The 144,179-nt window shown below is 34.8% G+C and overlaps 1 protein-coding gene and 3 pseudogenes across 1 annotated transcript; 1 reads left to right on the top strand and 3 right to left on the bottom strand.

Annotated features, from left to right (window-relative positions):
* Nucleotides 1–10,660: 10,660 nt before the first annotated feature.
* Nucleotides 10,661–18,110, bottom strand: LOC149552600 (2-methylene-furan-3-one reductase-like; annotated as a pseudogene).
* Nucleotides 18,111–41,506: 23,396 nt separating this feature from the next.
* LOC149552599 (protein DETOXIFICATION 41 pseudogene) lies at nucleotides 41,507–42,411 on the top strand (annotated as a pseudogene).
* A 16,543-nt stretch (nucleotides 42,412–58,954) lies between these two features.
* Nucleotides 58,955–128,827, bottom strand: LOC149552597 (COP9 signalosome complex subunit 1-like). Its single transcript, XM_089788196.1, has 6 exons — nucleotides 128,133–128,827; nucleotides 127,449–127,781; nucleotides 127,202–127,318; nucleotides 127,005–127,090; nucleotides 59,875–60,109; nucleotides 58,955–59,697 (listed from the first exon to the last, which is right to left on the bottom strand). Exons 1-6 carry the CDS (start codon nucleotides 128,505–128,507, stop codon nucleotides 59,521–59,523), a joined length of 1,323 nt encoding a protein of 440 aa, XP_089644322.1. The 5' UTR covers nucleotides 128,508–128,827; the 3' UTR covers nucleotides 58,955–59,520.
* On the bottom strand, nucleotides 97,380–99,575 carry LOC149552598 (sucrose synthase 4-like; annotated as a pseudogene).
* Nucleotides 128,828–144,179: the final 15,352 nt, after the last annotated feature.

Here is a 144,179-nt window from a genome sequence, read left to right as displayed (position 1 = left end):
GGGTGCATAGCTCAATTTTAGTTTAGCTTATCACCCAGAGATCGATGGTCAGACTAAGAGAGTGAATAAGTTCTGGAGGATATGCTTTGCATGTATGTTATGGATAGGTAGGTGAAGTGGGAGGACTATTTGTACCATGTTGAGTTTGCATACAACAACAGGTATCATAATTCTCTTGGCATGTCAACTTTTCAGGCCTTGTATGGTAGACCATGTTGTACCCATTTGAGTTGGGATCATTTAGAGGACTGAGTTCTTTTGGGTCTAGAGATGCTTCAAGATATGGAGCAATAGGTTGTTTTCATTAGGGAGCATTTGGTTATTGCTTAGGATAGGCAGAAGAAGTATGTAGATGCCCATAGGTTGGATCGTCACTTTTCTATTGGTGACAGGGTGTTTTGAGAGTGCGATCAAGGAAGAGCCCTATCCATTATGGGAAAGGCTCTAAGTTGGTTCCATATTTTGTTGGACCTATTGAGATCCTTGAGAGGATTGGTCCTATTGCTTATCGACTAGTGTTGCCACCTAGCATATCATACATCCATGATGTTTTTCATATTTCTGTGTTGAGATAGTATATTCCAGATGTGACCCATGTTCTTGATTGGGATGCTTTGCAAGTAGCAAACAGACATCTTACTTTGGAGCCCACTTGTATCCTACAGCACTAGAGGCTAACCTTGCAAGGTCAGGACATAGAGCAAGTAATGGTCCAATGGGACCTGAGTGATGAGACCTCTGCAACTTGGGAGGATGCTACACGATTGAGGGGATTGTACCCCTATCTTTTTGCTAGCTTCCAGGAGTAAGCCTATGCTAGTGGGGGAGGATGTAGTGCCTCTCATGTTTGTAGTCTACACCTTATCTATTTTGATTTGGGAGATACTTGATACTCTTATTTTGTACCTTGTGATGACCCAAGGGTTAGATGTTATACTTTGATTCAATACCATAGATTCTTTACTACTATACTGTTCAGTTTATCATATTTGCATGCTGATTCTATTTTGAGATGACAATAGATCTATGATGATATCTAGTTATATGGTTTTTTAGACATATTTGTTGGTTATGTTATGAGATGAATTTTAAGCCATGGTTATTTACTTCATTCTTGTATATTTATGCTTTTTGTGAATGTGAGTGATGTAAATGGATTAAATAGGTATTTTTAATACATGTTGCTTTGGCTATGATAATATATGTAATTGCACTTGATCATGTATTTTAGTGTGTAGGAATTATATCCTTGATAGTGGCACATGGAGTTAGTGATTCAATTGTTCATATTTTGCCAATGTCATCCAAGTATGGTCGACGTATCCTTATTGTAATTGTTTTAATTAAAACCTTTTAGTGATTAGTAAATTTGAACTCATCTGCATTATGTGATTAGACCAATAAGCATGTCTGTGCATTTAGAAGTTCGCATTGTCATGAAAGTGTTAAAAGTTTTTCTATGTTTTTGGGTTTTCAGGCTTTAAATCTTTTTGGATTTAATTTTTGGCAACTTTGCCTTAGGTGAATTCCCGTTATGAAGAATAACCTATTTTCATTTGGGTTGATTTGGAGTCTAACTACTATAGTTGGCTATTTGCCCTAATTGACTATTCGCTCAAAAATTGAATAAGTGTTGAAAGAGGAATTTAATTCCTCACTTTTTCTATTTTGGATTTGAGAATTTGGAGAGCATTTTCCAAAATCCTCTTCTGAAGAATTGGACTTTTGTTTTTTCTGGGAGCTATGAGCATGGGATCTTCACGAGGTTGGTCTCGTTTGATTCAGCTCGAGTAGATCGTGCTTTGCCATAATTTTTGGCAGATTCGGCGAGTAATTTATTTTATTGCACAGGTTTCAATTTTTGTCCCTTTTTCTATCAGGTGGGGCCTTCCCATTTTATTGTTTTTACTCTGTTTCAGCTTCCATTTCTTGTAGTAGTATGTTAGGAGGTTGAGAATTAGTGTTCCCTTCTATTTTTGTTTGCTGGTTCTACCTAGTTGGTTGGGTATGAATGTTTTCCTTATTTTTGGGATGAGGGTTTGGGGTTTTGAGCCATTATGCTGGTTGTTTTTGCATACGGTGTTTGATTTCATTTATTTTTGAATTTTTAGGGTTTTTGCACCCAAAGGCCAAATTGGTTTTAATTTCATAATTTTTTCAGATTTTGGGGTTTTACCTCGTTTTGTCTGCTACCTTATTTTCTTAGGTTTTCTGAGCATAATGTGGTTTGTGGACCTAGATGATCTGTTTGGATATCAGTCATACCACTATTGCATCTTTTTGTTGCATTGGGATGTGTGTTGTGTCCTTCCTCTCGAGTATGTTTCAATTGAGTGACTTTATGCTTATGTTTTCATCTAGTCCTTGTGTTTATCTTTGTGATGGTGGTGTGCCACATACAAGTACGTATGTGTACATTTTTCAAGTGACCTATGGGGCCTAATCTTCCATGTTTCTTCTAGAAATTATGATCATTGGGGTTGGATTGGGAGTTTTCTTGCCTACAGGCACTCATTGTTGGATGAGCATGGGTAGGGTAGGGTAGCATATGGAGGGGGCTCCTATCTAACAACCTGGAAATCATGATGCCATAGGCATGGCAAAGGGAGTTTTTAATTAAGTGATAACTCAAGAAAATATTAGGTGGTAATGAAATTAAAGATAATAAAATGTATGTGTGAGAGCCTTTCCATTGAGGGATGTTGTATCTGCACGATCTAAGATTGGGCTTGTCGATGCCAAGTGACTCTCCATGATTTCAGTCCCTACATAGTAGCCCATTAAGATGTCTGACCAAGACCTATAGTTTATACATTGTCTATGTCTTGGATTCAGTTATCATACTGCTTGGTGTGTGTGTTAGCCATGGATGTTGTTTATGTGTGTCTATGGTTGGACCTTTATCTCCATCAACACAATCGGTGTGGACCTACGAGTGCCACCTGGTTGGGAGGTGTAGCTACCTACACCACTGCTAGAGACCAATGTATAGAGATAGTCTATTGTTCTAGCACAATCATGGTCGGATGTTTCACTTGATACTTTGATTTTTCAGAGTATGTATTTTAGTGACTTATACTTTCATTGGGATGCTTGCATATCATGTTTTGATGATGTTAGTTACTGACACATTTCCTTATTATGATGATTAGCATGTGATAGGTGATGTTATTTACTTGTAGGATTATCTTATGCTTTGTTGCTAGCATGTTAGATTTCCTTATGCTTATGTTGTAGCATGTTTAGTAGTGACGTTCTTATTACTACCAAAGATCTAGTTGGTGGCTTAGGATGTTATGCACGGGGGATGGCTAGGGACCATGATGGTCTTATAATACCATTGACGGTTGGGAGGAACCATGTACTTAGTTGTTTTGTTCATTACAATGTTAATTGTGTTATTGCGATGTTTCTTTTAGTACACTACAATGTTTCCCTTCTATACTTTTACTTCTTACTATTTGTTAGATAGTTACTTTGTATTCTTTACATCTTTCATATTTGGTTCGAGTGTTCTTGCCTCAAAATGTGGATCTAGTACTCCCTGGTGTGGAGGTTTTATTCTCTATTTTTTCCTTTTTGTTATTCTTAAGAGTTTCTTGTGTTTCTTGGGTGACCATTTGTCAGTATGGTGTGATACAATAATGTATTGTATGCCCATTAGAATTGTATCATGTGTTTCTTGATTGTGTTGCATGCCTCTTGGAGTTTTTTCGTGCGATACTTTACATTATCGCACCCCTTTTGAAGAAATATTGTATGATACTTAAGAAGTATTGCATGCCCTTTAGAGAAGTATTGTATGCCCTTGAGAAATATCATACGCCCTTAAGATATATTATAATATATGCAAAAATTTATTTGAGATAGGTTCTAGACCTCTACGGGTTAAGATAAAGATTCTAGGAAATTTTAAGGCTTCAGAAATTCAAGCTTAGCCAAATTTTAGGTCTCTAGGATTTCAAACTTAGCCTATTTTCAAGAGTCAGCTTTTTTCCTTTAGCTTGGTTGATCTCTTATGTTTTCTAGTTTGTGGTTTTGGTTAGTAGTGTCATTTGGAGATTCGTTGGTGTTTGGATGATTGTCAATATTTCGTTGCAATCTTTATGATCTGTGTATGTTGTTATTATGTGCATTTGCACTTGTAAAAAAAAAATATCTTGCTTTTATTTCATCCTTGTTTCCAAGGTTCTCTGGGTAGGACATTACAAAGAAGATCCTAAAGAATCAAAAGAAAAAGTAAATGATGATCATGAACGACTGTTACACAATGATGAAGAAGAAGAAGAAAAAGATGATGATGATTCTAGTGATGTTGACGATGATGTTGATGATGATGATGGTCATGATCATGATCATGGTGATGAAGATGGTGATGATCAAATTGATGATAGTCATGATGATGATGTTCATGATAATGGTGATGAAGATGATGATGATGGGGATGAAGATGGTGGTCGTTTTTTTCATGATGATGATGATGACGAAAATGATGATGAAGGGGACAAGTATGATGATGGTGATGATGATCACAATGATCATGATAGTCATAATGATGACATGGATGAAGGAGATGATCAATGACATGATTAATGAAATGTATTGCAAGCTATGATCAATGTCACGTATGAGGTATTGATTTATTCATAGAAATTTATTTGAATTGTATGTTTTTATAATAAATTTATCATGTGTTGAACTCTAATGTCATGGAGTATATACAATGATTTTGCATAGGTACCACACATAAAGTGGAGATAAGGAATTTTAAAATATACAATGATTTTGATCAATACATCATGTAATTTATGTCTTCTATGTAATTTTTTACATACACATCATGTAACTTTTGGCTAATTTAAGATAAATGATTTACATATATAGGAAATTTAACACCTTTGACCAGGATCATGCACAGTGACATGGATCGACAGGTATAAGTCAAAAGACCCTATAGATATAATTTATTATTTGTGTGTCAACTCTTTACCATCCACATCAACTTTAGTCCTACTATGTCTCTCATTTGACGGATTGTAGGTATCACCAAATAGGTATTTATTTAATCTATCTTCCTCAAGTGAAGAAAATGGAAGAATAGAAGACAAAAGTGAGACATCTAGTAGGTCTAAAATAAGGAGATCAACTAGAAGTCAAAATATTAGAAGAAAATTAAATTAAAAAATGCAATTTTTCTTGTTGAGGGGAGGTCATGTTCTTATGATAATGAGACCAAAGGTGATAGGAAGGTTCCCTTAAGATACACACATCTTCAGAAAGAATGTGTACCCAAGGAACTACCTCCAGTTAACACTAATGTTTCTATTAATGAAAGGATATATCTCATAGCTCCATTTTCATTACATGGTTTGCTCTTATTTTCCATGTATGGCATAAAGGTAAGTTATAATAAATTTTTTGACTTGATGTAGTATTTAGGACCTTGTTACAATTACAATAATTGGATGTGGATTGTGCAATATAAAAGAAGTATGTGTAGGCATGCATTATTAGAAAATTATATACAATGGAAAGAAAATGATCAAAGTAAAAGGCTTTCTATGTATATTGATGGAAGGCCAAAAGTGATAGTGAATACTATAGGCTTTATAAATAGTTCTTGGCATGTGTAATAAGCAGTCAAATTGTATATTCGAGGCATGTGACGGAAATTGTGTTTTTGTATATGTGATAAAATCAATAAGTGCAAGGGAAGAGCTTCTGATAGATTACAACTTGAATCATGTAGATACAAATAAAATTACTATCATGGGACTAGTAAGGATAAAATTTAAACCAATTGCCTCCAATTAATATTGAATCCACTATACAATCTACTATTTTATTAAAAAAAAAATTGGTAAGTTTACTACTTTCATTTTGTCACTGATTTCTAAGAATTAATAATCTTTGTCACAAGGTGACATGGATCCACCACAAGACACGGATGGGGATGTTCCTCACACATCTTCTTTAGCAATAGTAAACCTTAATTAGTGTAATTGTACAAATTATATAGAAAAAATGGTATATTATTATATTCTTTTCTTCATGGATTTGGAGTTATTTTGATATAATTTTACTGATATTGATGTCACAACTTGATGCTTATAGATAGGGAAAAGCAAAAATGACAGCAGATCAAATGTGATCTAAAATTGAGATAATATTTTTAGATGACATCGCATGTAGCATTGGCCCTAGCTTCATGGCTACTCAGGTGATTAATAAATATAGTAAAGAAATTCTTACCCTTATCCTAAAACAAAACAAAATAATAATAATAATAAGGAGATAGAGGCACTCAAAGATGAATTGATATGTAGAGTCAATTGTATGAAGGTTAGTAATAATTAATCTTAAGCAATAATAAAAGTTCAATAGATTTTTATATTTTATACTATCTTATGGATCATGATCTAAAATATGATGTGTTCTTTTACAGGAATTTTTGACACTTGTGAAACATGCTCAACATGGTGAGGGTTGTAGCACACATTCTTCATGTAAATAATCCTTAAACCTTTAACCATTCATTTAACCTTTGCATGCATTATTGACTCAAGTTATGTTTGGGATGCTTCTAGTACCCCATTTGATCTTTATCCATTGCAAATGTCTTTGCTAACAATGTATTCTTTAGCTCATGATGAAGTGTAGATGCCTCCTTCAATCACCACTCTGATACTGCAGACTATATTGTCGGCAACAAGGAGCTTGTAGACACCTTTGTTTCTACCAACTACAACTAGTAAAACCTTATTTTTCTATATTTTGTTATGTGCTAATCATGCATTGATTTTTTTCCTTGGGTGCATTTATACTCATGGACCTATTTTTTGCTCTAATATATACACGTATAATTGATACAAGAATAGAGACCAATACAACTAAAGCTCAACCATTTCGTGGATTAGCCCGTGTTACTAGTATTGATTCATTTGTGGGGTCATTATTGTTAAACAAGAAAATATGTTTCCGTTCAAAGTACCAAAGCTTCTAGGTCCTTTAAAATTATTATTATTTATAGTATAATTATAGTTTACTTATACATAACTCATTTTGGATTGATAATCCCATGATGTTTTTATAGGAAATTATGTTTTTTATTATACTCTTTTTGAAATGATATTGAAGCTATTTGGACCCACCATATGTAAAAGGTATGTAACTTCTTATCATTAGTACAATATTTTTCTTTTCTTCCATTTATTGTACTATATTAAAGTTATGTATCTAACAAAAAAAATTTCAAAAAAGGTGGAATGAATAGGGTCCTAAATTAAAAAATCAGCTCATTAATCATTTAGAGGACTTCTTTGGGAAAAATATTTTTGATAGTGTCCTAATTCTTAAAAGAGCATCCAAACATATAAAGACTATAAAGGACCAATATAGAAGGGCTCTAAAGGATAACCCAAAGTATGAAAGTCCTCCTATGATCCTCGATGGAGTGGAATGAAATAATGGAAGATGCAAAAGAGAAAAGGCTACAGGGTAAAGGAATTTAACCGAAAGATAGAAAAAGAAGGTATGTCGTGATAGTATTAAGTAGAATGTAATCATGCACGAATTAGTGATATTTGTAAATATATAATCTAACATGTTTAAAATATTTCTTGCAAGACATCAAAATCTACAAACACTAGTAAATTTAGACCTAATTTTCAACGAGGATTCATTGCAATTTTGACACCACTATGTCAACAAAATGACAAACACTATCGTCGATCTTTTTTCATCAAGTTTATGACACCCAAAATGTTTGTCAGAATTTTGATGTTACTATGGTAGATATATCAATGGAACTATTGTCAAGATATCTACCTCAACCTACAAGCATTGTATAGCATCCTCATCGAAATGTTATGCTCCTTGTTGTTGAAATTGTGATGAATACTTGTCAAAACTCACATCACACATATAGCATACTTGTCAAAATGCTATGCTCCCAATCATCAAAATTGCAATGAATACTTGTCAAAAATCACGTCGAATGTATAGAATCCTTGTCAAAATGCTATGCTCTGTCTCATCAAAATTGTGACGAATAGTCATTGAAACTTACATCGCACGTATAGCATCCTCGTAGAAATTCTATGGGCCCTTTCATCATAATTGAGATGTCTGATTCTTTATATATATATATATATATATATATATATATATATATAATTGATTAAAATATGTAATCCCTTTCAAATTCATGATGTGTGGATTTGATATGCAAAAGGACTGTATATTTGATGTTTGTTTATCTTTAGAATAATGTAGATTCAAGTTATATCAAAATCAATATTTTGCATAATTTTAATTCAAAGGAAAGGTGAAGTATTAAACTATTTTAGGTCTTTTGAGACACCATATGCAAGAACAAGAAAAATAATGTGTTTTCTCTAAATGTTTACGACTACATAAAAGTGTTATATTACATTGTGTTTTAGTAAATGTTATTTGTATGGATAAACCTGAACCTGCCCTAAAGAAAATGTTCAAACTATAGTTGTCTATTTCTTGGTTTTCCTAGAACTTGCCATATATCAATATTGTCTATCTTATCTCGCGATGATGTCTATGGTCATCAATTATATTTGTGTGAATCTTGCAAGAAAAATAAAGTATTTCAATACTTGAATTATGTACCAAAACAGTACTTAAAATACAAGTATTGACAAACAAATATGGTAGACTCTTGTTTACAAAACAAAAACAAGAACACACTAAACTATGCAAACCAAAATGTAAAATGTACTCCATAAGCCTAAATATATTTTACTCAAACTCTAAAGCCAAGACTACTAGTAAGCAACATGCATGACCTTCCATGTGTCTCAGTGCTCACCTACGGCAAGGCAAATATGCTAATACAATGACTAAAGGAGTTTCTAAGAGATACTATCAACCAAGTAACAACTCTCATCTACAAAAAAAGAAAAGTTAGTAGTTTCAAGAGGCAATACATTAAAATTTATAATTTAAAACCATGTAAGATTAGGAGAAGCAAGGCAATATCACTTTATGTTTATGTGACATATTAGCCTAGCTAAACATATTTATAATAATAAATTACTTATATATTTACAAACATCTACATAATACACTCCTTTGATCCTAGAGAAGATTTATCAATTATTCGCTAACTTTATGAGACTATGCATGAAAATGCCTATTAGTGACACTGTTGGTAGTGAAACTTCTAGAGTCAATCATATTGACAATAAATTACTACCTACTAGTAAACATTTGCATAAGACACTAATTTGATCCCAAGGTATATTAAATTGTTGTCTTCATTAGATTTGGTATGAAAACTCACATCAATCAAACTAGTAATGGTGAAATCTTTGGAGACTATTATGTTCAATAAGAATAACAGTGTTCTCAATCTCTCAAGTTACCCTTAGGAAAATATAAGGAAACAATAAAATTAAAAAAATATTAAAGAACAAAATAGAAATAATTAACGGTTTTTACATTTAAAACCATCTGAACTGCATACAGAGTATAAACATCCTAGTGAACGTGAGTGAACAATATTGAAATATGGATTTTTCCTCATTTAATTTGGGATTACTGATTAAAATGTAGACTAAATATGGCATACAAACAAAGTTCGACTTCAAAATACAATCCTCAAAAACAATGATAAACTAGAATGTCAAACTTCCAATCAACAAAAAGTGAACAGTGTGAAATTAACAAATATCACAAAACAATATCATAAAAAAATACAATGTAGTTCCTAATACTAAAGTTGCATCATTTTTTTTACAAGTAATCTAATTCAGTTGCTCCTGATCAAATACCTTAGATATCCTAAAGATATCAAAAATAATTGATATACGTCAAAAAACACACACCCCAATATCCAATTTGCTATGTTGGATAATGATCAAATCTATTTGTGGTCTAAATAAGGAAAAATATCACTTGCTTCCTTATAATGTGTAAAGAAACTTTGAGCATCTCACAAAAATTAGAAAATGATGAGATAATGTCAGCCAAAATATTGGGACAAAAAATGAGGAAAAACTCAGTCACACATTGGTCACCAAGGTTTTGGGAGAATGTTCTTCTATACTCCAATGATTTGAGGATTTGCATAAGATGGATTTGTTTGGATGGAATTAGAGATTTTCAAGGAAATCCACTTGGTAGGGTAAAGCAAAATCACTGCATCCATGATTGCAGCCTGTTTCTATGAGTGATTATGTATTTCAAATCTAAACACTTTTATTGTATTGTATCATGTCTAACAATCTTTAGGAAAATAGGGCTTTTGGAGAATATTTTCAATATATATATATATATGTATATATATATATATACATATATATATATATATATATATATATATATATATATATATATATATATATATATATATATATATATGTATGTATATATATATGTATATATATATGTATATATATATATATGTATATATATATATATATATGTATATATATATATATATGTATATATATATATATGTATATATATATATATATATATGTATATATATATATATATATATATGTATATGTATATATATATATATATGTATATATATATATATGTGTATATATATATATATATATGTATATATATATATATAAAAGATATGCTTAATGAAGCCAATCTTCCAAAAGCGATCTCTTTAATCTATGCAAGGAAAAATATAATCTCAGTGACTGTGAAAATTTACAAATCTAAACCTGTGGACCTATTTCTTTTGAGTGGTGTAGACCTTTTTAGCACCATCATCACTATGTAAAGGAAAGAAAACCCATAATAGATGTGGAATAATGGATGGAATGATATATAAAAGAAAAAGAGAGAAATCAAAAACCTACCAATGGTGTCAAAAATGAAGTCAAACTTCTCTTCTATTTTATCGTACCTCTCCTTTGTATAATCAATCACCATATGAGCTCCTAACCTTTTTACAAAGTTAATATTAGGAGTGCTTGTAATAGTTGCTATATTGGATGCTATGAGGCCTCGCCCTGACCCATCGTAGCATAGTTGATACATTACTATTTTGATACTCATGACTCGATATGTCGGGACATTATTTGATGCACTGAACATTATTATGCTATTTCATGATGTGTGATGCTTTACTTTCAGATATTTGATTTTTTCATTTAATGCTTTATGAACATGTATAATGATGAAGTAAATGAATGGAGAACTAACACTCTAATTATACAATTTTTTTTAAATGGTCAAATATGAGTAGAATGAGATGAACAATTGATTATTAAAAAAATGGATGTTTTTAATTTATAGGATTTTAATAATACGTAATTTACATATATGCATTCATTTCTTGAGCTACTGATGTGTGCAATGAGTGTGTAGGATAGTTAGCCGAGAAATCTAATTGAAAGATGGAACTGTACCCCTTGCTAAATTGTGTTATTTTTGCATTGTCTGTCCTTGAAGGTTGTTATTGGGTTCTACTATTCTCCTAGCTTTTTTTTGGGTTCTATTAAGTCTTTAAAGCCTAAAAAAATTAAATTTAAGTACCCTAGGGGTAAAGGTATGAGTTGGGAGTACTTTCCATCCCCTTAAGCTCTTTGGTTGACTTTTAGGGTCACTCAAAAACCCTACTTTTGGTTGATTACGAAAATTGATTTGTCCCCTTCATGAGTTGGTGACTCAACTCCACCATGGGGTTACCTAAAGCCTAGTTGAATTAGGGTCATATTTAGAGGCATTTTGGAGAAGTTTTGGGTTGTTACCCAATCTCTAGTTTTTAGAGAGAAGTTTGAAGATTGAAGGAAAGAAAGGAAAAAGCTCTTCTCAACTTGTCATTTTACCATCACTTTTTGTGAAGGTAGGATTCTTCACTCTTTTGATTGTGTTTCTTCTTATTATTCATGCTTGATTCATGCATAAGACATTGTGATGATCTTTGTATTGCTTGTATGTGTGTTGAGGGTGTTATTGGAGGAATTTTAACTTGTTCTTGGATGTCATTCTTATGCTTTTCTTTGAAATTTTGAGGGGATTTCATGGGGATTGTTTTGGGATTACTCACCCTTGGATAGGGAAGAAGTGGCCATGTATGGGGTAAGGGCCTTAGTTGGACCTCAATAGTGTAGAGTATCCTCTCATGGTGAGAAGAGGGAAAGAGGGTAGGGTGTATGGGCCCCTACTTGTCATCACATACCTTGTATGAAAATTTGAATTCTTGAAGAAGGGAAGGAATGAAAACCCTTGTAGAAGAATGGAAGTTCTTGAATTTTAGCCCTGAAAGGGCTATGTTATGGTATGGTGATTGACGTCTCCTATTGAGAAAATTCACCTCTCCCTTATTTTGGTTCAATGTTGAACCTATTGTGCAAAATCGGGTTGGGGATGCATGCTTGAATTGTTCATCATGTTTTGTTGTTTTACCTCTAGGTCATCTCTCATCTTTCCCATGATTCCCTTGATGTATTGAAGATATTTGAAAGGATCTCTTGTGAAAGACCTAGAAGAGAATTCATTTGAATTGTAACATTGTGCAAAATGTATTTAAATTTTGATGTATTGGCAAGGATGTCGGGTTTTCTTACTAGTTCTTTCTTGATGGAGCCTTGAACCAGGTTAATTAATAGAGAGAAAAGATTGAGAAAACCTCCTTGTATTGTATCTTATGTTGTTCAATTTATGCATATGAGTGTGGAATAATGGATTTAACGATGTTGTTCTTGAATTATACAATCTTCATTTTGCAAATATGTTAAGGAAAGTAATTGGATATGTTGAAGTTTTTTTTCAATTCAATGTCATATGTTTTAGGAGAAAGTTAATAATCCTACATTGAGGATAACAAAGTTAACACCTTCCTTGTCAAACTATGTTGAGGCTAATCAAATTAGACACAAAAGAAAAATACATCCTCTTGTCCCAAATTTAGTGATGGTAAAATCCAATTTGGGAGAAGCATTCATCCTGGTCATAAGATTAATTGAACAACATAGGTTGAAAAGAATAAAATAAAATATACATGTATACCCTTGTATTAAAATGTATGACCAAAGAAAACATGTCAAGAAAAAAGGAGCTTATGCAAGTTTAAAGGAAAAGTCAATCAAACACAAGATCAGCACTTATAAAAAAATTAGACCTTAAGAAAAATATGTCCACCCCTAGGAGCAATTTTCTCTCTAGAGTTTTTATGGGGGATGCAAATAAAGCCTCATTGGCAATAGAGCATATTTCCCTCCTGATTCCCCTTTAAAATAATCTTTATTCAAATCCCTTATATATAAAAATAAATAAAATTGTTTGGAAGGTAATATTTATATTCTTGAAATACCCCCCCTTTCCTAAAAACCCACCTAATAAACTTTTTTCTATTACTACCCTCCCCCCCTCCTAAATCTCCACCTAACTCCACCCTAGCACCCTTTCCATGACTCTAGCATAGGGAATTGTACCTAGTCACTATCACATTTATCCCCCGTCGGTGCCAAGCTGGAGTCACAGTTGGAGTGAAGGGACAATTGTGCACTCAATGAAACCTTTTTTAAAAAACAAGTAAATCAACTTTTGCTCCCTTGTTAAACCCCGCCCTCCTAAGCGCTTGATCATGAAGTACTTGGCTTACGTGCGTAGGGGGACAATGTTTGCGCTTGGTAGACTTGGAGCAGTGCCAGACCATCTTAGGGTCTACCCAAGGTCTCCTTGGGATGTGGGACAGTGAGGAGGCCAAGTGGCCAAGTGTTTAGGGTGGGTGGGTATGAAGGTAGTTGTAAGATAGTTTTATTAACACTATTATAAATTAGAGTTTCTTTTTACTTAGTATAGATTAGCTTAATGTCTTAGTAGTTCAAATACGCTTTTAGTTATATATATAACTTAATTCATATGTATTATGGTTAGTGATTAAGATTGTTTTAAGTTTTTTTAATGTATATTAATTTGTATGGTTAGGTTTAAACATTAGTTAGTAAGTATCAATAATGTTAAGTTGTTTAATTTTTTTATTATTATTATTTCCATTATTGGAGTTGAGTTAGATAGTTTAAGTTAAGTTAGTGTTAATGTGAGTAAGTTTTAAATTATTTAGTTGTTAATTTAATTATTTTATTATCGAAGTTTCCTTTAAATTAAGATAGTTTTGTAGTTATGTTACTTAGAAATAAAGTTATACGTGTTAAATTTTAGTAATGTATTATAGTTGTGTTCCTTTTATAATGGCATTTAATGATTAATTGTAATTAGGATTAAAGTTCAATCACCATGTAATGCTATATTAATTCTAGTTCTTTCCATTTCAAATGGTTGCAATAATTAGATCCATGTTAATTAAATAAATACTCAAATAAATCAGTTATATCATCATTTAATATTTTGCTTAATGGACATTTTATTGATTAATGTGATTTAAATTAATGGCAAATTATGTTAACTCCTAAGCTTGTATTATTGGTTTAATAATGTAATAATTTAAGCATAATTAAAAATAATTAAGTGCTATTAATTAATTGAATTTAGTTTAATTATTTTAATCACTTGATTCAACAATGAATGTCTAAGTTTAAAACATTTGAATCCTACAAGATGTTTCAAAACTGAGTTGTAGTCTTAAAATTTTTGACAAGAGATTTTGGCATTTGCCTTGCAATGTAACTTCATCTTTAATTGATTATGAGCCTATCAACTTAGTGAATTTAAGTTAATTATTTAAATATATAAAAATTGTGTGTTTTGCCCCTATATTTTGGGCATGACAGATGCTCCATATACAAACTTGGCAAGTTGCACCTCCAACAATATTATGAATTAATATCCTTTCTTTATTTGTAAAAAGACAATGTTTCCTCAAGTCCAAAACCCATTATTCATTTTACCTAGATGGCCAGACTACCCACTTCACCATCTCCACCCACAATTACCACAGTCTTTCCTTTTTGAAAATTTATTCTATCAAAAGCAACTTGGGCAATTTGGAGAGCTAAAGGGAAGCTAGTTGCTTCTTCAAAGGACATGTCCCCAGGCTTCAAAGCAATAAGACTATCTTCCACTATTGTGTATTGTGCCAAAGTCCCACACTATTTTGGTCTCCCACAAGTATAGTTGTGGATACTGCCATAAACTTCATCTCCATTGTTGAACTTTGTGACATCATCTCCTTGATCAACTATAACTCCTACCATATCACAACCTGAGACAACCTATGAGACATTACAAATAGGGTCATGAAGCTTATAGTTCCTTCAATTGTGATTAGTTAGGGTACAAGGACCTTGAAAAAAGTGACAAAAGAGGGCCATATGAGGTACAAAATATCAATGGAATGAAATTCAAATGGAAATCATGCCTTCTAGGCCACATAAACAAAACAAAACAAAACAACCCAACTTATGGTTAGAAGACAAGGAAAAAATGGATTCTTCCAAGTCTAAGGCCTGCCAACTCAAATCCAAGGCTATCCATTTTTCTTAAAAACCTGTAGTTGGAAAACATAATTAAACTATTGCATTTCTTCAAATAGAAAAAAAAATCATGGCAAAATTTCCATGAAATACTATAAACTTCCTACCCTTATGTCTTGCTATTTGAAGGTGAATTTGAACTACTTTTCCTACTTCTATGACTACTTTTTCCTCCTCTCACAGGCCTGTAGAACCATTAAGAAAAATTATCAATAAAACGTAAAAAAAGAAATGAGCATACAAACCCAAGCTATAAATAGAGCATCCACCTTCTTAGATTTAAAATCTTTGAAAGTTTCCTATCTCCATGAGAGGAACACTAAAGAATCAAAGATGCCAAATAAAAAACTCAACATCGTGGATGTCATGAATATGATATATCAAAATGTAATTGTGTGCACTGTTACATATGATTAAGTGTTCTGAACACCTCAATAAGCATTTTCAGACATACAAATACATGGCATCAATGGCATATTCTTCAAACTCATGGCCTTCAATTATTATAACACTACATTCAATACTTGGGGGAGGACAGAGCAAGCCTTGAGATATCCCAAACTAGACACCAATCATATTCCAAACAATGTTGTGACTAGCTATTCTTTTTGCTAGAGTAACTATCACCTAGCCCATTTTGGACAAGTAAGTCATTTCTCATATATTATAGATTTTGGTGCTAGATATTTTCAATGGATAGTTGGCCTTAGAAATTTGATTTCTATTTAGTTTATTTTGAGCTTCACTTGGTTTCAAGAATAGTTCAATATTCTATACTTAACAAGGCCAACCACATGAAGGTGGAAGCTCATTTGCACCCCCCCCCCCCCCCCCCCCCCCCCCCCCCCCCTCCCAAAAAAAAACATCACTCTAAATTCCCCATTAACATCTAATAACATTCATTCATTCATTCAACCATTTTTGAAATATAACATCCAATCATTATAATCACACAATAACATTCATTAGCACATAAAATCCATTAACATCTAATAACATTCATTCAACCATTTTTGAAATATAACATTCAATCATTATAATCACATGATAACAACACATAAAATTCATTAACATCTAATAACATTCATTCATTCAACCATTTTTGAAATATAACATTCAATCATTATAATCACATGATAACATTCATTAACATCTAATAACATACATTCATTCATTCAACCATTTTTAAAATATAAAATTCAATCATTATAATCACACGATAACATTCATTAACACATAAAATTCATTAACATCTAATAACATTCATTCATTCATTCAACTATTTTTGAAATATAACATCCAATCATTATAATCACATGATAACATTCATTAACACATAAAATCCATTAACACACAACAGTCATGAATAATTCATTAACATGTAAAATTCATCAACACACAACATTCATGAATATTTTATTACCACATAAAATTCATTAACACACAACATTCGTGAATATTTCATTACCACATAAAATTCATTAATACACAACATTCATGAATATTTTATTAACACATAAAATTCATTAACATCGTTTCCTTTTGGGCTTCTTAATGTTCTTTTTTTGTCAGTATCTTGTAAGAGGAATATCAATTTCCTCGTCATTCCCCTTGGCATTCCTCTCTTCTACTGATTCTAATGCCAACGCATGTCTCCTCCTCATTTGTCCAGGAAGAGGTGGCCATTGTGGCAAAGGGGAGTCTGCTGCAAAAATAACTACATCATGAGTTAAATTCAAACTATTTATAGTAGTGAATTACATGTTTTTAATTAAGTAAAAGAACTATAAATAAAAAAATTTATTGAAATGAACAAAACATAGATTTTCTTTACCTAAATGTACCACATGATCTACATGGTGCTTAGTCTAAACATCCTCTGGCACTCGTTCAGCATGACATTTTGTATCCTCTAAAATATACACAAAAAAGGTTACAGCAAGTTCAATTTAAGATGTTAAATTGTATTAATAATTACATAATTATTTTTAAATAGAAAATGAACACCTCCATCAATACAACGATGCACATCAGGGGCTTCATCATGCGACATATAATAAGGATCTATGTTACTATTAGGAGGTTGCATTGCAATGTCATGCACACATTATTATCAAATAGATTGTTGCTCAAGTATTCAATTTCTAATATATATATATATATATATATATATATATATATATATATATATATATATATATATATATATATATTTTGCATATTTACCTATTCACATGATGTAGGGGACTCTTGGGTTGGGCTAGTGGAAGACTGGCCTAGGCGTTCAGCCATGGCTTGATAGCCTTCCTTGAAGGAAATTTTTTAGTGTTCTCTTGTGGCCTCTAAATTAAATTCAAAGCCCTGCATTTTTTGTTTAAACAAAATTATTTCCATTTTATAAATAATTTTTTTTAGGAATTTATTTGCTCCTACTTACAATTTGTGCTTTAATTTTTGAATATCCACCAGAGCCAAGTTTGCGTTGCCCAATCTTTTCTATCCTAGTCTTTGGTGCCTTTGACGTATCCTACAACCTATGAAAAGTTTGAAATATGTTAGATGATATAGATATAAAGATGCCTAATCAATGCATTATTACATTGTACTAGTAGTCAATCTTATTGCATACCTTCTTCTCTCATTTTTAGGTGTAATTCCTCTTTTAACATCCATTTTTTCCTTTGTATCCAAAATGAAGTCATTTCAATCCCTCACTGAAATAGAGGGAGGACACTCGTACTTTGGATTGTGGATGAGACTCCTTCTATAGGAGTTCCTCATAGTGCTCAGATGTTTTACAGCTTTTTCCAAAAATTGCTTCTCCTTAAAAATATTACCAAACTCATGCTCTAAATCTACAATGTACTGATCTTTTAATTTTTTATATTGCAAGATCCACCTTTTAAGAAAAAACAAAAAATTATTAGATAGAAAAATTAACTAAAGTTGTGTACCTTATACGTATGGTGGGCCTGAATATCTTCAATGCATGGTCATAAAGCATGTTATAAAAGAAATTATTTCCTGCAAAAAATGTCATGGGATCATCAATCCAAAACTTGTTATGAATAGGTAAATGCATATTACAATATAAAAAATAATAATTTAATAGTACCAAGAAGCTTAGGACATTCCAAAGGCATCAATTCATTATCGTCAATCAACAACGATGTTTGTATAGCTCCTATGCTAGAAGCATGGGTAGATCCAAGAAATTATGGTGAATTATCACCAATACATGTACTATGATATGTGTCTGGCATCGCTGACATTGGAAATGAATGTACTACTAGATGCACCCATGATTAAAGTACAAATTATCAAATCATAATTAACAAAAAACCAAATATAGCAAAACAAGGATGTACTAGGCATAGACCGTGAAGGCGTCAATGTTTGCATGGCCCTTGTTGTCGACATTGCAGTCGAAAATCTCTGATGGACCTCTGTTGACCTCCTAGGAGTCTCCTACACTTGATGACCTAGTGAACAATACATTGTTAGCAAAGACATTCTAATATAATAAAAGTAAGAGTTAACTTAAGAAGTTTTTGAATGTTCGATCAAAGAAAAAATTCCTTATAACTTGTCAACTTAAGGATTATTTTACCTAAGGCAGTTGGAGTTCTGCTAGTACCAGCCTCACTGCAATGTCCTAGACTAGGCACTTGAGTTTGCAAAACATCCTATAACAAGAAAACATACATATTTTAGTTCACAACATAAAATTAACCTTTATTGAACTTTTTTTATAATTAAAGATTCATTATTGCCTACTTCAAAATGGCATGTTGTGGCGATCAATTCATGTTGCCTCTTCAACACCTCCTCTGTTGGATTTGGATCTTCAAAAATGCTCATAATTTCTAAATTGATTTTTTTTTCAGTTTTTTCCTCCTCGTATATTTTAAATTAGGCACCTCTGTGATATCGTCATAAAAAATGGTAAGTTCCTTTGTTGTTATAAGTGCTTGTCCCCTATCCTGAACATCAAATTATGATAAAAATATCAGTAAAACTTTCATAAAAACTCCAAAAACTTAAATAAAATAACATAATAATATAATATTTTTCAATTATCTAATTTGTACAATTTCAATAAGCTTTACCGTCACTAAGGAATGGGTGGGAGCTAGAGCATCCTCTTGGCCTCTATCGTGTGGGGGATCCATATTGTCCTATGACAAAGATTAAATATAAAACCTTCAGCAATCATAAAAAATGCTCATTATTTATATAATGATATTTTTTAGTTTTTTTTTCATCTTGTATGTTAAATTAGGGACATCTATGATATCCTCATCAGAAGGGATAGTAGTTGCCTCTATTCTTGTAGGTGCTCTTCCCCGATCCTAAACATCAAATTGTGATAGAAATATCAGCAAAACTTTCATAAAAAATCTAAAATCATAGCTAAGGATGTTGATTAAGATTTCTGATTATTTTTTCAATTTTTTGTTTGTGTATCAACTTGTTTTTTATTAATCTTAATTCAATACTTGATTAGTTTGAAACTTTGATACAATATTGATTAACAATAAACTTTATCACTATTCAAGTTAAAAGTTTATCATTTGCAATATGTCATTGTCATATGATTTATGATCTTCTTGTTCATGTTTAAAGTCTTCCTTCTCTATTATGCATCTAAATAGTTATCATATATTATTATTACAAACATGTAGCAATCTGAAACTAAAAACAATACATTACATTAGCAAACTTTATCATTGTTCTTGTTTTGAAAAAACTTTTCATGACTCATAATTTTAGATTTTCTATATAGCAGTTAACATTTTGAGGCTATCAGTTGTCTTCTATCAATCAAATGGATAATTGACTAAAATGACATGTTCTATTTTCTCACACTGTGAAAGGTTCAAAGAATGAAATGATTTGTTCATATAATAATTTAGTTTTGCAATTCTATGTTATATGGCAAGAAAGTTCTATTTGCATTACTATGGTGTTCATTTGACAAGAGAGTTCTAGGAAAGGGTTGTTATTACAACAAATTATTAACTAAGGGGATGAAATTATTATTTATATAATAAAATTCAAAAAGCATTTATGGGTGATTCAAACACCAGTGATTTCTCATCCTACTAGGCTTCAACATTTCAAGTTTAATTGACTAAAATGATAATTGACTAATGGATAATTGACTAAAATGACATGTTCTATTTTCTCACACTGTGAAAGGTTTAAAGAATGAAATGATTTGTTCACATAATAATTTAGTTTTGCAATTCTATGTTATATGGCAAGAAAGTTCTATTTGCATTACTATGGTGTTCATTTGACAAGAGAGTTCTAGGAAAGGGTTGTTATTACAATGAATTATTAACCAGGGGGATGAAATTATTATTTATATAATAAAATTTAGAAAGCATTTATGGGTGATTCAAACACCAATGATTTCTCATCCTACTAGGCTTCAACATTTCAAGTTTAAACTATTTCTCTACCAATTATGATCTTCTTGTTCATGTTTAAAGTATGCCTTCTCTGTTATGCATCTAAATAGTTATCATATATTATTATTACATACATACAACAATCTAAAACTGAAAATAATATATTACATTAGCAAACTTTATCACTGTTCTTGTTTTAAAAAAACTTTTCATGACTCATAGTTTCATATTTTCTATCAATATAAAAGTATAATTAAAAATTAAGTTTGATAACCAAGTACCCCCATCCCCTATTATGAAAAATAGTCGTATCGGTACCGATATCAGTACCCTAAGTACCCAAAGTACCCCCATCCCCATGCAACCTTGATGTAATTTAACATTCTTCAGCTATCTAATTTGTACAATTTCAATAAGGTTTACTATGGCCAAAGAATGGGTAGGAGGAACATCCTTTTGGCCTCTATCATGTGTTTGATCCATATCATCCTATGACAAAGATTAAATATAAAAACTTTAGCCCACTAATCTTAGCCAAAAAAACTTATTAATAAAATGGTATATAGTACTTACCACCCTCATGATAGTAACTTTTTTTGTATCTATGCAATTTAAATGGTAATCTATTAGTAGTTCTTCCCTTGCACTTATTGATTTTATCGCACATGCAAAAACTTGATTCCCCTCATGCACTTCAAAAATACAATTGGGTTGCTTATTAGTTGAGGAAGGTCATATACTATTTATAAAACCCACAATATACCTGTTGCTTTTGGTTTCCCATCAATGTACATAGAAAATATTTTACTTTGATAATTTTCTTTCCATTGTATATAATTTGTTGATAGTGCATACATATGCATACGTTTTTTATATTGAACAATCTGCATCCAGTCATTGTAATTGTAACAAGGACCTACATACTTCATCAATTCAACAACTTTTTTGTAACATACCTTTATCCCATCCATGGAAAATAGGCCTAAACCATGTAATGAGGATGGAGTTATGTGATATATCCTCTCATTAACATAAAAATTAGTGTTAATTGGAGGTAGCTCATTAGGTACTAATTTTTTCTCAATATGTGTGTACCAAAAGGGCACCTAGATGTCACCTTTTCTCTCATCATCATAAGAACATGACCCCCCTTTGGCAAGGAAAAATTGCATGCGTTTATTGAATTTTTTCTAATCTTTTGACCTCTAGTTGATCTCCCCATTTTAGCCATAGTACATGTAGAACTTTCATCTACCATTCCCTCATTTCCCTCATTCGGTGTAGATAGATCTAACAAGTACCTATTTGGTGGTCCCTATAATCCATCAAATGGTATACTGTCACATCCTTGCTTCAACTACTAGAGAATTTTGATAATAATTAAATAATATACATAGAATAATCAAGTCATGACCCATGCGTATGGTTCTTCTTTGTCTATACATGAGAGATATAAGATATACTAAGTTGAAAGTGATTACAAAATTACATGTCTATATGGTTGTTCTTTGTCTATTTAAAAAAGAAGAATATAAGAAAATTATGTCTATTTATTGACTTATACCTACTAATCCATGTCACTATGCATGATCCTCACCAAAGGGGTTAAATTTCCTGCATATGTTAATCATTTATCTTAAGTTAGTTGCAAATAACTTAGAAGACAACATGAAAATTTCACTCAATTTATTTTAGGACATCTACATGTGAAATGATTAGAGCTTACTAGGAGTCATGTATATCTTTAAAAATTTGGACATGTTATACTTAATTTTTATATCTACACATATGGTTTTCAAAGAAAATTTTGGTGCATGTTCTACTTAACAATCAGAGCTTATTAGGAGTCATGTATATCTTAATAAATTGGACATGTTGTACTTAATGTTTATATCTACACATATGGTTTTGAAAAAAAATTGGTGTATGTTGTACTTAGAAATCAAAGCTTAGTAGGAGTCATTGATCACATACCTTGTACATTTCAATCATGCCATTGATCATCTTCTTCATCTATCTCATCATCATCATCATCACCACCACCACTATCATCATCGTCGTCATCACAATCATCATCGTCATCATCACAATCATCATCGTCATCATCAACACCATCATCATCATCACTATCATCATCATCATCATCATCATCATCATCACTATCATCATCATCATCATCATCATCATCACCATCATCGTCATCATCATCACTAGCATTTTTGTCATCATCACCATCATCTTGGTCTTCATCATCTTCTTCTTCCATAACATTATACTTTATTGGCCTTCCTCTTGGTTCATGTCTAACAAAAAATGGCCAACCCTATTTATGTGGAACCTTTGAGTAAAACACTTGCTCACATTGGCTTGGAAGAGCATAGGGCTCATCTCCAACTGGCTCAAACGACCTTGTATTAATCATTGTAAATCCATTATCATGTTGAATAATAGTTCTATCTAGATCATTTTGGTTCAGTCGTAGCCTATACCAATTGATGATGAATAGAACTACTTTAAAGGAGTTAAATTTTCACTCAATGATATCATCCAAGATGCCATCATATCAATTTTGAGATTTTTGAAGATGTATGTCATTTCTAGATGATATATTAGTGACTTCAAAAATAGCAATTATCCCAGAATCACAAGTTTTCTTAGTGTCATCCAACTTTTTATGTGAAATTTTTGCCCATGATAGGACATAGCTTTGTGGTGCTTGACCTGAAACTTTTGAAGTATGCGACAATTATTTGCATCATGAGTTGATATGAACATATGAGTGATGATCATTAATAAATTTTTATGTACCTATCCACCTCTTAAACCCTTTACTAGATCAACTACCATTGGCATAACATTGGAATCTTCACTACGATGAGCTTCTACAACCAATGAAGCAACACCTTCCCATGTTAATGAGAAACTATTTTTTGACATCATTCAATCCATACCATCATCCAATCAAGATTGTTTGCAATACACAAATGTATTGCATCCCACTCTTGACCAGTTGTATTAAAAAATAACACAAATTATAAATAACTTATATTGAAGATTTATAATAATTAATTAACTACAATAACATCTTGTATTTACCTTTCACTTTCCTCAATCTACCTTTTCCCATCAAGTATTCCCCTTCGAATTTTTTAATGGAGTTCAGATCTCAAATATGATCTACATGGATCTTTGCTGCAAACTTAGAAAGATATTCACTAATGTACATCATGGTCTGGTATACCATATATCCCTCCACCATAGAACCCTCAAGATGTGAACCAAGCCTTTCAAAAATTTCAAGTGCCTCTCAACCATCCACATTGACCTAGTTGGTGCAGGTCCACACAATTCAATCTCCTCAACTTGATGTATGAGGTAGTGTTCTTGTGCATTGAAAAAAGTTGGAGGTAGACACTTTTGTATTTCACACATAAGATGAGGAATTTCTCTCTTCCAATATTTTATATCTTCTTTATTGATTTCTTTTGATGACAACCACCTCATTTATTTTCCAAGATCATATATAACTTGTTTGACATTGTTCTCAAAGTGGTGTGGGAAAGATAGAGGTAGAATGTACTGCAATATTTGTAAAATGAGATTATCAATATTTTATAAAAGAATGCAATGAAAACTATGTGTAGTATACAAATATATAGTGAATAAAAAATAACATGAATTACCTTAATAAATTTATGCCAATCATGTGTTTTCATCCCTGGCCCAAATTCACTTTTCTTTGATATGAGATTGTTTATGTTCACATCAAATCCTATGGGAAATCTTCTTTTTTTTTAATGATTCTTTTATAGCATTTCTCTGTTGCTCTAACAATAACCAACTAAGGGCACTTGTATCAATCTAGTCTCGATTGTTATTTGATCAAATGAAAGTTTTCATTGCAAGGTTGAATTCTTCAATGTCACTACAAATTTTGACAATTTTGTCTTTGTCACACCTTTCATCCAAGATTTTTTAGAATATCTCTATTACATTCTTTCCAATATGCATAGGATCAAACAAATGCACGATTGGGAGTTTCTCGTAGTATGAAAACCCACTAAATTGTGTAGGATAACTTTTTACCTCTTTTGGAAGTTGGTCATTAATGCCTTGACGACCTTTAGGAGTATCAATTACATCATCAATAAACAAAAGAAAAATATGAATTTCAAACAAAAAACCATCAGATGGAATGACATTACCTCTGTGATTTATTTTATTGTATTCCAACTTGCATAGGTGAGGTGTCATTCTCCATGGCTTTGATGTAGTCTCATCTTTCCCATTGAAAAGATGTTTTTTGGTAATTTGGTAGTTATGATTTATATGGAGAAAATGTCTATTCTCATCAAACACCTACTTTGCTAAACTTTTTGAATGATGAGATTTCATCTTTGGACCAAAAACTAGACATGCAAATTTTCTCTTTGTCTAAAGACCTACAAGATCGTGTATAATTGGATTAAATACGTTAACTTTGTGTTAGCACTAAAATACCAAAAAGAGGTGTTAAGAAGAGAACAAACCACAAAAATTGTGTTAACCCATGGGCATCATGTATTGTCCATACAAGCATTGCATGGAATTGAAATTGTCTTTGTCCTATTGGTCTAGAGACATCATACATAGTGATCCCATTCTATAACACCATCAACTTATTGACAAGGGGCTCAATATATACATTGATATCTTTAACTTGGTACTTACCTAGTTGAATGAACAAAAATATTACATAATTATTATGACCATTTTGATGGATTATTTATAATAAAGTAATTTAGATGATTATTAAATGAAAAAATACCTAGAACAATTAGTGCCAACATTATATGCTCCCTCTTTATGGTCATCCAAGGAGGAATTTTATTGTTGATAACAAAAATAGGCCACACTAAGTAAGTAGATCTCATCTCTCCAAATGGATTGACACCGTCCACTGCTAATGAAAGCTTGAGATTACAAGGTTTTTCCTTAAAGTGTGGCCATTTTTCCTCTATTTCCTTAAATGTTGAACCATTTGAAAGAATTCGCATAATGTCATCTTGACTTATATTGCATGCATGGTAATCCATAAAATGTACCAAGCTATTGCACCTAAATAATTGTTGCAAATGTGGAATAATGGGAATAACCCAAAGAACCTTGTGAGGCACCTTTTTTGTTATTCAATCTGATTGATATCTACTAATATGACAAATAGGGCATTGTGTTGCAAATTCATGTTTTTTATGATATAATATGATCATTCGGACATGCATGTATTGTTTGATAGTCCATTCCAATATCTTTCATAATGGTAGTAAATTCTCGGTATGAGCGAGGTAGAATGTTTGATGGTGGTAACAAACACTCACCTATCAACCTATGACAAAAAAATATAATTTTTTAATATAAAGAATATTAATTGCTACACAATTCACCCAATGTTAATTGTAAGGGAATTACAACTGAAAAATGAAAAAAGATGACATACCTTAACATACATGTCATTGCTATGTTGGATAAACCTTTCATAACCTCCAAGTCACCAACAACAATATAGTAGCAAGAAGAGTTTTTTGGGAGCCATCGTATAAGGGCTCGTGTGCCTTCTCAAGTTTAGGTACATCAAGTTCTATGTCAATATCATCATCATCTTGATTATCGTGATCTTCTTCATCATCATGATCTTCTTCAATTGGATCATTAACTTCTACTTCTATATTCACACCTCCATGTTCCCTCATTTCGAAATCCACATTCTCTAAATTGTCATGGTCCATAACATGAAACCCAAGGTGGTTGTCCTATATCAAAATGATGACCTTATATTAACCATGAACATGATGTCACCATCAAATCATTTCTTATGTATTTTATAAATTATTAAAATACATACTAATGGATGAAATTTGTTTCCCCCTTCAATGTGACCATGTTGCCTACAATGTTCCTTGGCTATTTTGATTAGATATCTTCGATTCTTTGAGACCTTACATTTTTTGCAAGGAAAATAACATTTTTTGTCACCTTTTCTTTTTAAGTTAGACCACAGTCTAGCAATTATCTCCCTATTTTGTTGTGCATTGATATCATCAGACATGGTCTCTCTTGAATAGAATGACTCACTAGTGGAAGAAGGATGATTTGTTTGCAACCTGCAGATTCTATATCAAGTGTATTAAAAGAATATCCAACATTAATAATCAAGATGCCTTTTGGTAGGGTGATAGTTGGATTGAAAGCAATATATAAATCTATTAATATTTAACACTCATTAATATTCACATTATAAAGTAATCATATATTATCTAACCTTGCATTATTTCTCCTCAATTATTTTACAAGACCAACTAGGAATATCTTTACATCACCAGTAATAATATAATCATTGATTATGTTAGGGATCGATATCAATCAGCAATACATGAAACAAATAGATCTATAATGAGAACAGAGAAAATATTAATAAATAGCAATATTGATGATAAAAATCAATGTCTCCACCAAAAAATACTCCAATTTATAGGCATCTCAATTCACATAAAAATCATCTCTAGCAAAACAAGTGGAAGATTATATGAAGGCTGCTGAAAAACCAAGACATGCACACATCTATAAAGCAAGAAGATTGGTGATTAGTATATAAATTGACTAGAGGCACCCATGGCATATTGCATTAAGTACCACATTCATAAACATCTCTGTTAGATATTAAGCTAATGAGTGTGTATACCCCTATCAGATATAGAAGCATGCAAAATTTATAAGTATAATAGAACCATAATCGAAACAATTGAGCCTTAGGTATAAATATGTTAGCTTTGAAATAAAAGAATTGACTATGAACAATGGAAGAAACAAATGTGCACTCTTTGGGTTAAAGAGGAACTTAAGAATATTACTTAAGGGAAAAATTGAATGAGAAGATTATATCCAATTGATTAATGTACTTTATAATCTAATCAACTAATATGTTAAAATATGTTCAAAAACATTTTTATATATAAACCATATCAAAGTGACATAATTCTTATCATTGAAAAACATCATGAGACAACAAGGTACTTCCTTTGTAAGCTTTTCATGGATCATCTAGGACTCAGATCTAAGTATAAATTTTTTAGATGATCCTACAAGTTAAATGATGTTTCTTGCATGCAGGAGAAACAAAGAGGGTGCACTAGTATAACTCTCGACACCAAGTGGTTTGAGCCAATGTTGGATTCAGTTGAAGTTCAAGATGCTACTTAGAGAGCACGAAATTTTGAAGTTGGATGGTAAATACATTCAAAGAAAGAGGACTAATGATTTATTTTTAAAGGATTCTTCATAGTAGTTTTTCACAATCTATAAACTAGAATATGATTGTTTTTACTTTTAAACATTTGCATTTTTCAATCAAACACATTTAATGATTCATTATCAAAATGATAAAAATAATAATCCCAATATCAATTGAAAAAATTTGACATAAATTGAAACCCTTAATAAAAATATGGATAATAATTTTACATAAGCAATTGTAAACATTATCTTCTTAAGGTATCATCCATAACTCCTGCAATCAAGACCATAGGATTACCAAACCTTAACATTATATCCACCAACCAACAACTTGCATGAGAAAATTATTCTCACTTGGTTGAAGGATTTTGTGTTCATACATATTCCCTTATCACAAGATTAGTTCTTAATCTTCACTTGTATACACATAAAACATCATTAACGTATCATTTGAAAACTCTTTCATAGTTCATTATCTCTCTCCCTATTTAATTCTTTGCATTCATCATGATTGTATCTGTCTAACCTACCACAACACTATCCTATTTCAGGCCAACCATTCTTCACAAAAAAACATGACAAATCTAATCGGGGTTTGCATGACTTAATGATGATACTAAGCCCTTCCACAAGTTCACTCTAATGAAAAGCTACACCTTTGGAATACTTTACAAGGAATCATGATTTGATCAGCATTTACATTGCCCATAACCCAAACTTGACAAGTTTACACTTTCCTATTAGCATATAGGTTAACACAACCATCTAGTAACCTTAACATGTAGTATCTTCCTTACCCCTACCACTAAAGGCACTTTTATCATGATGTGATCAGCATTTACGTTTCCCATAACCCAAACTTGACAAGTTTGCACTTTCCCATTAGCATATAGGTTAACGCAACTATCTAGTAACCTTAACATATAGTATCTTCCTTACCCCTACCATCAAAGACATTTTTAAACATCTCTATTGATTTTCAAAAACTCCAACCATCTTGACACACTAAATATCTTTAATCAAATGAAATAAAAACAAGTTTTATACCTTGCTATCATGTCATGATAGTCTACTCCAAATTTGTAATTTCTTATATCCAATCCAAAAATCTTGTTTTCAAACTTAATATAGATCTTTCACACACCATTATACTCTTATTATACTATTTTCACAATATTATATCCATATTTTAACCACCCATCTAATGGACAAAGCCCTGCTACAACTTTACACACTCAAAAACCTTAGCCTATGACAATTTACTAGTGACATTCTAGTAATCAAATGCACATTCTTTTCTTGCATGGGTTCCAAAAAATTACCTGGAGATTTTTTATCTAAACCTCTCCATGTTATTTACCAAAGTTCAAGCTTTATTCAATTGAAATCATACAAAATATTACATTGGAATGCTCTCAAGTTATTGTAGATCAAAGGTTTTCTAGTCAATCTTCAAAGGAATGCTCTCAGGTTACCCTGAGTTACCCTTGTCACATTTGAGAAGAAAAAATTTGTGGGGATTTTTCTTTGGTGAGGGTTTACTACTACAATTTTGTGGTGATTATGTTCTTGCATCACTAATCTGGCGATTGGTTTCTTCAAATTTGCATAAACCGCACCCTAGGGGAGGAAAAAGTGGAGAGAAGTAGGTGTGGAGCCCTTCAAAATGTTGAGTATGATTGTATACCTTGACTGCTGACAAAATCTAGTTGAAGAGAGCTAAGAATTGTGATGGACAAGTTCACCCATGAGTTGGGAAAGGTAGTTTTTGTTGGTCTCATATTGGTTTTAACAATTGAGTGTCAACACACTTAAGAAATTTTCTTAGTTGATTCCAAGTACAATATAGATGCTGAGTAATAGTATGCACCAAGCCAGAAATTCAACGAGTGCCAAGTCATTCAGATGTCAAGCAGATAGACAGTGTCGAACAAATTTCAACTATCGAGTGACTAATAGATGTCAAGTCAATATATGTGTCGAGTAAACTATAGGTGTCAAGCAAGACAAAATTTCTATGTGTTGAGCATTAGTAATCAATAAGTTCTAAGTAATATAGAATCAACATAAGAGTTTGTGCCCTCACAAACTAAGATGTACACCATTTTTGAGCTGACATGTGATGAATCTTGAAGAATTAAAGATAAGATCAAATCTATTTAATTCCCTATGAAATCAACATTCAACCAATCATAAAAATGGAAAGAATTGAGCAGGAAGGATGAATCTCAATCGTAGATTCATACCTAACCCTAAGTCATTAAACCTTTTTAAGGAGGTCAAAACCCCATTATTTAGTAGTGTATGGGAATGCATGAGAGAGTATGTGAGAAGAGAATTAAGGAGAGGAATGACAAAGTGAAAGAGAGTGAAGAATAGAAGGGTGAAGAGTATATTCAAGGTGACTTAGAAAAACAAAGGAATTTCTAGATCAGTGAACATCAGAATAGAGTATTAGAATTTCATGCAAAATCATATCAGATCAAAGAGGATCAGATCAGAATGAACTAAACATCAATTTAAAATTAGCAATTAAAGATTGTAATTTATTAGATCAACACATTCTACTATACTTTCTAGCCATTGTATTAAGAGATTGAAAATCTTATGAAGATAGGTTGGTTTAACAGCCATTTTGTAAATCCTTTAATAGGGTGACATTTCAAGTGAATATTTTTTAAATCCTTTAGACAAGTACACTTTTAACAGAGTGTTAGAGCCTTTAAAAAGGCAGGCCTCTCACAAAGTAGACCATTACTAATGGTCAAACTTTGTAACCTTAACAAGTTACATATTGCTACAATGATAAGTTGTGGGTGTCATCCCCACCCCAATTTTACCTTCTCATTTTGGAGGGTTTCTTGATGAACAAATATTGTGTTGTTTATTTTCATGCATTCCTTTACTTTCATGTTAATTAGAAATGTTTCATTCATGTATTGATTTCAGTTAAAAGTTTTATAGCTTAAAATTTGGTACTTCTGATTCACACCCCCCCCCCCCTCAAAAGTATGCTTCCCACTTGTAAATTCCAATAGCGTTTGGGTCTGTCTTCAAGGGATACCCTACCAAACAATATTCTTGTGGAGCTATAAAAAAATTAGATGGTTTTGCACAAGGAGAAAAGATATTCCACGTGAAAATAAGCATAATTCAGAAAATAAATCACCTAAATTAGGCTATGGGGTTTCTATGTAGGGATTTTAAAGAATGTTTGATTCTGAGTATATGCAAAATGGGTCTCTCAACTTTTTCATGCATTGCAATGCATTACCTCAAAAAAAAAACTTACTGCCTTTATATGTGAACCTGCCTCTATATGTGAACCTACCTCCTCCCATAAATAATGAAAAATATGTTTCAATTTTCTTTCTTTTTTCCAATTTTTCATCGCTATTTTGACATCCCATGTTCGTGGCTATTTTGACGAACATGAGAGCATAAACAAAAAAATTTCACAAGTCAATTTGGCCTCTCATCAAAAACTTTCATCGAAAATAGAGGTCAAATGAACTAGTGAGAAGAGAGAATAACACAAACTTGGCTCTAGTGGCTATATGGAACTTCACTCTTGACTTGTAAGTAGAAGCAATAGAATTAATATTAAAAAAATTATATAAGGTTGCAAACAATTTTGTTTAATCAAATCATAATTACAAAATTGATGATATTAGACAAAAAATACAGGGCACAAAATTCAATGTACAGCCCATAGATAAAGGGAAAAAAATTTCCTTGAAGGAAAGCTATAAAGTCATGCTTGCATGTCTATGCCAAGAATCTAAAAGCCATACTGAAGAATCTGGTGCACCAGATGAGACTATTGAAAACACATTGATACAAGTATGATAAATGTATTTCAATCATTCTTTTGTCACTGATGTCAAACATGTTATCTACTAGTAAGATAACTACTTATTTGATTTAATTACTATCACTTGCTTGATTTATGAAGAGGATTTGACCAAAATGATGTAACAATAGCACTTAGAGGAAAGGTTGAGTTATGATATGGAAAAGGAGTACAAGAATCAGCTAAGATAGTGATATTATAGTGTATTGATAATCTACTTTAGGTTGTAAAGGTTTGATACACTGATTAAGTTTAGAAGAACATGTTAAATAGAGTTTGTTTACCAAGCTTGATGGAGTGGATAGTAGGTGTCAAGAAAAGTTAGTGCAAGCCGAGTAGAAAATTAGTTGGAATCAAGAAAAGTCAATTTCAATGTAAGCCAAGTGAAATAATTGATGCTGAGTAAATTTTAGTTGATTTTGAGCACCAATAAACTTTAGTTTGTGCTGAATGATTTTATAGTGGATGTTGAGCAACATAGTATGCATCAAGCATCAGAAGCCAATTAATGCCAAGTGTCAGCATTATGAGAAATATCAAGAATTTGATGAATCTGAGCTGACAAGTTTGATTTCTTGGATTATGTGAATCGTGTAGAAGATAAGATTAATGAGCTAGTGGCACAAAATTCATGGTAAACCATTTTAGGAAAATTCAAAGAGGATTGAAGGAGAAGTATCTAGAAGGGAATGAAATGAAATAAGGGGTAGATTCATTGAATCTTGCCTAATTTTTCCTAACCCTAAATTAGACGATGGAGGATGAACGACAAAATATCTTAATTCTCTATTTATAGAGATGACTAGTCAAAAGCAAAGTATGTCATGTGCGAGAACCTAAGGAAGACAAGGAGTCTAGGGTATTGCTTCATTTAGTGACCTAAGAGAAGAGTTTGCATTGGAAAACAAAGAAAGAAGGCTTAAGGGTATGGATGTTTGAAGGGTAAACAAGCTATCAAAGTTGAAGTGTGTGAAAACCAAGTAGAATGGAGGACTAAAACAGAGATCTGTATTCTGGAAATGGAGTTGTAAGTTGTTATAAAATCAAGCCTTACTGTTACTCTCTAATAATTGTATCAATCTAGGGTAAATCCTTTGGATTAAGGTTGACCTAACAGTCATTTGTAAATCCTTTAACCGGGTGACATTCCAAGTGAATGATCTAAAGTCCTCTAACAAGGATCACTCCTAACAAGGTGATTGAAATCCTTTAACCAGGTCATATTTAACAATGTGCATTATAACCTTTAATAGGGTTGGCATTTCATAAGGCATCACATCAGAAGAGTGAGAATGAGTAGCATGTTATTGGTGATTTTTCCCAAATTGGGTTTCCGCATTAAATCATTGTGTCAAATGTGTTATTAAATCTATTATGTTTCATGTTTACATTTTTACAAATTGATTCTACAGTAACCTACAAGTTTGAGTGATTTCATAATCTAATGGATGCATGCATGATGAAATTATTTTATGGATATGGGTTCACTAAGCTGTGCAAATTTTTATTGTACATCTAAACATTGGATAACTAATTCACCCCCCCCCCCCCCCCCCCCCATCAGTTATTCTAAAGAATTCCAATGGAGACATGGATAAATTGGTCAAATAAAAAGTAAATCAAATTGAATAGTTGAGAAATTTCATGTTGGGTGTTAATTTCCAACATAAATTGACTAATTATGTTTTATATATCAAACAAGGATAACAATGTGCAGGATATTTCACTGCAACCTTCAAATCCCATCACTGAACCTACACATGATGAAGGCCATGATGTGCATCAAAGTGGTAGAGGTATTAATTTTCTATTGGAAATAAATTATGTAATTATTAATAGAATTAAACATCTTCAATTATAGTTGGCCATGTAACCTTTTTTTGAATATTTTAGAGCATGTTGAACATAATGGTGAACAAGTGGAGCATGTTTGAAGTGTTCAACATGTTGAGGTGGTGGTCAATCAAAATGTTACTATACATGATGTGGCATTTTCAAGTAAATAAAGATGCATGTTATGCTCTATTGGTTAATGAAATATTTGTAACAATAAAAGAAGTATGTGAATTTAACCCATTTACTTGTTATTGCAGCAAACCCCTCTTTAGTTCAGTAACCTCGTGCTCCTCATAGCAAGAGGAAGCATCATAATTTGGCATTACAACCAAAAGAGGAGCAAAATGAGGAAGATATGGATGCTCTTATCAGTCTTTTCCTTAAGAAATCTAAGAGAAACAAAAAATAAATGATGTTTTAAATATGCTCTTTGATAAACTTTGTTGGATAATGAAAGAATGTTGTTTGAGTAATTATCTATGAATGTTGTGTATTAATATTAATTTTTATGTCATGTTAATGAATATTTTTAGGTGTTAATGAATTCTTGATTAGTGTTTATTATTAATGAATTTTATGTCATATTAATGAACGTTATGTGATTGTATTGATTGAATGTTATAGTTCATAAATGGATGAATGAATGAATGAAGTATGTAATTAGATGTTAATAGGGAATTTAGAATGATGTTAGGGGGAGGGGATGAAGATAGATGAGCTTCCATCTTCACATGGTTGGCCTTCTTAAGTAGAAAATATTAAAGTATTTTCGAAACCAAGTGAAGCTCAAACTAACATACCTTCATTTTTTAATCAATTTCATTCATTCTAGGTCTTTTCTCATAAGTGCATTTTGAATGTGTCATTTTCTGGAAACTATCAAATTACAAACTAGAAGAGTCGATACTCCACTTGTTTGTCATGATTCAGCTTCAATTTGTTTAAGTATTCTCTTGTTGAATGCATCAAATCTGTACAATTTATTATGTTTTTATTATATTCAATTTAACATTTTTACAATTTTTAGTTTAACTTTTTCGTTTGTCTGCATGTGAGAGAGCTTTTGTAAACTGAATTGAAATGCATTTTTAAAATTATTTTCTAGATAAAATTAATGTAAATACCACATTCGCAAATGATTTTTGTGTGCAAATACTGTTAGACTGGGTCATCAAGCCATTGAGAAATATATACAAAGACAACAAGGTTCAACCACAAATCTAAACGTGGTGTTGATTTTTTAATTTTATTATTTTATATTGAATTTAATGTTGTGTTAAATTAGAGAACTTAACTTTATTTTCTAATTTGAAATTATGTTGTGGCAGAGAAAGAAGTAGGGAGGAAGAAGTAGGGTGGAAACAAGCATTGAAAGAGGCAGAGTAAGATGAAGAGATAGAGGAAGAGACATAAAAGAGGAAGAAAGAGGACCAAACAAATTTAGGTAATTCTTCTTACAGGTTATTTTTATGGTAAGAAATAATGGGAAGCAACATGATGTTAAGACTATCATGTTGTGATGTGTTTGACTGACATTTACAAGAATTTGGTCAAGTTTTAAAAAAAGTTGTGACTGATAATTAAAAGAATTTGTTGTTAGGATTTTCTATGGCCTGAGATCATTAAAGTAGTTGTGTGTGGTGGGTTTGGAAAGAACTTAAAAAGCAATACTAAAAAATAGTAGTAGTCATAGTATAAACAATAGGGACAAAAATAGACATGAACCTAACAATAAATACTTACCTGGAATTATGGAGGCATAAAAGATATGTTTTAAAGGTGCTTTCAACCTTAGTTTCCAAATATTTAGAACCTTTATTCTTTCATTATATGTTCTTTCAGTACAAAACTTCTATAGAACCTTCTAGCATCTTTAGATAAATTACAAAATCTTGGCTCTTGAACTCTTTGTTAAGACAGTTAAATTCAGTCATGACAGTCATTACTCTAAGCATTTTATAGTGGTTGGTTGATTGCATGTTAGGATTTGTTGATTTGAAATGTTAACATGATGTATTAAGGGTCTTTTTAAATCATTTGGAGATTGGGTCATGGAGCATAGAAGAAGATCCACTAGTTTTTTGTTGAAACTATCTTCAAACCTCAATAATGAAGTTGTTTGTGAAGGGTTTGGTATTCCTCTTGATTTACCTGATGGTTTTATTCTATGTTTATTTGAAACTAGACTCACTAATATTTTCAATGCATTAAGTTTTTCATCATTTGGTGTTGTGTGTTGAGAGAACTAGGAAGTCCTAGCATGTTATTGCAGTAAATCTTGAGTGTTGAAGATGGTACATTCACATATTGCAGTTTATTTACATTGGTTTGAGATTGGATTGCTTTCCTAAGATTGAAGAGAGCATATATATATGTTGAATGGATGGGGTCTAAAGGTAATTTACTTTGTGTTAAAGAGTAAATGAAAAGATAAAATGCTTTGGGTATTAACTAAGTCTGTCGCAAAGACAGTAAAAGGTAGTGAAGATAGTAATTTCAATTTTATTGGAATTGACATTACATGTTGACAAGACCAATGAAGATACTTTTTATAAGGTGTTTGTAAGTTGTTATGATTTTATTCCTAATCAAATATGGAGTGTGTGTATTCCATAACAATAAAAAATGCCCTTGATAGGTATGTTGTTGTGTATTGCAATGAATGAGTGCATGTGTAGGACAGTATGATAGACAAAGCAACATAGAAAGTTTGTGGAAGAGATGGACACTTAGCAAAGAACAACCAAAAGAATGGAAGAATGTCAATGCTTAGGACTGAATGCTAAGAGATGGGTCAGAAGACCAAGAAGAATCAGTGAAGGTAAATCAGTGATAGATGAATTAGTTTGAATCAATTTTAAATTTCCATAAGAACTTATATTTTGGAGATAGATAATGTGTTTGTGGAAGTGACTGATTGATTGAAGTTGATAGGAGGCACTAGATGCATCAAACCCATACTAAATTTCATTGAACAATAGTTTGAACAAGACTACTACTCTACACGAAATGTGTTTGTAATAGATCAAGTGAGATTGTTGATGAAGGAAGTTAAGTTTTCAATGATGTTTCTTGCATCACCTACCCAACTCTTCCAATGGGTTCTTCAACATCCCATGAATGCATGAAAGATCTCTAACACACATGCAGACCTTACCCAAGATCTATCACATTATTCTTCAACTTTGATCTACTATTCAAAGATATTTCCAACAGGACACATAAGGAATGTCATTCTTAACACCTTGTTTTAGTCGTGGACATGGTGAAAACTTGAAAGAAATAGAAAAAAATATTTGAGAACATTAATCTACTCCTACTCCTAACTTCAAAACCATGAGCTTGTGTAATCAAGGTGGAAACAAGACTAATGGATGCATTATGTAATGACCCACCCAGAGATCCTTGGAACGAGAATAGATAAAAGTGAACAACTTTCTTTTTTAAACTAACATAGATGTGCACAACAATCAACATGGAAAGGATCACAAAGAACACAATAGAAGTCTTAACCAACCAACCCAAAACATCCAACGATCTCTAAGCATCACTACTAACCAACACACTCAAACTAATTGCGAGAAAAGAGACAACTACAAAACCTAGAATCTCTAATCTCTCGAAGCCTAGAAAGATGAGAAATTTAAAAGGGTACTCGAAACACCTAAATGCATTTCCCAAAAACCAACAAAGATACCCCTTATTTTCTACATGAGGAAATGCAAGCCTCTAGACTCATATGATAGAATACTTCTCCACACAAGGAAGTACCTCTCCACACAAGCAAGTACATCATTGTGTGCTAGGAACTACCATCTAGCATGAGGAACACCATTCCTATGTGACAAAATACTAGGGTTAGCCAGAAAATCTCTCATCCCTACTATTGAGGCTCATGTGAGAGAATGCATGGCTTCAAGCGAGTGAATGCCATGTCTCACATGAGAGAGTACAATATCATGCAAACTTTCACCGTACTTTGCACAAGAGAACGCATTCTCATGTGAGGAAACTCTTCTCTAACATGAGGAACAAAAACAACAAAAAGGAAAAACAATGGACAAAGTGAAACATAAAAAAATTCCTCCACAACAAGGAGTACTAGATCCACAAAATTGAGGCTTGAACAATCAAATGTAAGAAATACATGATACCATGCAATAGGAAGGAAAAAACATCTATCCAATTTGATCCATAGCAACATATGAAAGAACAAGTGGAAAGCAACATCACAGTGTACATATATGGTTCATAAACCAAACACCATATGAAGAAAAACATGAACAAATAAACACCCAAACAACTGAAACTTGTGCTTGGTTCCTTCCAACCACAATGGCATCATTAGACTACATGCATCGTAGCCATCCCTAAGCGTAACATCCCAAACTACCAACTAGATAGTCACAGCTATCTTATGAGGGTGTTACTACTACAATGTAAGTAACATCATAAGAACAAAAGATCTAACATGTTAATCCGGCAAAGCATAGATACTCCAACTAGTAGTGAATCACAACATCTAACAATGTGTTATAAAATCATAATAAAGGAATGTGTCAAATGAAAACTAACATCATCTAAACATGATAACCAAACATTCCAATTAAAGCACAAATCACAAGGAACATACTCCAGAATACCTGAAATACCAAGTGAAACATCAAGCATCAGTAGCAACTGGAAATAGATTATCTCTATACACTGGTCCCCAATAGTGGTATAGGTAGCTACGTCTCCCAACCACGTGGAGCCCATAGGCCGACTCTCATAGTGCTGATGGAGATAATGATCCAACCACAAACACACATAACACAAATGTCCATGTCTAACACTCATGCTAGACAATAAGGGGGATTGAAACCAAGATCATGAGACAATGCAAGTAGAATAGGTTTTGGTTAGAAAATCTATGGGTCAACTATGTAGGGACTCTGGTGGAGAGTAAGTCGCTTGGCATCGTGAAGCCCCAAGTTAAATATCGTGCAAAATCAACTCCCTAGGGAGGCCATCACACTGTGTCCTCAGATCAACTCTGAGCACTCATATTTTTAATTATCTTAGATTTATTACCAAATTATTTATTTATTTATCACTTATTTAGAAACTTATTCATGCCAACTCTTTGGGAAATAGTCACCAAGGTTACAAGAGAAGCCTCTACAGTCTACTCTACATACCCATGCTCATCACACGATGAGTGCTCGTAGGCAATGCATATTCTCAACCCAACCCCAATGAACATAACTCCATGGATGAAAACCAAGAGATCATGCCTTGTAAGCACCCTATAAACACATGTGCACATGCTCATGTGTGGCACACCAACAACACAAAGATCATACAAATAAGGATTGGATGAGAACACAAGTGAAACAACACTCAACCGAATACAAGGTTAGGAGTATGGATGTGGTGTGCATCCCAATGCAACATAAGAATACAAAAATGGTCAGCTTGACATCCTATGAATAATCCAAATCCATGACCAACACCATGCTAAGAAAACCTAAGAAAATTGAGCGTGAAAACCTCAAAAAACCCAACATTGACAAGAATCGATGAGAACAAAACCCAATCTACCCTTGGAAAAATGAGCCACAGAAATCCAATAAAAATTAGTTTGAACATCGTATGCAAAAATGGCTAGCATAACTATGTAAAACCCCAAACCCCCATCCCAAAAAATAGGGAAATGCTCAAACCCGACCAACCAGATAGAGCTAGCACTCAAAAACAAAGGGGAACACTAGTTCTCAACCTCCTAACAAATAGCTACCAAAGACAAAAGCAGAAACAGAGCCGAAATAGAAAAATAGGAGAGCCCTACTTGATAGCCAAAAGGGAAAAAATGAGAATCTGAACAGTAAAATAAAAATATTGTAGAAGCTACCAAAAATCACAACAATCTAAGGTCTCCCCATGCTAAACCCAATGAGACCAATCTCACGATGATCCCACGCCCATAGCTTCTATAGAAAACATAAATGCAATCCTACAAAAGAGGATTTGGAAATTTTCTCTCAAATTTCTATTTCCAAAAGTGATAAGTGAGGAATAAAATTCCTTTTTGGATATATGTTCACTTTTTGAGTGAATAAAGCATTAGGGTGATTAACCAGGTCACCTAGTTAAACCCTAAGTCAACCCAAATGAAAATAGGCTATTCCAAGTGATTGGAATTCAACTACAACAAAGCTATCAAAAATTAAATTAATTAAATAAAGCTCAAATTTCCCTTAAAGAAAAATCACATAATTCCTTAATAAATTTTGCAACAAATGTGAACCTCTAAATACATAGACATACTCACTAGTCAAATGACATAATGAAAATGAGTCCTGATTTATTAAATCACTGAAAGGTTTAATTTAAACAATTAAATAGGATACGTTGACCATACAAGGATGACATTGGTTAAATATAAACAGCTAAATCACTAACTCCATGTGCCATTGCCAGGGACATAAATCTTGCACACTAAACAACATGATCAAGTGCAATAGCATATAATAATTAGCCGAAGTGATAAATGCATTAAATCACCTAATTTAACCATTCATTTAATTTCACTGAAATAATTCATTTACATCACTCACTTTCGCATAAAACATCACAAAGCAAGAATGAAGTAAATAACCATAGCATCAATTCCAAGTATCTAGAATCCAATAAGTCCACCATCTAAACATAAACAAAGTATATATCTAAATACAAATTACAAAATATCATCATAAAGCATCATGTCGCATCAATATGCATCATCATGCAAATATGGTCAAACTGAACAACATAGCATCTAACATCTATGATACTGGCAATCAAAATATAGTATCAAACCATCAGGTCATCTTGAATGTCATCTAAAATTAGTGTCAAAGTATCTCTCAAAATCAAAATATAACAAGGTACAGAATGCAAACACGGGAAGCACTACACATTGACAAACCTACAGATTACCCAATACATAAAGATTACCAACAGTGGACAAATGTATACACAATCAATATAGGAATATTGATTTAGTTTTCTAAAGGCTATTAGAGAATAATGTCCATGAGATCTAGAGGAAGAAGTACAGTTTTGCAATCAAAACACAAGGTACAATTTGAGTTGCACCAAAAACCAAAACTATCACATTACATTAACCTTCAAATCACCATCCTACTTCCATCATTGCTCTTCATTACAATGGATTGCATAATATATGCAATTAGAATGACTTTTCAACTTCTTAAAGACTCCTATCCAAGTATACAAACTTGATGAGCCTTCACATTCCAAAGTTGTCATTTTGCAAGAAAATGTTGTCAGCAACATTTTTGACAACATTGTAACATTTTACAACTTTTTGCATTTTTGACATTTTATGCTACCACATGCCTACTCAGCACCTCAAATAGGTCCAATAGCTTACAATGATCATATCCAATACAAATTTGATGCATTTGTGACCTTGCATATCATTTTATACCTTAGGGGTCTCTGACTCAATAGAGTTTTCCTATTGCAATAAATTGTTACAGGCCATTAAGAGTAGTAGAGATTGGAGTGTGCCACCTGTTTTCTCTTCACATTAGCCAGTTGCTAAATTAGATTTTTCTTTTACTTGAGACCTAATTGAGAAAAAAAAGTTCTTGGAAGATTTGTGTTTTTTAGTTTTAGTAACTAAAACCATATTGAAATCCATTACAATGAGTGAGAGAAGTGCCCACATCACAAATTTTGTAGCTGAGGAGAGAAATGAGTGACCCAATTTCTCAAGATGAATGTTACAAGAATTGAAGAAGTTATGGCTTCTTTCAAGGCCTGCAGTACTCATCATGCTCTTCAACTTTTTTCTCTCTATTTTTTCCCAAATGTTTGTGGATCACTTGGGAGAGTTGGAATTAGCATGAGCTTCCATAGAAAATATTGGAATTCAAGGATTTTCCTATTGAATTCTGGTTAGTACCATTTTGAAGAATATGTAGATAATCTAAGACTAGGTTTTGTTTTAGTAATTATGAATTTAGTTCAAATAGTTTATAACAGTGAGTTGCTTTACTTTTGGGGAACAACATAGATTGGAATGTCAAGTGTAGTATAAACAATGGGTGGGAAAACTTTTGAAACCAAGAAGTACAAAATGCTTGGAATCATATGCCAACAATCTATGCTTTTAATGACTGACACTGCCACCCTTTTCAATTTACTTTATATATTTGTAGATCCTGCATTGCATGTCATTGGGAAGAATAAAGAAATAGCTACTCAGGGATTCATCTTTGCAAAAGGGCTCATTCCTCAATTGTTTTCATTTTCTCTGACTTGTCCCTTGCAGAGATTTCTATTGGCTCAAAATATAGTGGCCCCTCTTGCCTATATTTTTGTAGCCACTTTTCTAGTGCATCTTCTTCTAAGTTGGGTAGTTGTTTACAAGCTTGGTTTTGGCCTACTGAGAGATTCATTAACCTTGAGCTTTTCATGGTGGATTCTCACCATTGAAACTCTTCTTTATATATTGTGGAGTCCAAGTTGTAAGGATACATGGACTGGCTTCTCATGGATTGGGTATTTAGAATACAAAGTAACACCTGAAGATAAATATCCAAACTAATCATCGACCAAGATGTTGTTGGTGATTAATCTAGATATTTATCTTAAGGAAAAAAAATTTTAACATTCAATATTCATCAAACTTTTGACCAAATCACCAACAAGGGCACCATCATGATTTTGGCATCCTGATTGGATGGGCCATGCTTTTTGACCAACATCAATCAAAGTTTCGATGACCATAATGGTCAAATGCAAATGCCAATTTTGAAACCTTAACCAAGGTTAGTCAAACTTTCAACCAACCTTCATCAAAATTTTGACCAAATGACCAACCAGGATATTGTCATGGGTTTGGCATCCTAGTCAGATGGGCTAGGCTTTTCAACCAACATTGGTCAAATTTTTGATGACCAAAATGGTCAAATGTAGATGTCGATTTTGACCAAGATTTGCATGGAAATTTTGACCTCAACAAGGATTTTTTGAAATTTTGATAGGAAAAATACCAACAAGACCATTTGTGGATCATTTGACCAATTTGAGTAGAAAATTTGAGCAATTTTCCTCAAGAATAGAGGCCAATTCTACTAGTGTTAGTTTGCATTTTCATCTCTTAGCTTAGCTCTTTCATCTCTCATTTAGCTTGAATTTTTATTTCATCTCATCTTTGATTTTTGGATATTGGCATTCTTGCCTCTACTCTTTGAGTCTTCCATTCTATTGTACACCTTGCAAGGGTTGCATAGCTAGGTTCATTTGAGAGCTACTATCTCATAGCTCTTATACATCATAGATAGGAAGCTATAATTGCTTCTTGAGACTCCCTATTCCATGGGTTCTCTCAAGTGTAATGGTTTATAGAAGTGTCCCCTATTTTTGGTATACATTTTTGGTGCCCACTGTGGGGCTAGAACCAAGTTTCTAGCTCCATTTTCTTGCATTTTTAAAGTTCAGTAACTTATTTTGCTTGCATTTTAGTTAAATTTCTCATTTCTAATTTTTCACAACCACTTATTGGATCTAATCAAGTGGTTTTGCAATTTTTTTACTTTTTTTTTTAAGGCTAACCTTTGTGCAGGTTGATTTGAAGGTCAAAACCAAAGTTTTGAAAGATTTGACCATATCTTTCGAATGACCTAGTATTCAACTCTGAATTTTTTTTCAAGTTGGAGATAGACATACATGACTCAGGCAAAAATTCAGATTTTTTTGAGCTGATTTGCATGAGCTATATTTTTTTTCTTTGTTTTTCATGAAAAATCATTTTTGGTCACAAATCAGCAAATTTTTCAGCAAACTTTACATTTTTGGAAAGATATCTAAATTCTATAGGGTGTTAGGTATTTGTATTTTGAATTTAGATATAATAAAATGATTCAAAAACTTGATTTAGAAAAATTGGTTTTTGATAAGATGGGTCCCTAGGGCACAAGTTAAGAGATAGCTAAAATTCTTGCATTTTTTGGAAAGTTCTCTAATTTTTACTATACGTCTCTTCTTTGTATTTTCAATTTTGGGGCCGAAATCATGGCATAAAGATCCACTCTCATTTTTTTGAATTTTTTATTTTAGAGCCGAAATCATGACATAAAGATCCACTCTTGTTGACTGGGTCAAAAAGTAAAAAACAAAAACATTTGGTAATTAGCTTGCACTTTATTTGCACAAATTTCAATCCATGATATGAGTTTTCACTTCATTTGGGATCAACTAGTTCAATGTACTTTATTTAAATTTTCCTATTTCTTCATGATTTCATGCACTTGATTGAAGTTTTTGAATGCGACTTGGAGGTCAAAGAAACAAAATATGGAAATAACGTTTGGAAAGCATGAAATCAGGGTACACATTACAAACCTTCTTATTTGAATTGTGAAAAGTGATCATTGTCTTCGTTTTCATTACAAAATCATTTCCTTTTGTCAACTTGTTTGATGTGTCTTCTCAACATTGAAAAAAGGGTTTAAAATCAACCATTCACATTTGGATTTGTGCTAAAATAAGCCCCTTTGTCTTTTAATCCCTAAGGTTTTCTTATTTATCTTTTCTTCTTGTATCTTTTTTAAGGAGTTTGTTCAGAACATAAATTAGGGATCTTTCTTTTTATTTTTAGGGGCTTTTTTAGAGAAGTGATCATGCTAGGGGATGACCTCAATTCCAATGTTCCAATGGAGTATAAATAGAAAGACTTGAATCTAAAGATAGGTTTCTTTGAAGTAGCAATATTGTCAATCTTGGCTAAGCCCCAAAGAAATTTATACCTTTGGAAACTAACAGTGGAGATTGGGTTATTGTTTCCTCCCAGTTGTTTGAAAATATTCTCTTTCATCTATATATTTGAGTCTCATGTACCTTGCGTATATCAAGGACATCCCCTAGTTGAGCTTGTGCACCCTTCTAGAAACTTGAATAGGTTGTTTCTAAGTTTGATGTGCTTGAATGTTTAAAACCTTCCCCACTTGGAACAAAAGGGGACACATCCATCAAATTGAGCCTTAGGAATTGTTCCGTTTTGCATGCTTTCATTGTCTATTTTTATTCAAAAAATATCAAAAAAATTATTAAACTTCAAATACACAACAACAACAAAAAACTCAAAAGACATTTTCCTCCAAGTCAAAACATGAAGTCTAAACATTTTTCTTGTGTTTCTTACTAGGGGAAGTTCTATCATTTGACTTTGATTTTCTATATCTCTAGTGCTTAAACTTACTTGAAATGGCTCTTTGGTCTTACCACTCTTGGTCTTCTACCTTCTTGGTCTATGTCAGGATACTAGGACCTTCTTTTTGTTGAATGGTTACCTTGATATCTTGACTACACTACTTGATTGGGAGAGTTTTTCACTTCTTTTTTTATTATCTACTTGGCTACTAGGCTTCTTCCCTATCTCATGAATCGAGTCACAAGTGTTGTAAATTACTTGGATACTTTTCTTGACAAGTCACTTTAATCCCTCTCTACTATTTTGGAAAGTGAACACTTTACCTCTCTACTTTGGACATCAAGTTATCTTGTGCCACCTTATTAGCTTCCTCTAATCTCCTTCATTCTTCTCTTTCCATCTACCATTATGGGCTTCAAACATTTTTCTCCCAAACCTCAACCAAGTCTAGATGATCGGGAGTTCCTACATGTCACTAAAGAGTTTTGTGACCTATACATTGAATATAAAGAGATATAAGAGACAAATGATCCTACTTACCTTCATCTCACTAAGCACATAATGGGAATGCACACTAAGTTTGAAAAAATGATAGAGGAGAATATAGCATCATTACTTGAATCTTTCTTAAGGCCTTTACATGCATGTGAGTCATATTCGTTAAGGTCATTATCTTCTTCAAGGTCTATATATTCTACTCTAAGGCAGAAATTATCTTCAATTATTGGATCCAAAGACCTCTCTAGAGAACAAGCAAGTGATATCTCATTTGAGACTATGCCAAGCTTTCATAGAAACCTATCTTTGACCATGATAATGATGAAGACATGAAAACATCCTATTCACTTGATGAATAACACAAAGAGCCTAGACATACTTGTGAGAGGTTTTATACTCCCTTGAAATATTCTTATGATGTCATCTTGCAAACGCTTCTTAAAACTAGGCTCATTGCATTGCCTAAGTCTAGCTCATATGGAAACCCATTCTTGAAAATCTATTGTGCTTACCATCGACATAATGATCATAGTACTTCAAATTACATGGAGTTGAAACATAAATTCCAATATCTTATTGATGATGGGATTTTTTATTTTGGAACCCCTAAAGACTCATGTGATGAGGATGCTACTCTTGAGAAAGATCATGTTGATGAACCTATGTCTAGTGATGGTTTTCTTGACACCTTCACTTCTTCCAACACTCATGTATCTCCCAAAACTTCAAAGATTTCTAACATTCCTCCATCAAACAAAGAACCCAATTCTTTCCATACTAACTATGTGTACCATCAAGGGCTACCTCAAAAAGAAACCCAAGCTAATCTTCACTTGGTTGCAAACCTTTTCCATACTACTAAGAATAAATATCCTCAACCTTCATGTGATACTATGCTTACTATGCCCATTTTAACTAGTCCTTCACCATCTATTCAAGATCCTACTATGCAAACCTCAAATTCTCCCTTGTCCTTAGAAGTGGTTCCATGTCGAGAGGACTCTCAAAAAGATAAAGATATAGATGTCACAAAATATCAAGATCAAGCACCCTTTCATCTCCACAAGATGTCACCCCTCCATATCCTATGTCTTTTCCATCTCCCAAGTATGCTGAAGACACCACTTCCAATACTTATAATGATCTTATTTAAGATCAAGAAAAATTCACTATGCCTATGTTATCCAAAGAAACTTGTCAAGATCAAAGTATCCCCTCGCCCTCTTGTTCTACTTCTCCATACTCACTTCAAAACTATGCTCAAGCTTCAAATGCCCCTACCAAAAGTGTTTCTCAGATTCTACTATTCATGAGTCTATTGTTTTCCTTCATCACTTTTCTCACCCTAAAGATGTTGACATCCCTACTCACTATCCCTTTGCATCTTTCAAATCTATCCTTGGTTTTTATCTATCTAAGCTAAATCCTTCCAACCTTCCTTCCATATTGAGACCTTTTATCCCTCGAACTCTCATACCTTTCACTCCTAGATCATCCTCTACTTCTTCCATCATACCTCAAGATCAACAAAGACACTTATCCTTGATAAATCACCATCCACCTTGTCATCTAAACCACTCATATCAACCTTATTCATCCATAAATCCAAGTCTTTTGGAAGCAATTTGGATAATCAATACAAGAAGAAACCCATGAATTCATTGAAATGTGAAGATTGCTATGTCCTATCTAGTCAACGTGTGAATACGAAAAAAAAAAAGATAAAACATTCAAGAGACCACAAAGGTCCACTAACCAAAAAGTGAATTCAAAGCAAACCTAGGTTCCTAAATCCATTATTGAATAAATATGTTCTAAAGAGTCCAAAAGAAAAGAAAAATTAAAAGCTATATGGATTTCCAAGTCAATTTTGAAAGACTTGGATATTAAAAATAAATCAAAGTTGATATTCAAGCTTCCAATCTTCCACTCAATCTTCTTCCAAAGATCAAACTTCCAAAGCTTTCTACTTCATCTTCCTCCAAAATTACTCTACTACCTCATATATCAAGACCTCAAGCTATTTTATATATGATTCATTCATCATTTTTTCACCCTTCAAGGTGTGTGTCGATGTTGATCTTTCCCACTTTTTCACCCACACTCATGCAATCTTTTCAAGCCTACACTTACCTACTATCCATACTCTTTCTAGCCTCCCAAGACATGAACTTTTATCCTCCATATACTTTTTCTACTACCATCTCCCTTCCATCAATTGATCAGCATCTTTGAGTGTACCTTTATATGGTCTTGTCTTATCATGGAACATCCTTTCTATTGAAGTTGATGAAAGATCAACCCCACAACTCCCAAGAATCACCTACAAGCAAACATATGTCACAAAAAGAGAAGAGCAAAAGATATGGAGGTTGGAATTTTGAGATCCACAAATCAAACATTCTCGATGTGCAAAAATTGATTGCAAATTGTATTGAATGAATCAATACAAAGAGATATTGCCCTTATAAAGGAGATCAAAACCCTAAAAGGTAAAACCTAGGTTGCATTATAATAATTAATAAAAGAATCAATTATTAAATGTCTAAATTTTAGCTTAAGTGAAATAGAGTTAATTAGAAAATATCTAATTACTCTAACACCCCCCCTTAAGATAAACTTACGAAGTGGCTAATAACCTAAAACTACTATTGAGTGCCAGTAAAAAAGCCTGATGAGGCACCTAAGCACAACCAAATCTTTATAAAGAGGAGAAATAGAGAAAACCACATGGGAAAAACCCTACTCCAAAAAGAGATGGAAAGAATGTTGAAAGAACTTGTGAAAGACTACAGAAGCCTCCAAACTCAAGTGTCCCAGAAGATAGGAACAAAAAGATGATCATGTAGAACATCATTGAAGTATGTAGAAGCTGCAAAGCTTTGTCAAAAGTAAATCTTCTTTGAAGAACCTCCATTGAAATATAACCTAAACAAGTAGAGAAGACTATAATCTATATGAGTGCTCTCAGAAGACACTACTTGAATCAGAAGGCACACAAAGGAAAACAACTGAACTCAAAGATATAAATGACATAAAATATCAGATCCTGAAGAAATGATCAATCAAATATGGAAGGTTGCAACCAAAGTAGGAAGAAAAAGAAGAGTGACTATATGATAAATGATCTATCTCACCAAAATGCATAGGTACCCAGCAACTACATCTTCCTAGTACATAGGAATAAATACTAAATGTAGACAAGGGTGAGGTGATAGACAACTAGAAAAGTTGGCTAAAAGAACTGCATGTTAGGGAACCACGATCAAGATGTAGAAAAGAATACATGTGTGTACTAAGGTGATCAATCTTAGACACGTCGTGAGACTAATATCATGGATGGAATAATCATTAGACAAATGTAGATGACAAACAAAGGCAAAACATCAAAACTCCCATGACACTTTAATCAAAGTAGTGCATGTACAATAAGGCACAAGATCTAGTGAATCCCAAGAATAGAATACAATAATCTATACGAGTGTCCTTAGATGGCACTACTCAAATTAGAAGGCAAAACAAGGAAAAAAAAAACTAAAATGAAAATACATATGTAATATAGCACTTTATCTTAGTGCATTTGCAAAAATGCATACAAATGATATCTAAATAGATCAAAAGAGACATAAGGCTAATACAATAGATAGTACAACCCATGACAAATCATCTGAAGCAACAAAATGGATCCTCAGACCTGAAACAACCAAGATGTCCACCAGAATGCAATAATGAAAAAAATTGAATAGAATTTTCTTGGAGAAAAATCTAGAAAAACAACTAGAATCACTCAAAAGAGCTCAAAAGAACCTTTCCAACGAGATAAATAATTCACAAATCGGAGATCAAATACTCAACATATCTCCTGAAGTGCAAAAATAAACTCTTAACTTTGATATTAAAAAATCCATCAGAAAAGAATCAAAACTTAAAATTATTTATACCACTATGATGGGCTCAGAACCAGCTTTCTAACGATATCTTGTTTGTAGAAAATGGAGTCTGTATGCTTGAGATATGAAAAAAAAAAAAAGGTAAGTCCAAACAAAGCCAGAAGAAGTGATAAGGGTGATGATGCCAAGCACAAATTTGATGGTCAAATGGTCGTTGAGGCACAAAAAAACCTAAAAAATGACCCCTACTAGGAAAAAAAATCTAGTCGTCGAAAACAAAACATGATGTCAAAAAAAATCATTGTCATTGGATCAAAGAATCGATGCTAGAAAAGTTCAATGGCTAATAGAAAGTGTTCCTAATAAAATCTGCCAATAATTCTACTGAATACATGGAAAAAATCTCCTCCAAATATAAATACAAAACCTACCTTCCAAGCCATTGAATCTTCCCAGGAAGCACAAAACTACAATTGAAAAAAAATTAGTGTTGATGTGGAGGGAAAGAAGGTTCGCACCAAAAATAGGCACACCAAATAATGCGGTTGTGATTGAATAGGCAGCCCAAGTTGAACCAAATAAAGCATGTATTTGAAATTTTTAAAAAAAAATCCAACGCAAAAATGCCTTCAAAAATCTTGAAATTGTGGATGTTGATTGAAAATGGCCCGTAAACAATGTATGGCCCAATCAACAGGAGCACAAGAGTTCACTGGCATCCAACAAGAATAAGGTGCATTGCATAGAGAAAAACTTAAAACACTGGAATATCCTCTTCCAAGACAAAGCACGAGCTCCAAAGACCACCCGAAAAAGCATGCACAATATGAAAATCTCACTCCAAAAATGAGATTGAGGTCGCAAGTAGAGAGCAAAGACGGCATGGGTAAATTGTCAATGCATAGGTCCAATAAACATGCCCCAATTTGATTGGCATGTACTCACATGCACAGATCTAGCATGGAAGTAAAAGCATGCAGACCAAGAATGGAGGTCAAGGTGGGTACAAAAGCTGGAGTATGTGCCATGTTGGAGTTATTTCTCTGAAAAAATAAGGTCGTCAAATTCCAATCAAAATCCATGCCAATGAAAATCCCCATGGGTTCCAAGGAAACATGGAGTGCTTTCTTACCACCAAATGCCTTCAAACCCACTTTGATTGAAGTTCGACGTGGGGGTCATGGGCCATGCCTGCGGTTTTCCTTTATCAGGTATGAGGGGAACCAATGGCCAAGACCACCAAAAAAGATGGAGCGCCCAAGAATTTTGCATGGAGTCTAATGTGGAGACAAGAAAAGGACAACTCGAGTAGTTGAATAGACATTAAATAAAGATTTCGCCAAGGGTATGGGTAGCATGGCTTTCATAGCCCAAAAAAAAGGCAGTTCTCCAATTAAAAAATTGCCCCTTATAAAGGGGCATGCAACTATAACAAAGTTGCTCTCCTTTAAAAAAAATATATCTAGCGAATTTCTAAAGAAAATACATAATAATAATTTTTTTATTAAAAAAATCATTGTCTTGAATTATGTGCCTAAGTTAAAGCGACACGGAAGCAAAAATATTTTTCTTAGATTTCAATAGCATCCAAATTTGACATAGTTTATATGGAAATTGGGATTTATGAGTGCTCTGAGCTCAACAGTGACGTTCATTTGTGCTCAAAGTTCCCCTAAGAAAAGTGCCCCAAATCCAATACAAGATACCTCTGAAGGAAAAATGACAGATTTAAAAACCAAGCCAAACCTCTCACAAGCAGAATAGGGGCATGAAGCTCTGGTGCTCTGATACTATGTTAAATTTGATGAAAGATCAACCCCATAGCTCCCAAGAATCATCTGCATGCAAACACAGGTCACAGAAATAAAGGAGCAAAAGTTATGGAGGCTAGAATTCTCATATCCATAGATGAGACATTCTTGATGTGCAAAAAAGAATTGAAATTTATATTTGAATGAATCAATACAAAGAGAGATCATCCTTATAAAGGAGATCAAAACCCTAAAAGATAAAACCTAAGTTACATTATAATAATTAATAAAAGAATTAATTATTAAATGCCTAAAGTTTAGCTTAAGTGAAACAGAGTTAATTAGAAAATATCTAATTACACTAATAGTTTCAATGGGAGCACTACCCAAATTGAAAAATCTTGAATTCTTCCTAAAAAACTTAAAAAGAAAAAAGAAAATAAAAAGCAAAATTTCAATAAAAGTTCCTTGGTGAAAACTTGGTAAACAAGCACCTTGGTAGAAAAAGTGGAGAAATAAATTTTTCCTATAGTGAAAATCACTTATTATGGTGCCTTGGCTAAGTACCGTGATGAAAACCTGGCAAATAGGCATCATGCGTAATTCTTCCATCATCCATTTGTTCCCTTTTTCACCTTTGATCATGAAAATGTTGAACTATCCATGATCATTGGCTATCTTATCTATTAGCTTCCTTGTCATGATCTTGTTCATTCATGCATAGTCTTCATATCTAGATTCCTTCTTATTGCTTTATCCTATTGTTATCCTATACAATTGACCCCTTGGTCTTGATCAAAAGAAAAGAAGAAGAAAAACATGGTTCTTAGAGGCCTCTTGACATATCCACTATTTTGGACTATATGTTTTCATGACTTCAAGTCATTTATCCTATATGCTACCTCACTGATTGGCTTCCATTGCTTATCCAAAATATGCTTCGTATGGCTATTTTACCCTTTCCCTAGCTTGGGAACTCTTAAGGAGATGGTCCTTTATGATCGCATTCATCTTTCTTCGTGCATCCTTTCTTATCTATCTTATCCACCAACTTGCTAATCCACCATAACCAACACCTTGTTAGACATTGGGAAAAAATGATATGATCTTGCTTAAGAGCTAGTCAATCTTGCCAGGTGGTGAAAACCTAGAAACAGGTGCTATTTGAAACTCTTACACTTATGTCTATCAACATCTCACTTTGCACTCATGAACCATTCATCTCATATTGGTTTGTCTTGCCTAACTTGGAAGACTCTTGCTTAAGTCTAGGGGGCATGAGCTATATTGCTTATTGGGTCTCTTAGTTGCACTATGGTTTCTTTGGCAGCTCCCAAACAGTGTTTTTCAATACTTCCCCTTGACATCAAGTCTTTCTCAATGCTTATTAGATACTTTGGTTGTAGTCTAGGATGTTGTGATATTTCTCACTTGCAGACTTGAGTCCTAGGGAGCTAGTCATGTGACTTTCACATACACACACTTAAATTGACTTGCTGAGACTTGTTGACTTGTTTTATTTGTGTGATGTCTATGATGATTTCTTTGTTGAGTGTCTCATCCCTAATAGTCTCTCAAGCTCATGAGCTAGAGGACTGGGGGCATGGGGCATGTTTTCTTTAATCTCTACCTATGGGTGTGTTTTGTTAGATCTTAGGTGTCTTGAGCATCTTGATTGACCCACTTGACACTTAGGATCTACAACTTTACATCCTTGTCTACTTCTTGCAAGACCATACTTATGGCCATCTTGACATTTTGTGTCTCGATGCTAGGTCCCTAGTCATCTTTCACTTCCTCGGAGCCCTAACCTTTCCCATGTTCAAATTTATTCAGGAGAGTATTAATGTTGTCTACCATAGTCTTTAGAATATAACAATTATGATCAGCCAGTTTCTTAACCATCTTCTCTATATTAACCACTCTGTTATCCAAATCATCCAACTTTTTTTGAAAATCTTTAATCAGTTGATCCAAAGCTTTGTTCTTGGCTTCTAGGGGTGGAACACATTTCATAAGATTTTTAACCCCGTCAATGTTACCAATCACCTCATAAAGTTTATCAATATGTTGTCCTAGAGTTCTCTTCAAATTCTCTCAAAATGTCTTGCATCTGTTGTTGCAAACTATTGATGTCCTTCATAAGCCCCAGATTACCAAAGATCACTTTCAAAAACCCCTGGTCATATTTTCATTGCATATTAAACTCAAAAAAAAGCACAATGAGCAACATTGGAAGTAGTAATAGTGGCGATGACAGATATTTTTATGTGGGGGTGATAGTGCTAGTAGTGGGAAATAAGATTAACCTCAAACTAAATTATTTAAATACCTTCCACCATAATGAGAAAACATGCAAATGGCCCTTTCAATAGAAAAAAACTCTTCTCCAATTTGCCACACATAGCAGGTGTAATCACCCAAAAATGGTCATCTAGACTATGAGCCCCCTTTTTAGCATTTTTGCTTAATTTATCCATTATTTATTCTTAACCAAATCATCAATTTGCTATTTATTTGATTATATCATAAGTCTTTATTTAATTGAAAGAACTTGCCCCCTTTTAATTAGATAACATCCCCATAATCCCACCTATCCTAAGTGTACACACATATAGCAGTATTCCAAATTTAAAAATAAAAGAAAATGGACTTTTGTCTCACATGAGGGGCACACTTTTCTATGTGAGAAGAATCTTTATTTTCAAAATAAGCTTTAATTATCCTCAGAACATATTTTTCCTCTTAAAGTACACCATCGTTGATTTTTTTTAGGTGAGATTCTTGTGCACATGGATCACTCAAGGCTCATTCTCCACCCTCAATTTTGCCTCTTAATCTCCACCATCCATTTTTTTTTTTAATGGAGGCTCTCTCCTCACTCTCTCATCTCTTATTCACTAATGCTATTTTAATGTTGCAAGTTTTCTTGGTGATTTTGGAGCATTTGGAGTACTATCTTGCATTCACTTTGCATCCATTTTTCACTCACTTGACTTGCATTGTAGCTTAATGGCATTCTTAGCTTAGTTTTCTTTGTGCTCTAGCATAGATCGCGTAGCTTATTTAGGAGGTTTTGTAATACTTGCACTCTTGTTGGCTTTAGCTTGCACTTGCATCTCTTAGCTTAGCTCTTACATCTCTCACTTAGCTTGCATTTGCATTTCATCTCATCTTTGATTCTTAGATATTGGCATTCTTGCCCCTATCTTTGAATCTTCATTATATGGTGTACCTTGCAAGGGTTGCATATCTAGATTCATTTGAGAACCACCATCTCATAGCTCTTATGTGTCATAGATATGAAGCTACAAGTCATTTCTTGAGACTCCCTCTTCCATAGGTTCTCTCAAGTGTAATGGTTTATAGAAGTGTACCCTAATTTTGGTATACAGGGGACGACAAAGTAAAAAGAATGTAGGAGAGACTATGGATGTGGGATTTTCATGTTTTTCATGATGATTTAGGGGTGGCTATATAACGATGAAGTCACACTTTTTAGGTATTGTAAGACAGGGAGCTAAAGTTTGTTCTGACTTTATTGATGAGGAGATATTAGAATTTCAAAGGTTGCACTTAGAGGTTGAAATGGGGGTACAAAATTTGACAATGGCATCACCATCTCCTATATAGTCACAATCATCTAGGCATATGTCATTCATTATTGATAATAGTGACAGCCCTATTGAGACTTGAGGGAAGGGGAAGATATGAGAAGGCTCAGTGGAAATTTTGTTTAATGCACAGACAAATGAAGTTTGAGAGGCATTCATTGGTAGATTCTTTATTGCTAATGGTATCTCATTTCATGTAGCTTGTTTCACTTATTGAAAACAAATAGTGAAAGATATATTAACTATGAATCCCTCATTTGTACCTATTAGTGATCATAAGCTATGAACCATCATCTTAAATAATAAGTACTCTATAATTGTTTTGTTGTTTGAGGATATGAAATGTACTTCAACTAGGACAAGCTATGTTAGACATTGGTCACTCATCAATATCATATGCCCTATTGGCTCTTATTTTTTGGAAGTCGTAGATTGCTCACGAAAGCGTAAGGATAGAGAGTTCCAATTCACCATTTTGAGGGAAGCCATAGAGGAGATTAGGTCAGCTAATGTAGTATAGGTGATCACAGATTTCACACGTGTGCGTAAATCGACCAGTTTGATGGTAGAGGGTAACATAGAGGTGGAACATAATGAATACTTTGCTTCATATGGGAGCCTTTTCTCTAGATCCCAAATGGTATGCAGAGTTGGATTGGCGGGGGGGCGAGTGGGGGCTGATGATCCTGAGGTATTGGATGACTTCACAAAAGACATTGATAAGATGTATCCAACTTGAGAGGTGTCTACTCTTCATGCATAGTTCCTTGACTTCACCAAACATTGTTGCCCAAACTTGGGTAAGCCACAAATGAGGTTGGATATAGTGGTTTTGGCACAAAAAACTCCTATTGGATGGTGGATCTGGCATTGGAGAGATACATCAAAATTGAAAATACTTGCCACCCCCTCCTTGCACAAGTTGTTAGTGCCTCAATTACAGAGAGGAATTGATCAACATATTTATTTATCCACTTCGTCAAGAGGAATAGACTTACCTCTAGACAAGTGGAGAAGCTAGTGGCAATGCATAATGCTCTTCAACTTTAGGAAAACTCCAGCTTTGCAGTGGGTTGTTGATCCTGAGGATGTAGCCCAGATAGATGAGGATAAGACAACACTAGGATTGGTTGGGGTACCATTAAATGGAACTACTTCATGTAGAGTATGATAACGAGAATAAGAACACTGATGTTGATGTCATGGTAGCAAAAGCATAATAGAAGTAGTCTGCTTCATTTTTCTATTTTTTATTTTTTATCAACTTGAACATGATGATGAAACTTAATGGCAGCCCTCTAACCTTCGGGCATATCTAGATTTCAGATTTCTATGATATTGTTCATTGTTAAGCTTTTTTTTTGTTCGCATATTGATAAACATATTGACAATAGAAATTGTTTTATGAATGCATAATAGACTAGAGTTAAATTTTAATACATCTTGAGTACTAAGTCAATTATTATTTCTTAGATGGAATTCAAATGGTGTATGTTAAGGTTCTATAATGTTTAAATGACGTGCATTGTGCTTAGTTTCATATGAATGACATGTATATATACAAATTTCAATGAATATTTTAAAATTTCCTATATTTATACAGTTACCCCCGGTTGTCCATCACTCGCCAAAACTTTTTTTTTTAAACAAAAACAAAAAAAACTATTTACCGTCCCAATCCCCTATCATCCCCGTCCCATAAACTCGACGTAACATAGGTATACTCTAATACCATTGATCCTCAAGGCCTCGGATTATCCCCAAAGGAGATACACTAAGCAAGCTGTGTAATATCGTGTTAGATTCTTTTGAATAAGAGGGGCCGAGCAAGACATCAATAGCATTAGAAACGTAACATACAAAGTTCTATTATGCAATAGTTGAGAACAAGATGCAAGAGGATGGATATATGAATGTCTAAGTTATCATTCTGTTCTATCGCTAAGCCAGCTACCAAGTCTACTTATTAAAAATGGTAGAATAAATTATCATACATGTATAAGGATCAAGAGTGGCTCACAACTATAATTTGGTCGCTCTGCAAGCTCTACCAAGATTCCTATATATGGCCATCATCCAGAGATCGAGTTATGACTGTGATGAACAAGTTTTCCAAAAACAGATGCTACCAAATGTGTGGGGCAAACCTTGAGAAGAGTTAGGTTGTTGCTTCATCGCCAAACAATCTACTGATGATGATTAAGTTAGCAGTGCCAATAAAGCCAGCTGCACGTGCTAACAGAGTTATGAACTTCATTGCAATGTTTCCTAGATCAATTTACTAGGAGCATTAGCCTTTCCCTAGCTGGTATAAACGTATTAATGATGCAATAAAAAGAATATTGTGATAAGTACTGTCATAACCTGACATCAACCACTACAATACTAGCTTAATGATAAGAAGCCCTCATTAATGTCTAGTTAAACTTTTAATTAATGAGATTCGGTAACGTAATAAGTAATCTCACAACCTAACATCAACCACTACAGAACTAGCTTAACTACCAAGATTCCTATGTATGGCCATCATCCAGAGATCGAGCTGTGACTGTGATGAACAAGTTTTCCAAAAATAGAGCTATCAAATGTGTGGCGCAAACCTTGAGAAGAGTTAGGTTACTGCTTCATCGCCAAACAATCTACTCATGATGATTGAGTTAGCAGTTGCAATAAAGCCATCTGCACGTGCTAACAGAGTTTTGAGCTTCATTGCAATGTTTCCTAGATCAATTTACCAGGAGCATTAGCCTTTCCCTAGCTGGCATGTAAGTATTAATGATACAATGAACTTAAAATTGTAATAAGTACTGTCACAACCTGACATCAACCACTACAATACTAGTTTAATGATAAGAAGCTCTCATTAATGTCTAGTTAAACTTTTAATTAACGAGATTTCATAATGTAATAAGTACTCTCACAACCTGACATCAACCACTATAGAACTAGCTTAACTACCAAGATTCCTATGTATGGCCATCATCCAGAGATCGAGTTGTGGCTGTGATGAACAAGTTTTTCCAAAAACAGATGCTACCAAATGTGTGGGGCAAACCTTGAGTTAGGTTGCTACTTCATCGCCAAACAATCTACTGATGATGATTAAGTTAGCAGTGCCAATAAAGCACTAACAGAGTTCTGAGCTTCATTGTAATGTTTCCTAGATCAATTTACTAGGAGCATTAGCCTTTTCCTAGCTGGCATATACGTATTAATGATAACAATAAACTTAATATTGTAATAAGTACTGTCACAACCTGACATCAACCACTACAATACTAGCTTAATGATAAGAAGCCCTCATTAATGTCTAGTTAAACCTTTAATTAACGAGATTTTGTAACCTAATAAGTACTCTCACAACCTGACATCAACCACTACAGAACTAGCTTAATAACAAGAAGTCCTGATTAATGTGTAGTTAGATTTTTAATTAATGAGTTTTGCTTGCTTACAAGTAAAAGGTTTCACTCTTGGGGTGACCACTACAATAAACTTACAACCTAATAAGTACTCTCACAACCTGACATCAACCACTATAGAACTAGCTTAATAACAAGAAGCCCTCATTAATATGTACTTCGATTTTTAATTAAAGAGTTTTGCTTGCTTACAAGTAAAAGGTTTCACTCTTGGGGTGACCAGAATAGTGATCTCAAGTGAAGTGTGCTAGGTGGAAAACTGAGTGAGTGTTTAACGGTAACCCCCTGAAACGGTTGTTTTAAAAGAAAAAATGCAATTTTTCAGATAATATTTCTTCAGTTGAAAATGCTATTTATCAACATTTAGTGCCCACTCAGATAAAAAATTCTTCTTAATGATGCAATTAAAATTTTATCAATGGAATATTACCATGCCAAAAAAAGCATCCTAATTGGAACAAAAGAGGCAAATCAGTTGAGCATCATTGCTTTGTTTAAACATGGAAAGATAAGGTAATTCTGATGAGAAGAGCGTCAAATTTACAAACTTACTGGATGCCAACAAAAGGCATTTTCATAACGAAATCTCCCAGAAAAAACTATACTTGCAGCAGCAATAAGATTCTAGACTCAACAAACTTAAAATATTGAATTTCTGATGCATAATATTGTCACAAAAAATATTCCAAATGTAAAAATGAAGTCTACTGTCTTCAATCTAAACATACTTACCTAAAACCATCTTGATGGATCACAGAATGTGCTGCAAAATATTTTCAATTGAACAGACTGAAAATCTAATGATGCTCATAAGTATTCCTGCTATAGTTCACTTTGGCAAGATATTCCTAATTGGAATATCATTACACCTTGTACAATCCATAATGAAACAATAAAAACATCCTTGGAAGTAATAATCCAGAATCTAGTGAGACTAGCAGAAGAACCCAATTTCGACAATCTCAAGATTGAGCAATGCTCTCAATCCTCATCTCAGGAAATACCTTGCCTCTTAAATTTTCATCCAAAAAAGACAGATTGGATGGTTAACAAAAGAATTAACACTCGCAGCAGTTTATTCGAGCCCTATATCCATTATGATATACATGTATAAGTTGTTTATGGAAAGACATTGCATATTCTACAATACAATTCCCCAAGTAAATGTAGAGAAAAATATTAGTGTTAAGATACTTTATCACAGTTAAGTGTGGTAATCTCCAGAAGTGTTTTAAACATTCAAAAGTACTTTAACATTTACAGAACTTTCAAAGTTCGGATAGGTGGTCACAGCCAACAGAATGACTAAAACATTCAAGTTGATCTGTCACATCTTCCTGGGATGTTTTACAACAAAATCATGCCTCAAGATATTTGCCCGCAAAAGCATTGCCCGTACATCTCTGTCAAATTCCACTCCCGTTTGCAAGACACGCTGAAATGTCATATTACGCTGATCAGCATGGCGAGCATATAAGATCTTGTTATGTGAATCAATGCGTGCCTGAAATAGAGGCAAGAACTTCAGTAGAGAAACGAATATCATACAATTACATTATTGGAAAATTCAGGTAGATATACCTACAAACATCATTGATAACCAAGCCAATTACTATTATATTTGTGATACCATATAAAGCAACTTCTCACAGACAAGAACCAACAACAAGAAAAGACTAACCTGAATCTGATCATCCATAATTAAAGCCTCAAGCTCTTTCTCAAGCCCACCCACACTTGTCTTGAATGCATTTGCCATAGTATGAAGGTTGACTGATATGAAAGGGTTTGTATATTGAATCAGTGCTTTATGCCGAATTTGATCATATAGTGTTTCTACATGATTATGAAGATGTATATCAAGCTGCAAGTTTGATTTGAGATTTTGGAGATATTCCAGGCATGATGCATATCGGCTGAAAAAAACCAAAGGCATCTTTGGTCAGAAAACCAAGAATTCCACACACAATGAAAATAGAAATACAAAAATTGTTTTTTACTCATCTGCATTTATTTGATAATGTTGATTATAATGCAATGTGCAATCATGTTGAAATAGAAACTAATATAACTCAGGAATGCAGTTTAGTTGGTCCAGAAACTAGGAGCAGATATGAAAAACTATTATAGAAGATCAGATTCAACCATCACTGTCAGTCCTTTTGTGGCCAATTTGTGTAGTATTGTAGCATGATTAATTTCAAATTGACAAAAGCAAAGAAAACTTAATGTCCCATTATCAGAAAATTAAGAGGTCAAAGTTTAAATATTTAATATCAGGGTCAAGTGTGATAATATAATGATCAATATAAGTAATAATTTCTAACTCCATGGTTTATAATCTCCTCCCTTGTTTCCTAATAAGCACAAAATCTTATGTTACCTGCTCAACTCGAGAATTTTCTTTAGTTGGGGATCAAACTTCAGTGCACCAGTTGTCATTAAACTATCAAAAGTTCCAATTACATTAAAATTACATGGGCTTTAGTTGCAATTTTACCTAAGATCCATCTGGTAATAAATTGATTATCAACTCATTGGCCCATCGCACCACCATAGGTTTTCTCTTGCAACCAACGACAATCATTAGCATGTCTCCAAGGTACTCCACCTATTAACATAGCATTCCCCTTGGTTCCTTGACATTTATTTTTCCTTTCTATTTGAATGATAGAACTTATAGACACCTCTCTTTTTCCATAATCAGGTTAGACTTATACAGATGAAGAATAAACATTTCATTGGCATAAAGACGCTACAAATGAAATGATTGAAGCAGGGGAAACAACCCATTGGACACATGAATTCTCGAAATCAGGCTACAGAATGTGATGAAAATTGATTCCTTTAATAGATTTTAATCTACACAAGCTACACTAAACTTAGCAACTCTGGTAAAGCTCATAACTTAACCATCCTCAGTCAAACCTGAAAGTTGAAGATTTTTTTAAATTGGAATATCTAGTAGGGGTGTGTTCATGCACATAAATGACTATCAACATCACACAAGGTGCCTTATACATAAAAATAAGAATCTGAAGGTGGTGAACAGAAATTGTTGGCATTGGAGACCTTTTAGTGAAAGAGACAACCAAGAAGTGGTCTCATAACAACCTTGCCACTAAATGATCAGATCATAGCAGCATTATGTTTGACCGGAGCACATAATTGATATTATTTATGAGGGTAACATTTTCTTCACAATTATGACCAAGTTACCATTAAGACATGACAGCAATGCATGCATGATTCTTCTCATGAGTCCTTGTATTGAAAACATGGCTATAATCAGAAAATGCGAAGAATCCAGTAAACGACTTCAGATTCAACAACAAAGAAAGTCTCTTGAAACAAAAATGCATCTTTTGTATCCATTATTTCTAATAAATACAATTTTGGGGATATTTTTGGTTCTAAACTCACACAGACCTCTACAACCTGAGGTCTGACATTATTAGAAAATGAATAGTACTTACAGAAATTGTGGCTATGAGGTTTGATGGACTCTGTAAGAACTTTTACTAGAACCTTCAGCCCATCTGTCAAGAATGCCCCTTGCCTAAAATATTGATAAGCTTGCACTCCCCAATGTTAGATTCACCTATCAAACAATATGAGAAACCAAGCCCTATAAGATGGGATGGAATGTTAAATTCTCCAAAACATTTTTAAAATGTCAACTCATAACCTGGCAATCTACAAACTATAAATAATGTCTATGATGAGGAAAGGGCCAAAAAGTTGATTTTCTGAATCTACAATCCAGAAAAATTATAAGGGAAAAGATTGTAATTCATCATAAATGTGTGAACTTGCATCTTTTCACTTTATACAATTGCTTCCATGAGAGCTTTGCAGTTCATGAGCATCTAAGGTTTTTATATACCCAAGATAAATCAAGTGGAATCAAACTCATACAACAAATTTCTGATTGTCCGGTTGGAGGTATGTGAGAATAAGTTCAGCAGTTTTACAGTGAATGAGGAGATCACTGCTTTCTATTGAGATGCAGGCCAGAATGATAAGACTGCTTTTCAGTGCCTACTCAGAGCATCTTCTTATATAAAAAGTATCTATATATAGGTTACAAATCTTACAAATACAATTTATTGTTTCCAGCCGTTCACCTAAATTATATAACTCCATCATTTCCTCTAACCTTGTAACAAATTGGAGTTCTCCACATTGATCATGGAGCACATCTTCGTTTGTAGAGTCAAAAAGTGTAATTTTTGCACTTCCTATCCATTTATGCACTCATTTTAGATCATCCCTCAATTGGACACGTTTAGAACCCATTTTGCCTATTCCTTAGGCTTACAGACTTGTAGATGTGCTAAGAAACTCATACTTAGCTCCCTCTTTTGTCAACCCTACATCCCCCATTGCCTGCTCGCCTGTGTTTCTTAGGTCACCTCTACAGACACAGTATAAAATTTATGCCCAGATCTCTCCCTAACAATCATCCAAAACCCTGTCTTACTACAATTTTCAAATGTCATCACTTAATTTTGTCTATTTAAGAAACTCTTTCCTAATTTGGAAGGACTCCTACTTTTCTTCTAAGAGGTACAAAGTTTTCTTGCTATCATGTGTCCTCTAATGCTCACTTATGCTTTACCCACTATTCATCCACTACTGAACTTACCTGCAAATCCTTCCCTAAATCTGTTTGTAGACCTATGAATATCTCCTCCATTAGAGCACCTCGAGCTCTCATTATCTTGTCTCTCTCCAAATACAATACACACACCACTAGCCCTTAGCTAACCTCAAAGGGTTTTTCTCCTAACAAATTGCATACACCATCATCAGTCTTGCACAATTCAGAATCCAACTGTTGTAATACTTGACTCTAGGAACCTCCTGAGCTAAAACCCAAATCTTCCTCCCCCTCAGATTTGATGAATAATTTCTGTAATACTGAAAACACATTTACAGATTCTGTATGTACAAAGAGATCCGTGATTTTTGGTGAACAAGTAAGCCAAGGTAACAATGCCTATTTCAGGTCACAGTGGCATTTGGAAAAGTGACCCGGTTGATTTGAGCTCCAAGTATTTTGTAAACCTCCAGAGTTCCTCCTCATTGCTTCCCAACTATCTGCAGTCACCAGATCATGATCAAATATGAAAAAAACAAGCCACTCTATTTATCATATCTACTTTGTTGCTCTTCATTTCATTGCCCAACTTTAGGGTCTAGAGTGAGTAGATAAAATCTTAAGTTTATATCTTTACTATTACAAAATCAAATCAATAAGTAGATTAATCCATGATTACAAGACTCCCTCAGGTCAGACTCATTTGGCTAAATTTTGACTTGAACTTGGACTCAACACTCAAACTTGACCAATTGAAAATCAAAACCACACAATATTGAGGATTAAAACTTTATATCTTTTATTTGTTCCATTTGCACTCCTTTCTATTTCATGTCGCCCTTGAATCTATCTCCGTCATTCCTAAGACCTAAACTATGTAAGAGATACAAATAGGCCATGTGTGGGACTGATTGAACTAAAATATCAAAGATTGAGCATGTGAAATTCTTGCTGTGTTTGCTGCTTTTTTACATTCACATTTGGTTGCATTAAGCTTGTCTAGACGACAAGGGTGTCATTTCCATTGCACACAGAAAGAATGGCATTTAGCAATTGCATTTATAGGGTTTATACAATTACAAGCAACCAATTGTGGAGCTTTAAACACAGATATTGTAGATAGGAGACCTCTTTATTCAAAAGGTCATGTTTTTGCTTTGAAAGGCTGCATTTGAAAAAGGAGGTGTTTTTGCTTAACTAGGGTATGCAATCATAAGGCCCAGTCTTTCCCAAGACCAAGTCTGAGACTCGCCCAAGTTTGCTCACCTCAAGACTCACCCAGTCACACAAGTTTTGCTTCATTCCTATAACTATAGATTAAACACACAATAGATTAAAGTAAACAAACTATATCATTGATGTAGTTTATTTTGATTTATACTTTGTTGAAACTTGATGTGATTATAATTCCAGCTTCAACACATAAACACATAAAACAACCCACCTTCTTTAACACATACAAGACAAACATCATTTACCCTGCCTTCTTGCTGCTACTCAAATTGTAAAATACCTATAGATATTTTTCCTCAAATTTTACACTCTTCTTCTCACTGTTATTAACTTCCTGGGCACACTGGTATAATTTCGTGCTTGGTGTAATGTGTCTATCAGATTGATATGTTTTGGCTTTAAAGAGTTTTGGGTATCTTTGAACTTGGCATATTGCACTGAAAATTAAATATAGAAACAATGACAATAACAAGTAACAGATAATGATTTCAGTATCACAAAAACTGATTCCAAACTCTTGCTCGAAACTACATAAATAAGCAATATATTCTTGACTTTATTTAGATCATATAAAGCAAATTACAATCAGCACTCAGACTCAGGAACCTGAAATAGTTATTTCTGTTTAGAATGACTCTGTTTTTCCAACAAGGCAGAAAAATCATACTTTCATCTCCCGAGCACGCGTCTTCTCATTCACACATCCAACTGGGATCTATTCAACCTTCCAAAGCAAAGCTTATTATTCCAGCAGAGACCTCTTATGGAGCTCACTGTTGCATGCCATACAAAAGGTATTTCCAAACTCCAAGAATCCACCAGCTAACCCACATCTGCTCACAGTGATACATTCAATGTTCAAACAATCCCTACAATCCCACACTAAAATTGAAAATAAAAGAATCATAGGGAAAACCCACAATCTGGACTGTAAAATGCTCATGGCTCCTTAAAAATGCACAGCAGCAATTATTGACCACATTTTAACAGATAACGTGTTATATCCCAATTTTTGACCTAATTTGAGATATAGCCGTTGAGGTTCACATGAAGTCAGTTGGCAATTTAATTTGTTATAATCTGGCAAAATGGTAAGATAGTGAATATAACATGTTAGTTGATCGTTAATCATGAATTCATGGAATTAAGAAGATGGTTAACTGTTGTGATTATTTATGATTAAATAAATTATTATGATAAATATAATTTAAGTGTGGAAAATTTCCTTGTAGGAAGCATGTCGAAGGGGTGGAAGCATTGTTAGAAAAGAATTAGGCAGGAGCATCACCATCACTGAGTAAATGGGTTGAGAACCTAGCGACTTGAAACAGGATACATCTGTGGGACCTGCATGAGCTATTTAAATAAATAAATTGAGAAAATATTGAGTTAAAATATAAAATGTATCTCAAAGGATTTTAATTTATCTTTCATCATATTATTTTAATAAATATTTATGATTTGGCACCATTGTAATTTAATAAGGTGAAGTTTACATGTACATATAAGATTATAATAATATTCAAATTATAATAACATTTGAATTATTATAATATTCGACTTATAATCTTCCAACTCTATTCTTTCCAATTCAATATTCTTTCTTTTAATCGATTAACACTTGGCATGATAAATCAATTTAATATTTGGCAATTTGAGTTATCTTATAACCTTTCCAACTTCTCTTCCAACCTTTTTATTTTCCTATCCTTCTCTTTTTCCAATTGGTTTAATGTTTGGAAACCGAATGGTTTATTATCTTGAAACCGATGGCAGCCAAGAAGTCACGGCTCATTCCTTAATATGGGAGCCGTGAGAGGAGTCAGGGAGGATATATATTTTCATTCCCGTTTCTTTTTTAAATCATTATCTTCCCTTTTTTTATGATGGCTCCATTTCAAATCCATACTCTACTTCAAGTTTTCCGTACATTGTTATCATTGCTGAAGCCATGATCGAATTAGGCAGAGGATGCCTCTTTCCATCTCTCATTCCCTCTTTACTCCATACTGCTGCATTTTCTTGTTAAGCCGAGTTAGGAAGTTCTCAGTAGAATATCTTTTTTATTACACACCCCCAAATCCTTGTCTTCTTCTTTAAGACTGTCGACGTCTGAAGTAAGGAAGTAGCCTCAAAGTAGGGGTGGGCAAGAGACCAGCCAGAGCACGCAAGTTCCAATCCAAGTTCAGGTTTCGAATCCTGTTTTCTTTTTTTTATTTGTGCTCATGATGAGCCGACTGGAAGCAAATCCTTCTATTTCTTTTAAGATTGAATACTATAGATGCAATGTATATCATGAACCGATAACTTTCTTTTACTGAGTTTAATTTCCATCTTCAGCCGATTCATAATGATAGGATTGTGAACAAACCAAATACATTTCTTTTTCAAATCTTTTTTTTCTCTCTGATTTGAGTAACCAATTGTAGCCAGCCAGGCCTGATAAATAGAGATCAATTTATATTACTGGCTGAAGTATTCTGAAGTGTATATGAGACCATGCACAAGAATTCCTGAGTATTTATATCATCTATGAATTCATTTGGTAGTTGTATCAGACTTGATTGATTACATAAATCCACATCAATGCACATGTTTTTATAAACTTTCTAGACATATTTAGAATACTTTGACACCGAGAAATTCAACTGGCAAAGAAGCCACAGAATTGGTGAAGAGGTGTAAAACAAATCAGAATATTGTTTTTCTTATTAGAACTTTATTTAGAAAGAATTCTTTTCAATGCAAATTTATACAGATGCATTTTCCATACGTCTTTGAGCTAAGAGACAACACCTTCAACAAGAACTAGTAAATAATTCACAAGTAACATGAATCCTTTGTGAAGCCATATGCCCAATTTGAGCAGAACGCATTGGCTAAGAGTATGAAATGTTTATGTACTCTTATGAAACACAAGTATTATGGATCTTTTGTTGAAGCCAAAAAAATCATAGTATGGATCCATAATCATTTACCGATGGATATTAGAATTAAACAATCAAAATTCTAGAATCATTAGAAAACATGATCATGTAATCACACATAGTGAAATGTTGGATGCATGTAATCTTTTTGTATAATTGGTAAAATTGGTTGTTCTGAGAATTCCGAACACCTAGGACTCACTCGGCTGTGTAGCCAAGGAAATGGGTGATGAGGTGAGAGAAAGGAATCTGCAATAACATGAAAACAGTAATCAATTTTGACATATCAATGTTTATCATGAATTAATTAATAGCTCATGCATGATTCCGTTTAAGGTCATCTCCTACTATCAAGTCGAGGGGTATGGTTAGATACTAGGTTGCTCAGCTGATGACAAGATGGTCACTGTCTATTCCGGGTAGGTAGGGCCTTTCTCGTTAGAGATTGTGTGGGGAGTAAGTTAAGGTTCGAGATTGGGTGGTTAAGCCCTTGACAATGTTTCACCTCTCCAAGTTGTCGGACAACAATAGACAAAAATAAGTTGTACATTAAATTGTTTGTCGAAAACAACTAATATCACTTTTATGATGTATATGCAAGAAGGTAAGATTAATTGAGTTATTTCATAGTTACAGTTATTTTACACCTAGATGAAAGAGATAGATTTATGGTTTGTTTTCCATTTATATGAATATCAAATATGAGCATATTTTCTAATCTTGAGTTACTGCCACAGTTAAATTATTGGAAGGAAAGGAATCTGAAGCCCTAATTGATTCAGTGGAAACTGGAACCCTAAATGATATAGTGGTATCGGAAGCCCTAATTAAATCAGTGGTATCGGAAGCCCTATTTGAATCAGTGGTATCGGAAGCCCTAAGTGATACCGTGGCAACTAAAAGCCCTAAATGATCCAATGGTAATCGATGCCCTAATTGATGCAATGGTATGTGATGCCCTAATTTTAAATATAGTGGTATTTAATCGTAATAATCATTTTATTTCAAGATAGCGGTTTTTAGATGGTATTCGTCATGTGATATTGTTATAGTGGTATTTGTGGACTAACCCGAGTGGTTGTAGAAGCATCCCTAGTTTTGATTTCGATCTCCAATTTCATGGTACGTGGTTTTTAACTTCTATAGTAATTTTCATTGATGGTGTTTTCAGCTCTTCGTTAAGAAATTTTGTTTAACTGATTCTAACCGTCATTCCCTTTCATATGAACGAAACTGATTTAACTAACTTCCTATCAAGATGAAGTGATAATTGTATTTCTTTGAGTATGTTAGTTGTTAATTAAGACCCGGGAAAAGTGAATGTTACATAACGCTCTACCTGATGATTCACTCCTTTAAAAGGGACATTCTTTGCATAAACTCAGACATCACAATGAAGAAAACATAATTTCAAGCCACTACTCCAGGATACACAAATCAGCCCCTCTACATGATGAAGATTCCACATCTAGGGCACCAAACAAACACCACACTTGGGTATAAATACAGCAGTTTGACTCCTCTCGTCATTGAAGCACTTCCATGAATGCAGTCAATGAAGGTGAAAATACCCTACTAGCTTGGGAATCCTTCGAAAAATGCCTAGTTCACTCATTTTTGGTGCCACAAATAAAGTCAATGCAGAAAATGGAAAAATTTCAACAAAATAATGACTATTTAACAGTCAACCACCTAAATCATAGAACAAATCACTTATATGCAATTAATCCTAAGTTGCCGGTTCGGATTTTGGTATAGATGCGAGTTTGAGATAAAGGTTCAAAATTGGTCCAATTTTTTTGGGGGTTAGGTTCAGATTTATTTTGGGTTCAGCCGTACATGTCATTTTTAAAATGTGTGCATGAGCACACGCATTCTGCAGAAAATAAGTTCATACACCACTATGTTAATATTAAAGCAACTTAGCAAAATACACCATCACATATATAAATGTTTTTGTCCAAATGACATAACAAAATGCCAGAATACACTACCATATCAATGTTTTGGTTTAAAAACAATAATTTCAACATTAATTATCACTCATCAATGACCAAATATCATCAAAAACCATCAAAGAAATCATTATCATTCTGCTGTTGCAAATTAGAAGCACAAAAAGTGCCACTAGCAACAGAACTAGCAGCCTTAGGCTCCATCTCAAGCTCAGCCTCGGGATCAGCATCAACATCACCGTGTAGCTCATTATCAGCATCATCAAATAAAAGGGCATCAAAGTGGGCTTCCAACTCTACATGCTCTGGTTCGACATCCCAATGCTTTGCCTCCCATTTTTTGTGAGCATTGTCTTTCTTTGTTGTTAGCCTCAAGTTTGAATGCACAAAGACCAAGTTACCAGCCTCCTTGGAATTTAGACTAGCATATTATTGGGTGGATGGAGTATGTCCTCCAATTCCTCTCGGATGACGATGAACTAGCAACCTATCAAGATCTACAATTTTGAAAGTAGAGAGTTAAAAGTTTTACAATTAAAAAATTTAAACTATAAATTTAATATTCATCAACAAGAATTTAGAAATCAGAATCTTACGAGTAAGGACTTACTTATGATTCAATTTTGATGGCAATGGGTTACATGTGTTGGTATATTCATCCATGGTAGTAGCAACATTTATGAGCATCAGCATTGTTCTTGTCTTCAAGAGCATCAAAACCACAACATCGGTGCTTGCCAAACTCATGAATTCAGACCTCGCTATAGGTCGTATGTGCTCAAGAAAGAGTTTTCAAAGGGCTTCCTTGTATCCATGAGCAATTTTAGGTTCTTTGTATAGGGCAACTCTAGTGGTATTCCCCATGAGAACCAGTTGACTATATAACCTAGGGCTCAATGAAAAGGCAAGTAGATGCAAAAGGGTAGTCATTTTATTCCATCTCTCTACCATGATTATTTGTAGTTCCTTGAAGAACTTTTCTTTAGGATCTTGCTCTCTCTCATTTATGATATTTCTAATATACTCAATCATGGAGTCTATGCCATCACCTCATTCAATAAAAGCCTATCCGTGTCAATGTATTTGGTCATGCTCAATATAGACTCAATGAACCTCAGGAGGTACTCAGTACAATTTCACCAAGCATCATCTAGTATCGTTGCCTCAATGGTAGTTGCTTAGATTGCCTCCATATGCTCCAATTAGCATTTATTACCACTCTAGATAATGCCACTTTAACCTTGACAAGGCATCTCAATATAATATTGTTGGAGGCAAAGCAAGTCTGACCAACCTATTCTAAAATCAAAACAATGATAAATGAAAATCAAGATTAAAATTAAAATTTAAAAGCATACAAAGTTTACTAAAATAAAGTGACTAAATTTCTAAAATATATTAATTTTAAATGATTGAACTTACCTCCAAAAGCTCCAATTTCGAGAATTGTCTAAATATGGCTTGAGTCATATGGTGGTTTGTAATGAACATTTGGATCTCTTGTGCATCTATTCTTTTTTTTTTAATCCACTCAATCTTAGTGCTAATTTTTTTCAGCATTAGGTTAAGTGAGTGCACCACACAAGGTGTCCAAGAAATGTGTTTTAAGTGCTCAACCAATGGCCTAGAAGTCCTACAATTCTTGGCATTGTTGGTTATTCTCTAAACAACATTTTGAAGACCAACTTGCTCAATGGCTTGGATGAGAATGTTTGCAATGAAAGGATTGTCCTCCACCTCCCCTTCACAATCTACAAGTTCCAAAAACATTGCACCTCTTGTGGAGGCTGCAATAATATTGACCAAAGGACGATTTCTTGCATCTTTCCATCCATGAAATACTATAGTCACACCTATTTTGATCCATGAAAGCGTCTACATTTATCACCTCTCTATCCAATAAAATGGTGTGCACCTTCTCATAAACTAATCCCTTGAACCCCTTTGAAGCCTCATTCATTGATCTCATCATTTTTGGCAATACAATGAGTGGACAACATTAAATGACAATCCATTTGCATTTATGCATCTTGTTTTGTCTTCCTCGGCAATGTCTCAGCTTCAATTTGAAAAGATATTTTCAAGGGCCCCTTTGCTCTCTTATTTGCAACCAGTTCTTGAGGACCACACAAGAATGGATGGCCCTCTGTGAGTGGTTCAATGGGAGAGCAAATTGAAGCCATAGATGATGTTTTTGTTTATTTTTCTAGCACTTTGCAAAGGATGAGAATTAGCACGCCCACTTGCTTCATCTACTTGTTTTTGCTCTTGAATATATGTATTCGCAATGTGGTTTGGAAGAAGGGTTTTAGGTAGTCCCCCATTAACTCTCCGGCTTCCCTGTACAAAATTTAATATCCTTTTGAGGAATAAAGCACAAGTGTGAATTCACTCTACTATAAGAGCTACTAGGTTCCTCTTTGCAATGGCTGCAAATCCACACATAACCTCCTCCACTTGGCATTAGTTGAACCATTTACACATATTTCCACACTTGCATCCATTCTTTGAAACTACAAACAACACACAAAGAAACAACAAAAAAGAACTAGACTTAGAGAACCCATTTCATTTTGTAAATAAATATGCAAAAAAACTCTTAAAAACAAACAACAATGAACATTAAAAAGTTACAAAACCCTAACTGTTATCTTTGTTTGTGTTATTTGCAAGCTTCAGCTCCCTACAAGCGGTTTCTTTGCCTTTTTAAAACTCATGCACAATGTTCACATTGCCTAAATGTTGGCCTAAGACTTAACTATTCACGTTGTCTTTAGAGTGTTCACGTTGCTTTTAGAAAACCCTTGCAGCATTCAGAATGCAGCCTTCCAATGGCACAAGGTTCAAATTCGAATTTGAGTTTATCCATCATAAAATTTGGATGAAATTCGGCAAGGGTAAACATTCAAAAAAAAAGTTGAAATTAAATTTGCCTTATATAAATTTATTTATTTTTATCTATGAGTAATATATCCACAGAATTGTCAAAATAATGACATAGCTAAATAATTAAACTAAGTAACCCAATATTATTTTAAAATAAAATAATATTATATTAAAAACAACGTTATATTAAAGATCATAAAATTCAAATGAAGTTCGGAAAGGGTAAAAATTCATTGAGATTCAAATTTTTTCATAGATGAAATTCAGCATATCCTGTGAGTTAGCAGCCTTCTATACTCACGCATGCAACCTTCTTTTAACTTACACAAGCAGGCTTCATAAAATTTTATATTAAAATGCATACATTGTTTTAGGTTTGGAATGGTCAAATTGACCAAAAAGAACAAAACAAAGGCTTTTGAAAAGTCAAAAACACTGATGTGGTGCTAATTCACTCCACATTCCGTCAAATCCCGTTCGGGCTTGTGGAGGTATTATGGTAAAATAATGAATGTGTTATTAAACAAAAATCACAAATTGTCTATATATACAAGTATACACAAGAATGTCTCTAGCAAACAAAGAGAGAGAAATAGAAGCATTCTCAAAAGAATAAGAAAGTTCCATATTTAAACAAAGAAAGAATATGGAAATGTAGAAGAGTGACCATTAGAAATAGAAATAAATCTACAATAGAGAGAGAGAGAGAAACAAAATTAGAGAGATTTAACTCTAATACCCTCCCTTAATGGTCAATCTAACTTCAAAGCAAAAGAATGCAAGGGAATCCTCAAAAGGCTCAATCGGATAATTTTTGTCGATGAATCAATGATTGCCTTCCAACATTAAGTTGATCAATGGCGCCATCTTGCACATTTCCAAATGTACAGAAAACAAAAAATCAAAGAGGTGATAGCATGGAATCTAAAATACAAATCCCAATGTAGAAAGTAGAGGCAAATGCAGGTTCAAACTTCAGAAAAATAATGAAGTACATCTAGCACAAATTTCGAGAAATTTTTCCTTCTAATCCAGAAAAAATGAACTAAGTCCAAGAAGAAATTTCAAAAAACACAGAAGGAATTTGAAATCAAAATAAACTTCTGACAGCACAAAGTTTGAGGCATTGACAATGAGGTACCTAGAAAAATTTGATGACGACCTAGTTGAGATCTTGAAAAACTCACCAAGAATCTACAATGAATTTTCAAACTGGCGCATAAAAAAATTGTTTTGAATGAAACCCTAACCCACTAAAAAAATACTAAAATTGCAGACTTCACTGAAAAACAAATGTTGTAAAAGATCTGGGTGCAAATCAAAGAAAGAGGGTTATTTTGGAAACCCTAGATAGCACCATTAGAAATAGAAATAAATCTACAGAAGAGAGAGAAACAAAATTAGAGAGATTTAACTCTAATAGGAGGATGGCACAAAGTCAATAAAATTTGATGGAAAGTCTTACAGGGTCTGATTTCAAGAATTTAAACCAAAGTTTACAGCCTAACGCTGCCTTTCTAACAAATGTGAACTGAATTCGAATTCGGAACGAACTGAATTCTGACTTCCATGTCTAGGCAGTTAATGTGGTAACGTAGAATTAATTGTCTCTTTACCCAAGCATATCATTATCTCTCTCAATCATAAATCTTGAAAATGATAAAATTTCTCTTCCAATACAGGCTTTACAAAGTTTATTAATCTCAATCAATTAACCCAAACTGAATCCTCATTTTTTGCACAAATGTGAATTCTGTTTGGATTTGCCTCAGAAGATGCACCAATAACGAGGGTTTTTGTGTGATGCCCTTGTCTGAGATGAGGGATTAATAATAAATAATAATAATAAATTTAAAATATTAATTAATTAATTAATTATTTAGAATAATAAAATATAACATACCTAAATTCAAGGAAAGGTCAAAAGAGTGTAATGAAGAGTTGTGACTCACTCAAAATAAGATATTAAAGGGAGGAGAACTCATTTCAAAGAAAATATAGAGGAAGAAAGAACAAGAGGGCAAGGAATTAAAGAATGATTAATGGAACAAGAAAGGAATATGAAGAAAATAAGGAAGTGACTCTTTCAAAAAGATAGCAATGATAAAGGGTTGCAACTCTTCTAAAGGGTTGTGATTATGAAGGGTTGACTTTTCAAAAGGGTCGTAATTATGAGGTTGTGACTCTTCGAAAGGAGAATTACAAAGGGTTGTGACTCTTGCCAAAAGGAAGACATGATGAAGAGGTGTGACCTCTCCCTCACTTGAGAATCTCCACTCAGCTCTGGAGCTGTGTTTGTTATTTCCAGCCTCTGCAAATATAGTGAATTCTTGCAAAGTCATGAAGATCTGATCAATATCCGAAGGCTGCAACTTAAGTGTGAGTCAAAGCAAATTCATATTACCAAGTTCTTAATGAATAAAATGATGAAATTTGTTTAGTTCATGATATATTAGCAGAGTTGAATATTGTATCAGAATTTATGTAAATGCATTAGAGTTTCTTGTTTATGCAAGTTCACGGTGCAGGATTGTATTTGGTATTCCTTTATGCAAAAATTAAAACAAAATTGGCCTACGCGTTGGTAAGCACTTCCCTTGCATTCTCTAGTTTGATGTTGGGAAGCTTGCCAAATGTTTGACAAGATACCTAACTGTCTGACAGGTGTGATAAATTGGGGAATTCGGAGTATTTCAAGTTATAACCAAGAGAGAGTTATTACAGTGGTCTCAGAGCGGTTTCCTGCCAGCCTACAGGAATTGGGCTCAAGATGTTTCTGTTGGTTCTCATAGATCTCAAGTCGAGGACAGAACCCGAGATGGTGATTGTTAATGTTAGCTTTTACATATATTTGTACATTAAATATAATTCTTATACATATATATAGATATATAGATATATAATTTGCAATGCAAATAATGTGCAAATCTATACAAACATGCGTTGACTGACTAAAGTTCTTTGACCGGTTATCTACAATCACTAAACAACAAACTGTGCTAAATGACAAATCTTCGAAGGATTGAAAGGGCATGACTGTTTCAAGAGATGACTTGGAGCAACGTCCAACATAGGACATGACTCCTCTGTGGGGTCACTCCTGTTTGGAAGTGACTCCACTATCATATATTAAACATCCTTCACCACCTGCAATCCAATCACAGCGAACATGTAATCTAAAACAGCCTTCAGTGGTAATTGCAGTGCATCCTCCCACTATCAACGGCCCATACAATTGTAGGGGCCCACCCCCCTTTACCCCCCACCAGCCAATATGCCCTATATTAGAAAGGGGGGGCCCTGCAGTTCATGTGGGGGTATTCTTTTCCAGTAAATCCCTTAATTTAGGGTACGATAGGGTATCTCCTCCGGGCCACCCCCACTATTCTAAGGCGATTCTGGGGCCTCTTACTATTCATAGGCAGGTGCGAGGAGATAGATAATGCGAACGGTTCGATCAGCCCCTATATCTATAGTTCAGCATTAAATTCTGTTCAATAATAATTTAATCTCTACCGTGAGTAACAGCTCTCAGATCATATAAAACTAACTGGATTCTATTCTTTCATCTGCTTACATCTACTGATTACTTGATACAGATTCACTCTGTGATATTGATTATAATATAGCAGGAATCTGACTTATAGAATTTAAAATAAGACTATATATCAAAAGGTTAAAATTCATTCACCCAAAAATAAGTCTGATATTTAACATGGTATCAGAGCACGTAATTGATCTTAAAGATCTTCATGACATTTGTGTGGTGAGTTGCAGAACAGTGTGATGGTAATTTTGTGCATAGAATTTTGACCATGTTGAATATGGTCTCTCACTGTATATTGAAGAGAATAGGCTTGTTAAACACTGACATGAGACTCCACTGAGCCACATTAAGAGTGGGGACAATGATATTTAGCATGATTGGAAGGATGTGGAGCTTTTGGGAGGTTGAGCCTTGGAGTCTGGGAGGGACCAGAGCTCCTTGTACATGGTACAATCCACCATGCCCCCAAGTTGTTTGTGCAGAAACAACCAGATCAACATGAAATGAATAAAATATGGGCACTTACCAATTTGCAAAACAGGGATATTACCTTCATATGGATGCTCAAACACGCCATGGAATTCCCATTAACATTCAACAAAGGAAGTCATAGTCTCCAGCAATGAATTATTCTTGAAGTACATACAGCAGTGGGGACAAGTTGATTTGTACAGATACAATCAAGCTGCACCGTAGAGTCTTCATTGAGCCTTCATCAACAAAACAGAAAGAGCATTCTATATCTGCGAGCAAAACTAGAAACTAATGTATCAATGGTCGAATTTACACTTTCCTGGAAACTTCAAAATGCTTGAAATTACATCATATTATCCCATCATATTGAAACTGTATTACCATTGCCAGTGGTGATTAAAGTTTCAGAAATAAAACTTCATATCTATTGCCAGGAGACACCAGCGAAGAGTTGATTCATTATGTTGAAATTTCATATAGACTAAGTCAGGTCACGAGAGCATGGATCAACGGGAAAAGGACTTGCAGTAGTACCATTATGCTTGCAAAGAAAATAACATATTCTAAATGGAGAATGAATAGGTATATTCTCCCCCAAAAGCAAATACTACCATCCCACAAAAAAATGGCAACATGTAAATGAAGGGGTCTAAGGATGGCAAGCACATTACAAACATTTCTGCCCACGCTGCAAGATACTCCCACGTGGTTACCATCAAAGTAGGAGGTGGAGGCAAACGCACGTATATATACAAATTAATATGGTGACGTAAGTCACTAGCTAGTATCAAGTGTTGGAGAAACTGTGGAGGGTCGTGTTCCAAGGGAGATGTGTGTCATAAATTGCATAGACAAGTTTCAATATGATAAAGAAAATATGGTTGACTTCCATAGTCTAACTAGAGTAAAGAATAATAGGCAGACAAATCTCTGCTTATAAGCCACCAAGTTGATTAGATTGGAGGACAGTGCATAGATCGGAAACAAAAAAAAAAGGGATCGGTCAACCCATGAAGTTGTGAGTGATATACAACGGTTGATGCAAAACTGTGATTCTTCTCCAAAATGATAGTATTGAAGTAGAACGAAGACTCTTTCCACATATGAATGAGGTAAAATGCCCGTTAAGAAAACATTATGAACATTGGCGGCATTGAAATCAAGATAGAGTTTATATATATATATATATATATAAACTCTATCTTGATTTCTAATAGGCCATTACCGTATTGAGTACTAAGGTGGATATCATTAATTTGATGTTCGAGTAGGCCATTACTCAGAATTAGTGGTGGATATCGTTAAATTGATGTCCTAATAGGCCAATGCTCATGCTACCTGATATGATATCAAAATAGCATTTGGTGAATATCCTATGTTGATATTCTGAACGGCCAATGGTTATATAATATCATATATTGGAAGTCTTCAGATCAAAGACTACCTTTGATGTGTTATTCCTAAATATTGCCAATGGTGTACTATTAAGTTATGTGTTTATCCTCCTAAACTAAGAGGGAGTGTTAATGTTAGCTTAGTCAAATAAATAAATATTTATTATTTATTTACATATATTGTACATTAAATATTTTATATATATAGTTTACAATGCAAATAATGTGAAAGCCTATATATATATATATATAGACTCAACTGTCCTAAGTCTGAAATGTTAGAAAGTCTGAAGTAATAGAAGTACCCATTTGAGGTGAATCCTAGTGCTTTATAGTTTTCATCTTTGGAGTTGGAATATTTGACTAAGAAAGTAAAGTTATGAGAATGTTGCTATCATGACATGATATGGAGCATAAAATTGTTTATTTATTATCCTATACAATTGGTAGACTATATACCTTGGGAATTTTTATTAGATAAGTGGAAATTGAATGGTATGCAAGACTATCTATACCTATGACAAAATTCTCATGGAATATATGCACATACAATCAAAATCAGATGAGTAGAGAAGTGGAAAAATGGGAAAGATGTAATTGAAATTGAATTTCTAAGAACAATGTCTTTATATTTCAATCTAAACAAGCAAGAAACACTACAGTGGAATTTTAAGACTGGGAATTTTACATTGTGGAGGGAATAACGATCAATGTCTCATTCCTATTGTTTGACAAATGCTTATATACACGCATTTTCAGATTTGATGAATATGGACCTTCAAATAAGTATTTATTATCTTTATCTATTTTTTTCATCTACTCATTGTAGTTTCTCTTATTTGTATATCTATATGTACTATAAGAGCTATTTTCTTTGATCTTTTCCTTTGCCTTTGTGGATGATTTTGTGGAAAAGAAGATTGGTACATTAGGCATGCTACCAAATATTGTGCAAAACTCAATCTTACAACAATCATGTTGGATAAAGTGAGGCTTTTGAAGTGAATATATTTTGATGATTGAGGTTATGAGTATCCTTCTATATCAAGAGGGAGTTTGACAGTTCATTAGAGGCAACCTTGAACAAAGAGAGGGAGTAGATAGAACACATGCTTCAGTCAAATTTTGATGATCTTGGTTGTATTGATTCAGAGGGAGTAGATCATGTCAAGATGGATTCTTCAGTGATCAGAAACTATAGAAATTAGAGGACTATGATTCATGGGATAAAGTTTCGTGTATGTAGGTTGGAAGGCGTTATGCTATCAGGATACCTATTGAACTAGGGAAGCATGACACGACTTGCTACCATGAGGTTGGAAGGATGATAACAGATTTAGCGGGAGTCTGACACTTCATCGGAGACAAAGTTAAACTAAGAGGTCAGAAAAGTTGATATTAGACTTAAAGGGAATTTTGACACTTTATTAGTAACCATGACAAGGAGGTCAAAAGGTTAGTGGTTCTTTGTGAAGAAGAAATTCTAAGAGCAATCCTTTGTAATACATTTTTGTCTATGAGAGATAAGTTTGAGGTGAAAACCTTATTCTCTAATATGCTTCATGGTGGATGTCATGACAACACCACATGATAGTATCCATGGTGACTTCATGTGAACTTTTGATGTCATATGTGTATGGGCTTGCCCCCTATGTACATCATGAGATAGTGACGACTTTCAAATGATCATCACTTGTAGTTGTGGAAGTTATTGGAAAGTGACGATTTTACAATAACTTAAATCATGATATACATTTTATGTAAATGTTGAAATAGATCATGAAAGGTTTTATTTTGTAAAGCAACAACTAAGTGTTAGATGTCATTAAATTGGCAGTCTATAAGTTGCTTGTATAGATATATGATAGGTGTTTGATGAATATCTTGCCTTGATATTCTAATAGGCCATTACCATATTGAATACTTGGTGGATATCATTAATTTGATGTTTTGATAGGCCATTACGCAGAGTCATTGGTAGATGTCATTAAATTGATGTCCTAATAGGTCAATGCTCATGCTACTTGATATGATATCAAAATCGTATTTGGTGAATATCCTATGTTGATATTTTGATTGGCCAAGACTTATATGATATCATATGTTGGAAGTCTTCTGATCAAAGACTTCCTTTGAGGTGTTATTCCTAAATATTGCCAATGGTGTACTATTAAATTATGTATTCATCCTCCTAAAGTAAGAGGAAGTGTTAATGTTAGCTTAGTCAAATAAATATATATTTATTATTTATTTAAATATATTTGTACATTAAATATAATCCTTATACATACATACATACATACATACATATAATTTGCAATGCAAATAATGCAAATCTATGTAAACATTTGTTGACCGACTTAAATTCTTTGATCGGTTATTTACAATTACTAAACAATAAACTATGTTGAATGACAAATTTGTCGAAGGATTGAAAGGGCACAATTGTTTCAAGAGATGACTTAGAGCCACGTTCAACATAGGATGTGACTCCTCCATGGGGTCACTCTTGTTTGGACATGACTCCACTATCATATATTAAACATCCTTCACCACCTGCAATCCAACCAAATTGAACACGTAATCTACAACAATCTTTGGTGGTAATTTCAATTCTGTTCAATAATAATTTAATCTCTACCGTGAGTAACAACTCTCAGATCATATAAAACTAACTAGATTATATTCTATCATCTGCTTACATCTATTGATTACTTGATACAAATTTACTCTGTGATACAGATTATAATATAACAGGAATCTCACTTATAGTGATTTGAATAAGAATATATATATCAAAAGGTTAAAATTCATTCACTCAAAAATAAGTTTGATATTTAACAATGATAAGTATAGAGATGCAAAACGGGTTCGAATTGAGGATCGAGGTGGGTTAGGTGACAGAGCTGACATATATACTGGCACTCATGATAGGCCGCAGAGGCCTGCGTTTCTGAGACTCGAAGTAGATGTGGTCAATGTTGAGTTTGAGGTCGCTCTCTTTATTGATGACGTGGTGGCACACTTTGTGGAGTGGGATGTTTTACCACAAGTGATTAAATAGCATTTGAATTTTGATAGGTTCCTTACTCAGAAGCGAGAGCATTCGAGGGCGAGGTTGGCACGTGAGAATCAGAGGCCCTGAAAGACAAAGTTACAAGTTGCTAGTAAGATGACGTTAGAGCACTTTGATGGTAGCGGGAGATTTATAGCTCGATCTTCGATCCATAAGCTCGACAAATATCTGGCTCTACGTCCTATGTCAAAGGTGGGCACTACCAGATTTGGAGTGCTACATTTGGATGGAGTTGCCCATGACTAGTGGTACCATGGGTCAATTTCCCTACAGTATGATCAGATCACTTCCTATCAGGATTTTGTGGATCCCCTGATCAAGAGATTTTGATAGGAAGGATCTAGAGGTGTACTTCCATGAGTTGACTTAGCTAAAGCAATCTAGTGGATTAGAGAGTTATATTAGTGAGATCCAAAGCTTTCAGTCATGGTTTATGATATTTTAGAGCACAGGCAACTAATGTTATTTATGGAGGGATATACTGAGCCACTTCGTGGATGAGTGAAGTCTTTGGACACATCTTTACAAGTAGTGATGAGGAAGGCACGGGACTTAGGGTCATCTTCTCGAAGCAAGGTTGCTTCGAAATCCTTTGTTCTTCTACTCGATGATGAGGAGTCTCGACCAGTCGTTGAGGACAAGGACAAGTCAGTGGGGAAATCTGATGATACTTCTAGAGAGGATTTGAGAAGGAGGTAGCTCTGCTATTGATGCAAGGAGCTTTTCTCTAAAGGTAATACTTGCGTGTTGAGGCAAAAGGGGGTAGTGAACTGTGGCATGTGGGTTTACATTATGTGATTGAGTCGTCACAGCAGCATGAGGATGACAATAGAGATTATCATACTGGCGATCAGGTTTATAGCGTCATGAGTGTTTAAAGTTTGATATTTGACTCACATGTCCAATACTTGCATCAGTTGCAGAGTTGATATGTGCCTAAGCTGGATTATTTGCAGGATGATTGGGGTAGGTGCAATGAAGAAGATTGTTCTGAGATCTCCTATGGATTTATCTACTAGTGATGTCTTGACTCCTACATCATCAGCATAGGTATTGGGTGTTATGTTGCAGGTCATGTTATTGGTTCTAATCATGATGCTGACATACAATTGCTTCAGGGATGACAGGAATGTCACATGCTTCTTAAGGGATCCTAGTGGAGGTTTCAGTGAGATGCCTGACTGCTTGAAGACAACCAATCTCAAGGAGGGAGGAATATAATGCCCCCATTTTTGGCAAGCTTCTGTGGATGGTTAAGTCAGTTCATTATAGCGACCCTCGTGAGTTGACAGGGTGATTAGGGGGTCATTTTTGGCAGTGCAATGGGTGGCTCTAGCAGTTGGCCGTCACCTGTAGTGGATGTGGTAATTATTAACTATTAAAGTTGAATTATTATAATAATGTCATTAAGAGATATTACTAAATGAGTTGTGTTGGAAAGTTTCAAGAGCTGAGTTTTTTTGGGAAACTCTGCAATTTCTGGAGTTGAGTTCTTTTAGAAAACTTTTGGCAATAAAGGATTATAAATAGGAGCTCATTTGAGAGAAAAAAACATCTGAATATTTATTTACTTGTGCAAAAGTCTATGTGTTAACTGATTTGTTCGCCCTTGCTGTGGTATAAGACTTTGAAGCTGAGAGGTATTTTGAATCTCTGCTGAGTTATAGTGATTCAATTTGGTTTTTTGTTGAATCTTCCCTACTGTCTTTAATGTTGCTGGGAGGTACTTCTTGTTTGGAAATTTTTTTGCATTTCCATATGCAAGTCTGAAGAGTTCGATCTGCACAACTGTGGACTGTTTTTTTTATATGTGGTGACTGGGCACAACTACAATTAACTGGAGGGTTTGTTTGTATGTGAGGAACTAATCAATTTGGAGGAGATTGATTCTGTGATTGATTATCCAAACCTGTGATTTCGCATTAAATTATTTGGAGATGCCTGTGTGACTGTTGTAATCATTGTGAGGCAACACTTTGAGTCTGTACGTCACCTACCAGCTATTCTTGTTGGCGATCAGAATTGGAAGCTGTGGCTAGGGGTTTGGGTGTCTATTACTGAGGCATGTGTTTATTCGCATGCCCTGTGAATTGGAAGACAGGGCTGCGTTTGATCTATTGTAGGCCTGCAGCCACATTTGCTAGGTCTGCACAATTGTCTTGGAGTTGTGACTCGTGCTGGAGGGTCTGCAATCAATCCATATGGTCTGCCATTTAATTTGGAGAGCAGCGTCAACAAGGCATGTAGTATCAATTTGGTCTGCAATCTGTTCACGGGTAGTTGGCATTAATTCCAGTGAGCTGCAAACGATTTGGCAGTTCTGCAAATTGAGTTAGAAGAATCTCCAGTCAGCTCTGGAGCTGTGTTTGTTATTTCCAGCCTCTGCAAATATATAGTATAGTAAATTCTTGCACAGTCATGAAGATCTGATTAATATCCGAAGGCTGCAATTTAAGTGTGAGTAAAAGAAAATTCATATTACCAAGTTCTTAATGAATAAAATGATGAAATTTGTTTAGTTCATGATATATTTGCAGAGTTGAATATTGTATCAGAATTTATGTGATAATGCATTAGAGTTTCTTGTTTATGCAAGTTCATGGTGCGGAATTGTATTTGGTATTCCTTTATGCAAAAATTAAAACAAAATTGGCCTAGGGGTTGGTAAGCACTTCCCTTGCATTCTCTAGTTTGATGTTGGGAAGCTTGCCAAGTGTTTGACGAGATACCTAACTGTCCGATTGGTGTGATAAATTGGGGAACTCGGAGTATTTCAAGTATCGCCAAGAGAGGATTATAACATAATTGTAAGGATAAAAAATGGGGTGGACCATTTTGGATGTGAGAATTAGTTATCATGGCATGTTTAAGAGAACCCTTACTAAGTTATTAATAGCTTATGATGCTTGTAAGAGTATCTCTTATTCTGGGGGGATTCTTATAACAACCGATAAGGTGTAATATCATGTAAAAGACTACATTTGACACATAGGGGTCAAATGTATTTTTACAATGGTATTTTGGAACCTTGTTTTGACCCATGGTGACGTGTTGTGGCATTTTGAGCCCCCAAGAGTCTATATATAGAGGGATTGAATTGGAGACAACATGAATTGTTTTACAAGTTATTAATAGCCTGTGATGCCTATAAGAGTATCTCCTACTCTAGGGTGATTCTTATGACAACCTATAAGGTATAATATCATGTAAAAGAGTACGTTTGACAAGTAGGCATCGGATGTGTTTTTACCATGGTATTTCGGAACCTTGTTTTGACCCATGGTGATGTGTTGCGGTGGTATTTCAAGCACCCATAAGTCTTTATATTGAGAGGTTGAGTTGGAGACAACATGAGTTGTTTTACAAGTACTCAAATGTTGGTGTTTGATGGAACACTGAAGAAATCTCTACGTATTGTAATCAATTATTAAGAGTAATACAAATTTACCCTCTTTTCTTGGTGGAGCTTTCCCCAAAAAGGGTTTCTCCTTACTGTCCCTTCCACTGCCGAGCACCCTCCCCTTCTTCTCTCTCATTTCTCACAATCTCTCCTCTTTCTCTGTCTTCACAGCACCTATTGTCTCTCTTCACCCACCTTCAAACACTTACTTATTTTCTCCTCTCATTTTCCTATATCAATTTTGTCACCCCTGATGGAGCTCTAATTTCTACAAAATTAGGGCCTCCTTTTATATATATTTATTGTTTTTTCATCCAGAATAGATTTATATAATTCTTGCATATGGTTAAACGACTCTTATCTCATATCCTTGAGTTGTAATCTCATAGTAAATAAATTCAGTTTCATATAAATTATTATTTTTCATTTGACTAATCCGCAACTGTAACCATATCTATTGATCTCAACATTTGATCTTACTTTCCCTTATTTTTATATTTGTAGGAGATAAAATATGTTGCTGAGTAATTATGGACCAGACAACTACTTTCATATGTTGGATTATACACAGGAAAAGGGATGCTAACAGGATTCATCTTTTACTAGTTGTGTGTCCTAATCATTTGAAAGCAGTTAATCTTGTTGTCATCGGAAAAACACAATCAAAACAGTATTATCCGAAGGAAAAAGAGAGAACAAAGAGCATGATTATCTTGATTCACAGAGATGGTGTTATTTCTGGGCAAGCTGTGGTGCATGAGACATTACATTTGAGTGCTCTCCCTAACTGTACAACTAGAGAGACTCCTCATATTATAATGAATAATTAGATATGGTGCATGTAAGCAAACTTGATGCTCAGTGGGGTCAGATTTTTCATTCTCATAATATTTCTGGACACAATGAGATTGATGAGCCATATTTCACGCAATCTAAATTGTATGTGATGATAAAAATCATCCACGAGCAGTTGATATGTATGAAGAGCAGCTTTTTCGTTAATAGCAATTCAGACATTGATGATTCCAGACATGCAATATAAAGCATATCATCTACACACAAAAGATGTATAGTTGATGTAGTCAACGTTTCCCAATGTCAGGTTTTAAAGGCAAGGAGCGAGAAGAGTAAACCATATGCAAGCAATTATGAATCTTTATAGAGAGAGTCAGTAACAGTTACCAACAATGCTTGGATTCTCACCATCAATGGCCTGGATGGCAGGAGCAAATATATAAGAATATATCAATTTCTAGAATGGAATGCCTACCCAAACAGTAAATACAAAAATAAAAGGAAATAGTGAAAGTTTGAATATTTAAAACAAACATAAAAGTAAGCATGAGTCTCGGATGCCAAAGAATGGTCTTCCAGGAGATTTTGGTGTTTTGATGTGATTCTTGTTTTGCCTTTCATCGACAATTCTGGAGAATCTTAGTGCCCATATCCTTCAAAGCCACCAAAGCAAGGGACTTGCGTTGTCTATTATCAATCTTATTTAATCATTTCTAACGTTGCTACATGTTTATTGTAGAATGAGAATGGGTGGCTAGAATTTGTTGCTGGTGAATTCTTCGTAGAAGAGGAGTTTCCCAATGGAGGGTCTTCGAAGAGAAGTTTGTTTCAGCTTCGACAAAGGACGCCAATTGTTGCACAAAATGGTAGCATGAAAGAAGGGCGAACAAAAAGTAACAAGAGCCATAAGATATGAAGAATGCCCAATTAGAGACTTTCGGCATGAATGATCATTTCAAACTTGAAGAAAAAAAGAAATGAGTACGAAGTTTAGTCTATCCGGGATTGGAAGCATCGAATTACCTATGGCATTTTATTGAGATGATTCTATGTTTGTGAGTCATAGTGCCCATATCAAGAGAAAAGCACAATGAAATTGCGAAGTCATCCTTTGTACCAGAAATGATTAATAACTAATTTAGAATTAGTAAAACAAGTTCAGATTAGTTATTTTATGAAAGGACGTGCTAATTGCAGTATAACCTTTCATATATGTATAAATATAGACACAAAAAACAAATGAGACACAATATTTACAATTCTCTTACAAAGATTTCATATATACGGGTTTATTATACTTAATTTTTTCATGGGAAAAGATTGAAATTTTGCAATTCTATGATCGTGCATCATCATTAACAGCAAGTAAGAAATCTATATGCAAATTTTGATAAAGGAATACAGCGGACCGATCATCAAAAATGAGTGTTTCCATTGCTTTTTCAATTTTGGCATAAACAGTAAGCATTTCATTTTATTTATTTATATAAAACATTAGAGTCGAGAATACTAGCAAGTTTCGTCCTTTATAATCATTTATAATTCCGTGAGCATTTAAATATCAGATTGTGATAGGATCATTTACAGCATCTTAATTTGAACATCATAGATATAGTGAAATATAAAGTTGTTTCCTTATCTGTGTCTGGTTTGTCTCCCCACAATAGGAGTTAAACTTCAATCTGGACTTATTTAAGATTGCATATTCATCTGATCCCTCGCACATTGATAACAAAATTGTTCATAATATAAATATAATTTTATAAGGTTGTACGTAAATGGCTTATAGTATTGACTCTATTGCCCTTCAAATTTAGGCACTGGTCCTTTTATTACTTATGTTATATTGATTCATAACCAAGGCATTGGTAATTATTTCTTTCCATTCCTTTGATATAATTAGTATACTCATCTATTATCATAATTCATAAACATTCTCATTTTAAAACATGCTTACTTTCATGAATTGTATTTATCATTGTTGTCATTTCAAGATAATCAAAGCTGAAGTACTTACATCCTGAAGCCATATTTGAAGTTGTGAATTAAATTGAATCTCAATACATTCACAAGTTTACTTAAATAGTGCCAAGTTAAAAGTTTTCCAGATCTCTTGCCATTCGGAGGACTTTCACTGCATTTATAATCAGATTTTCTGCTATAAACATTCTTGGACATTAATGATTGGTTTAGGATTAGGTGCACCCACCTTGGCTTTATAGAGCCACAAGTGTAGAGGAATTGGTATTACAATAATAGATAAGCTTCTATTATTAGTTAAAAGTTATATGTTTGTAATCTATTGTAAATATTAGAATGTTTCTAATATTAGTTAGTTGTAGTTATCTGTTATCTTTCTTTAGCTAGAATAGAATATTTCTATTCTTTACGATCGTGTCCTAAGGAAACATCGTTTTATTCTTTTGTATATATAGACTCTCGGTTTTTGTTAATAACAAGTAAATATTTACCAATTACTTTGTAATACTGTATCAGAGCCAATACTCTAAAAAAAATTGAAAAAAATTATAATTTCTTGGCTGAAATTATCTGCCTTTTATTTTCATGCAAATTTGCTTCCAAAACCTTTGGTTCGACTAGGGTTTTCTACCAAATAATCGTGTCATTTTGTCTATGACTCCCGCAATTTTTTTCGGACTGCAAAGTCACGCCCTTCTATCTGCAACTAGCGTGACTGAATCCTCTGAAAATTGAGGCTTAATCTCTGTTGGTCAAGTGGAGATCTGTTGGACGCCATTTCTCTGCAACTCACACCCAGATTTTTCTGCCACTCCTCTGAAAATTGCACGTCTGTTTTGTGGCCCGTTTTTCCCCTTTTTTTCAAAAAGAAGTGGTTTTTTGCCTATTTAGAGGCATCTAGGCTTTTTACAAACCTATGCCGGTTATTCGTGCCTAGATTCTACAATTTTCTCTACAAATCCGCCATTTTTCTAAGCTTTTTTTAAGCTTTTTTGCAGCAAGGGTCGTTTTTCTTCAAAACCCTAAATTTCTATACAAGATCAAAAAAGATTTTATAGATTCTTGATGGGTTTTTCGAGAGCTCAACTGGTTTGTCATCCATTTATGCTGGGTGCCACAATTTTTGTGCCTTATTTTTTGAGCTAGCAAATCCAAAATCTAACAACATATTCCTTTTGGGTTTTTCAAGCTCTCTTTTGGGTACCTCTTCATTTTTTCTAGGTCTTCTTTTTTTTGCCTCGAAGTACATGCCTTCACAAATTTCTACGATTTTTCACTAAAAACCGTGCTATGGCATCTCTGACTAATATTTTGCTCGAGGGAAACCAAAAGTTCAACAATTGCAATTTTGGCATGTGAAAACAGCAAATGCTAACCATTTTCGAATATCGTGACAACGATAAAGTGGTTCTGGTTTAAAACAATCTTCTCAACAGAGGTCCTCTGCTCTAGCTTCAAAAGGCTCCAGGTAAAAGAACATTCAATGCAACTATTGCCATAAGTATGGGCACCTGAAGGTTGAATGTCAAAAGCACTTAGCTGCCCTATCTAAGCAATCTGGTTCGCAGCCCAAAACAAACAGTGCGGAGCACTCTGAGCAGACAAAATTTGTCTTTTACGCTTTTTGACAACTTTGTGCTCAAGATAGATTAACCATTAAAGGAGGGTATTATGATAATAGATAAGCTTCTATTATTAGTTAATGGTTATATGTTTGTAATCTATTGTAAATATTAGAATGTTTCTACAATTAGTTAGTTCTAGTTATCTGTTAGCTTTCTTTAGCTTTCTTTTAGCTAGAATAGAACATTTCTATTCTTTATGATCGTTTTCTAAGGAAACATCATTTTATTCTTTTGTACATATAGAACTCTCAGTCTCTGTTAACAATAAGCAAATATTTACCAATTACTTTGTAATAATTGGATCCAATCGATCAGCATTGTCAAGTTGGCCTTCAACCCATTGGAATCCTGGCATTGAGTTGGCAAGGCTCATAAGATTCCAATCTGCAGTTTTGGGAAACAACAACCCCCTTTTCATCTTCTCCTATATACTTCTCACTTCCTACATTCCCTTCAATAACGCTTTCTCTCCTCACTACTTCCTCTTCCAACTTACCTCTAATCACATCTACTCGTTCTTTCCAACCCTCTTCTCACATCCCTTCCCACAAGCCTTCCTTCTTTTCCCATCTATCTCCCCTCTCAACCACCCCTACCATTTCATGCCCTCTTTATCCTCTTACCTCTTTCTCTCAACCCTCACTCCATCACCCTCTGTCTCTCCTCTCCCCTATTCCTTTACTATTTTCTTCTTCTTTTTCATTCAAGCCCTCTTCTACCCATACCAACCTACACATTATATTCCACATCATAACACCATGTATCTCCTAATCTCCCCTTTGTGAGGAAGCTAATATCTTCCCTCCTAATGATAACCACTTTCACCATGATGCTTGTTATGAGCATACTGAATGTCAAAAGTGCCAATATGTAGCTTCCCATCTTCAAATTCTCTTATCATATTCCCTTAAAATTGTGATAGGTTTTGTTAATGACATTTACACTATGATTATTTATCAATCTTTAACAAGATATCATCTAGCGTATTGGCCACATTGTCCATGCAAGCTGCCCCTCCTCCTTTCTTGCCTCTTATTTCACTTTTCAATTTTCTCCACAGTATGTATTGCTAAATGTCCTCCACTTAAAATCCAACCCTCACTTATATTTTGCATTACCTAAGAATTATGAAAACCAATCATGACTCTCTTCCTCTTCTTGTGGAGAGATGATGATAGACTTCTTCATAATCCTCTCTCCCCTACGATTTCCTCTCATCTTTTTCCTCTTTAATTTGTAGCCCATTAATTTCAGATGCAAAAAGAAAATGAGGGTTTTATGATACATGCAAGGCCAATCAATTATACCTCTAAATTTCATCTATGACAAGTGTCTTCTTGCTAAGATCTTCCCTCATACTCTCTAACTTCTATTTGTTTCATTGATGAAGTAACACATCCTTTCCTCCAACTTTCAAGTCAACATTGGCTTCAAAGCTAACTTCACCAAAATGGCATATAACAAGCAAGGATCAACTGAGCTTGCACATGATTCCAATCCTACTTACAAAGATGGACAACCATTTATTTGACAATGAGTTTATTTCCTCTTCGTTAACAATTTAAATTTTAAACACTACTATTAAAGACAATGTCTTATTCAAATTCTCTACTTCTGAAAAAAACTTGTGCAATCCTACTAGATTATGAGACTAGGCTCCTACATGCTAATATTTTGTCTGATAATCCCTCTTGTTCTACTACTTCTACATCTACTCCTACAATTCCCTCAATTTTCTAAACCATCCTTTATGACCGCTAAGACCACTCTAAACAAAATGTTTACAAAGTTGACCCTTCCCCTTCCCATGTTGTCCCTAAAACAAAAAAATCTCACCTTTCTGATCCACTCCAATATGTGCATAATCAACTCATTGCCTCCAACCTTATTACCCTTTCCCATCTTGACTTCTAGATACTTCTCTTTCCCTACCACATGGTTATGATTCAAAGCTTGCCACATAAATTAAAGAACTTATAGGTAACAATGCAACGCATGTTGAGGGTCATACAAATAAAAGAAACACAGTTCTAGCTCTTCTTGATCAAAGCCCATAATTTATAATAATTATATTCCTCAACATTTGAATCGTGTAGCACTTACCATTGAGCACAATTCTCTTGTTCAATCCAATGCTTCAATCATTTCTCCTCGTCTTACACCACCTTCTTATATTGACATACCTTTGTTTCCTTTCAATTTCTTTGTCTGTGCCCTTGATTGGCATTCCTCTCCTTCTCTTATTACTTTGTCCTCTTCTAAGATTAATAAACATGGATATCATGGCCTTTTTTATGCAAAAGGGTTCTTGGCTTCAAGAATTGCCGCCGACATCTTCAACAATTTCAAGTGTGATTTCAGAATGGTTATAACAGCATTTTTATATAGCAGCTACCTCCAACAAGAATTCTATGATGCGCCCAAGGTTGCACTAAAATGTTTCACTCATTGATAACATGGATTCTTTTAGAATGACCTTGGATTGAACAAGAACAAGCCATCCCATCAATTATCCACCAATGCATAAAATTTACACATGCTAATGAGGGGGGTTAACTATCATAAATCATGAATTTCGACCCTTCTTTGAGTTGGGAAACATTATGGTCAATAAATTCAGTTCTAAGCCTATGGGCTCACCTTATAAGTGTTAGGAAAATGTTGTCTCAACCTTGCAATAATAAAAGGTTTACTGGTGATAAATGAGTGCGAGGGGTAACCCCTTTATAGGGTTCACGAGGATTGCCGCAGTGGTGAGGGGTCAAGGGTAGCACCCCCTAACAAGCCACATTTTATGTGTAATTTAGCATTGTAAGTCTTGACCATTTTTTATTACATCACAATTCGAACAACAGATATTCATGTGCTTTGCTTGCCCTAAAAGATCTAATAGAGAGGAGCATTGTTTATGTGTTGTGATTATTGCAACTTTCTTCTATTTGTTTACTCAATCCTCCTTGATTCTTCTACTATCTATAATACCTACTTTTTAACTCTACATCTATTTACATCAATGAATTTGAGGACAATGCAAAGCATCAAGATGCTTTTGGTTCATGTTGAGACCAACTTAAAGGTCTAATTATGTTCTCATGCTCTCTAATTTTATGTTATCTTTCGTGTATTTTCTCTCTATCGTCGCTATTTTGTCTCTTTTCCTCTTCATGATTTGGTGGCAATGCAATGTACCAAAGTAATTGTATGTTTTTCAAGTTGACTCAAATGAATGCCCTCCCCCCTTTCACTGTATCCGACTTCATCTATTGTGTTGTGTTCTCTAGATTCAGAAGATGATCACCGCTCATGGCAATCATGATTACCGCTCATGGCAATCATGATTATCCACCTTCCCATGTCTGATCCTACAATCATATATCACTTCATGTCTTGTTCCTTATAATATGTACACACTTTTCTTTCCATATGCATATGCTTAAACTATCTTTTTTCTCATTTCCTCATTATATCCAACAAACCATGTTGATTAATTTTCTCACAATATCCCAATTCACACTATGCCACACCACAATCTATCATCTACTTTGTAATCCAATCTACCTCTTTTCCTTTGTCTCCCAATTTTATACCAGACTTTTATGTATACTTCCAAGGATTTGACCATGTTACATTCTTTCTTTTCAGCTGCATACTTTCATGTAACATTTTATTTGTATCTACTATGATGTCATGTTGACATCCTCTTTTTCGTGTCCAAATTTCAAGGCAAGTTATTATAAATATCTTCCTGTGACAAACCCAATTCTTTATACACACTTTCCTTTGTGTTGTTTTATCCTACTAACATACACCATATTTCAATTCAAATTATTCATGTTCACATCCTTATTATCTTCTATCATGTTTGGGTTATCCATGACTTGACCTACTTTTCTTTGCTGCGTACCAATCATATTAGCATCTTCCTATTTTCCTTCATGTTATACACTTGATTCCTTTCCCACATTCTCGTGTTGTTATTTCATTAAATTCCTGTGCAATCTTCTTGACATAATGTCCAATCCATTATCACGCATAATGACTCAGATTATTCATACTGTCTCTATTACCATTTCCACTCTCCTTTTTTTGTCTTCCATTTAAATTTTATAGGTACTTCAACATTCCTGCTGGATGTTATTTTCCAAGGTCACCGGGAGACAAGGAGACTTCGAGGTCTCCGGTACTAGTACTGGTACCAGTAAGGTAATTTTTCAAATAGGAGACAGGGGTACTTGGAGACGGCAATTTTTTTTTATGTTAATTTTTTTTAATAGTTTAAAGAGTCTAATACTAAAAGTAAATACAAAATTTGAAAATAGTAATACTGTAAGACTAAAGTAAATAATAATAGTAATGTCACATTAAAAAATAAAATAGACTCATAGAGTCAAAGATTTCAAAACTCACATGATCACAATATTGTATCTCATAGACATTTGTTTTTTGAATATTGCATATGATCACTATCATATCAGATTGATAATCGCTGAGATTATCATTACATATTCAAATTTTAAATTCAAAAAAGTATAGTTTGACGCTGAATTGCCGATATGCAAACAAAAATGAACACTTTGTACAATAAACAAAAAACAGAAATATATCTAGTATTAGTATGTCGATGGTACTATCATCTACTCCACAAGGTTGTGATCATCCATCTCAAGGTCTTCAGCTATCATGCTCTCCAAAAAATCATCACTCTCCAAAAATATTTTAAATGATTTAATCATTTAAATTGTCGGTGATCTTAATTTTTGTATTAAAAACATTAAAATGAGGGCTAAAATATATAAAATTATTTAATATTATATTTTACATTTATATTTTACCAGGAGACTTCGGGGAGACTTCACTTTTTGGATTAGGAGACGGGGAGACTTCAGGAGACTTCGTTGTGAAGTCTCCAACCTTTTTTGAGGTCTCCGGAGACGCAAAAAGTCTCCGAGACGCGACTTTTAGGGGGGAGACGGCTCTCCCGGTAACCATGTTATTTTCCTTTCAGTCACACCATATTATTTTATACTAATTCAAATTTGTTGTCATCTTCCTATCCATCCTAAACTTATTCTCATTAAACATTTCCAAATACTGTGCCTTGTAAGGGAGTATTACCTTGGTCTATGTCCCCCACTAAACTCTTGTTTCCTCTCTTATCCTACTTTTATGTTCCAACATTTTCCAATGCCCATTATGCTGCTTACTTCTAATCTGTCCTTAAACAAGGGAGACCAAAACTTACAATCATAAATCTGGAACCGAAACCCCCTGTTTTACTCATTGCTCTGACCATTCTATATCACCTAGCACACCTTGACAACAACTTGCATTCTGTTTCCTCTCATCCAATTTTCTATCCTCCTTACACTGATTGCAGTCTCCTAGTATACATAAATTCTCTACATTTACCTGCTTAATCATAGCAGCCATAACTGAAAAGGTCGGTGGTCTATGTAGAAAAACATCACTTTCCCAATTGAAGAAATAGATAATCAATGTAGATAACCATATCTTTCCCCATCAAATAGAATTTTCAATTTTTCACTTCTATTCATTGAACTAGTGAACAATGTCATGCATGCAATAGTTAGGAATTGCCTCTTTTAAGAGTTCAGAATGATAACATATAGGCCTTCACCCTTGCAACAGCACAGCTCCAATTGCTCACAGGTATCTATTCCCACTTCAAGTTAGTATTGAAAATCAAGCAACCCAAGTACCAGGGCATGGCTGATTTTGTGTATAAACTCTTCAAATGCACTGATCTAGACCCGAACATATTGACCGTGATACTAAAAGGTCTTGGCCAACCACAATGGTCTCTATCTTTGTAGGATCAATCTTAAATCTCTCCATTATCCACAACCTGTCAAATGTAACAAGTGATGCATATGCAAATTCATGTTTCTTTCCATTAAAAAATAGCTCATTCTCTCTCAAAACAGGTTTAGAACCTGACTGAGATGAGATATATGTTCCTCATACGTTCTTAAAAAAGGGTATCATCCAAATAAACAATCATACAGAAGTGTGAGCGGTCTAAATGGCTCATTATTAACCTCGCAAAGGTAGATGAAACATTACCGAATCCAAATGGAAGCACAAACCACTGAAATAGCAATTCTCTAGCATTAAAAGTTGTTTTCCAAACATCTCATTCTTTACCTAGTGATCAAAATACTTGAGATTGAGCTTAAAAAAGAACTTGCATATCATAACTGATGCAGGAGATCAGCAATTCATCATCAGTGCTACCTATTCTTAACAGTGATTTTGTTCAAAGCTCTATAACTCAGACACATTCACCCACTGCCACTCTGTGGGATCAGCAAGGTGAAGTATTAGGTATAACACTGCCTTCTCAATGAGAGGTTTCAACTACATCTTCACTTCATTAGTATCTAAAGGGATTTTCTGGCACTGCCATATATTCAGCAGAGGGTGGCCAAGAAGTAGTTGGATCTTGTAATCAGTTGCTGTTTGACGAGACCTTGGGTTAAGAAGCAAATCAGAGAATCATTGCATGAGTTATTGCATGTCCTCTTTCTTCTTATATACATGCAGCCTGTGACTGATTTAACTTCAGCAACCCTTTTTTCCTCCTTGGCACTTACACTGACTATTGGCTTAAGAAGAACATACCAAAGACATTTGGGACCTGCCCACATGCAAATTTAGAGTGAAATATTTGCTACTCAGATTCTCCCTTCTAAAGTATATGACCACCTGATGCATAAAGATATGGACTCGGAAGGCAACACCACGCATCCAATAGTATCACACCAACCACCACCTCATCTACAAATTCTAGGTTGAGTGTCCAAATTTGAGTTTGCATTACTTCATATTCGAAAATAGCCAAACTTTGCTTCCATCATGACACCACCATGAACAGTGGATCATGATTTTCCTCCAAAGACATGGGATGCAAATAAAAGCCGAAGACTCTAGTGATCAGCAACAACAAAACAATTACCTTGGGCAACAATAGTAATCACTAGTAAATACTATGGCAGCGATAACAAACATACTTGGTATTTCATTAGTCGATCATATATCTCACTTGTAATCAGTGGAGTGTTAAGGAGAATAATGAACACCAAGTGATTCAATATGAAAAGACACAGCCTTGGGAAAGGTGATATTCTTCGGAATAGACATGACTTGTCGTCCCAATTAGAGAGGTATATAAGGCAAGTCCATATGAGCATTCAAAGGCCATCAAAGAAGTATAATCATAAGCATTCAGAAAAGCTTTCAGATTCAGATTTAAATATATTAACCAGCAGCCTAGATATCTCTCTAAATAGTGTGGTACCAGATATAATGCATTACGTCTTGGCTGAGTCATTATTGAAGAATATTATATTGCTACTGTTACATGAAATCTGTTTATTTATACATTGTTGTTCTTGCTATAATTTTGCATATGCATTATAGAGTAGAAGCAATGATTCCCTAAAAGCTGCATCCAATCTGCCATTCCATTATTAAGGGAGATGTGGGCATATAAGGCAGGCAAGTAGCCTGATGGTTAATTCAAGTTAAGTTAGGAGGCCATATGACGGATGTACTTCGGTGCTCCTAAATTCAATGATTAGGCTCAAGGTACCTTGTATGATCTCCCTGTTAGCATGAATGTTGATGGTATTCTTTTGAGGGAGCATCCTAAGCATTAGTGAGCAAGTAGTATGATTGACATGTTGCATTCAAGACTATGTTTGTCATTGATGACAACATAGTATGGTTTCTGTGAAGACTGGCAGAGTAGCAAGCAGAGATTGTGTTCGTACGGATAGAGATTCGATGTTCAGGTTACGCGCGGTTAAGGATGTGTTGCACGTTGTGTCCTGATCACAAGGCTAAATGTGCATTGAGTAAGAAGAAGATATGTAGAAGGTATTTTTGATTTACAGAGAGCAGTACAAAGAGAGAGTAACTGATAAGTAGTTTCTGATGATTGATTTGTATCTCTTTATTGAGATAGAATTGTGATATGCGAAGTTAGACAGTAACAGAAAACAGTTTGATGATGATGTCAACGAGTGCGCAAGATCTGGAGTCGCACGTATGAGAAGTTGTAAAGACTATGAGCCGACAGTGTTATGTGCTTGCAAAATAATTAATTATCTTAATGTGGTCCTATTATAATTAATTGGGAAAGCCTCAAGGCCGACTCAAGGAATTGTTTTGAGGACATGGTATAAAGGAAAGATGTTTTCCTTGTTTGAGATATGGAAGTGTGATCGAACAAGTGCAAACAAAAGTAGAGTATTTGGTAAGTGCAAGTAAGCGATCCAAGAGACTATTGGATGCGAAGTTGGTGATCTGGTATCAAGATCAGAAGAAGCAAAGTAGTCCCGTTGACAGGACAGAGGAAGAGGAAGAGGAAGTACAGTTCAATTATATTATTCTACAAGGAAAAATACAAAGATCATTTGGACAGCGGGTTCATTGGTCTTGCCCCTGAAGCTGTTTGGACAGTGGGTCCATTTGCCTTCTACAACTCCTAACAGGGGTTGAAATCTCCTTCCAAGGATTCAAAGTCTCCTAACAGGGACTGATATATACTAAATGTATTTCATAAACTCCTAAAAGGATCCATCCTCTAACAAGGAATATTTATATTTGTACATCATTTTGTGTGTATGTTAGTAAACAGATTGTTCTTCTTCTGATTCTCCTTTTAATTTGCCCAATTTGTAATAAAGAACAACTTTACATAACAGTTGGGAAACTGTTTCTGAGAATAACTAGTTTCCCTCTGAATTAAGGTACAACTCCCTATGTGAAAAGTATTCAATGAATTTTGTTTCAATTCTAATTCCTACTGCAGGTATGTTCTTAACCAGAGAACAGCAAAAGAAACTGAGTTCCACCCAGGCAAGTGAAATCTCAGGCAGGATCTAAATGCAAAGATGCTATGTTGATTGATTTTCACATTCTTATGAATTTCCCAACACAACAATTTGAAAATGCAAATTATGAAATGCAAATGAAGAATGACTATGCAAGTTATGAAATGCAAATGAAGTATGCTAACGCAATTCCACAACTAGTTATAATTCTCTGATTATTCTACTGATTGGCTAAATTGAAAACAACGAAACAAAACTTTGTTTATTTCCCCATCTTCAATTCAACACAATGAAACAACATCAGATATAGATGATGAAAGTGGACGGTAAAATAATGGCACTAAACTTGATTGACTCTACAACCAGCTTCACCAAAATTTGCCAACCCCTATATGCAATGAAATGAAATACATAAACTAACATGCCCTCTCCTCTACTCCAGCTCTCCGACTGTATGCAAGAAAAGAAGCCCCTCTCCCTTATCATTGAATTCCATATTTAACCTCTTCTCTCCTGGCGGTGGCTTTTCAGTTACCAATATCACTGATTTTTTCAAACATGAAGGACAGCTGAAAGGTTTATCTTCATGTGATAATAATATCCTTCCCACGGTAAGTCTTCCTTTTCAGTTATTAAAACTGACTCTTCATTTCCTTTTTTTATTATGATTATATTCTTGATGAGTTTAAATACCACTTCCACATTAAAAATCGAAATCCATTAACAAAATGTTCCCTAGCTCTTGACTTTGATGCATCAACATTACCTGCAACAACAAGAAGATTGACCAGCTCCCTCAAGCGCTTGTTCTTGGCAAACCATTCAACTAGTCCCGTCATGTTTTTCACCCGATCAAGTCTTGCCATAGAGAATATGATAGGTTTCCTCTTGTCACTCAATACACCTCAGAACAAAGCAAAGACAACAATCTACATGCTCAGCTGTCAGTTCAGGACTGAATATGAGTTCTTCAATGGATCCATGCAAAGTAGTAAGTCGTTTCTACTTGTCTGTGTATGGGAAATAAATGTTCAGGTCCGCTCCAGGAGAAACAATGTTAAATTTAAGATCGAAAACATCAATTCCATGAACCACACAGTAAAGACCAGGAATAGTGAAAGCGGCGTGACTTTCATATTGTCCAACAGTATCCTTGCTTCCTGCAATCTCGTGGTATGTGCTTGTGATAATGAAATCCGCATGGTTCATTGCAATGAGATCAGCAGTGAACTGACAGGAGAAATTATACTTCTCTTCAAAGTTTTTCCAATATAAGTCAGGATCTGGGTATTTGGTCTTCTCCAAAGCATGAGCAATATTGCACTGAGTAATACCTTGTTTATGTGCAATCAAAGATACCACTAAATTTCCATCACTGTAGTTACCAATAATCAAATCAGGTGCACCATGTAGCACTGAAGTTATTTCATTATATGCATCCTCGGCAAAGGTTTCTAAGTAAGGCCACACATCAAATCGAGATACCCATGGATGCAAAATTCCCTTGTAAGTTCTGAAAGGTGCCCTGAGTATCCATGAATGTTTTAACCCACTTATTTTCTCAGTTAGCTGGTTGCAGGTGGTTCCATGCGCTTCCAGAATCAGGCAAGTCACCACAAGAATCTTGGGTTCGATGACCAACCCTTGCTGTTTTATTCTCAGTACCATTTCATTCTCTAAGGCACGGACTTGATCAAGGATATATACCATTTGTCCACCAGTGTCTGGCATTCCCAGAACACTGGCTTGACCAAAATAGCCATGGGGTGAAAGGATCACAACATTAAAGAACATTGGAATTCTGCCTAGAAACTTTTCTAAGGTTGTTGAATTAGGCTCCAAAATATAACCCGACAGCAAATAAATCATATCCAAGACACGTTCTGCATTGTTCCCCCAGCCTTTTTCCAATCCAATTTTTTTGAAATTTGTGCTCAAATTCTGCATATGGTGTATCCTTAGGGATCTCGTTAAGATATGCCAAAGCCTTTGACAAGGAAGAACGTAGCATGAGCAAACTTTGTATTTTTTCATTCAGCATGAACGCCTGTCCCCAGTAGCTGTGTTGTCTGAGGAAAAAGGTGTTCCTTGAATTCCAAATATTCGGACACCGAAAGCTGTTCAACCACAAGTTCGTCAACATTGACACGAACGTACTCACAAAAACCAGGCCTTAGCCATGCTGCCAAGGCAACCCATGGGGGAATAGAGTCATCACTGATAACAGGTTTCTCAGCCAAGACAACATCTTTTGCTGCCTCTGGATCAATTAACAAAAGTCGCCAATAAATATAAACACGATTGCGCAGATCTGGATTGTCTGTTTCCTCTAAGGGCCACCCATCAACCACAAAACATCTAGACTATAACCATCTGTAGTGGAAAAGGCATGTGCCTCTTGAATATTTAATCCAATATCTGTAGGTAAAGAAGTTAACTGACTAAGAAGCTTTGGCTTGTCTTCTGAGGAGAATGTAATCTCATGCATTGGCCTTGCAACAATCCGATCTTCATTAGACTCACCATCACCAGTGCTATTAGATTTTTTGCTAACTTCTAGAACGAGAGCTTCAAGATTGGGAGATGACAAAAATGCAGGAAGAGGATGAGATAAGCCGCGACTCCACATACATCAATTTTTACTTAAGAAAAGTTACATTTTGCAACTCTCTGCCACAGATTGACATCATATCACTGAGATTTATTTGAACCTTTATGCCATCATGGAGGTCGATTTCATCAAAATACATTTGAGGATCAGAATATATATTCAAACTCGAATAAGAACTAAAACCCAAGCTCGGAATATGATCTTTTTAAAAGGCAGAGTCATTGTATTTGATGCACGTTTCTGATCACACCCCATCATTGCATGATATGACTCATAATTCTGTTTTAATGATATTTCTATGTCGATTATTAGCACTATTCCATTCTTCAATATAGTTTAGGAATCAATCAACTATCATCATTTTTTGATCAAATGCCTCCATGTAAGGAAAGTTCAGCTTCTATTAACAAAGATATTCCATATAACAAACCGTAGCACTTGGAAAGTCAGAGCTTTATTCAACTGATGCTACGAGCTTGACTTTCTGCACTGTTATCAGATTCAAGATGTTTTGAAGACTTTCAAGAATAACCTTTGCCACTTCCCTTATTGAAGACTTAGAGATATTGTTACAGTTCTGAGATTACTCATGCAAGAAATAGATCTTCTATACATTGACATATGGGATAGGCTTCTTTGAATGTTCCCCATCAACTTGGTCATTGCATTATCCAAATAAAGATCCCTTTTTTTGATTCTTTGTAATCATCTGAAGACCCCTTAACCTGCAGATTCTATCACAATATGTTCAACTACAAACTTTATTTTTTAACCATAATTGGATTGTTTACACTTCATTGGAAGTAGAATATTGAATGATTCACTGTTGATTCTTTTATTACTCCCGTTACATGAGAAAACTTCCTTGGTCCTTTTGAATGTATGAAACTTGTTACTCCCAAGCATCATTCCTCTTACTGAAAAGATCATCAATTGGAGCACCATAATCTTTGCCGGATTGGGAGCTACAACCTACCCAAACAATGAGACCTTGAAAACATCCCTCCCAGCCAAAACATGAAGGCAATTGAAGGGGAACCCGGCAAAGACTTCCTATCTTAGGGAAGACTTAGACCTAGACACCAGACTTGACAAGACCACATGACTCCAATATTGCCAAAAAAAAAATGTGACTAAAAGTCAGACAACAGTGTACCATCCCCACCGGGGTTTTCCCTCTAATCAAGGGTTTCCCTAGTTAACATATCTGATGTTTTTGTGTATGAGTATCTTGTTATGGTTGCTAATTATATTGCTCATATAGTTAAGAATTTAAAAGCTTGATGATTGTGATAATAGTTGGATAACTGATTCACCCCCACCCCCCAGTTATATCAATGGACTTTATATTCTAACAATTGGTATCAGAGCATCAGGTCCTTGAAGAGAAAGCTTAACAGCTTGGGAGATCAATGGCGAGTCACTTCAGAAAAGATAATCCTAAGTTTGATGGGGTTAACTATGATAGCTGGACTCATTTGCTATGTATGGGTTCAAAATATTGGCTTTTGAGAAAGGAAAACAAAACAATTGTGGAAGAAAGAAAGATTGAAGAATGCAGCAAAGCAGAAAGAGATCTATTTATGTGTAATATGCGAACCAGAAAAGCCTTACTAACAGCTCTTCTTGAAAATGAATACAGTCAGGTAAAATCACTAGAAACATCTCATAAGATTTGGACAGCTTTAGAATCTACTTTTGAAGGAGATAAACATACAAAAAGAATGAGATTATAGAATTAGATATGTTTATTTTAAGATGCTAAAATGTTGGAAGATGAATCTGTGAGAAGCTATGTTGGTAGAATATCTGAGACTGTTGCAGGAATCAAATTAGGTAGTGGATCTAAGGAAGAAGATGAGGTTGTCTAGAAGATTCTAAAAACTTTAACACCTCCATTTAAGCAAGTAGCACAGACGATTGAGCTATTAATACCTTGCACTAAGAAGTTTACCAGGGAAACTTTGCTTGGAAGATACGAAGTAGGAGAAGCAAGTTTGAGATAATCTAGAGAATTAACAAGAGTGGATACAGCTTTTAGTGCCTTAAGTGTTTGTCCTTGCTTATCTAGAAGTGCAAGCACCCATGGAGATTTCGCTAGCAGCAATAGAACCAGATCTGAAGAAGACAGAAAGATTGAAGAAGGTATAGCCCTGCTTGTGAGAAGAGAACCAAATGGTAAGAAAATCTTTAAATGTTGGACTTGTAATGAATTTGGTTATTATGCATCTAAGTGTTGATAACAATTATACAATTGTATATTGTCATTCATGTTACACAAATGTTATAATCTAACTAAGCACTGCTAGTTGGAACCGAGTTCCGAAGACTCCAGTATACACCGAGTATAAGCTTAGAAGAAGCAAGTTTAGGAATTCTTGTGTAAACCAAGTCAGGTCGGTTGCCAAAGGAGTTAAGTGTAAATTGACTTAGGTTGGTTACCAAGGAACTCAGTGGTAACCGACTGACCCAGTTTTAGCCGACCTTCAGTAGATTAGTTTTATCTATTAGTTGGTTTATGCAAGCTGAATCAGTGGATGGTATTTGTTTATTTGAAAAGGTATTCAAGCTGACTTGACATAGGGTTTCATATCTATGAAAGGTCAAGCTATGGATTGAAAAACAATGAAAAACGTGGAGAAGAAGATAAGATGCCAATAGAGAAGGATATCTAATTAAGAGCAGAGTATCCAAGGAGCTACAAAGAATATTCTGATCAAGGAGGATTTAGAGGATAAGCCAGAACAGTGATTTGAATCTACAATTCAGTTGCTTCATTAAGCAGGTCAATCAGTGTTAACCTTTAACAACTGTAGCAATGAAAAAATCTCTTAACAGAGTTGACTTAACAATCATTTTGTAAATTCTCTAACTAGGTGGCATTTTTAGATTGAAGTGTCTTAAGACCTCTAATAAAGCCACTCCTAACAGGATGATTTAAATCCTTTAACAGGGTCACACCTAACAGTGTGTTTTGTAACATTTAACAGGGTTGGCTCCTAGCAGGGCTCACTTTAGAAGAGTGCAAAGTTGTAACTAATTGCATTGGTGGTTTTCCTAAATTGGGTTTCCACATTAAATCTTGGTGTCTCATGTGTTCATGTTATTTGCTTACTACTTTATCTTTCTACAACTAAGTTGCTAAAGGTTAATACACATCATTATATTAAGATTGCTTGTTAACCGAGTTACAATAAATATCTAATTCTAACCAATCTGTGAGTTAAAAGAAAGTTTGTATTGACATCTAAGGGATTTGAAATTTTTTTTGTGGTAATTGATTTACCCCTCCCGTCTCAGTTACTACTCTTATATTTCCAACAATTAGTATCAGAGTTTTTGGCGTTTGCTGAAAAGGTTTCAAGGACCTAAGCTAAAGATCAAAATGTCTTACAGAAGAGAGATTCCTAAGTTGAACAGAGAAAACTTCAAAGCATGGCAGGAACTACTGAGGCTGTATTTGGGAACCATTGGAGATCCAAGCCTAAAATTCCTAGAGAGCCAGTATGTGTCACCTCCTGATCCTTTGACTATGGATCAGATGGTAGATAAAAAGAATCACAACACAATGATGATTGACATTGCTCCTGCTCTCAATTTGATGAAGTCAAAAGATTGTCCTACTACTCATGAAATGTGAAATAGGCTGTGCAAAAGATCTATCGAGGAGATGACAATGTGATGAGAGACAAAGCAGAAAGTTTCGGAGGTCAAATTGATCAGATGAAGATGAGAGATGATGAAAACATTGCAAAATACAGTGAGAAAATCAAAGCAACCGTGAGTGGAATCAGAGCTTCAAGAGGAAAAATAGAAGATGAAACAGCAATCAGCGAGGCATTAAGAACTCTTCTTCCTATTTATGCAATTAGAGTTTCAGCTATTCAAGAAATGAGATGTGATCCCAAAAGTAATATAACTTTGGATGCACTAGTGGGAAGGTTAACAGCTTTTGAGTTGGATGACTTTGATAACTATCTTCCTGGATCTCGCAACATAGAATCAACATTCAAAGCAAAACTAACCCTTGGTAGAAAGGGAGGAAACTCAAAAGGCAAACAGTCTGACAGTGAAGAAGAAGAAGAATCTAATAATGATCTTGAAGCCATTGAAGCCCTACTTGCAAGGAGGTTACCAAAAGGCAAAGGTAAATATAAAGGCAAAATTCTATTGATTTGTTTTCCTTGTGAAGAATTTAGTCACATTGCTGCAAGGTGTCCAAACAAGGAAAGTAAAGATGACAGAAAATCCAGCATGTTCAAAGGCAAGAAAGATTTCAAGAGCTACAAAGACTACAAAGATAAAGGTAAGAAATCTTGTTATATTGCTAAAGATTCTGACAATGATGATGAAGATGAAATAGTATATATTGCTATTAAAGATGAATCAAAAGATGAGGATAATGAAAAGATGGCACTTATTTCTCATGTTAGCAAGAATGACACATGGATAAATAGATAGTGGTTGTTCTCATCACATGACTAGTGATAAAACTAAGTTTGAACACTTGGAGCACTATGATGGTAGAAGTGTTAAATTTGGAAACAATGAACCATGTTATGTGAAGGGAAAAGGTTGCATTGCATTGACTGATGGAATCAAATGTGATAATGCCTATTGGGTTGAAGGACTGAGACAATCTTCTAAGTGTGGCACAGCTGAACAACATTGAATTCAAGGTAGAATTCATGAATGGGAAGGCCAAGCTTCTAAATGGTAAAGGAAACCTAGTTGGAACTGGCAATCAGACAAAAGGTAATTTATTCTATCTTGATCTCACTGATAGTTCATGCTTCTTGGCACATGTAGAGGAAAGTTGGTTATGGCATAAAAGGATGTGTCATTATAAAACTTCAAAATATCTATAAAGGATGAACTATATAATATCTTTGACTCTATAATCTCATGCAAATAAAATAAATTGATTACGCATACTGGTTATGCAGAAATAAAATTGCAATGAAGACACTCAATGCTGCTGCTCAATTCGTTGCAATTCAATCCCGAACAGCACATAAAAATTTGCCCAATAATCCAACTTCCACCAGCTTGGTTCAAGAATCCAATCCTTGCCAATGAAAATATCATATGAAGAGTCCTAATAAAATCTGAGTATGCAAAAATTTGTAAAGTATCGTATATGAATTGTGTCAAAATTTGTCTGATTTACATCTCCTATTTATAAATGGAGAGGCATCTATTCAACCATTGCAGCTTTTCAATACTAATAACCAACCAATGTTGAATACTTAATATGATTTAATTTTATCAAAATATAACCAGCGGTTTTATGATTCTTGTGCCTTATATTCTCCATTAGCGTTAATTCATGACCTTTGCATCCACCCGCTTGGGTGTGTATCCATCAGTTCATGAGATGCGTGTTTGAATTTCCTTGGTGTTTGCACAGAATCAAATGTAATCTCTTTCACTCCCGTGGATGCCTCCCTGTGAACTTTCTATCCATCGATGTGTTTGACTTCTTCTTTTATCGTGCATTTTATAGACCATACTCCGCAGCATCCAATCTCCTAGTCCGCATGGGTTTTTCCAACCATTTTACTTCTTTTTCTTTCTCCCACATATTCCTCAGACCTGCAATAGATACGGCATATCATTAGAAATAAATCATTGAAGAGTTGTTACCAATGATTCATAAATATGGCTTGTGGCATTCATGGACAAAGGGCAATCTCTGACAGTTTCTGGAATCACCAGAATTTATCTTCTCTAACCACTGTTGCTGACCCGATAATCTAATGATAATCTTTCAAACAAGCAAATGCAATATCTATCACTCTGTGATGCATAACCATACTCATCTTTGGATATAAAATATTTAAGAGCAATGCTTGTACAATGGCAATATACATCTGATCACTCAGACATTGTCTGACTTAGTTATAATATCTAATCTTCATGACTTGTACAGTCACTTCTTGTGCGGCTTAACTTACAGACATTTTCAGACTAAGAAAAACTCCTTTTAGAAAAGGTCGAAATATGCAAAACTGGTCACCCAGACTGCCATGATTACCCAATTTCAACGTATTTCTGAAGTGAGAAGATATCCATATAATTGCTCATGAAATCAATCAAAATGGATGGTCTTTGAGGATTTCCAGTTTGTCAAAACATGATGGTGATTACTATACACAAAATGTTAATTAGAGCCACCAGGGATCTGACTTGGACATCTCAATTACTCCAATGCACTGCGAATAAGTCTTGCTGTGTAAAATTTCTTTTACCCATGTTTGGAGCTTTATCAACAATCACAAGGTGTGATAAGTACTTCCCACCATAATATGTTTTTGAAATCAGGGAGTCATATGCAGAGGTTTGAATATGAGTAATGAATTTAAATGTAAATGGTTAATGGCAGCCCAAACACTGCATTCTAAATAAATGTCAAACTGGAACTGGTTCAATCCCTGAGCGTCATCAAACCTCGAAAATGTATCCTATGTATCAAGCAAATTATGCAACGCATATAGTCTCGATCTGAAGAAAAACAGAATGATGATCATGTGTCCTCAATAATTCATAACGAAACATATTTAATCTTCAAATACAGAACCATAAGGTAAACAACTTCTCATTTCATGATTTCTTCAGAAACATGCTCTTCACTGTTTCCTTTATTAATATAAATTGGATTGTACTGCTAATCTTGTCGGGTCACCATACTCTCAATGGTCAAAAAGTCATGGAAGACAATCCTCATTACTTCTGTAATCGCTTAAGATACTGCTTTCCTATCTGTTCAACGTCTGTACTTTATCATTGATGATATTTATATATATATATATATGACTAATCATACTCCAATCCGATTGTAGGCCATTGTCATGATGGGAATATCTCTTATATTTGCAAGCAATTGCCATCTGGATTACTGCAGGAACTCTTATTTGCTGAGTGCCAATGTCTGAAACCTGTACGATTCTGATTGGTCCATCAATATATACTCCATATTAAATCTACTTCATCTGATGAGATGTTTCCTCCATTACCATCCCACTGTCATACTTATTGTAATTCATGGAGGAGGACTGCTACCTCAAACAGGGGCTGTAGAATGTCTTCAAGTATTTGTAAAATATGTAGTGTTCCAAACAATTCCAACTGGAGACGACTTACAGAACTCAAGGCACCGTACGGATAGGACCAGAAATGCACAAACAAGAGGCCGTACAGTAAGTGTGTTGGCTGTACGCTGGGCAAAGTTGGCTGTACGGACGAGTGAGAGAGGCTGTACGGCGGTCTTTCCAATGGCCGTACGGAAGATGTGATAGTCGTACGGTGACAGTATGAGTCCGTACTGTGGGCAGAAATAGCCGTACGGTGGGCAGTATTAGCCGTACGGTGGTGAGGAGGTGAATGTCGTATGGGAGTAAGTGAGGGGGTGCAGGGAAGTACAGAGATGGAAAATGAAGCCGTACAAGTAGAGATAGGAACCACAAAAAGATGATACTGAGTGGTATGAAAGAAATTAAATGTCATACAGGAATGAATGAGGGCCATACGGCTCAGTAGTGAGCAGTACGGAAGTAGATCGGAGGTCACACAAATGGGTATCTAAATGCAATCTGATTCATACACAAAACACAATAACTCTTGGTGGAACACACTTGAAATAATTGCCGAAAGATATTACTCCAATTTGCCAGATCTGAGCGAATTGATACATGCAACAACGGACTAGGGTGAGGGTTGAATCCCACCAAAACCGCACGAACCAAATAGGGAAGGCCTTTCGCTTTCGAAATGGCAAATTACAAAGAATTCCCAACAGGAATTCGCAATACAGAGCAAATATAATCCAAAGCATACCTACAGACTTCCTACAAGCCGTGCTTAAATACCCGTTGCGGAAATCGTTCCGAGGGTGTACAAAGATAGCCAACAATGACACAAACTTCGAAAACAAAAAAAAAAAAGGGTCCGAGATAAAATAAATCAATTGGCCCGTTACAAAGATTAATTTATTATTTATTTTATAACATTACAGTCCTCCCGTCCCAAAATTTGCTTGTCCTCAAGCAAGTGCAATGCCGGGTGCTAGAGGATGTGCTCGACTTCCCACGTTGCGTCGTCCAGCAGTAGGTGTTGCCAGCGTACCAAGTATTCCTTCACAATGCGGTTCCGTAGGGTCTTTTCACGTACTTCGAAGATCTTGGCAAGTTCCAAAATGAGTTTTCCTTCTTCGTTGAGTGGCGGAAGGTCGATAACAATTGTGACGTTTTGCCCTGTGGCTTTCTTCAAACAGGAAACATGGAAGACATTATGAATGTGACTCCCCTCCGGAAGTTCCAGTTCATATGCTACCTCACCAATGCGACGGACCACACGATAGGGACCATAAAATCGTGGCTTCAATTTCTCCTTCCTCATTCCATTTAATGAAGATTGTCAATATGGCTGGAGTCGAAAATAGACCAGATCCCCCACTTCAAAGCTCCTCTTTATCCGGGGTCTATCGGCATACATCTTTTGTTGATTTTGTGCCTACTCTAGATTTTCTTTCAAACTCCTCAATATGTCCTACCCCTCCTAAAGCCAGTCCCTCGCCCTTGGAGCGCGACTGTCACCCAGAACAGTGTCAATGAAGAAGAGGGATTCGTACCCGTACAGAGCTTTGAATGGCACCATCCCAATAGACATGTGATACGTTGTATTGTAGCAATACTCCCCCAAATGGATCCATTTTACCTATGCTCGTTGTGCTGAGACGTAGTTTCGAAGGTAGCCTTCGAGCCATTTGTTTACAATCTCAGTTTGACCTTCCGTCTGTAGGTGGTAACTTGTGCTTAGTGATAATTTTGTCCTGCCATCTGAAACAATTCTATCCAGAAGATACTGACGAATCGTCCATCCCAATCATTGACGATGTTTCGAGGTAACCTGTGCAGACGAAAGACTTCTCTGAAAAATAGATCAGCAACTTGTGCAGCCTAAAGGTCTAAGGGAATGGTGAAAAAATGTGCATACTTCGTCAATCTATCAACCACCACGAAAATACAGTCCTTTCCGTTCACCTTGGGAAGACCTGTTATGAAGTCCATTGATATACTTTCCCACTTATGTTCGGGAATTGGCAAAGGCTCTAGCAGCCCGGCAGGCAAAGTATGTTCGGACTTGTTCTGTTGGCAGACCATGCATTCTCTTACATTCTGCAACACGTCCCCTTTCAGTCCCTTCTATGAAAACCTCTCCCGAAAACTTCTGTAGGTTTTAAGGAAATCGGGGTGTCCAGCCAGAGGTGAGTCGTGTACTTCTTTCAAGATCTTCTGCTTCAGTTTGGATTCTAGCACCAGGTATATCCGGTCTTTATAGTAGATGATATCATCCACCACTCTGTACCGATCATCGTGGGTGTGGCCATCCATTATTTCACAGGCAAATGTATTCTTCAAATATTCCACTAACAGTTGTGCCTTCCAGTCAACTAAGATCTAGTCTAGTGAGCAGATGGGGGGTTTTTTGGACAACGCATCCGCAACAACATTGTTCTTCCCTTTTACATATTCAATGTCGAAATCAAAAGGTTGAACTTTGCTTACCAATTTTTGTTGCCGTTCGTTCAAGTCTCGCTGCTCCAGGAAATATCTCAGACTATTGTGATCCGTACGAAGGACAAACTTGGCACCCACCAGATACTGCCGAAACTTGGTTAGTGCATGTACGATGGCCAACATTTCTTTGTCGTAGATGGAATACAGGCGTTCTGTTGGTGTAAGCTTCCTACTCGCCAAGGCAATGGGGTGTCTATCCTGCATCAAAACCACTCCAATGCCTTCCCCAGACGCATCGCACTCCAAAGTGAACGGTCAGGTGAAATCAGGCAGTGCAAGTACGGGACAAGTGCTCATGGCCTTTTTTAGCTTATCAAAGGTCAGTTGTGCCTCTTCATTCCACTGGAATGACTCCTTTGTCAGATCCGTTAAAGGTGCGTTGAGCTGAGAGAATCCTTTAACAAACCTCCTATAGTAACTGCACAGTCTGAAGAATACTCACAAGTTCGTGAGTGATTTTGGAGGAGGCCAGTCGAGGATAGCTTGAATCTTCTCCTAATGCACTTGAACCCCATATTTACTTACAACATGCCCCAAGTACAATATCTCTGTCATACCAAACTCGCATTTGGACTGCTTGGCGAACAAGGATTGTTCCTCCATGATACTCAGAACTTCATTCAAATGCTCCTCCCACATCCTGCTATAAATAAGATCATCAAAGAATACCAATAGATACGCAATTGTTTGTTGAAGATGCGGTTCATGCATGATTGAAATGTAACAGGTGCATTGGTCAATCCGAATGGCATGACCAGGAACTCATAATGTCTGTAGTGGTAGCAGAAAGCCGTTTTCTCCACATCTTCTCTCATTCGGATTTGATGGTATCCGAAACGAAGATCTATTTTTGAAAAATAGACCGCTCCATGCAGTTCATCCAGCAACTCATCTATCCTTGGAATGGGATACCTATTCTTTATTGTTTTCTTGTTCACCGCGCGGTAGTCCACACACATGCGCATCGTCCCGTCCTTCTTTTTGACCAACACTACAGATGACGTGAATGGGTTGGAACTGGGACAGATCCATCCTTTCTCTAGCAAATCCTGAATCATCCTTTCGATCTCATCTTTGAATTTCTTGGGGTAGCGATACGATGTGGTTATGACTGGCTTTGCCCCTGATTCCAACTCAATAGTGTGTTCAAACCCTCAGTGCGATGGTATGCTAGGAGGAATATCCATGAAAACTTTTTCATGTCTACTTAAAATATCTTGGAGCTCATCATCCTGTGGAGGTGTTCTTTGCCCCTTTATAGGTTTCGCCAAGATGAAACAATGAGCAGCCCACACAACGTCATCGTGCCGAATAATTACCTCCATCCGATGAGCAGAAACTTCCTTTGAACCTTCATTCGCCATTCCTCGGAGGACAACCTTCTTTTCGTCAACCACAAAAGTGAAGTCCATTCGTTTGAAACTTTGGGTGTATTCATCAAGGGTCTCCATCCACTGTATGCCAAAAATAACTTCCATGTCAGCCAGGTCCACTATGAAGAAGTCCTCAGTTACCATGTGATTGGCCATTGTGATGCTGAGTTGAGGAACAAGGTGTGTGCAGGGCAGGAAAGTCCCTCCGGCTACCTTGACCTAAAAGCCTGCGTGTGCTTCTATAGGGAGACTTCTTCGCTTTACCAAGGATGAGTTTATGAAATTCAAAGTAGCTCTGCTATCCAACATCACCGTAACCCTTTGTCCTTGAAGGATACCCCGTACACGAAAAACTATGCACCTCGGACTGCCAGCCAATGCAATGGATCCTCCGCGCAGTACCAAGGCGGCGATTCTCTCTGTATAGTTTAAATTGGCCATGTTGGTGTCAATGTTAGGTTGGTTATCCTCGATTGGCATTTCTTCCTATTTGTGTTCGTCCTCATCATGGGACACGACCTCGATCTAATGGATCTTCCCCTTCCCGAGGCATTGGTGGCCAAGCTCCCAAGGCCCCTTGCAATTGAAACACAATTTCTTCCTGTGGAGTTCCGGTTAGGTGGCTTCATCCAACGACGGCTTCTTGGGCAGAGGTTTGTCCCTTGGAAACATCGGCGGTTTCAAATGTGAGTACCTTCAAGAGGATGAGGATGATGCCGACGACGATGCCATACTTCTTGCCTTACTGATTGCTTCCGACAACGTAGATGGATTGAATCCCATCACCCAACCTTTCAGCGGTTCTGTCAGTCCGTCCATGAAGAGCACAACCCGTCTTTCGAAAATGTCTGTGAACAAAACAAAGAGTTTCTGAAATTCTGTAATGAACTGATCTACTAATCCAGTTTGCCTTAGTTGCGCCAAATCCTTGAAATTGAGCTTGGGATCTTTCCCATCAAATCGTTCGATCAATCTCTCCGTGAATTCCGCATAAATCTTTATTTGGTCATGCCCTAATGTGATGGTGTCGTGGTGCCACCATTCGTGCGCAACTCCTTCCAAGTGTAACGCAGCAAATTTGATTGCTTCTTCTTTTGGCATAGGATTCAGCTGGAAGTAGGTATCGGCTTTCATAACCCACTCTTGCACTAATATAGAACCCGATCTGTCAAATGGCGACAGATTTACCTTACTCAACTTTCTCCTGAGATCATCGTTAAAGTATCCTCTGTTTCCGCCTCTCGAATATCTTATTCTCAGATCTACGTAATCTTTGTATGATATATCTTCTTCAAGGTTTGCATTCTTCCACTCTTCTCTCATCTCTTCGAAGGTTGGTTGTATCCCTTTGTGTTGTGCCTTCGTCCGTGATGGAAAAGTCGACATGGAAGGTCGAGAGTGTGCTGGTTGAAGGTTTGATTTACCCGTCACCGAGTCCACGCTATGACCATTTTGTTCTCCACCAACTTCTTGAGAGTTTTTTTCATGAGTCGCTGCGTATTAGTGATTTGTGCCTAATTCCTAGCAAGTTCCCTCAGAAGAGCCACAAGTTCGGCAACGATTGGTTCCCGTTCGTCCGCCATTTGATCAACGGAATGTGTCCTTTTCCGGCTATAAACTCTCATTCACTGTCCACAGGCTAGTAGGATCGAAGCACTCTGATACCACTGTAGTGTTCCAAACAATTCCAACTGGAGACGAGTTACAAAACTCAGGGCACCATACAAATACGACCAGAAATGCACAAACAAGAGGTTGTACGATAAATGTGTTGGCCGTGCGAATGAGTGAGAGAGTCTATACAGTGGTCTTTCTAATGGTCCTATGAAAGATGTGATAGTTGTACGGTGACAGTATGAGTCCGTACAGTGGGCAGAAATAGTCATACAGTGGATAGTATTAGCCGTACAGTGGTGAGGAGGTGAATGTCGTACGGGAGTAAGTGAGGGGGTGCAGGGAAGTACAGAGATGGGAAATGAAGCCATACAGGTAGAGACAAGAACCACACAGAGATGATCCTGAGTGGTATGAAAGAAATTAAATGTTGTACAGGGATGAATGAGGGTTGTACGGCTCAATAGCGAGCAGTACGGAAGTAGATCGGAGGTCACATGAATAGGTATCTAAATGCAATCTGATTCATACACAAAACACAATAACGCTTGGTGAAACACACTTGAAATAATTGCCGAAAGATATTACTCTGATTTGCCAAATCCGAGCAAATTGATACATGCAACAACAGACTAGGGTGAGAGTTGAATCCCACCGAAACCACACAAACCAAATAGGGAAGGTCTTTCACTTCTGAAATGGTGAATTACAGAGAATTCCCAACAGGAATTCACAGTACAAAGCAAATATAATCCAAAGCATACCTACAGACTTCCTACAAGCCGTGCTTACATACCTGTCGAGGAAATCATTCCAAGGGTGTACAAAGATAGCCAACGGCAACACAAACTTCAAAAACAAAAATAAAAATGGGTCTGAAATAAAATAAATCAATCGGCCCGTTACAAAGATTAATTTATTATTTATTTTATAACGGGAACATTACAAAATACCCTTTAATGATGATAATCTATCTCTAATTAACTATCTCTTCTTCATTGTTTTAGAAACAAACATTGCTGAAATACATAAATCTCTGCCTTAAACAGTTTTCCTTACTTTGTTTACTCTTCCATACATTAATACTGATATGAAATAAATTGACAATAGGCTCAGAGTTTGAGACACTTGCTCATAGCAATTTATAATCTTTCTTCACATTGGAAGCGTAGCTCCAATTGATGTACAGCTGAACATACTCTTCCTTATAAAAGCTTAATGAAACATCCTCACTCATATAAACCTCTCAACTATTTCCAAAACATCTATAACAATAATGATAATATTTCATCAAATTTCCCACATTATAAATGGAGTTCTTAGATGTTGAAAAATTTGGGCTCCATCACTACCCACAAAATGATCCACTAATCAAAAGTATCTTGTGAAAGATATTGACCCTGTTAGGAGTCTATTACATCCATATAGAGTATCTGGCCTTGTTAGAGGACTAGAACTTGTTAGAAGCCTCTACCCTAACAGGAGTTGGTATTACAATACAAAAGAGTGCAAGATGAGCCCACTGCTCAAACACACATATACAACTGTACAATGCTATCAATAGAGGTAGATACAAAAACATTATACAATGTTGATATCTTCAATATTTGATCTGCATTTGTACTTCCTTCTTCAAAACTGTTCACAAAATTGTTTTGCTCTATACTAGCATCAAATTTGCATCTATACCAATCACATAAAGTGTGGATTCAAATATTATATCAATATAACGCGATGCCACACTTCACTAAATAAAATGTTATGCCTTTATACCCAATAACTTAGTCATGTCGACTTTACTACTTGATACTTTGCTAAATCTTTTAAATAATCTTTTGCCATGTGTGGGTTAACATCTAGGATGTAGTCTCAACATTGTCAAGTAATTATTTTGGTAAAATCAAAACAATTCCTTACCCAAAAAGCCACTATACTGCCTATTGCTCTATTATGCCCCATCAACCTGTTACTGGTAAAATCTTCATAACTCATACAAAACTTAGTATTATCTTTAGCAATCTTAGAAATATGTCATATGATATACATACTATCTATTACGAAATAATTGGTAAATGCTTGCTTGTTATTAACAGAGACTAAAAGGTCAATATTTACAAAAGAATCAAACGATGTTCCCTTTGGAAAAGATCGTAAAGAAGAGAAACATTCTATTCTAATTGAGAAAGCTAAAAAAACTAAAGCCAACTAGATATTTACAATAGATTACCATTAACTAATAATAGACGATTATCTATTATCATAATACCCTCCCCTAATGGTTAATCTATCTAGAACACCAAGTTGTCCTCTGAATTTGACAAACTCATCAGGACCAAGAGGCTTGGTGAAAATGTTTGCGATCTAATCTATGATAGGAACGTACTGCAAATCTATAGTCTCGTCTTCAACCTGTTGTCGTATGTAATGACAGTGAATGTCCACATGCTTGGTTCGTTCATGGAAGACTGGATTTCGTGTTAACTTGATAACGCCTTTGTTATCAACAAACACAGTAGTTGGTCCTGCTGGTGACACCTACATATCCCCAAGCATTCGACGAAGCCAAATAGCTTCACATCCTACCTCAATAGTCCCTCTGTATTCGAACTCTGTAGAGGTGAGAGAAATTGCCTGTTGCTTCTTACTGGTCCATGTGACTACACTGGATACCAAACTAAAGACATATCCAGAAGTTGACTTTTTATCATCAACAGAGCCTACCCGATCTAAATCTATGAACCCACTGAGTTTAGGATTAGAACTTTGAGAGTACAAAAGTCTATAATCTAAAGTGCCCTTCACATTACGAAGCACACGCTTTACTGCCATCCAATGATCAGCCTTAGGAGTTGTCATAAAGTGTGAAATATAGCTAATTGCAAAGTTGATATCAGGCCTAGTAGCAGAGAGGTGGATGAGGCGGCCTACTAGTTGCTTGTATGTAGTATCATCAACGGAAGGATAATTAGACTTTGCGGATAACTTGAGACTTTTTTCCATAGGTGTAGATGCAGGCTTGCAATCCTACATACAGAATTTGTCTAACAAGGCCCTAGCATATTTGGACTGAGAGATGAATATACTAAAAGACTATTGCCAAACCTCAACACCTAGGCAATAATGCATGAGCCCAAGGTCAGTCATAGCAAAAGACTGGCATAAATTTTGTTTGATTCCTTGAATCAAAGATGTTGCCAAACCTCAACACCTAGGCAATAATGCATGAGCCCAAGGTCAATCATAGCAAAAGACTGGCATAAATTTTGTTTGATTCCCTGAATCAAAGATGTCAAACTGCCAATGGTAATCAAATCATTCACATAAATAACCAGAAGGATGATGTCACTATCAGTAATCTTGACGTATAGATTTGAGTCTGAAAAACTCCTCTTGAAGCCTTGATCACTAAGGTACTTATCAATTTTTCATGTACCATGCCCGAGGGACCTGCTTCAAGCCATTGAGAGTTTTTACCAATCTAATAACTTGATGGTCTTTACCGACAACCTTGAAACCAGGAGGCTGCATCATCTAGACCTCTTCATGGAGATCACCATTCAGAAAAGCACTATTGACATCCATCTGATGGACCTTCCAGCCAAATTGTGTTGCTATGGCTAAGACTAATCTGATGGTGCTCATCTTTGCAGTAGGAGCAAAGGTCTCCTCATAATCAATGCCCTGACACTGAGAGAAGCCCTTCGCAACTAAATGAGTTTTGTACTTATCTAAAGTATCATTCGATTTGTTTTTGATTTTGTAAACCCATTTGCAACCAATGTGTTTCTTCCCTGGTGGAAGATCAAAAAGGACCCAAGTGTTGTTCTTCAGCAGGCTCTAGTGTTCAGATGTCATGGCTTGTTCCCACTCTGGAATTCCTTTAGCCTCTAAGTATGTTTAAGGTTCAAACACATTGTGAATAATGGCCATGAAAGCAAAGTTAACAGACTCTATAGGTTTGCTCTTTTTTCGAGCGATTCTCCCATCAATGAGCTCATCATCACAAATATCAGCAAGTGTCTTAGTCCACCACTTAAGCCGGAGAGGAGAATGACCACCATTAGTATCAAAAGATGCTTGGTGATCAAGTTCCTCATCAGAAGAATCTAGATCAAATTCAGGCGAAGCATCTACAAATTAAAGTGATCCTACAAGAGAAGGTGGAGGTGTTCGTACAGAGTTCACTAGTATAATTGGAGCTGCAGGAGCTACTAGAGCCCTCCCATCAGGTGGACCTGATGGAAGCCAAACTCCCAAATCGTAAGCATTTATAGGCTGGTCTGCTAGATCAAGAACAAGAGAAACAAGCATGAACGGTCCTCTTTGCTCATCAACAACTACATCACAACTATACATTAGAAGAGATGCCTCAAAATCAATCCAGCGGTAGGCTTTGTGAAGACTGTTGTATCCAGCAAGCATGAGTTTCTGACTCTTGGCGTTCAACTTGGTGCGTGATGCATCAGGGATCCAAACAAAAGCAAGGGACCCAAAAACGTTCAGGTGACTGATTTTGGGCTTGCGACCTGATTAGGCCTCTTCCAGAGTTTTACCTTTGACTGACACTGTGGGTGACTAGTTCAACAGATAAATTGCAATGTTTACTACTTCTGCCCAAAACTTGTTCAGAATATGTTTGTATTTGAGCATGGATCGAGCCATCTCGGTGATTGTCCAATTCTGACGTTCAACTACACCATTCTGTTGTGGCGTGTGGGGTGTGGTTAACTGCCGTTTGATGTCATGTGTATCCAAGAAGCTAGAAAAAGCATTAGAACAAAATTCCCCCCCATTGTCTGATCTTAAGAGTAATAATAGATTTCCCAGACTCTTTTTCAACTAAAGGTTTAAACTTTTGAAATACAGGAAATGCATCTGATTCTTTTTAAGTAAATACACCCACATTTTTCTACTGAAATCATCAACGAACAACAAAAAAAAACTGGACCCAAGAATAGAAGGAGTGGTAATAGGGCCACAGATATCGGCATGAACAAGCTGAAGTACCTAAGAAGCTCGCCATGTGTACGATGTTGCTTCCTAGCCTGGCATGCATCACAAACTCCAAGCTGTTGAGTCTGAATCTTTGGCAGTCCAAGAACAAGTTCATCCCAAGCAAGCTGTGAGAGATAATGCACATTTAAGTGCCCATATCGTTGATGCCAAAGTGTGCTAACAAAAGACTGCCAAGCAGTCATAGCTAAGTCTCAAGAATCACCAAAAACAATAAGTCTAAAGAGACCATGATCCTCAAGACCTACTGCAACAATAGACTGAGTCGCCCGATCATGATGGTGCAATGATGTGAATTGAAGGTGGCATCCAATTGTGGAGAATGTCGTAGTAGCTAACTGACTGAGAGTAGATTTAGTTTCATCCCTAAAACGTAGTACACATCGAGGAATATGAGATTCCTCCCAGCAAACTGAATCTGAATGTTGCCTTTGCCAACAACCATGTACTCTTCTTCCCACCAAGAATAACAGAATCTATGTAAGGTTGGTAATTAGTGAACCAGTCTCTACGATGGGTGAAGTGATGAGAGGCACCTGAATCAATGTACCAGACAAATGACTTGACATGATCTGCAAGTCTTTTAGCCATGAAGGCGTAAAAAGAAAATTTTGTCTACTTAGTGTGCTCTGCGTTGTTCGCTTTGGGCTACGAACCTGATTGCTTAGATTGTGCAGCTAAGCGTTTCCGACATTCAACCTTCATGTGTCTAAACTTGTGGCAGTAATTGCATTGAATGTTTTTTCAGAAACCATCTAATGTTAAAGCAGAAAACTTCTACTGAGATAGCTATTAAAACTTGTCTTTATCCTTTTGAAAGGATTTAGCAGCAAAGGCTTGCTCTGAGGAGGTGGAGTTGGAGTTGCTACCAAACTGTTGTTTCCACCGATCTTGCTGAAGCAGAAGTGTGCAGAGATCAGTGAACTTCAAATCAACACCAAAAGATGTGATTTTGAGAGTCTCGATAAATTGCTCATAGGACTTTGGTAAAATCCAAAGGGTGATAACCACAATAACCTCTTCCTCCATCTTGCGACCAATGGAAAGCAACTAATCACGGATTTTCTAAATCCTATTCAGGTGTACCTATAGCGAGGTTCGCTCATCCATGACAATAGAAAATAGAGTAATCTTCAGAAAGAAAGCTCTGCTTTTGTCAGAAGTCTCATGAAGACCTTTGACATGTGTCTAGATCTCGACAGTTGTCTTGCCAACTGGAATCTGAGAAAGCTGATCATCAGCCATGGATAATTTGAAAAGCATCACCACCTCTCAATTATTCAGATCCCATGTATCTTGATCAGGACAAGTAGAAGTCGGCCGCTTTGTAACACCCAGAACAAGTTGCTCGATGTTCCAATATTCAAAAATTGCGATGATCCGCTACTTCCAAGTGCCATAATTTTGACCATTGAATTTGGAGTTGTGCTCGAGCAGAATGTTTGTCAAAGATGCCATGGCACGTTTTTCAATGAAAAACATGAAGATTTGTGAAGGCACACGTTCTTTGTGTTGACAATTGGCTATATGCAGTGATGTAATTGTTGTCATTAATGGCAACACATGATGTACATACTTGTGGTTAACCTTGAAAATAAAGATACTTAGCTTTTGGTACTTAGAAAATTATCTAAGTATGAAATTGGTTTACAACAGTACATTGTTTTATATGTAAAATGTTTCTAACGTCATATTATGACTAGCGAAGTTAGATGGAGACAGTATACATGTTGATGATGATGTGTCTAACCTCGGACATCAGTACAGATAGTAAGGAAAAGAGTTATTCACATTTTACCAGTGAAACAAAACAGTGGAATTAAAGATAAAGGAATTATTTTGTTTACAAAATAATTACTTGACCAATTAGGGCCGACATCCTAGATGTTTAATCTAAGTTGGAAAAGTATATTATGGTCTTAGCCGACCTAGCAGCAATTTGTGAGAAGGCATGGTATTTATGCAAAGGACATCTTGCGAAAATAAGAGTGCAATTGTATTGTAATAAGTGATGTGTGAACCTTTTGTGAAGCGATATATGCGAAGTTTTTGAGAACTAGATTTTGTGATCCAAGATCGAGTGTTACATCCCAATTTTTTACCTAATTAAAATATAGCCGTTGAGCTTCACATGAAGTCCGTTGACAGTGAAATTTGTTATAATCCTGCGAAATGGTAAGATGGTTAGTCGTTATATTTTCATGTGAAGATAACATGCTAGTGATTATTTATCACAAATTCATGGAATTTAAAAGGTGGTTAGACGTTATGATTATTTATGATTAAATAACTTGATTGTTAATTTAACTGTGGTTAATTTCCTTTTAGGAAGCACGTTGAAGGGGTGGAAGCATTGTCAAAAAGAATTAGGCACAAGAGCATCACCATCACTGGGCAAATGGGTTAAGGACCTAGCGACTTGAACACAGGATACATTTGTGGGACCCGCATGAGCTATTAAGAAAAATAATCTAAAAAAACATAAAATAATCTAATTAAAATATAAAACATAACTTAAGGGATTTTAATTGATCTTTCATCATATTATTATAATATATATTAATATATACATATAAATATATAAATGAAATGGCACCATTATATTATAATAACTTAATAAAATGATGTCACCCCATTGATATACTTACATGAATGTATATAAATATAAATTATAATAATAGTTGAAATTATAAATTTTCCAACTCTTTCTTCCAACCTTTTACTTTTCCCTTTTCTTTTTAATCAATTTAATATTTGGCAATTTGAATTGTCTTATAATCGGTGGAAGCCAAGAAGACACGGTTCTTTGAAACTGAAGCTGTGAATGAAGTTGAACACCTTTTATATGCCCGATTGCCTTGCAGTGGATACACAATTAGTAATCACCCGAACACCTTACATTATTATTGTGTTTTTCTTCCTTATTTACTCTGTCACCTTCAGCACTCAATTTCACACAAACCCGGGTGTCTAAGTCTCTTTTCTTTCAATCAAAAATGTCCATTATAAGCAGCAGCTCTACCGTATGTACTCGGCCATTGAGGAGCAAGTATTTTTGCATTGATACATCTGCAGCGTCTAAAGGAGAGCAGATTTGCAATTTGGATTTCAAGGTTCAAACATATTCAGAATATACTTCAGGTCATGTAATGTCATTTCAGTATTATTTTACTGCTTTCCATAACAGCCAGTTAGGCTCCTAAGACTTTCTCTTTTCCAGATTTATTTCAAGATACAAATATGAGTTTTGCTACATACTCAATGTCCTTTGTTATCAGTTCTCTTCCTTAAACTTTCATAGTAAATTAGATACAACCCTTATGAAAGCGTTTTTACAAATGCAATAAACTCTAGAATGAAATATACTATCCAATGATATTTTCCAAATAGTCTCAAGAACATAATCTTTCTGGTCACAGTTGTGATAAGCATACTAAGCAGCGAATCTATGCATAGAGCGAATTGCAACAAGTCTCAGCATTTATCATGATGATATCTTGTTTGAATTTACATATTGTACTTCTTCAATTTAGCCTTGTTCATGGCAAGTGATAACCAAGTAACCAAAGTATGGATCCATAAATCATTATGCCACTGGATATTAGAATTAAACAATCAATTCTGAAATCTTTAAAGAATATAATCTCTCAAATCAAAGATTGTGATAAGCTGGAATATATGTTAATTATGAAACAGTTAAGAATCAACAAAAAGAACCAGTTGTTCTGAGAATTCAAACACCTGGGACTCACCTGGTTGTATAGTCAAGAAAAAGGGTGAAGAGGTGAGAGAAAGAGACCTGCAATACCAAGAAAACAGAATCAGATGTGATATTACAATGTTTATTATTTTTTTAGAAGGAAACATTTAATAGCTCATGAATGGTCATGTTTATTGTATTCTCCTGCTGTCAAGTTGAGTGGTGTGATTAAATACCAGGATGCTCAGTGGATGACAAGATGTTCCCTGTCTATTTTGGGTAGGCAGGGCCTTTCTCGATAGAGATTATGTGAGATAAGTTATGGTCAAAGGTTGAGTGGTTAAGCCCTTGACAATGTTTCACCTCTCCACAAGTTGTCGGATGTGCAACAAACGAAGATAAGCTATGCATTCAAACATTTGTTGGAAACAGGTAAATTTGCTCTTATGATGTATATTCAAGTAGAAGGTAAGATTAATGGAGTTGTATCATTGTTACAGTTATTTCTTAAAATGAAAGCAATTCTTATCATCAATATAATTGGCAACCAATTAGATCGATTGATCTTCTAATTAAATATGGAATATATCTATAAGATTGTTATTCAGTTTTTCAATCTATAAGAATAATGATTATGAGCATATCTTCTAATCTTATGTTAATGCCATAATTTAGCAAATTGGAAAGAAATGAATGATACAGTGGTATCTGAAGCCCTAAATGATACAGTGGTATCTGAAGCCCTAAATGGTATAGTGGTATCTGAAGCCCTAAGTGATACAGTGGTATCGATGCCCTAAATGATTCAATGGTAATCGATGCCCTAAGTGATATAGTTGTATGTGATGCCCTAATTGATATAGTGGTATTTAATGATAATCGTCATTTGATTTTGATATAGCGGGATTGGATGGTAGTCGTCATTTGATAATGTTATAGTGGTATTTGTGGACTAACTTGGGTGGTTGCAAAAGCATCCCTAGATTGATTTTGATCTCGAACTCCATGGTATGTAGATTTTAATTTCCATAGTAAATTCATTGATGGTGTTTTCAATCCTTAGTTACGAATTTTTGTTTAACTGAATTTAACTGTAACTCTCATTCACATGAACATGACTGACATAACTATCTTCCTATGAAAAAGAAGTAATAACTGTATTTCTTTGAGTATGTTTGTTGTTAATTAAGACTCGGGAAATGTGAATGTTACATCGAGCTGAGGTCAGAGATCAATCAAGAAAGAAGTTACAACACCTATATACCTAAGGACTAATCACTTGTTTGGGCAATGAGCTCTTCTTGTAATTACAAGTGCATGTTTGGGCAGTGAGCTCTTCTTGAATCTATTGTACTACAACTCCTAATAAGGTTAGAATCTCCTAACAGGGATTCAAAGTCTCCTAACAAAGACTCTCTATATTGAATTTGCTCATTGACTCCTAACAAGGTGCATCCTCTAACAAAGAACATATATATGAGTATATTATCTAGTGGGTATCATCCCCACCAGGGTTTTCCCTTGGCCAAGGTTTCCCTAGTTAACAAAATATGGTGTTATGAGTTCTCTTTATGCATGGTTATTATCTATGTTCAGCATTACTTGGTTATTTTCTTATGCATGGTACAAAGTAATTAATAATATCCAGTTGGCAACAAAAGTTTGTAGAATATTAATTCACCCCGCCCCCCTCAGTATTCCCTATTTCTAACAATTGGTATCAAAGCTTGGTCACAGGTTCGAATCTCGAGATTCGTGACATGGCTTAACCGCCTCCTGTGTTCTATATGCCTAGTGGTTGTATTAGGCATTGACAGATCAATCTTTTGGAGCAACAGCAACTCTAGCTTGTAACGAGGAGTGGCCTAGAAGAGAGCTCAAAAAAACTTAGAAGGAATATGGTATCGTTCCCTGAATCCACTAGCTCGAAAATCAAGGCACGAAAAGCAAGGCACCCAAAAAAATGGACGACAACCCAATTGAGCTCTCGAAAAACCCACCAAGAACTTGTGATCAAAAAAAATTCAAGGTCAAAAATTAGGGTTTCGAAAAAAACACAGTCAGCAACCATAAAAGCTCGGAATTGCTGAAAAAAATGGAGTTTGGAAGCAAAAAACTCTCAATTTTTGGTAGCAAGCAGTAGATCTCTAGTTGTTCTCGGTTTTGGAGAGCAGAAATTACACCAAAGATGATGTCTAAAGTGTGCTGAAAGAAGAAAAGGGCAGCCAAAAAATGGGATAGATAGCTCCTCAGACACGATTTGAAAAAAAAAAATCGCACGGGATGCACACGATTTGATCAGGAAATCGCACAGGATGCACACAAATGATCAAATCTTTGCATTCGCAAACCACAAACCAAAGATTAGATGATTTGCAGACAAATTTGGTGATTTGTTCCGCTAAAAAACCCTAGCCAAGTGTATTATTGGTGCGATTTTTGTTGATTGTAATTCTTCAAGATTCGAACAAAAGAAAGTCTATCAAAAAACGGAAACCCTAGCCGGGTTTATGTGAAAAAATCTCTAAAATAATTTTAAAACAAATTTAACAAATAATTTCAAAAGAAACTATAATTTTTTTGAAAAAAGTTGAAGTATTGGCTCTGATACCATATTACGAAGTAATTGGTAAATGCTTGCTTGTTATTAACAAAGACCGAAAGTTCAATATATACAAAAGAATAAAACGATGCTTCCTTAGGAAACGATTGTAAAGAATAGAAACATTCTATTCTAACTGAGAAAGCTAAAAAAGCTAAAGCTGACTAAAGCTAACTAAATATTTACAATAGATTACCATTAACTAATAATAGACGATTATCTATTATCGTGATACTATCTGCCTGTAAGTGCGCGAAGCCTCATGTGCTTCTAATGAAGCTCGCCAAACAAAATAAGTCTTCTAAAGCCAGTGTTGCTGATATGTACTTAGTCAATTTTCTTAATAATGTGCTTCCAAACTTCACCAAAGGTTCTGCCATATTGAAGTAGACTATATGTTCGCATAAATGACAATCCTAACACATTAGCTTAGCCAAACTGCCAACAGGTCAATCTTCACCTCTAGCCATGACATTCACTAACCACAACTTCTTTGGCAATCGATCTATCTTTTTTTCTCATGCTTTAAGTCTTATATGTAATGCTTGATAACTTTGAAATATATAGCATTACTGATTTGACATGTTTGTGGTTTCCCCTCTTTTGGTTCAACCAGTTCGCAGCTAGGTATATTCATTGTGTCTTGTAGTGGGTTGTGTGGACCCAGGAACACAAAAAATTATTTTGTAAAGAGTATTTACATAAATTAAAAAACCAATAAATTGTGTGCACATCATTTCAGAATGGCATCAAATTTATCAAGAAAAGCCACGAAGACACAAATTTACATAACTTACTGGAGAAAGAATGGAACTTGGGGTAGAATGGAAACGGATGTTTTAACAAACACAGATTAAATAAATTTTCAAGACCCCCTAATGCAAATATATATTATAAATAGTTACGACACTTACAAAATAAACAAATATCAATTATTTATACATCCAAGAACATTGTACCTAACATAAAAAACTATTTATAAATTATATATAGTTTCGTTTTTATATGTTGTGTATACTATTTTTTATATTTTATATTTGTCATTAGTAATTTCAAAAAAAAAAATTCTTGAACTTTTCATTTTTACAATTTTTCAATGTTTTATAGAGCCCTAAATTACATGCAGTATTGGACGTTATGATACCACACATGGACATTTCAGATATAGCACAAATATGGGCTCATATGTGGATATGTCAAAATGCAGTGACCATGTTGTACTCTAGAGCATTATATGTGTACCCACTACTTGACACATGGTTATAGATATCTAAGCAAGAAAGGGGAAGTTGTTAGTATGAATGTTGATGATATTCCTATGGGGGAGTATTCTAGCATTACTGGAGCATTGGAATGTTTGTCATTGATGGCAAAGTAGCAGACGGAGATTGAGGTCGTACAGATCGAGTATTGAAGATGAGGTCAAGCGTAGTTGAGGACATGTTCTACAGTGTGCCCTGATGATGTGGCTAAAAGCATGTGCAGAAAGTCTAAGATTGGTAAGAGTTATTTGTGATTTACAGAAGACAATTTGCAAATAGAGTTCCTGAGAAGTGGTTTTTGGTGTTCGGATTATATCTCCTAACAGGGATAGAATATGGATGAGCAAAGTTAGACAGAGACAGTAGACAGTTTGATGATGACATCAACGAGTGCACGGATTCCAAGGTCGCACGTGTGAAAAGTTGTGACGACTATGAGCCAACATTGTATTATGTAATCGTGAAAAGATCTAATGCATTGTATTATCTTAATGAGGTCTTATTATAGTTGTATTTGGGAAAGCCCCAAGGCCGACTCAATGAATTATTTTGAGGACATGGTATTAAGGAAAGTTATTTTCCTTGTGATACTGTATGGAGTGTGTACAATAAGTGAATTGCATTTGATTTGTGAGTTTGGTAAATGCGAGCAAGTGATCAAAGGGATCATTGTGATGCAAGTTTGCAGATCTGGTATTAAGATCTGAGAAGTGTTTTGGTGCGGTAGAGGCACGGCGAGAGGACAGAGCAAGTATTGAGTAACTGAGATCAAGTGCATTTGTCTTATTTTGAAAGGAATAATACAGAAGCCAGTTGGACAGTGAGTTTGGTGGTCTTGCCCTTGAAACTGTCTGGACAATGGGTCCATCTATCTTCTACAACTCCTAACAGGGTTGACACAACTCCTAACATGGTTGATATCTCCTAATAGGGATTCAAAGTCTCCTAACAAGAACTGATATGTATTGAATGTATTTCATTGGCTCCTAACAGAGTCCATCCTCTTACAAGGAACTTATATATTAGTACATCATTTTTGTGGGTACCATCTCCACTGGGATTTTCCCTCTGATCAAGGGTTTCCCTAGTTAACATATCTAGTGTTATTGTGTATGTGTATCTTCTTATGGTTACTGTTATTATAGATCACATGTTTGAAGTTTAATAAGGTTGATAAAAGTAATATTGATCTAATAACTGATTCATCCCCACCCCCTCTTAGTTATCTTGGTGGACTTTACTTTCTAACAGAAGCAGCCCACAACTCTCAAGGAACTAGCACAACAAGTGTGGTCCATCACTAGGATTATGCACCATGGAGGCCTGTTGGAATCAGATTCCCTAAAGTGCTAGAGGTTCAGAATACTCAATAAACAAATCAAACTACATCATACCCTAGACAAAACTGACAAATTAAACTGTGAACCCCTCTAGTTCAGTCAGTGCATAATTAGCTTATCAGGAATTCTCTCCTTGCATACTGGATCATGATCCCTTTCATTTCATCTTTATTTATTAAGCTAAAAACTCAAAATCATATTTACACGACATTTTCAAGGAATGTCCTTGCAATCAACTACCTGCACACTGCATCAATGAACCCTACCGATTAACCTTTAAACCAAGTTCATATGGAAAAAGGCTAAAAGCCTATTACAAATCAAAGTACTCAAGCTTCACCCAATAAGACCACAAGATCTCCCATCTAACTATTTAGTAGTTTGAGGTCAATCACAATATAGAATTTAAAGAGCATATTTTAACTTTAAATATCTTGAACACATCGTTTTCAAGTAAGTGCTGTAATATACTACGTACACAATCTGCCATTATACACTGACCATTAAACTAAGTTCCAGACAAGGATGCCTCTTATAATTATCTATGTCAGGCTGTCAGATTCACTAGACCTTCCTTCTTACTACTTAATAGTTTGAGGTTGACCATCTATAGGATGTAACAACCATGTAGAACATAACACACTCAATCATTCACAAGTTTCTGTACTGGATTTAAGCAGAAACTGAAAATATCCTACCCAATTTATTTGTTTTAATTTTTTTAACTTAATCAGGGATCTTAAAAATCATATTATTTGACATGATAATGTAAGGCTTGAAATAAGTTTAGCCACCTCATGGTAGGAAAGATGTCTGCCATCCACACTCTAGAGCAACTAGAACCTTGAAAGCCAAGAACTCACTTGCAGAACAAATAGGAAAACGAAACATTTTCTTGAAATTTATAAAATTAGAAAATCGCAGAGTTGGAAAAGAGGGAAAGTTGAAGAAAGATGAAATCATACCTTGAATAGAAGTCATGAATAAGTTCCCTTACTTCGGGCACCAGTTCCAAGAAATTCCGAAAATTACTATTGTCTATAACTTTATTCTGATGGCAGGACATGGTGAAAAAAGGCAAAACTACCTTCAGCATAAGCAGCAAAATAATTGTTTTTTCACATAAAGAGATACAAACATTGCAAATTGAAAAGAATCGCACCTTAAGTTCCAATCGATCAAATGATGCAAGTGCACAGAGTGCTCCATATGTGGCAACATCTTGTGGAGCAATAACCTCTGTATAATTATTTCCAATTTCAAAGCTTGTCTCCACAAACTGCGTGTCATATAATGTCACATAACATTGTCCTCAACAAAAAATTATGAAGTATAACTAAGGTATCAACATCCCATCTACATATACGTGCAGTTGTTATGGTATAGAAGGACCAGGAATATGAGACTACCTTGCGAGCAGCTAGCTTGTACTTGGAGGCATGGAGGTGGGCAAGTCCGGCAGCACATTTGAGCTTTGGAAGGAGGAGAGCGTCTTGGAGATCAGGGGCTTGTGTCTGAGTCTGCTCAGCCTTGGTTACGTAGCTGGAGACATGCATGAATTGCCCCATCTCGATGCTCACCAGGATCACGTTGAGGCACATCTGGATTATGTGCTTCGAAGTGGTACAGTAATCACGAGTCCTCACATAGTTCTTAAAAGCTTCTCCCAGCATCCCATGTGCATAGAAGAAGTCCCCAAAATCATTGTATCCCATCCGAATGCTCTCCTTTATTAGGTTTGTCTGCAATCGCAAAACTAACATCACAACCAATCCTCAGAACTGATAATCAAACGGAAAAAGGTCGCAGTGGCCAAATGAAGGGCCGGGGCTCAATTGCTTTCCAATAGGGTTAAAGTACAAATCCACTAGGGCCTGTTCCAGGAAGTTTTCGGACTGCCGGTTTACAATTACCTAATAAAATTTTTAATTCCTTCCCGTGCGTCTAAAACTGGGCCTGTCAACGTGTTTGATTGGCAATGCTGCCTTCTTGTTGATTAGGACCGAATAAAATTTAAAACCTGTTCCTATAATTGAGTTTTGTATTGGAATGCAAACATTGCAGGCAATGGCGAGGGAAAGAGAAGATGTTACCTTATAACCATTGAGTTCATTCTCGAGCTTTTCCTTGCGGAGTTGAGCACGGCGTTCGACGGCATCAATCCAGTCGTGCTCATTGGCGATGGAGAACTGAGAAGAGGGGCCAAGTCTGGCCTCGAGCTTGTGCAGCACATCCTTGAGCAGCGCCGTGTTGTCGCCCTTCTTAGCCTCATGATTAGCCATCCGAAGGGCTTCCAAGCCCATGCTCTCGTTTCCACACCTGTCCGCTATGAACATCAGCCGCATTATCTTTGTTCTCCCACTGTAAAGACAGGCGTATGCCTCCACGTCCATTTGCTCACTAGTCATTACACTCCCACCATTTACATTGCCAACGTCATTCCCTTCAACGCCGTCCTCCCAATCCATTTTTGTTGATGCCGGGATGTCTCTCTTCAGATTTGTATAGACCAAGTGTCAATAATTCATATTATGTTCGCTGCAAGTCGTGATGTTTCGCACAATTTACGAAGGCGAGATCAACAAAAGAGGTGATGTTTTAATCAAACCGAATTAGTTTTATCATCCAGAGCTCAACTTCTATGAGACCGCAGATCCTGCCATTTTTAATTTTCGAAGAGAGGATCTCCCGTTTTCCAATTTGATGTTAACTCCTGCATTTGGATTCTAAAAGCGGTGGAATAAAGTAGGTGCTGATTTTTTCACCAATCTTTCTAAATCAATCTCATCGTTCTTTTGATATATTTGGCTTCACTTAGAAAATACCAATTTTATTTTCCTTTCAATTTATTTTGGATTTTTTTTTTTTTTAAATAATACTAATTGGTGGGTAATTTCTATGTTTTTACAAAGGTTAATAATTTTTAGTTCCTGCTTACGGCAAGTAACTTATGCTTTCGCTTAGTCCATTGTATTAATAGCTACACCAATCAAATTTTAGATTTCATTCATATAGTAATGTTTGGCTCATGAGAAAAAAGGCAATGAAAAAATTTAATTTTCTTCAACAAAAATACAACTATTTTTTTCCAACACCTCTATTAATGGAAGCATTAATTGCAACTTTATCTTTTCTTTTCTTGTGACAAGTGGATAAATTTTATTAAAAAATAATCATTTTCCTAACACTTCATGAATGCATTAATTTCAATTTTACCTTTTCCACATTTGTGACTAGTGGACAAACTTTTTTTTAAAAAGACAATCACTTTTAATTGATGTTTATTTTTGTAATTTGTAAAATGCTATTAAATATAGATATTTTAATCAAGTATATGTATTTTAATCAAATATAGACATTTTAACTCTTTTAAATTGTCAATTTCTAAAAATTGTTTTTTATATAGCTTAATTTCATATTTATTTTAATTTTAATTTATATATAAGCTTAAATTAGAATTTAGTTTCTTTTATTTTGACATATCTAAACCAATGCTTTTAATAGATTTATTGTTTATTTTTTATTTTTATATATAATTTTTATTATACTGATATTTTTAATTTATACTTTAAAATACATAATACTAATTTTGTATCAATTTTAATAAAATTCAAATTGTTTAGCTTTGTATATTATCAACTTTATTTATGATAAGTGTGTTTGGTTTTTTTAAAGCATAAATGTTATTTTTAAATTAATTTATGTTTATTTATTTTTGTGCATTACATTTAAGCTTAAGAATATTGTCCACCTTCTTCAATTAGATGAATTTATCGCTTAAACGAGATATATCAAACAATTTCATCATTAAAATTAATCAATTTAACTTTTTTTAAAAAAAATTATATAATTTTATCTATATCTTATATATAATTAGTTCATAAATATCTTTGGTCTCATAAATGTTCTTTACGATGTCATCTAATTTTAATTTACCATGATACTATAATATTTATTTATATATTCTTTTACTATTTTAATTAATATATATCATTGCAGTTATATAATTTAATAATATACTGACTATACTCTGTAATTTAATTTAGCTTACCACTATAATATTCTATTTGTCATTGCTATTTATTTGTTATTTTATTAAACTAAATACATTATATTTTAACCAAAACCTACTTCAATCAACTATAAAATCATTAAGGCAGGAACTTTAGTGCTTGCACCCCTTGTTTGTATTTGTTTTCATATATTGAAAAGGTATAAATTTTATTTGAAGATTACACATTCTAAGATAAATTTATAAGCTATAAATTTGAGTTTAACAAATATAAATTTCATTTGAAGATTATGTATTATTTATAATGAGTTAATTTATAATTGTAGATTTGAGTTTAGTATTGGGTTTTAACTAAAATTTCAATTTCAATTTTTTAAAATTTAAATTTATAAAGGATTAGGGATGAATTAGTTTTACAACTAAGTATCTGACTTTGGATTTTGAGGTGGACAGTCGTGTTGGCGATCAAGTTTGGTTCCATTCTTGGAGAAGGCTTAACAACTTTGTTCCATATAGGTTTGGTGCTCAAGCCATGTGGGTGGTCTTCCCTATCCTTAGCTTCATTTCACTCATCTTGTGTGTTTGATTTTATATTTGGCTCTTGGGTGTGCAAATGACTTCTATTGTTGCTTCTTTTTCTTGTTGTGATTATTGTAAATATATGTTTGGTTGTTTGTTGTCATTACTGTCAAACATTGTGTTTCACAGGTGTTTATGTTTACTCAAACAATATGGTTCAAAAATCTATTGTATTTTGAAATATAAGCTTGTGTACTAAACATTTAGAATAGTGGAAGACTAGTATGTATTTAGTGCTTCAATATAATTGAAGACAAACTTATACATTCAGTGTTGTAGTGTAGCAGAAGACTATTATGTATCCTATGACTATGTGAAGATGTTGTCTAACAATGCTTTAGTTTTATACATTTGTATCCAGAATTCTATATTGTTCAGATGTATGTGTTCAGTGAACAAAACAATATAGTTACAATTAACAGAGTGACATTTGTGCTTTCTAAAAGGTTTCTACTCTGAAAATCAAGGTTGAGGATGTGTTGGTACTTATGCAGATGGATTCAGAGTTTGGTCTTATTTGTGGCATTCTTTAGTGTCTAAAAATTATTCTTGGAAATCCAAAAACTATGGCATGCCATGTTGTAGTTTTGTATGGTTGTTTTCCTAGTGTGGTAATATGTTGTGATGACAAGTATGTATTTAGTGCTTCAATATAATTGAAGACAAGTATACATTCAATTGTAGTAGTGTAGTAGAAGACTATTATGTGAAGATGTTGTTTATTAGTTCTTCAGTTTTATACATCTATATCCAGAATTATATATAGTGCAGATGTATGTGTTCAATGAACAAAACAATATAGTTACAATTAACAGAGCGACATGTGTGCTTTCTAAAAGGTTTCTACTCTAAAAATTAAGGTTGAGGATGTATTGGTACTTATGTAGATGGAATCAGAGTTTGGTCTTATTTGTGGCATTCTTTAGTGTCTAAAAATTACTCTTGGGAATCCAAAAACTATGGCATTCCATGTTGTAGTTTTGTATGGTTGTTTTCCTAGCGTGGTAATATGTTGTGATGACTTCTAACATGGATTTGTTGGCTTGTGCTAGTGTTTTGATGTGGTGCATGGATTGTGTTAGGATTAAACCACAGACAGAAATAACAATTACATGCAAATATAAACAATATCATAAAATAATAGATCACACAGAAAAGAACACAAGACACCAAGATTTAACGTGGTTCACCCAATCCTTGGGCTATGTCCACCAAACAACAAGTCTAATATTATTACAATCCAGTGATTACAACCTGATTGCAATCTGTAATCCCTTATAGCTCAATACTACCACAAGAACCAATATTCGCATCACAACACTGAAACAATCCCTAACCCTAAGCCCTTTTATACAAGTATTTTTATTGCTTTAGGGTTATAATTAATAATTACATGTTAGCCCAAAATCTTGATAAAACCCCATCAAGGAATTATGGAGTATGTATAGTACTTTCCTAATTAATCACCACAATCTAACAATCTCTCACTTGGCGATTGATCAGGCTCCACACTAAACAATAGTCTCCCACTTGGAGACTGATCCTGTAGCTATGTTGCTACTCCATGAGGCTCCCACTGGATCAAACCACCTTGGACTTTATTGTTCTTTTATTCATGTTTAGACTAGAAGACCAACCAAAGTTGAAGAGGAGTTTAGCTTCTCCCTTGTTACGACCTTTGTAAACATATCTACTGGATTGTCATATGTATGTATCATGTCCAGCTTTAACTGTCCATCATCCAAAACTGACTAAATGAAATGGTACCGCAATTGTATGTGTTTGTTCTTTAAATGTAGAGCAGAATTCTTCGCAAGATGAATGGCAATCTAACTATCTGTAAGCAAATAATTATCCTTCTAAGGGTGTCCCAATTCTTCCAAGAAGAACTAAAGCCATATCATCTCCTTACCTGCCTTTGTAGTAGCAACATACTCTGCCTCTATAGCAGATAAAGCATTAACCTTTTGTAACTGAGAAACCCAGCTCATAGTTGCCCCACCAACAGTAAATACATAACCTGTAGTACTCCACCTAATATCAATATCCCCTACCAAATTTGAGTCAACATAGCCCTGCAAGCTAGTAGTAGAGCCTCCAAAGTGTAAACACTTACAAGATGTTTCTCTCAAATATCTGAGAATCCATTTAATTGCATTCCAATGCTCAATTCTTGGATGACTCATATATCTACTAACGACTCCCACTGCATGTGCAATATCTAGCCTTGTACATACCATAGCGTATATCAAGCTTCATACAACTAAAGCATAGGGTACCTTTGACATTTTATCCTCCTCTTCTTGTGTCTTGGGACACATCTCCTTAGTCAACTTCAAATGACCAGGTTAAGGTGTGCTGACAACTTTAGCATTCTCCATAGAGAAACATTGCAACACCTTCTCAACATAATTAGCATGAGATAGTGTCAATTTTCTGTTCTTCCTGTCTCTGCAAATCTTCATCCAAGGATTTGTTTTCCTCCCCCCAAATCCTTCATAGCAAATGCATTTGCTAACTGGCATTTTAGCCCTTAATCTGATCCATGTTAGACCCAACTACAAGCATATCATCAACATATAAACATAAAATAATGTAGCTATCATCATCCAACCTCTTAAAGTAAACACAATGATCTGAATGACACCTACTATATCCATGCTCATGCATAAAATTGTCAAATTTCAGAGCTGAGGTGCTTGCTTCAAGCCATACAAACTTTTCTTCAATTTGCCCACTAAGTTCTCCTTACCTTTGACCTCAAACCTTTGTGGCTAAGTCATATATATCTCTTCATCCAAATCACCATGAAGGAAGGTTGTTTTAACATCAAGCTACTCTAAATGCAAATCTTCAATAGCCACAATACTTAAAACAGTACGGATAGAAGTCATCTTAACAACAGGAGAAAATATCTCATCAAAATCAATTCCTTTTCCTATGCAAATCCTTTTACAACTAACTTTGCTTTAAATCTTTTCTTACCACCATCCTCTTCTTTTAACCTATAAACCCACTTATTATGTAAAGCTCTTTTACCTGCAGGCAACTTGCATAAATGCATGTCTTATTTTTCAATAAAGAGTCCATTTCTTCTTTCATTGTAGACTCCCACTGAATCTTAGTATCCACCTACATAGCTTCATTATAACATTTAGGTTCACCAACATCAGTAAATAAAATAGAATATAAAGAGGGAGAAAATCTTTCTGGAGGTCTACTCATCCTTGTTGACCATCTAATATTTGCTAGTGTGTGTGGTATTTGTTGTTGCGTTTGTTGCACATCATGAGGAATGGTTGGAGCATTATCCAGCACTACATAATCATCTTCTTTCTTCTCATGTTGTTGCAACAGATCTTTGTGCAATACTTTCTCATTGAATATGATATCCCTACTCCTTACAATTTTATGATTTTCAAAATCCTAGAGCCTATAGCCAAATTCATTAATGCCATATCCAAAAAATATACATTTCTTTGATTTAACTTCCAACTTGGTTCTATTTTCAGAATCTATATGAGCAAATGCTTCACAACCGAAGGTTTTGAGAAAAGAATAACTCACCTTCTTACCAATACATGCTTCCTCTAGAATACCAAAACACAAAGGAGTAGAGTGATCTCTATTAATCAAATATACAATAGTATTGATAGCCTCTACCCACGTGTGTAAAGGCAACCCAACATGCAACCTCATGCTCCTTGCATGCTCCACTATAGTCCTATTCATGCATTCAGCCACTCCATTTTCTTGTGGAGTCCTTGGAATAGTTTTCTATCTACAAATATCATTAGTGGAGCAATAATCTTCAAATTCATGACTACAATACTCGCCACCATTATTAGATCTAGGACATTTTAATTTCTTACTAGTCTCATTTTCAACCAAGCATTTCCATTTCTTGAAAGTTTGAAATACATCAGATTTTTGTCTAAGGAAATAAATCCATACTTTTCTAGTTGCATCATTAATAAATGTAACATAATAATGAGAGCCAACAAGGGAAGATACCTGAGCCGGTCCCCATACATCGGTATGCACAAGCTCTAATTTCTCCTTTTTATTTTCCTTCCCAGTCTTCACAAAACTCACTCTCTTTTGTTTTTCATACACACAACTTTCACAGAAATCCATATTAACACATTTCAAACTTGGTAAAACTTTCTTTGAATGAAGTACTTTCATACCTTTCTCACTGATGTGCCCAAGTCTGTTGTGTCATAGCACTATATCAAAATTTACAACAACTATTTGTTCTTCTTTCTCAACTCCAACAACTGTTCCTGAACATTCATTTTTCTCTTAAAACAACTAAATTAGAAGGAACAATATGACATGTACAAAGATATAAGGTGCCTACTACAAGGGAACCTTTTGAAACCTTCTAATTTTTATCATTAAAAGTAACTACACAACCCTCATCACCAAGTTGCTCTGCTGAAATTAAATTTTTACTCAGCCTTGGAACATGTCTTACCTCATGTAGTAGCCAATGATTCTCATTCTGCAACTTATTCTTAAATTTTCCCTTTCCAACAATCTGATAGGGTTCATTATCCCCCAAATAAACAATTCCAAAATCCCCTTGGACATAATCAATGAAATAACCTCTGTGAGGTGTAGCATAAAATGAAGCAACAGAATCTAAAACTCGTAAATCATCAACACTTTCTAAAGATAGAAGCAAAGCATCTTTTTCTCATTTGTTACTTACCACATTTGCCTCCTTGTCTCCATCTGGTTTATCTCCTTCATTTTTCTTTTGAGTCCAACAATCTTTTTTTTTATGCCCTGGTTTCCTACAGTACCAGCAGTCATTCGGTCCTCTCAATTGAGACCTCCTCCCCTTTGACTTTCCTCTTGATTTCCCACAATTTTTGGAATTACTTCCTCTCTCATATGTTTTGCCTTGACTTTGTGCATTCAAAGAACTTCTTGATGTAGATCCACCTAAGGTTTTCCTACGAGTTTCCTCACTCAAAATAACACCGATCACATTATCATATTTTAGGGTACTAGATCCAGGAACAGAATTACTCACAACCATTACCAAGCTATTCCAAATTTTAGGCAAAGAACACAAAATCAAGAGAGCCCTAATTTTTTTATCAAAATTAATACCCACAGAAGATAACTGACTAGTAATAGTATTAAACTTGTTTCAATGATCTGCAACAAATCCACCTTCTATCATTTGCATATTAAATAAATGCTTCATGAGAAATACCTTGTTTGAAGCAGAGTGCTTTTTATACAATTTTGCTAGGGTTTGCATCAAGTCTTCTCTTGTCTTTGCTTTTGTAATATTAAATGTCACCGATGGTGCTAGGCATAATCGAATGCTTTGAAGTGCCTTTCTGTCCCAAATATCCCAATCGTCATTTGACACAGATCCCTAATTCTTGGTTTTGTCTTCCAACGACTTCCATAAATCCTTTTGATAAAGATAGTCTTCCATTTGCATCTTCCATAACTGAAACTTCTTCCCATTAAACATGTCAATCCTTAGCTTACCCTCATCTATCATCGCTCCCACTCAACCGTGAGATTTTCCTATAGAGGATAACTGAAAAATAACCTCGCTCTGATACTACTTGTTAGGATTAAACCACGAACACAAAGAACAATTACCTGCAAATATAAACAATATCAAAAAATGTTAGATCACATATAAAAGAACACAAGACACCAAGATTTAATGTGGTTCACCCAATCCCTAGGCTATGTCCACCAAACAACAAGTCTACTATTATTACGATCCAGTGATTACAACCTGATTACAATCTGTAATCCCTTACAACTCAATACCACTGTAAGAACCAATTTTCATATCACAACACTGAAACAATCCCTAACCCTAAGCCCTTTTCTACAAGTATTTTTACTGCTTTAGGGTTATAATTAATAATTACATGTCGGCCCAAAATCCCAACAAAACCCCATCGAGGAATTATAGAGTATGTACAATACTTCCCTGATCAATCACCACTTGTTAGGATTAAACCATAGACAAAAATAACAATTACATGCAAATATAAACAATATCAAAAAATAATAGATCACACAAAAAAGAATACAAGACACCATGATTTAACGTGGTTCACACAATCCCTGGGCTATGTCCACCAAACAACAAGTCCAATATTATTACGATCAAGTGATTACAACCTAATTACAATCTATAATCTCTTACAGCTCAATACCACTGCAAGAACTAATTTTCACATCACAACACTAAAACAATCCCTCACCCTAAGCCCTTTTATACAAGTATTTTTACCGCTTTAGGGTTATGATTAATAATTGCATGTTGGCCCAAAATCTCGATAAAACTTTGCCAAGGAATTATGGAGTATGTACAATACTTCCCTGATCAGTTACCACAATCTAACAAATCCCATTGTGGTGTGTGGAGGTTTGGAGCAATTAAGTAGAGCAATTCATCAACTATCATGTTTCTCCACATTTGAGATGGTAAAGTTATTGCAATGATTATAAATTCAGCCTTGAGCTATGATTGCAATTCATCTCTCTCTCTCTCTCTCTCTCTCTCTCTCTCTCTCCCTCCTATATGTAAGTTTAGGTTAAGCATTTAGTGATTATCTCTTATATGGATGGGTTTGTGTTATTTGTGATATATGCATGTAATGATTAGCTCTTATTTGGTTTGATTCATTATATGTATTGGTCAGAATGCTTCTAACATATGATGTGTTGGTTCCTAAAAGGGTTTACACTAATTAATAGTAACAAAGTTGGACTTTCAATTTTCTATGGGGAAGCCAACTCTAATTATCAATAATATACAAGACTTGGATCAACTAACAAGGATCTATCAAACCCTTCCACACTCTAGGCTCTACAAAACCCAAGAAGTTGATCCCTTGGTGAATTTACAACATCATTACCAAAATTACAAATAACACTAACATAAAGTAATAAATCTCATATAAAGGCTCAACGGAGTGGGAGAATGCCATGAAATGGTTGATTCCAATTGATCTTCAACCACTTGGAGCATGAGATAACAACAAAACCAACAACAATGAAAGGGAAAAGGATTCTTCAAAAGATTTTAAAAGTTGAAACCAAACTGAAAATAGAAGATGTATAAGGGTTGACTAGTGTTGAGGAAAAGGCTATAGAGTCGCATAGCCAACATTTCATCTTGCAATATTAAATATGTTTTGTGAATCTTTGAAAAACAGTATCACAATATGATATAAAGACCACTAACACTTTATCATATAAGCCTTCTTAGAATTTGTCTATTGACACAATACTCCTACTACATTTAATGAAAAAATTACTCTAGTCCTTTAATAGAAGGAAACAACAAATGTAGCTCAATTGCAGCAAATGTAAAAAACCCAAGCAATCCTTACTATATTTTGGTCATGTAGATGGTCTCAAAATAAAATATATTCAGAAAGCTCATTACAAAACATAGAAATATCTTAGAATCAATGGCTAGAAGTTGTATTTCACCCTATCATTTCATTTTTTCTAGAACCTTTATCTGTCTTGTAAAATTTTCAACAACCGAAACCCTAACAAAAATGAGAATAAAAAAAGAGAGGAAAGGAACTCCATATTTCATTTGCAATCAACATTTGTCCTATTTGTAGAATCTAATTTACAAAAATATATTCTCACTCAAATTGAAAATATCTTGTTTCCATAGTCACCCTCCTTTGCATTGTAGTTTGCCACATCATATTGCCTTAACTAAAAAAATATGATCCCTTGTGCTCACACATTCAAGATTGAAAGTGGTATTCTCCTTATAATTTTCATGTTGGTCTTTTGTCCTATTATTTATATTTTTTATCTTCATGTTGTCCTTTTATGTAAACATAATCTACTATATTTAGTCTAGGTGTAAACAAATGCAACTTTATGAGTCATCTTTTAACATATTCTATAAAATTCTTTACCTAAAAATTTCAATTTTCTCCCTTTTACCTTTATCAACAAAGCACCTTAACTATGTGGAAATATCATACCCCTACATGAAGACATCGTTTAGATTACATTGCATCATCTTATTTGAAAGTGAAAGTTATCCTCATTACCCCCTTTTGTGGAATTATGTTTGTCATTGAGTTAAAATGGCAATCTTAAGTTACATTTTGACTTCCACTCAATATTTTACCCCATTTGAGTTGAAATTGTTATTGACAAACATGTAATCACTTACTTTAGAAAATAAAGCATGTTGGTCCCAACCAGGACTAGGGGGGGATTAGTACAAATTCTCCAACTGGTCTATTGAGTTATCACACTGAATATTTTAACTACTAGTTGATTTACCAATACTGCAGCGATGAAAGCAGTAAGACAAAAACATACAAACTCACACATAAATGCATTCATAAATGACACATGGGTTTTCTATGTTGAAACCCTCTACGAGAGGATGAAAACCATGATGGGAGTAATATACCCACCAACCCTTTACTATTGATAAAAGGTTACCTAGTTAGAGGTTATGACTATTCTTTATGAAAGCACATTCAGTTATGAATGATAGCAATTTGTTAGGATTGCAAAAGCCTTTCAAAGCTACCTTGTTAAAGGATTTATAACACTCCTTCTAGGAGGTACTTGGTTAGAGGATTTACAATATGCTTGCTACTGAAGCATGCACGGTTAAGAGCTTACAAATGATCACAATGGTAAGAAAGTAATCAAAATGGTTGATCTAAATAAATGGCACACCTTTCCTTGTAGATCTCTTATGTATACCTTGAAGGTATCTTGATCTTTGTTCATTGTCTTGGCTTCTCCTATGATAGCAATGATATCACCCTTTTTCTCTTTCTACTTTGTTATGTCTGCAGTGGCTTGGCTCTCTAGTTATATTCTCTATTCAACTTAGCTCTCCTTTCAATAGCACTATTAACAACTACAACAACTATTAGAAACCTCAGATCTAACATGTATAATGCAAGCACACAAAATGATAAGATCTTCCATTATACTGAAATGGATTGAAAAATATAAATGAGCTTCAATTGATACAAAACACATGTGAGATTGCCTATTTATATAGGCAAGAGTCACCTACCAAAGTTTGGTATCACCTACAAAAGTTAGATAGCACATGGTCAAATCCACCTACCAAAGTTAGGCACCTACCAAAGGTAGGTGACATGTGAGAAATGGGAAGTGAGAAATGAAGACATTTGTTTAGTTCCTACGAGGAATTAATTCTATGTCTCATAAATATCTCACAATATTTCCTAAATAAAAAAAACTAATCTCACCTAAGTAAATTTAAGTAAAGATTGAAATTGGGAAAATACCAATTTACTCTAACACCCCCACTTAAGTGCAACTTAGGGAGACATACTTAAGCTCACAAAGCTAGATGAAAATGCATGATGGGTCTCGGCTATGAGGCCATATTAGGTACCCATGTATAATATGCAAAAACCATGCAATCTCTCACAAAGTGGAGAAAAGACAGAAAAGCCCAATGGGAAAAAATTGCCTCCTAAAGAGAGGAAATACAAAAGCCTAAATCAAAGGCAAGAGAAAGACAAAACCCTAAATGAGGAAAAAGTTACCCCCATAAATGTGAAGAAGAGAGGCGAAATTGCCTTACCTCAATTTATAAAGTGCAGTCATGGAAGACGCTCTAGATAGAATAAAGAAGTTGCTCCATTTATGTTGAACAATGTTCCCCCCTTAGGAAGAAACAATACCAAGGATGTAGGTATGAAGTCCCCCCAATCTACAAGTGAAGATAGGAGAACCTCTAAGATGAATAGTCTTCAAAAGTTGTACAAGTGTCATGGAGATGTTGAAAGAAGAATCTCCAACATGAAGAGAAAAGAAAAGTGCAAAGGGCTCAATATGGTCATCTGGTACAACTTGCGAGAAATAATTAGTATAGAATAAATCCTTGCACCTATCATTAGTCCCAACTACTGAATAGTCCAACTCGAGACCAAGCAATGACTAAAATGGAGCAAAATATAAAGACCCATGGATCTCCTCTGAAGAGAAAGTGATCTCTTCCAATTGTTGCACATAAGAATCCACAATCACACCAACCTCAAAAGATTGATCATGTAGAGAATGGACAAGAGGGTTAGAATGTGACCTCGTAACTATGGAAGAAGAATGACCTTCCTCAAAAAGAAGATGAATAGAATCCAACTTGTCTCCCAAATCAGAAATGTAGGACTCAACAAGCAAGGTGTGAATGTCTTGCAAGTAGTCATCCCATGAAGTTGAAGCTAGAAGAAAAGAAATATGTTGTTGTATTGAATCATAAGGCACTGAAATTGGTGGAGCACAAGTAACCTCAAGTACAACAAGCAATGGAGGAGATAAAATCTTAGGATGAGACATCACCCTAAGATTCAAGTAACCATATGGAATCTCCTTAAATTTATTCATACTAGGGTGAACTAAATTAGTAATGAAATGTGAGAAGGTGTAGAACTGTGAATGGTGTGTTAGAAATGCTTTAGAATAACTGAGAGTGGGGATTGGGGGGGGGGGGGGGGGTGGTGTGAATCAATTATTTAAGGTCCAAATGTCTAATTCAAACTTTTCATCAAATAAAATGTGCCCATCAAACTATTTATTCATCCAATCTTAAACATTCCTATCCAGCAAGTTACTGTAAATCAACATGCAAGGATAACACATAAAAGATCAACACATAACGCAGTGATTTACATGGAAACCCAATTTGGAAAAAACCACCAGTAACATGCTACTCAATTCTCACTCTTTTGAAGTGATGCCCTATGAAAGGCCCACCCTATTAAAGGCTACAACACATTGTTAAATGTGACCTTGTTAGAGGATTTATCCACCCTGTTAGAAGTGGGCCTGGTTAGAGGACTTTAGAACATTCACTTGGAATACCACCATGTTAAAGGATTTACAAATGGTTGTTAGGCCAACCTAAGTCCATAGGATTTTCCTTTACCCTAACCGATACAATTGCTAGAGAGTAACAATAAGGGGTTATGACCTGATTACAGAATACAACTTAACTTGTAGATTTTAGATCACTCTTCTGCTCATGACATTGCCTGGCTTTTAGTCTCTGCAACTCTAATAGCTTTCCCTCCTCTCAAGCTTTGTCTCCTTGAGTCATCATGCTCAATGTACTAGTGCAATCATCTCTTTCTGACCACTTATCAAAGTAGAGTCTCTATGCTCTATTCTTCCTTCTCCTAGATGCCTTCTCCTTGACACCTTTCAACCACTTAGCAATTTGGAATGCCAGTAACTCTTGCTTCTTGGTCTATGACTCCTTAAATAGAAGTATGGAATTGCTTTTCCTGCTCGATTCTTCCCTTCTTTAATTTTGGTTCGAATGGGGTAGGAAGGATTCATTGAATCTAACCCACATCTTGTCTCTTTTAGAAACTTCTTGAGTAATCCTTTTGAATTTGCCCAAAAATGGTTTACATAGAATTTTGTGCCACTAGCTCATCATCCTTGTCCTCCAACTAGTTCACAAAATTCAAGGTAACAACTTTGTCGGCTCAAATTTGGTGAATCTTTGTTATTTCCAATAATGCAGCAGCTCAGCACTATTGAAATTCTAGTGCTCGACACATACTATATTACTCAGCATCAACTATGTTTTACTAATGCTCGCCACCTGAAGTTCACTTGATACCTACTAAGATTTTATGATGCTCGGCACTTGTTACTTTTCTCGGCACTTGAACTTCACTCAGCACCTAAAGTTCACTCCGCACACACTAGAATTTGCATTTGCTTGGCTCCAATTGAAAATTTGCTTGGCTTAAACTAGCTTGCTCGACACCAACTAATGAACTTAGTTTAAGCTTAGCAGTCAACTTTGGTACAACTTATTCCTCCAATGTTTCTAAGTGTGGCCAACCTTTGTGTCTTTGAGTATGTTACCAATACATCATTTAACCATTGTCTTAACTGATCCTTGTACTTCATTACAAAATCATAACTCAACCTTTCCCTTAGGTGCTCTTGTTGCATCTTGTTGATTAGATCCTCTTCATAAATCAACTAAGTGATAGTACTTGGATCTTATAAGCAATTGTCATTCCTACACGTAGCAGGTTTGACATTAATGACAAAACAATGATTGAAAACATTCTTTATCAACCAACTTCCTCCTTTGCAACAATCTCCCTCTTTGATATTTAACAATGATCTTTTCAATTAGATTTCCAACATGGTGATCAACCTCCCCAACTATAATAATATCTTGGATATGTAAATCCCAAACAATGATAGAATCAGGTGTGAACTCAACACTCTTCTTTGAACCACTATGTGTAATCTGATAAATAGAAAGGATGTTTCTTGACAAAGAAGGTACACATACAACATCATTGAATATTCCATCTTCCACGTCAATAGATCCCTTCCCACAAACTGGCAAAGATGAATCATTGGCCATCAAAATAGGTGGTGATGAACAATGAACAAATGAAGTGAGCTTATCCTTGAAGGAAGTCATGTGATGTGAAGCTCCTGAATTAAGGATCCACTTATCAAAATGTGAGTCTACAACTACAACAAGTGTTGTCCCTTTTGAAGAAGATGCAGTAAATGGAGTTTCCAAAGAAGATTTCCCCTTTTCCTTAGAAGTAGAATCCTTCTCTTTATAAGCATTTGGAAACTTAACACATTTATTTTTGAGAAGATGCTTCAACTCATCAATTTGCTTAAGATAGCAATGATGCTCATCATGTCCTAATTTCTTGCAATAGGCACGCATAAGATCCTATTTTTTCTTCAATGAATTCATTGTGGAAGAGGATGAAGAATCTTTGTGTGGAGATGAAATTTTTTGTTTCTCACCTTGTGACATGGGTGAGAATTGTTTTTGGCCTTTTCCTTTTTCTTTTTTCTTTTTATTCCCTTGTTTGACCATCAAAGTTGTCTTAATAACTCCCATAAAGGTTAGCTTGCTCAAACATCAACATTTCTACAAATGCATCAAATGATGGTGCTACACAGCATTTACCCATTTTCAACCTATGGGTTTGGAAGGTAGAAAAAAAGATGAATACTCAGATGGAAGTTTGACCAATAAATTGAAGATTAGTTGTGCATCCTTTTTCTCAATGCCACAATCCTTTAACATTGATCTTAGCTCATTTGCTTTAGTAACATAATCCTGGAATGAATCAAAATCCTTGGGATCTAAATTAGTGAGATCATGATCAAGTTGAAAACCCCTAATTTTATCAACTTTTCCATATAAGTCAACAAATTTATGTTAGAGAAAAATTTAATTTAATTTCATTAATTAAATTACCTTTTCTCCCTTCTTAAGATTTTGCTTTATGCATTTTTTGCTTTCTCTATTTAATAATTAATTAGTAATTATTAAATAACTTTTACCTTTAGGTTACCCTTTGTAACTTATTAGGTTACCCTTTTCAAGTTTCGATCTCCTTTTATAAGGATTGATCTCTTTGTAATTCATAATCTTTTCTTCATCTGAATATACAATTTGTGTGTTTTCAGAGCAAACCCTTGCCTCTTCTTGTCTTTTTCTTCTCTGTGATAAGTTTTC

The sequence above is a fragment of the Cupressus sempervirens genome, chromosome 6, assembly GCF_028749045.1.
Source record: "Cupressus sempervirens isolate cs-2001-9-10 chromosome 6, ASM2874904v1, whole genome shotgun sequence".
NCBI classification, from domain to species: Eukaryota; Viridiplantae; Streptophyta; class Pinopsida; order Cupressales; family Cupressaceae; genus Cupressus; species Cupressus sempervirens.
Note: the sequence above shows the minus strand (reverse complement) of the source record. Positions and strands in the feature narration are given on the sequence as shown.

Coding starts and splice junctions, on each gene's coding strand:
- LOC149552597 (XM_089788196.1), bottom strand. CDS start 128,507: ATGGATTGGGAGGACGGCGTTGAAGGGAATGACGTTGGCAATGTAAAT. Junction 127,319..127,448: donor ACAAGCTAGCTGCTCGCAAG/GTAGTCTCATAT, acceptor TATGACACGCAG/TTTGTGGAGACAAGCTTTGA. Junction 59,698..59,874: donor TTATGGATGATCAGATTCAG/GTTAGTCTTTTC, acceptor CCTCTATTTCAG/GCACGCATTGATTCACATAA.